This window comes from Clytia hemisphaerica, unplaced genomic scaffold (genome assembly GCF_902728285.1).
Source record: "Clytia hemisphaerica strain Z4C2 unplaced genomic scaffold, Clytia hemisphaerica genome assembly, whole genome shotgun sequence".
In the NCBI taxonomy this organism is placed as follows: Eukaryota; Metazoa; Cnidaria; class Hydrozoa; order Leptothecata; family Clytiidae; genus Clytia; species Clytia hemisphaerica.
In genome coordinates, this window is record NW_027104271.1 from 326,679 (window position 1) to 448,574 (window position 121,896).

General features: G+C 35.6%; 5 protein-coding genes across 6 annotated transcripts in view; 1 reads left to right on the plus strand and 4 right to left on the minus strand.

Annotated features, from left to right (window-relative positions):
- LOC136816683 (uncharacterized) overlaps positions 1-2,133 on the minus strand; it is a 4,840-nt gene extending 2,707 nt beyond the window's left edge. The window contains exons 1-2 of the mRNA XM_067073008.1: positions 2,021-2,133; positions 456-1,065 (exon numbers count right to left, since the gene is read on the minus strand). Of these exons, the coding sequence (XP_066929109.1) occupies positions 456-1,065; positions 2,021-2,089 (679 nt within the window). The 5' untranslated portion in view covers positions 2,090-2,133. The remainder of the gene's footprint in view (positions 1-455; positions 1,066-2,020) is intronic.
- LOC136816689 (cilia- and flagella-associated protein 61-like) overlaps positions 1-17,792 on the plus strand; it is an 85,656-nt gene extending 67,864 nt beyond the window's left edge. Inside the window, exons 39-42 of the mRNA XM_067073017.1 lie at positions 14,320-14,423; positions 15,632-15,722; positions 16,179-16,241; positions 17,554-17,792. Coding sequence (XP_066929118.1) covers positions 14,320-14,423; positions 15,632-15,722; positions 16,179-16,241; positions 17,554-17,694 — 399 coding nt within the window. The 3' untranslated portion in view covers positions 17,695-17,792. The remainder of the gene's footprint in view (positions 1-14,319; positions 14,424-15,631; positions 15,723-16,178; positions 16,242-17,553) is intronic.
- Positions 17,793-50,692: 32,900 nt separating this feature from the next.
- Positions 50,693-70,293, minus strand: LOC136816685 (putative leucine-rich repeat-containing protein DDB_G0290503). Its single transcript, XM_067073010.1, has 21 exons — positions 70,144-70,293; positions 68,585-69,163; positions 68,129-68,271; positions 66,935-66,980; positions 66,224-66,360; positions 65,277-65,465; positions 64,507-64,575; positions 63,771-63,913; positions 62,456-62,553; positions 62,177-62,244; positions 61,041-61,181; positions 60,431-60,700; positions 59,606-59,785; positions 58,387-58,513; positions 57,553-57,705; positions 56,895-57,086; positions 55,811-55,834; positions 53,088-53,159; positions 52,510-52,681; positions 51,515-51,657; positions 50,693-51,003 (listed from the first exon to the last, which is right to left on the minus strand). Exons 1-21 carry the CDS (start codon positions 70,222-70,224, stop codon positions 50,935-50,937), a joined length of 3,096 nt encoding a protein of 1,031 aa, XP_066929111.1. The 5' UTR covers positions 70,225-70,293; the 3' UTR covers positions 50,693-50,934.
- Positions 70,294-72,422: 2,129 nt separating this feature from the next.
- On the minus strand, positions 72,423-107,360 carry LOC136816686 (activin receptor type-1-like). 2 transcript variants are annotated; one of them, XM_067073012.1, is made up of 7 exons: positions 107,256-107,360; positions 94,516-94,570; positions 81,553-81,911; positions 81,021-81,207; positions 75,051-76,007; positions 74,555-74,685; positions 72,423-73,460 (listed from the first exon to the last, which is right to left on the minus strand). In XM_067073012.1, exons 3-7 carry the CDS (start codon positions 81,865-81,867, stop codon positions 73,110-73,112), a joined length of 1,941 nt encoding a protein of 646 aa, XP_066929113.1. In that variant the 5' UTR covers positions 81,868-81,911; positions 94,516-94,570; positions 107,256-107,360; the 3' UTR covers positions 72,423-73,109. The 2 variants fall into 2 exon arrangements, with proteins under 2 accessions (XP_066929113.1, XP_066929112.1); XM_067073011.1 differs by lacking the exons at positions 94,516-94,570; positions 107,256-107,360 and adding an exon at positions 82,168-82,278.
- Positions 107,361-108,119: 759 nt separating this feature from the next.
- LOC136816687 (flagellum-associated coiled-coil domain-containing protein 1-like) lies at positions 108,120-121,316 on the minus strand. The gene is made up of 17 exons (XM_067073013.1): positions 120,963-121,316; positions 118,965-119,091; positions 118,733-118,867; positions 118,380-118,426; positions 118,196-118,286; positions 117,929-117,990; positions 117,130-117,190; positions 116,740-116,829; positions 116,221-116,265; positions 115,456-115,510; positions 114,883-114,986; positions 112,901-112,972; positions 112,322-112,411; positions 111,120-111,229; positions 110,096-110,159; positions 109,006-109,041; positions 108,120-108,629 (listed from the first exon to the last, which is right to left on the minus strand). Exons 1-17 carry the CDS (start codon positions 121,109-121,111, stop codon positions 108,354-108,356), a joined length of 1,614 nt encoding a protein of 537 aa, XP_066929114.1. The 5' UTR covers positions 121,112-121,316; the 3' UTR covers positions 108,120-108,353.
- Between the last annotated feature and the right edge of the window lie 580 nt (positions 121,317-121,896).

A 121,896-nucleotide genomic window follows, 5' to 3' on the forward strand; every position in this document is an offset into this window, starting at 1 on the left:
ATTCGTGATATTCATGACGTAATCTTTTATACGGAACCATCCTATTTTTCCACTAGTTTTGAATTTTAAACTATAAAACTGGTGGCAAACATCCGGATTTTTGGGATGTTTCCGTATAATAGATTACGTCGTGAATATCATGAGTACCAAACTGGAGTTCTTCTACAGAGTATTTATACTTTTCGGATCCTACTGTTCTATACAAAGAACAATTCATTTTTATTACAATATCAAGACCAAAAAACTCCTGGAATGTAAACAAAATGTATTACATTGTAATGCATTACTTATATGACGCAGAGACAAAAATATATCTGACAAAAACTTGGGTGTTTTGCTGTAACTGTGAGATTATTTTGAATTTACTTTTATTTGAAAAAAAGCGTGTATCACTTTCAAAAGCCGATCAGTGTAAAATATATCCGATTGGCTTTAAATAAAAAACATGAAATTACCTGATCTAAGAAGAGAATTGGCGTCTTTATTTTTTGACTCGTCGAGAAACAAATGAGCCATAGGTGTCACTGCATTTGTTCGACTTTGGTTCCATTCGTGGTCAAGTAGTACCCCCTCTTTCTTTTTCCAAGTCTTAGATGGCCTTTGAACGGGAGATATATCAGCACAAACGATTGCTTTGGCATCTTTGGAGTCAAAGATTGTGTTTTTATCATCTGTTGATAACATCAATTTAACATTTGAAGAGGTCCAGTGTAAGTTTGGCGATGATTTTTCTGTTCCAATTCGTGGTGGAGCATGAAGAGAAATACATGAGTTTATGTTCTTGCCCTCGTGGTGTCGTTTTGCTTGGGCTGTGCCAGCTTTGAAATTTTGCGTATAATTGAAGCAAGTTGATAGACAAATTTTGAAATTTTCTGGTGCAAGAGACAAAAGAACTTCGCGTGCTTTTTTCATTGTTAGAGCATTATTTGTGGCACGATAGAGAACGTCGTCGATCAATCTTGGGTGGCTTTCAAGCCCATTGTCTGCAAAAATATTCTCCAGAAGAACTGTTAACTCCGGGAACTTTTCACATTTCAATGGAGCTCCTCTACCATCAGCGATTGTCTAAAAATTGAATAACCGTTCTATTACATTTAAATCTTTAATGGTTAAAATACAGCAAATTTATCATGAAAGTTTCCATGTCCATAAATTCAATATTCAGCTAGGGCAGCTCTAATTCTTTGTTTAGTTATATTTAAAAATGCCAGAAAAATAGTTTGATCATCGATAAAATAAAAAAAGGAAAAAAGCTTTTAACATATTTTGTTTTTAATTAAAGATTTATCATTGATCTGATTTTTCAGATTGATCATTCATTGATTTGATCTTTCTGATTGATCATTCATTGATTTAATCTTTCTCGCGGGAGACTACATGTGTTTTCCGTATTGTTTTTTCTTTCTTTCTTGAAAACAGCAGAAAAGGCAATATTAGGTTGTTATAGATGATCAAACAAGTAACTTAAAATCGGGAGGGGGCTCATCTAAAACATTTAAATTCTAAGAACGTAAGAAGCCTACTAAATATTCTTCAAGTATTCTAAATTAACTCTTTTAATTCACGTGTACATAATTAAGAATGACAAAAAATATTCTTATTTCGATACTCGTGATTCTCCCTGACCTCGAAGCTTTATGTTCTTATATATATATACTCCCCAGGGGAGGCAGGCACTTAAAGGCAAAATCAGGTACAGGGAGTCTGGAGTGTCTTACAGGGTCCAAAAAATAAAACTACTCTGATAGGGTCGATGTTTTGAAAATTTTGGTCCTTTCTTTATTCCAAAAACTAAGAGAAATTAATAAAAAAGAAAAAATCTGTATTTTTTCTATATACTGTGTTCTTATAAAAAGAACGCGTATGGCCCGACACTTTATACGGTATGTTTATTTCATTTAATACCGGTAGTTTGATTTTTAGAATAATATCTCAAAATCCGAAAAAATCCCAAAATCCCCACAAAGTCTCATAAATCCGAAATATCTTAAAACCCTGTTTACAACTCTTTTTAAATTACCTTTATTTCTTTAAATTTTCTTTGGGTTGCTAATCTTTGATTGTGCTCGTGTTGTTGTTTGACTGTCATATCATTCCTCACTGTTTTCGAAGTTGTTTTGATGTCATCAAACTTCAGAAGATTTCCTTCCAAGGAATTCACAGCATTTCTCACTCCAGTTCTACTTTGAACACCTTGAAGTTTTGCAGCAAATCTTATGCTAGTGATTTTGGAGATTACGGCTTTGAGAGCATCACGGTCTCTTTTTGTATCCATAAAATCAAGGACGTCTTTGTAGATTGTGCCAATCTTTTCACCAATATATTCATTTAACTTGCTCTGGTCGAGAAAACTTGACGGCATTGTCATAACTGATTCAATCACTTTTGTGAAAAGATTCTCATAAAGATACGACTTTCGGTTTACATAAATCACGCTCACTGGAAGATGTTTTGACAAAATCTCATACATCTCTTTTGATTTCATTTTTGACATACGTGACAACCCTTTCAACTCCTGGTATTTTTGGATCAAATCTAATGTGAGCACCAGCGGACCATTCTCATTTATATATTCACCAATTTTTGCCACTATTTGAAAATGGAGTGAATCTGAGGTTTTCAATTCTGCGATACAGGTTTGCAAATCTTTTTGCGGTGGGGGTGGTGCAGCTGTAATAAAAGCATAAAAGTGATTATAAATTTTAGCTTTAAGGCTTTAGCAACTAAAGTTTTCAATGACCTTTTGAGCATTGCTGGAGTGCTGGATTCAGAAGGTTCTCAGAATTCTTAATGGGAGTGAATTGCTTTTTGCATTACATTCCTTATTAAGGAAGTCAGTGCTCTCTCTCTGTCAATTTTGAGTACCTTATGTATACGCATCTGATTTAAAAAATCCGTCAGCACTCATGTAATGATTACACGCTTTTTTATAAGAATATTCATGATGGAATTAGCCAAAATGTTAAAACTATCCTATTATATTATATTATAATTTTTTTCAAAGTCAAATCTTTATAATCTAAAATAGATCTAATAATACTGTAAATATTTTTCAGACTGAGGGAGGTTTATAAAAACGATAAAGAATATATGTTAAGATATAATAATCTCAAGTCGCTCAACTTCATTCAAAAACGACAATTCATTGGAGTAGAGACAATTATTTTGTTAATGAGGCTTAAAAACAGAATTAGAACATCCTAAGAACAGCTGAAAACCAAAATTTAGGTGTTCTAATAAAAAAAACGTGTACCTTAAAGGAAGAAATTTTGACGGAAGGAAAATTTGGCGGATTTGGCCGAAATCCGCCAAATTAAATTCCCGCCAAATTAAACTTTTTGAAAATAAGATTCCTTTAAAGGTGTTTTTGCATTTTTTTCGCTGTTTTTACGCCATATTAAGGTTAAAATTTTGAGCAACCGCCAAATTAAATTCCCGCCAAATTTAGTTTCTTCGTCTATCCGTCAAATTAAATTCCCTCTGAAAAAAACTTTTTCGGCCATCCGCCAAATTAAATTCCCGCCAAAATTAGTTCCTTTAAGGTATATATTGTTATAAGAAAGCGTGTATCAAATTTAAGCCTCTTGATCGACCTATGTTTAAAAGGAGTCAACTCAAATTTTCTATTTTTAAAAATGTTTGCAAATGTATAATCGTATAGAAAAAGAGACAATGAAAAAACTTCAAACAAAAGAATTTAAATTCAATTAGAAAAGGACATGTATGCAGTGTGTTGATTCAGTGATATGCACCAAGTTGATAAAATTTGAATAGCAAGTTTACTTACATTTTCTGGAGTTATATCTCTTAACGTTTGACAAATCATTTCTGCCAACTTTTGCATACCAATCTTTATCCATTTGAAAGGGTAATTCAAATTCTTCAGGTGGTTCTTTCCTCTTGTGTGGATAAAAATTTATGATAGGTGTCTGCCCGGGAGAACTATCAAAAGATTGACATTCTGATAGATGTTCTCTTCTTTTAATCAAAGGTACAAAATGATTTGCGATAAAATACTTTACATCTTGGTCACAATTGTTTGTACTGCTCCAAAGTATAGTTAACTGTTTTTCCGACCTTTCTATTCGCGGTAAAACTAAGCCCTGGTACAACAAAAGTAAATTGAAATTTTGATTTGGATAAATCAACTTTATGGGGTATCCAATCACAGACGATAAAGCCGCAATTTGTAAAATACCACAAAATTGTCCATTAAATGATGTTTTCGTCATTTCCGCTTCCAAAGCCTTTTGAAATCCTTGTTGCTCAAAAATCTTTGATGATGTTTTTGAAAAACAAACAACATCATACAATGCTTCCACTTTATAATAAGATTTCCCGTCGACGGTTTTTATTTGCTGATTGAGAAAATCATGATCAGCATAAAAATACAAGTTCAATACAAGTTCCAGACAAGTTCGAAGTCTTAATTCTTCGGAAATCGATTCATCTCCAACCAACATAATACTTGCACAGTTAAAAAGGCAGTTACCATCCCCTGTCGTCCTTAGAGCGATTTCATTTTCACATGATTGGATATCTAAACAAAATGAAGATAAAAGAATAAAGTATATGCTGAGCATAGACAATATACAATAGATAAAGAACCAGGACCCTTAAAAATGAACTAAAATATTATATATCAAAATGATATCTAATAACTCTCCTCCATTGATTATAGCCTACCTTTGTTGTATCCAAGCCTGAAAACGCTCTCCTTCTTAGATACTTAAAACTTTTACTTTCATTTTATTTATAAAAAGATCTTTATAAGAAAAGCAAAAAGTAAAAGCATGTCATTGTTTGTACAGGGATTATCGAGGATACCAATTTTGTCCGCAGTTTCTGATTGGTAAATTTTTTATTGTTATGATTTGATAAACAAAAGTGATGACGTCAAACAGAACTATTTTTCTAAGTGGTGGCGCGAGTTTTGAATTGTTTTCAAAAGTTTACTCGGCTTTTTCTAATTACAAGCTCTTTCGTATTTTATATTTTAAGAATTCCAGAGAAGAAATCACATGGTCTTTTTAAGGATTCTAAGATTATGAAATGTCAAAAATTATAATTGACCAATTAAAAATCCAGTAAAACGATACTCTTAGGTTCCAAATAAACGGGGGGGTTCGAATAAACGGGGGGGGGGGGTTGGAAAATTTTCTAGATTTTAATAAACGGGGGGGACCTAATTGCCGGGGGGGTTGGAAATTGTACTTCTGAAACCCAAAAATAAGGTAAAAATAGGCTAAAATCACGCTATTTAGAGCAAAATAAGAGGTCTTCTCTTTGACAGCTGAAAATATTCTTAGAGATTAATAAACGGGGGGGTCCTAATAAGGTCCGGGGGGGTTGGAAAATTTTCGAAAAATTAACAAGCGGGGGGGGCCCGTTTATTTGGAACCTAAGAGTACGCGCCTGCTTCCAATGATATGAGTTACCATATAATATCGCGTAGGCGTTTTGTACAATAAAAAAGTTTTTGCTTAAGAAAATGTTTGCATAAAAAGGCTTACCTGGGATAAGATTTGTTGACATTTTATCTTCAGGAAAATTCGAGAGATCATTATTCAGTACCAGTTTGCATTGGAAGACTTCATTGTCTCCGACTTCTTTTATGAGATGAGTGGAAAAGTCTACAAAAGCTTCGAAGTCTGTAGAAAGAGTTTTCAATGTTTTTAAATATTCTTTAAACATTTCTTTGTTCTATAACTATAAAGAAAATAAATAAATTTCGCTTATGAAAACGTGAAAACTGAGAAAACGTGAGCTCCTTATTTTTTTTAGGCTAGTCTCCATACTGTATTCAATTTCAATTCTATTGTTGACAAAATTAAAATTTCAGATTGATCTAAAAAGAAAACCTTGAAACAGTCTGATATATTTCTAGTATCAGATAATGACGGAAGTTGATGAAAAAAAAAATTATCATAAATAAAAAACTGAAGAAAATAACTAAGTTATATATTTATTACATTATGTTACCACTAAAGCTGCATATAATTTTTTTACAGTGTTTAGATCTTTCCAAGGAAACTTTTTCCAATTTAAGGATTTTTAGGTTAGTTAATCGCAACTTTGTGACCACACGTTTTTTTATGAGAACATTCAAATTCGAAGAAGCCTTCTATGTTCTTAACTTTTTTGGTTTCAAGCCTTAAAATGTTCTTAATTATTCTTTTAATTTAAGTCTCAAAAATTTACGCACAGGGGACTTAATTGTCTCTAAACGCGATTTTCCTAAATTATTAAGTCAATTGGCTTAACAACCTCTTTACTTTTTATTGAAACATGTGTACATAATAAAAAACAAACAAATTTTCTTATTTCTTTACTCTTGACCTCTCGAAGCCTGATGTTCTTTAAAAAAAAGTGTACTTGGAATGCAAAGCCATTGCAGCTTTTGTTAAAAAGTCATTACTGCTGCGTAATTGCCCTCTACGTCACTTTTTTATCCAATCAGATTCCCTATCAGATTTCAGCATTTTTTAATTACAGACTTCGGCCCTCTCGCTCGGGTAATAATTATGTGTAATCAGTAGACAAACTTGCCTATATTAGAACTCCACAGATTTTTTGATCATAGGTACTGTGCTGTGTGGGAAAAAAGCGGGATCTTCTGGTACAGGCAATAGACTAACCAGAGAAATCTGAATTAACATTGATTGACCGCAAAACCAAACAAAACAAAACAAAACATAATACATAATACATAATACACAACAACATGAAAAACTTTTAATCATCACCAGAATCCCTCGAATCGCTTTCATCCCTCGAGCCGCCTGCATCCCTCGAATCGCTTCCATCACTCGAATCGCTTCCATCACTCGAGTCGCTTCCATCACTTAAAAGACTAAATTTCACAACTTTTTGTTCTTCCTCTTCATCAAGTTCAGCAATCACGATTTCTGGTGCATTATGGATATTGCTATCAAGCAACTTTGATTCTAATGTTTTGAGACTTTTTCGTAATGCGTCTTGTACTTTTTTTAATTCTGTATATTTCAAATCAAGTAGGCTACGCTTCTTTTTGACAGAAAATTGGATTTTTTCTTTTTCTAGTTTTTTCGTCTCGTTTCTAAAAGATGACAACAACTCTTGTATCTCCATATCAATTTTGTTTAGATCGTCTTTCTTCTGTAACATGCTTTGAAGATTTTTATCAATGTTTTTAAAGGATAAATCTTTCCTCTGCTCTTCATTGATTTTAATTTTAATTTCTTTCACACTTTGTTCCAAGTGAGAACATTTCTCTAGAGTCCACGACGAGTTGATCAACCCTGTTATGGCGTGTTTCGACCAATTGTGATATTTGGGAGTGTTTATTATGGCAGTTGCCTTTTTGTTCCAAAACCTACGCCGTTGAATTTCGATAAAACTAACATTATTATCACTAAGCTCTTTTGTGTCAAAAAATTTTATGCCTTTCAATTTGAAAGTTGATGCAGATGACTGCTTATTCTGTGATAAAAAAGTTTGTTTTTTGGAGGAGTTGGGAGAAGGCGATGTAAAAAATTCGTTTATTTTAGTTTTTTTCGCCGTTTTTGTCCTATCGTTGTATCCGTCGTTTTTTCGCTTCTGCCCTAAGACTTCCAAAAAACTTTTTGTCGTGCAAATATTTTCATCGCCAGATATATCTTTTTCAAAAGTGACATCTTCATTTTGATCAGATTGATTTATGTTTGTCGACTCGAGGACTGGTGTCGTAGAAATCGAAGAAAGACTGGATGTTATGGTAGAAGAGAACACATCAAGATTCTCCTCTTTATTTCCTTTGATATCAAGGCAGTAGGTTTCAAGGTCAAATAGTTTTTGATCGTGATGTTTTGAAACCATCTGAGTATTTAGGAAACTTTCTTGTTTCAGACCAACTGGCATTTTATTTATAGTGAAAAAGAATTCTTTAGGTAGCAGTTCCGAAATTTGTGAATTCATCTCATGCCTTAAAACATCAAGGTTGCCATAAAATACTTCTTCCTTGACAATAACAAAACCAATTTCCTTTCCCCCATGTTTGAATTTCAACGCGATGTTCATTTTTATCGAATATTCTAAATATAATAAAGCTTTGTAGCGAGGAAAACAGAAAAATCACTCGGAATGATCAAAGAAATTAGAAAATTGTGAATTTATTTTATTTCATAAAATTCCATTGTTTTGAGTATCATATATTTAATCAAAATTTCACAAAATATGAAACGGCGGGAGAAAGACTTTTTTCTCTCGAAGCTGCATGTGAAAAAACCCCTCGAAAGTTTACATATATCCTAATTCTCGTTTTCTCCTAATAAGGCTAGAATTAAAATCTTATTTAAGATAATCTAACCTAATTAGAATATAGAAAAAAAATGAACTTGCATATTAGAAGGACAAGAAAAATCCGCGTCATTTTTACTCTTTCAACTTGTCATTTGTACTATGTATGAAGAGTCTTTCCAACGAAAAACTTGCTTCTTTTTTGGAAAAAATTAAAAGATATGACACTTTTTCTAGAAGTAGCCTAATTTTGCCAGAATACCCAAATTAGGCCAAAAAAGTTTTGTAGACATCTATGCTAACTAGGATATCATATGTAAGTTAGGCCAACATAGCCTGATTTGGAATAGTTCCTGACTGGTAACAGCTTTACAGTTTTATTTTATTTCTACCGCAACGAAATAAAAAAAATTATTTTGAAACTGTGGCTCCCCTCACCCCTAAGTATCCGAGATAAAGCACGACGACACCATAGTCATTATAAAAAACACTGGTCTGGCAATGTATTGTTTTAGCTTTATTGTCAAATTTTCTTTTGTTATAAATAAAAGGCAAGATGCGATTTGCAAACTTTTTGATCACGTTACCAAATTCTCCTCTTGGGATTGGTCTACTTTTCAATCACATGATCAAAAAGTATGCAAAACAAGTCGATTAGCGAACGCAAGCTCTAACTGTTAACAATAGAAATAAACAAAAGCCTTCCAGACCGGGGTTTTTTATAATGACTATGACGACACACATCTCTATAGATCCATAGGATTAGTCCGTGTAGCAAGTTAGAAATTCACGATTTTTCGCTCTAGAAAAATGCACTTTCACCCTCAAATTGTTCTTACTTTTTGGCGGGAAAAATCTTATGTTGAGCAAAAAATTCTACTCGGACGGTTTACGGCATGCATCAATCTGAGCATACTCTCATAACTTAAAAGAAACGTACATATTTGGCTTGGGTGTAAAAAATGAAAGAAACCTGTGACAGGTTGATATTTCAAACAAACAAAAAGATATTAGACTAAAAACTTAATTATGACGTCATCAAAATTAAATTATTACGCCATAGCCATGACGTCATAAAAATTAAAACTTGAATATATGTTCTTGAACTCCAAATCAAATCATGAACCTGAGTAGCAAAAGGTAACAAAGGTTTCAAAAGATACTATATTAGCTTAGTCACAAACATATTTGGTAAAAATATGCTCGAAAAAGAAAAAAACCGTTAATGAAAAATTTTGAGCCTCAGGACTGTTCTTAAATTTTCGGCCATTTTCAGGCTCATTGTTCTTACAAAATTGTGTTTTTATAAAAAAAGAGTGTACGTATACTAATAAATTTTGTATAGGACATCTCATATAATTTTTTGTTGCTCTTGACTTAAATACAACAATAGACTTTATATAATAGATTTTAGATGATAATAGACGATTTTTTGTTTGTCTAGCGCTGCGAATATTAAATTAGATTCGCGAGAAAAATCCAGCCCGATCAAATCTTACATAATTTAAAAAATTATAGAGTACGAGCTAAACTAAAAACAATCATGAATTTTCAAAATGAAGCAACAAAAGGAGAAAAAATATAATTTTGAGCAAAATGGTTGCGCCATTTTGCTCAAAATTATATTCAAAAAGTTGTATCACTAGACACTGCGTAATTCCTCAGATGGTTATTTTCAGAGTTTTAACGTACCGATAGAAAATTCACCATCTATTCAATATCAGGCTAATATATAATGTAACCCTAAAATTGTCCAAAATTCGATATTACTTCTGGTGAAAAGCGAGGCTAAAATTTACACCTCAATAGATCTTTTTCTTTCGAAATGTTCCCTCGGCCGATTTTAATTTTTTTTCAGACTCACCCTGGTGAAATTTTATCTTCCAAACTTCCAAACGAACTTAAACTTTAATCATCTTTAATCAAAGTTTAGTCATGCCTCGAAGCATGACTAAATTTTTTAAGTCATGAGTAAACTTTTTTAGTCGTCAGACGTCAGAGGGGGGCAAAATCTGACTTATCAGACTTATCAGACTATAAATCAGACTCATAAATATCGATCGCACCAAAATTTTCTCACAATATATACCGCTCCCGTAAATTTTCCTGGGAGTATTATTCTTACCGTCAAAGTGAAAGGGGGAAACATCAATACAGTACCCAAATTTCCATAAACAAATTCAATAAAATAAATTTTCTTGTTTAAATTTAAGAATTTTGATTCATAGTCCCACATACATATGCCACACTAGCCTGGGAATCCATGCTATGATTTCTTCTTTGATAAACTGATGGCGAAATGTATAGCATGGTATGGGTTGAGAGTTTGAATTTCTCAGATCCTAATAACGGTTGAAAACATAGCCAATCAAATTTTGTTATTCTTTTACTGGTCACACTTTCTTAGAGAAAGCGCAACTTTTGGAATTTGGTTTTTATTTTAGTAAGTGAGGACAGCGCTAAATTCGAATTTCCCACTGTAAAAAATGTGAGTCCAATATTGGACTCACAGCTCAAACCCGTCTTGTGTACATCAAATTATAAAAAAACACACGACGGGTCTCCTGTCTAATGCCACACACACACACTACTAAACAATAATGATTATGTTTTTTTCCGCGACCTTTTTTATTCCAAAACTCATTTTCGGATGTTTTTGCTCTGAAGATTTTTTTCTTTTGTAATGTTGCGACGCCAACAGTCAATATGTACAAAAAGAGAAACTGCCTTAACAAATAAGTTATGACGTCAGCTAAAGACATTGGCAAAATAAACAATTTTTAGTGTAGTCTACATCACACATTTGATTTTGTGTGAATTTTTGCCTTTGTCTAAAGTATTTTGAAAGAACGGCACATTTCTATTGTAAAACATATATAGTAGGCCTAGTAGAACCTTATTATGTACAGTATGGGAAACATGCTTTCTAAATTTAATTCATCGTTGATACCGACTTTTGGTCCATTCAAACACACTTTACTTTACGATGCCAGTTTTGTAAATTTAGAGGAGTCTTTATAAACGATTTACCTTTTAGATGCGAGATTAGAAAAAAGTACGCTAAAACAAGGATGGAACATTAAAAATAATGTAACCTAAAAGGGGATAACATTTAAATTACCAAATAACCTGGAAATTCCCCCTCTTGAGCTGTACACAACTACTGAAAAATTTTCCAAGCTCTTACCTTTACGACTATACCCTGGAAATTTTTTCAAAGCTTTTCGAACCCTGGAAATTTTTCGAAAGCTTTTCTATACCCTGGAAATTTTTCGAAAGCTGTTCTATACCCTGGAAATATTTCAAAGCTTTTCTATACCCTGGAAATTTTCCGAAAAGATTGTTTATCCCCTGGAAATTTTCTAACGGCAAAAGTCCCTGGAAATTTCTCATAAGATTTTTTTATACCCTGGAAATTTTTGTTACTTCGACTTGACCCCTGGAAAATCAGATATCTGGAAGACGATGCTTACGTGTCTAACCCCCTGGAAAATAGTCTCAATTTTACTGGAACCCCTGGAAATTTTCCAAATACCCCCTGGAAATTTCAATCAAAATACCCCCTGGAAAAGTTCGTCCACCCCTATGTACGGACACAAAATGGAATGGCCCAATACTTGGCACAAAAGGGACATTCACCGGGGTGTTTTGAAACCACAATCGATTTGTAAGTGCTCTAAAGTAGGTTCGAAGGGTAGAGTTTTAACTCTGAGTTTTAACGCTAGACTTAAGACTTAGCACCTTAGGATGTGAGGATCCAAAAGTTTAAAAATGGTCCAGTAGGGCTTGAAATATAGCCTAGAAACCAATAAATCCCTCCCAGATCAAAATAATCGATGAAATCAAGTCGAGGGCCTGAAATTGACATTCTCGCTCGAACTTCAATTTTCGAAAAATGGTAAATTAGCCAAAAGTGCAAATATATTATGGCACGGATTGTAGATCAAATTCCGTAAAATTAATACTGAATTGGAACATAAAAACATGCAGAGGTACTCTGAGTATATTTTTTTGCAAAGAACTGAAGTTAAAACCACTTTAAAAACAAGATTCCAATCAAACAACTTCTCTCTCATGTTCGTGAACTCAAAGATCCAAAATGTAAACAAAAAACATTCGATTTGTGCAAAAAGAGTTATTTTGCAATAGAATGTCTTCATTTAGAGCTCTCTTTTATTCCAAGTTCCAATTATTAAAAAGTAAAGAAGTCAGTTTTGTTATGAAAACACTTTTTTTCGACAAACTTCTATACTTTCTGACAACTCTGACGGCTATTTTGTCTTTTATCGCCTCCGATTTCTCGCCAAACTCCAACAGCACTCCATCGTAGCAGTTGGTTTGAAAAATCTCAAACCAGAAAAGACAATGATAACAGACCCTCTACGGTAATGAATTTTGAAATTAGCCGTAGATATTGGGTTTGTGTATAGACAACACTTGACCAGCTATCGAAGGAGTGTCTACTCCCAGACAGGAAACAGATGTTTTCGGTCCTGGAGTGATAGTGCAGTAATACGAGTGGCCTCGATCGACGTGCCCGATAAGAAGGGAACTTCCCCTTAGAGACACTAGAGTAGTATCTACCAGTGGAAGGAATCTAACGAACTTCACAGATGGGAGAACCCAAACAAGACACCCAAGAAGAGCTAACAGAATCGCTAGTGTAGAGACGAATCCAGGTAATGCAATACGGACGGATTAACCTGTGTGGTCGAAGTATTCATAGCCGGTGAAGCTCTCCAATGCGAAGCAAAGATTGATACAGGATCCCCAGTTACCATGTTCAGTGACAACCTATTGAACCATTCCGATGTCAGCTCGTTCCTTAGCGCTACTAACAAAAAGTTGTTGAAGAGCCTGACTGACCATGAAATTGATTGTTTTGGTAGTCTCATCTTACCTATATCTATTGGGATGGACTCCAAGACACTGTACTCGCAAATTCTTAAATTCGTCTCACTCGCAGAACAACACTTTGTTAGCTCACCAGGCTAGCAGACGTCAATGTTCCTGAATTTATCTCATAAATGTTGCTTCAACCGAATTGTCTATGGCATACACACGCTTTTTAATACGAACCAGTAAATTTTTGCTGAAGCATGGGTCGTTTTTAATTTTTGTGATATTTAGGCTGAAAAATGTTTTTTTTTTCTCTATTTAATCATTGACTTAAAAATGGGCTTATAATCAGTATTTTCTTAGCCGTTTTCGAAATCTGAGGCTTAGATAACTCTTGATTAGTACTTAGCTTTTACCAAAATTCAAAATGATTTTGAAAAGTTGTTCTTATAAATAAGCCTGTAGAGGAATGATAATCTCATCTCGTTTCCATTGTCTTTAATGAAAGTCCAAATCATCAAAAAAAATTTTCATTTTTCTCCTTTCTAAAATCTTATTCGTGTAACTTCCCGGGGGGGGGGGGGTACTTAGGCAAAATGGGTGCTGGGTATGTGCGGACGGTACGGGTCGGTATTTTCACCTTTCAAAGTCTCTCTAAGGGTCGAAACGTAATGTTTCCGGAAACCGTCCGGGTGAGAAAAAAGATTTTCTGACCCGGCCGCAGACTATGGGTTCATTTATATGGTTCATCGTAAAGAAAATAAAGTTGACCGTTAAAGCTATCAAACGCCGTTTGGTTAGATAACCCTGCTTGTAAATCAAGTTTTGTTCGTTTGTAGTTGATGCATTAGTATTCAGGGCTTACTTCATGCTGTTTGTAAATAAAGATTATCTTTAAAGTTCTATTTCAATGATCTTGAGTTATCAAAAATAGCAACGAAAGAAATAATTTTTTCCGGCCGGCCGCACGAGAGCTTTTTTCCTTCACCCGCATTCCGGAAACACTACATTTTTTTATTTTCGCCTAAATGTAGGATTTTTTTTTTGAAATAGAAAAAAAAATTTCAAAAAAGTCTCTCTAAGGATCACCTTTTCGGCAAAAATTAGTCTAAGGTCGGTTTTCGGAGGCCCCGTCCGGACATACCCCTCATCCGCCAACCCTAGTACCCCCTCCCCGGGTTTAGATTTAGCTTTACAAAGCCGGTATTTTTTCTTTACTTTCAGGTCATCCCGTACGCTAACTTGTTGTGTTTGTACGGCCTTCACGAGAAGTACTTGAACAATCTCCTACAACGCCACAGAGAAGGGTTGATCAATGATCTTTACAAGTGAGTTTCCATCTTTACATTACACTATCGTCTCCTTTAACTACACGTTTGTTCTTTTTATAAGAACATCCAAAATTTTCTGAAGCCTTCGGATGTTTTTAATTTTTTGAGTTTTAAGCCTAAAATGTTTTGAACATTTTCTTATTGGCTCTATTTTGTAATTATTTCTGTCCATTTTCCTAAGAATTCGGCTATTTTAGAGTCCCGAAAGCCTTGAAATGTTATTAAATTGTTCTTAATATTTTGGCCATCAAAGCTTTATGTTTGTATATAGTTTGTTCTTATAAAAAACATACGGGTATAGTTGGTTTATGCTTTATAAATGCTAATACTAACTAATACTATATACTGGCTGTGACAGTGCAACGACTTCATGTTCCATTTTGAGGACATTGCATTGTAATTGTAATGTCTTCAGAAGACGCGAGCTAAATAAGGTTGATAACTTTGCGAATCTTCTGACGTCAATTTTTGAACAAGTCAATTTTGACCCTTTTTTTAGAGAACCTAATAACTTTGCGAAAAATTCGTTTCAGACAGTGCCCTGAAATAAGTTAAAGTTTACCCATACAATATTTAAAGTCAATAGCACAATTAGAGCGCTCTACGTTAAAATTTGAAATTTATGGAAACTTTTTTTGGACCACCCGGTACACTATGTGCCACAGTGGATCTACACGTTATCAAAAAAACCATGATTCACTGTCGAGCATTCTCTTTCGTTCAAATCTTCTGTCAGACACTGATACACTCTTTTTTTTTGTAAGAACAATGAGGCTCAAAATGGCCAAAAGAACAACTTAAGAACATTAATAAGAATTTAATAAGAACAGTTTAAGGCCCAAAGTGCCTATAAAAATCAGATCAAATGAGCCTCGTCAAAAACTTACTGGTTCTTATTAAGAAAGAGTATAATCTTAGTTTCCAAATAAACAGGGGGGTTGGAGAATTTTCGAGATTTTAATAAACAGGGGGGGCTAATGGCCGTTGGGGTCGGAAATTGTACTTTAAATATAGGCTAAAGTCAGGCTATTTAGAGCAAAATAAAGGGCCTTCTCTTTGATAGCTGAAAATATTCTTAAAGATTAATAAACGGGGGGGGGGGGGTTCGGAAAATTTTTTTTAGGGGGGCGTTTATTTGGAACCTAAGAGTAATCACACACTCTCTTTCTTTTTTTCATCTTTGATTACTATTTATTTCCTTGCAGATACTTTGAGGAGAGTTGGTGTATGGCCATATATCACGACCGATTCAGAGATTTCCGAAGTGAAGTGCGAGATATCTTTTCCACACCCGACGTAAGTTTATTAAATTTTCATTATAGTAGAAAAATTGGTACTTATGAAAGGAAAGGATTTTAAGAAACTTAAACTCGGGAGTTGGACTCAGAAGGTCAAGGAGGAAGAGTTACTGGCAGTGAAGACATCATTCAAAGGAATATCTGGTTGCAAATAAATTTTTGAGTGGAATGATTTAAGCCTTAATAATGTTTAAACTTTGAAAATGACGAAGAAAACTATGGGAGGAATTTCTTTACCAGAATTTAGAATTTTACAGTTGTTTGAAAACTTTGAACACTACTGGTTTCAAATGTGAATTTTTTTTTGGGAGGGATATAAGCTTTGATTTTAGAAAAGTTAAAAAGTACGAACTACCAACCTTTTGGAACAGACTTTAGTATGAAGTTCTTTTTTAAAAAAGTGAATGGTCATACATTATTTAACCGGAATCACGGTGAGAGTTTTTTCGTCTAGGATGGAAGTACGACGTCGGTGGAAGAAAAGATTCGACAATTGACCATGGATGAAGGTGGCTCGGTAAGCTATCCATCTTCTTCATACCACAGTTGACTCTCTTTAATTCGATATTCATGGAAACATTTCGAATTTGAGAGCGTAATTAAACCACTTCCCAGCTGAGAGGGGAGAATTATTTCAGTTCGAATAATAGAAAGATTCGAATACGGTAGAAGTTCGAATTAAAGAAAGTAGACTGTATTGGTGGGGCTTGGAATTCCCGAGTTATTTCGCATGTGACGTCTTAATTTCAGTTTTTGTGACGTCGTCATTATGACGCCAGAAAATTTTTAGTTTGAGTTTTTTTTAGCTTTTAACTTTTCAAGTTATTTGGTGTTTGTTTACTCGGTTTTATTTTGGGAAAATAACTCGGGAATTCCAGACTCCGTATTGGTGTGTACTCATACGATACAAAGAACAATCCTGAGCTTCAGATTTTGAAAAAAATCATTAAGAAAATGCTGTTTTTAATTCAATAAGTGGATAAAGCAGGCATCATAAGAATATTTTAAGAACATTATTATTCTCGACCAAAATTTACTTGTTCTTATTTTTAAATAAAACTGCGTGTTAATGCCGTTAACTTTTATACAGAAACACCTGGAAATCATTAGACTTTTTCAGCAGTTTATATAAGATATCTTATAAATGTCATGAATATGTTTGTTAGGCTTTAGGGTGTGTCTTCCAAGTATCCCATGGTTGGGTTATATCTCGAAGGTTAACCGAATATTTACCAAAAGTACCAAATGAAACCCTTGTTGCGGCGTTTACTTCAGTTTAGACTGTCGACCCTCTGTCTTTTCATTCCTCGTTTAGTTAAGAAAGTCCGCAGAAAGTCGAATGTTTAAAGTCAATACACCTCTTAAATAAACCCTCGTCGGCGCGGCCAGCTGGTAATGAAAATACATGGGCGGTATCTAAAACACAAGCGTAAAAGCGCTCTTGTGAAAAATAATAGATACCCTTTCATTGGAGTGATATTAGAAGGCTAAAAATTGATTTCACTCCACCGTAGAGGCTCAAGGATAGATCTCATAAGGAATAAAGTTTTGGCGGGAATTTGTTTGGTTTGTTTTACAGGTAGCCTTTAAAGTTGATTTGGGCCTAAAAAATTCCTTATAAATTCATTACCAGTCTCTGCAAAAGCCACCCACGCAGCTCTGGGTTGATAGGTGATACCTCCTTTTGGCGTCAATGTCACATTCAAACTTTTTCAAGCAAGGTTTGAAACTGCCTATTTTCCATCAACTTTATGTCGTCATTGAAGGCAGAAAGTCCCTCGCCTAACTCACAGCTTGTTTATACTAAAAGCCATATTTATTATTTCTAGTTGAAGCAAGAGCAACGAAAACATTTGGAGGACGTTTTTATTGGCACTAGATGTAAAAACACCATTCGAGAAAGATTGAATTCTTTCCTCAATTATAACAAATATCATCTTCCCATGTATGCAAGGCCTGGTATGCTGTAAGAACCTACTAACTAATCACTGGATACTTTTACTGTTTTTAACTTTGAAATAAGAGACACCACAGACAGTTATGAATTGATGAAGGAACTTAGTCCGGTTGATCGCCACAAAGCATTTTACACATAGTATTTTCGAACCCTGAATATTTAAATCGAAGCCTTTGTTTGACAACCCCGATAAACCAAAGATCGTGCTTTCAGTTTATAGTCGGTACGCTAGTATAAATAAGCATTGTCTAAGTCCTTACCCTTTCGAGCATCTCGGTGGAGGGGGCGCCCATCAAAATTTCAGCCAAATCAGACCAGTACGGACTTTTCTGTAAAATACTAACCAAGTTGAAATTTTGCGCAATGTCTTAGAAGGCTATCATTGGTGAAAATTTCAAGTTAAAAGCTCTTGTAGATCCAGAGTTCTGGAAGGTTGTCAGCGTAAATTTTACAGACCGGTCTGAAAAGTACCAAATACTCAATACTCATTCTGGTCTGTAAAATACCAATCAGACAGCTGGCCGAACCAAAATTTTACAATTCATCTTCTACTGTTCGAAATTTCAAGGTCGTAGCATTTTTCAATCTTGAGGTTATAATGGGGGTATCGAACCTCTCTCCCTCCGCTAAGGTGCTTTTCAGATGTTTGGGGAAATAAATGTATAATGAGGAAATTCAAGAAGTTCATTTTTTGACGAGAAAATGATAATATTCATGGGTATTTAACTTTAAAGGGAGTATAAAACGACTGGTGTGAGACATATTTTTAAAATACCATTATTACTGTAAAATAAAGAGATTGTGTAAATATTTTGTTCATAAGATAAATTGATTCATGCTCTAATTGTTCATAAATTATTTTTACCTTATTAATAAGATTGGTCGGTATTTTAAAGTGCCAGCAGATATTCGAGTTCAAGCACTAGGAATTCTTATCCCTGCAAAATACCAATAGAAGGAAGGATTGGAACACTTTCGATGTTTTATTATTATAATGATAGTTTCATTGTACTTATTGTTTCTTAAGCTCGGTTCTCACTGGACGATAAAAAGGCTATAAAAAGTGACAAAAAGTTCCGTCGCTTTCTAGCGTTTATTATCGTTCCTTTTGTTTTCATTTTGAGAAGTCATCGCTTTTTATCGCCCAGTGGGCACCAAGCTTAAAAAGACTTCAAACGGAAATTTTCCATTCCGAACATTCCGAGCGAAATTACTTTTTTAAGGCATTTTTATGGAGAATTTTTAAAGTAAGATAGAATGGACCAGACCATATTTTTCATAAGGGTTCTTAACCCTTTGTGTGCGCTGTTTTTTGAAAAAGTTGAAATTTTTCTAATTTTGATTTAGAAGATGGTTTTGGCACCATTAGAATGATGGGCATTCGGTTTATGCCCCTTTAAATCAAGTGGTCAGGAGCTATGGCCTGAAGTCTGAGACTCAGTATTTTGGCTTGTTTTGGACGCATATGCGCGTCCCTCGTGGTCTAAGGATTAAGTAAAGTTTTACGAAAATATGCAAAAAGCTTCTTTTTTTTGAAAAATTTCTAAACCCAAATTAGCCAATAAGAAAAACTTGGGAGATTGTTCTAGAATTCTCTACATATTGTTCTAAAATTTCTTTCAAATTATCATGGAAACATCACAGATATCTGTAAAGCCCGAAGGGCTAGATTTGCGGCTTTTATCAAAAAGTGAAGCTCATCTTTGGAAGGATTTCCTACCAGAGTCACGTGACTAAAATATGCAATTTCACCGGTTTGAGAGATGTGAAATAGCGTTTGCCGCCTACGTTTTTTGATCTCGCGCTCCGAAAACAATTAAAATGCTAGATCCTATCCCACCGGCACGAAATTTAAAAAGTCAAATTTTTGCTTCACTTTTTTTTGCTGGAGAAAGCTTAAAGTTGCCTATCTAGCCCTTCGGGCTTAGATATCTGTGGGAAACATACTCAGCATTTTTTGACCGTTTAAGAGAAAAAATATATCTTAACGACCCTTTCAATACACCTATAATTAGAAATTTAGAAATATCAGTAAATTTTAATTATAAAAATTCTTGCTTTTGAGCTATTCATTATAAGGAAGTAGATAATTATTGGTTAATTATATTTGATATAATTGTGCGGACAATGGAATGAAATGCTGACCCATCATTTGACGAGGGTATATATTGAGAACTTGCAATGAGTTCCAATCAGAAATTAAATTCACCAAGGAACAACAACACCAACAATTTAAAAAAAGGAAGAAGAAAAACTAACACTCTCAGAAAGGTATACTTTAGCTAAAATGTGTTTTGTCCCACTTCTTAACACTTTGGGCAACAGGGAGACTTAGGAATGGTGTACTCTGTACCAGAGTGTATCTCACGTTTATCGCTTTATAGTAATAAGAAATTTCCCGTACGGAGAACTCTGCGATGTAGTATGATTTATAAATAGCAACACTTCTCTTATCGTCTCCCCTCTCTCACCAACACTCCATCACAGCGGTCGGTTTGAAAAATCTCAAATGAGAAAAGACAATGACAACAGACCCGCTACGGCAATGAATTTTGAAATTAGCCGTAGATACTGGGTCTGTGTACCGACAAGGAATGGTGTAACTTAGCTGGGATTTATTTCCTTTGATGTATCCCCGATGGGTTTAGTTGAATATTCAGCCCTGAAACAAGGCTAAAAAGTACTCTCTATAAAGATACATTACATTTTTTTATATAAGAACAAAAGGCTTCGATGGCCAAAATGTTAAGAACAATTTAAGGCTTTGGAGACTCTACAACGCCCGTTTTCTAAGAAAAAAGGACAAAAATAATCTCAAAATTGGGAAAATAAGAACATGTTAAGAACATTTTTAGGCTTGAAATTCAAAAAGTTAAGAACATCGCAATGCTTCAAAAATTTTGGATGTTTTTGTAAAAAAAGAAAACGTCTAATAGAATAATTCTGGTCCGTCGGGGAATTGTCTGTCGGGGAAACATCCGATCATCGAAATAGATTCCTCAAGATGGATTGAGGAAAAGTGTTTATCTTTCTAGTGATCGAAAATGAAGCTGTTTTTGGCAATCACATCAATCATTTTATTGGCCACCCTGGTCACCTCTGCACCAATCAACAATCAAGAGGGTATCAAGAAAATCAGTGACAATGTATACTCTTTCACAACAATCCAAGGATTTCCTCTCATCTCAATGTTCATTATCACATCAAAAGGAGTCATTGCAATCGAACCATTTAACTCAATTCATGCTCGACAATTGGTGACCGCTATTCGAACAATCACCGAAAAACCCATTAAATATCTCTTGATTTCACACAATCATTATGATCATGCGAGGGGAGGGAAAGTTTTCAGTGATATAGGAGCAACGGTTATCGCTCACCAAGAAGCGGCCGAATGGATGGAAGAATACCCAACGGATGATCTGTATTTACCTGACCGAACGTGGAGAGGGAAGAAACAAACTCTATGTCTAGGTAAGCTCTAACTGACTTTTTTGTTGGATGCCAAAAATTTGATATTCATGATTGTAACAACATGAAATTTACTTTAGCCCCTTAGCTCTAAAACATCAGACAGCCAACGTAAAACATGTTGCATCATGTTTTCAAGCTTACACATTTCTATGCTATGCTGTTATCTTTTCTTTTTTCGCTCGAACATTTTCATCTTCATTCAGCATGTTTCCGGCTACCTATATAAGATAGATCCATTCAGCATGTTGCTTGTTCAGTTAGTAATAACAATTGTGCTTCGTCGTTTACTATTTCATTCAATAAACGATACCTTCTTTCTTTGTTACAGGTGAAGGACGAGTTGATCTTCACTATTTTGGAATCAATCACGGGTATGGAATGACTGTCTTTGTTTACCAATCACCAACAGGAACGACTGAAAACAATGTAGCTTACATCTCTGATCTAGTTCTACCAAACCGTGTTTTCTTTGCTAGCATGCCTGACTACAACACAGTGGAAACCATACGCACTCTACGTCAGATTCAAAAACTTTCTATCAATAAAGCTGTTTTTAGTCATTCGAATATTGGTGATCGACCAGACGGTTCTATGAAAGAAGTCACCGATAAACTGCAATACATGCTGGATATTGAAAACGCTGTTAAACAAGGCATCGCTGAAGGAAAAAATCTACTTTTCAATCCTGGTCTTGTGCAGCTTCCACAATATCAAAACCTGGGAGGTTTCAATGAATTCTTCACATTAAATGTTGCTAAGTTTGTATATGAACGGTTCTTTACTGGCCCATATCCCTGGAGATCGGTGAAGAAATACTTAAAACCATCGAGAAGGGGATTCACCAAACGATCAAATAAGAGTTACACTCGTTAGATACACTCGAGAATTTATTATGTACCCGAGAGTAGTAGATTTATTCATGAATCTGTGAGGTTTAGTGGTACTTATTTTGTATTACTATCTTTTTTAAATAGCTTAAATAAATATTTTTTTCCATTAACCCTATCAACCCCAAGCTTTTTGATTTTTGTAGCCCCAAGGGGGAACACACTCAATTATTTTTGATCTAGAAGAGCTATGACCATGAAAATTGGTACAGATGTTCTCCATCATGACACAAACTTCCAGGAGGAAAAAAGATTTGCCTGTCGGAAAAAAGTCAAAATGTATGGTTTACAAAAAAGTCTCTCACAATCGAACCAATAAAGATATTCAGATTCTGTTCGAAGATTTTGAAAGATAGAAAAAAGGTGTTTCTTTAACATAAAATCCTGTACATATATGTGTACTAAAAGGATTTTCGAGAATTTCTTGCATACCACCACCCCATTTTAGAGTGGTATTTTAGTACCCATGTAATAAAATTTTTTGACACAGACACTACCCTATTTTGGTATTTTCAGGTCAAATTTTATCTTCTCGGGAACATTTTCTCCAAGAGTTCTGATATTTGCAACAGAATATTCATTTTTCTTAAGAATTGATACTTTTAAACAATGATGCCTTATGAATTGAGCAAACATTAAAGACATTTGACTGGATGCAAAAATAATTGAACTTGGGAAATTTTCTTTAAGTAATAGTTATCGGAGAGTTGCGAGTACAATATGAAAAATATTTTACGAGTTCCGAGATTTTTCCGTACAATATTTCGGAACGAGTGAAATATCTGATAACTGGTTAATTGATACATCGAGAAGGAACTGAGAAGTGAATAATTTCAATTTGAAGATAATTATTTTTTGGGGAATTAAAGGGGAAGGCTCCGCTTACGCTTTTCTAAAATCATATAAGTAACACTATAGATGCCAGGAATCAGCAATGACATTCACCGGATTGGTTACCGGGTGGAAATAATCTCATATCATAATATCATATCACCGGATTGGTTACCGGGTGGAAATAATCTCATATCATTTCACCGGATTGGTTACCGGGTGGAAATCTCAAATAACACCGCATAAACGGATTCACCGGATTGGTTACCGGGTGGAAATAATCTCATATCATAATATCATATCATATCGACCGGATTGGTTACCGGGTGGAAATATATCAACCGGATTGGTTACCGGGTGGAAATAATCTCATATCATAATATCATATCATATCGACCGGATTGGTTACCGGGTGGAAATAATCTCATATCATAATATCATATCATATCGACCGGATTGGTTACCGGGTGGAAATATATCAACCGGATTGGTTACCGGGTGGAAATAATCTCATATCATAATATCATATCATATCGACCGGATTGGTTACCGGGTGGAAATATATCAACCGGATTGGTTACCGGGTGGAAATAATCCTATTGATTACATCATCACTGGCATGAAGAAGATTCAAAATTTTCAATAGAAGCGTAGCGTAGCGAAGCCAACCCCTAAATTACTACTTACATAGAAGACCATATATACTATAAATTAAATCAACTAAATTAACTCCACGTTTATATGAAACTCAAAATATGCAAATATAAATAAAATGACTAACAAACAGGAACTTGCATCCTTTTTATTTTCAATATTAGCCAATAGTAAAGTTATGAAGGAAAGGTGTGGGAGGGCGGGAACCAAGACTGACGATGTTCGAAAGAAGCGTTACTAGAGACTGAGGTATTTTATATATGAGACCACGCACGAGGTCGGCTAAATTTAGAACCCAGACTTTCTGGTCAAAGTAGATCTGGTGAACGCATACGACTGACAGGGTGTAACGGGCGTTTGCTAGGGCGCCGGCAAAGACTCTCTTTTCAATTAACCTGAGTTATGAATAACTCCATTTAATTGATACATCGAGAAGGAACTGAGAAGTGAATAATTTCAATTTGAAGATAATTATTTTTTGGGGAATTAAAGGGGAAGGCTCCGCTTACGCTTTTCTAAAATCATATAAGTAACACTATAGATGCCAGGAATCAGCAATGACATTCACCGGATTGGTTACCGGGTGGAAATAATCTCATATCATAATATCATATCATATCGACCGGATTGGTTACCGGGTGGAAATATATCAACCGGATTGGTTACCGGGTGGAAATAATCTTATTGATTACATCATCACTGGCATGAAGAAGATTCAAAATTTTCAATAGAAGCGTAGCGTAGCGAAGCCAACCCCCAAACTCCCCAAACTAAGACCTGGGTATAAAATAATACTAGATTTTAAGAACTATAAAGTATACCAAATTCATTCATTTGACCAGTTAGTGTCCAGGTATCCATTTTTATTGTTCGCGTCGTCAAGCAATTACCATTCTTGAAAGTCTTAATTTTTATCATTCCAAACACTCCTTAGTTCACGTACTTGTCCAATTTCTCTCGACCAGTTTCTTCGAGTGGTGTTGTTGAGATGTATGTACGACACAAAACAGTTGCTTCTCCATCGTCCCATCAATTGTATAACCGAGTCAGGAATACCAGCTGATGATGCGGCTGAGGCTCCCCCGATGCGAAAACTATGTGTGCTGATGTTGACATCACGCAGTGAAGAATTTAAAAGTCTGGTGACATGACTTCTAGTAATGTATTCGCCTGATTCCAAAACGAAGAACGGTCCAGGTGGACGTGTAATCCGGAAAAAGTAAAAAGAAGATATGGCATTAACAGGACAGAGGGGGGCACAACCTTCCCACAGAGTGATGCTGGTTCCCACACGAAAAGGGTCTGTCTTGCTTGCTTTTATTCTGATAAGTACACTAGGTCCTTGTAAGGAAACATCTGACACACAAAGGTTTGTTAATGGATCAAATGACCTTGAACTAGCTGAGGTATACTCTGAAACTCGAAGAAGACCAAAAAAAGCTGTAAGCACTAGACATTTCCAAAGTGCTTGGTCGTAGGCAGAAAGTTGACTGCTAGGGATAAAAGATAACATTTGTCGAAGGTGTGCAGGTGTGATAGGATTTCTAGTCCTTCTTCTAGCCACTTGAGTGCGCCTTATCCCTCTACAGACATAGTAGAGTCTTCGCATGGAAGCAATTCTAACTTCGACGCCTTGTTGGAGTGCGCAAAACTGAATTCCATAGAGATATACTTTTATTGTATTGTACTGTAGGCCTTGTCTCGCAAGAGAAGTGACAAATAGTTCTAAATGTAATTCTTGTGGCGGCAACCACACAAAGCGATACATGAAGCAAAATCTTTGAAAGCGATTGAAGCCTGATTGATATGTGCGCAAAGAGTTTCGAGAGATACCTTCAGCTAGTAAACGGTCTCGAGCAAGTCTAAGATCTCCCATGCTTCCTCCGGGATCCTGGAAGGTTCTGGACTGGCGGACTCGGCTAGACTCAAGAACCGGCCAACCTGCAGGCGAGAAAGTAAGTCAGCAAAAACATTATCTTTGCCTGACAGGTGTACCAAAAGAATATTGATGTTCATCCTTGCAATGAAAAGAAAAAGGTGTCGAACTAGTTTCATCAAAAGTTTGTCTTTACAGGAACCTGAACGCCAAACGAGAACAATGTCTAAATTATCTGTAGAAATAGTGACCTGCTTATTAACCAGGTTATCCGCCCAAGTAATTACAGCCATGGCAACTGCAACAAACTCTAAGATATGAATAGGAGTTCCTTGTGCAGAAGCTGGCAAGGCAACAGAAAACCATTTAGGACCCAAGACAGCACCTATCCCGAAACCAGACGCATCTGTGAAGAAATCTAAGTGTTCTGATGTCACTACAGGATCCTGGAAAAAAGCGGTCCCGTTCCATCTCGGAGCAAAATCACTCCACCACTTGATGTCTTCAAGAGCAGGTTCGGAAATTTCCACTATGTCACTAAGCTCTGTCACCGATGTGGAGAGGTCAATCAACCGCCTCATAAAAGTGCGACCTGGCTTAATGACCTTGGCTGCAAAAGACAAAGAACCAATCAACGAGAGCAACTCTCGCTTTGAAGTCTGAGAAGCGTTATTCCAGCCTTGTAACTTACCTAACAAATCTTTTAACTTTTTGTCTGGTAATCGACAACACCTGTTCAGAGTATCTATTTCTATGCCTAAAAATGTTATTGTCTGACAAGGGCCTTCTTTTTTGTCCTCTGCTAGGGGAATGTTCAAACTGTTACAAATCCTGTCAAATTGGTTCATTGCCTGTGTACAAATATCTACAGATGAACCAGTGAAGAAATAATCATCCAGGTAGTAGTAGAGGGCATTTTGTAAAATCGCTCGACTGTTTTGTTAGAAGCACTTATTATACATTTTTGGAAAGCTAAGGGGTAGGGGAATCGAAATTACTATGTTTCCAATTTTTTTTCGGACACTTTGGTGTGATTTTCGGACAAATATGACGGTCTCAGGCAAAAATCATAGGGTTAAAAATTAACGAGAATTTTAGCTCGAGAAAACGGAGACCTGTTGTATATTTTTGGAAAGCTCTCAAAAAATTAAGATTAGAGATATATTGCAAGTATAGGTGATTTCTGTACCTAACTCGAGATATTAACCCTTGAAACCGTGTTTTTCAGCCAGAAACAGCTATTTTGTCCAGTTTTTGCGCTTTTTGAAGCTCAATATCTCGAGTTAGGTACTGAAATCACCTATACTTGCAATATATCTCTAATCCTAATTTTTTGAGAGCTTTCCAAAAATATACAACAGGTCTCCGTTTTCTCGAGCTAAAATTTTCATTAATTTTTAACCCTATGATTTTTGCCTGAGACCGTCATATTTGTCCGAAAATCACACCAAAGTGTCCGAAAAAAAATTGGAAACATAGTAATTTCGATTCCCCTACCCCTTAGCTTTCCAAAAATGCATAACAAGTGCTTCTAACAAAACAGTCAAGCAATTCCAAAAAATCGAACAAAATTCCCCCTACTATAGTGTAACATGTCTTTAATTCCTCCTTTAACTTTGCAAATCCACTCCAAGGAGTCAGCAAATGTGTTGAAAATGTATGGGGAAGAGCGCAAACCAAAAGGCAACACAATGTCTACGTAATACTTGCCTTTCCACCAATAAACCATTAAAGGCCAGTCTTCCGGATGAATTGGGCAGAGCCGGAAGGCGTGCCTAATATCCCTTTTTCCCATGAAACAACCTGTAGGTGTAGCAGCTAAATCGACCGCATCATCAAACTTAGAATATTTTACAGAAAAAGCTTCCCTAGAGATACCATCATTGACTGATGACCCTCTTGGGCTGCTGAGATCAAGGATAACTCTGATCGAACCATCAGGCTTCGGTACACCACCCAAGGAGAAAGATGGAAATTTTAAAAGGAGGTATAGTGAAGGGACCTTTTGTGTGTCCCCTGTTCATCTCTTTGAGAATGGCTGTAGAAATGTCCTCAGAAACATCATTGGACGAAGAAAGTGGTCTTTTCCTTCCTGGTGTCATTTTTGTAATAAAACCAACACGAAAACCATCTGTCAAACCAGACTTAAGAAAATCAACAATGTAGGGGTCAGGATGACCCTCAAGAAAAACAAGAAACAATCGTAAATTAATCCTGCAAATAGCAGAAGGAGGTAAGGGAAACAATCCTGCTGGTACACTATCCAGAGGGCCTGGATGCTCTGCAACTGTGTGCTAGGTGACCTGGCCTTCCACAGTAGGAGCATTTATGGGCATAACGACACGTGGCGCCTCTCCTGCAGAAGCTAGAGTTAAAATAGGGGCATGCCTCAGTCGATGCATCATGGGCACTTCCTTGAAAGGGATTTTGTGCATTAGCACCAGAAATTGGAGGTCTAGGTGGTCGAGACTGCGTGAAAGTACTAGTAGTTTGGTCCTGTGAGGACAAAGGGTTAGGACACCTAGTTGCATAATGACCTTTTTTCTTACATTTGTAGCAAGTCACATCAGGAAACGAACCAGCTTGGCTGGAGGAAAAGCTACCAACCTGAGGCCTCAAAGTTGAAGAAAAAATGTCCAGGTCGATTCTGTCCCAGAAGGTTTCGGTTGGGTTTACAGCCAACTTCCTTCTGAATTGGACGTCATAATCAGCCACACATTGAAAGGGATACGTCGTGAAAAATCTGCAAATCCTTTCCTGGTATCTAATCAGTAAGGGGGCTAAGTGTTCATGAAACACCATCATAGCACCAAAGAACAACGACCAAGCAAGAAACCACCATTGTGGGTTTGAAACTTTAACTTTACCTTTTGACAGTCTATGATTTGAGTCCCCAGTCCCAGAAATAGAAAGGCTCCCAGGATCATCCTCAGAAACAGAAAGGGTAAATGACTGAGTTGAATTAGAGGCAGAAGCTGGCTGGGGAAGAAGCAAATTAAAGTTAACAAACTCACCCTTCTGAATTTTATCTAGCTGCTGCTGTGGAATTCCAGGAATGGCAATGTTTTGACGGTTTGAAAACGGTGGAGGGTGTAGATTAGCCTCGAAAGTATAGGGGGGAGCCTCGGCACTGCGTACAAAATGGCGGCGAAGTTGTGCAGGATTATTGTTGTTATTATTTTCTCTCCTCCTGCGGTGTCTTCTCGTGCGACGAGATTTTCTTCGGTTTCTCCTCGAACGACGACGAGTGGCAAAGGCGGTTGGGGTTTCACGATGTAAATTCTCTTCTTGCTGTCTCTGTCTGTTCGAATTTAAGATGGTTTGCTCGCGATCAAACGCTTCAAGCCGTAGAATTAATGTAGGGCGTGACCCTGAAGTTTGAATGTTTCGTAATTTGCAAGCGTCTTGTAGGGCCTCTTTGGTGAAACGTTGGTATGAAGATGAATGTATAGCATCAGTTCTTGTGTCTTGTTGTGGCTCGTGTTGGCTGTCTGACAAGACCGATTCCTCGTCCACCAACCGCATTGTTCTTGCTCTCTTCTTAGGTGGTGGTGGTTCCTCATCAGAAGAACTACCTGATGAGTTTGAAGAGCTGGTGTCACTGCTGCTCGAACCCGAAGGATCAGCCAAGCACAAGGCTAGAATTGTGAGATTTATAAAAACAAATATCTTCATGACTGCTTTGAGTAACCAAGACTGACGATGTTCGAAAGAAGCGTTACTAGAGACTGAGGTATTTTATATATGAGACCACGCACGAGGTCGGCTAAATTTAGAACCCAGACTTTCTGGTCAAAGTAGATCTGGTGAACGCATACGACTGACAGGGTGTAACGGGCGTTTGCTAGGGCGCCGGTAAAGACTCTCTTTTCAATTAACCTGAGTTATGAATAACTGCATTTTATCGGTGACCCAAAAAATGCACTTTTTGTGTTGGAGGACACTTTTGTAGCAAAGTGACGTTAGATTGCTTCTACTACCGCCACAATGCAACAATATCTTTTCGTCAATTTATATTTTTACATGTAAAATACAAGTTATATTGTACTCTTTTTAACCAATCAGATTGCAGATAGTTTTTGGATCGCCGATAAATGAGAAAATTTTAATTTTTTTTGAAAAATTGCAAAAATTCTGAATAAATCACGAAAAAAATGTGAAAAAAAATCATAAAATTATGAAATTCCTAATTTTAGTAGCAATTTACTAAAAAAAATTATCAAATTTTAGTCTGGATACCACCTTTTTGGTACTTTAGTACCCCTTGGTACTAAAAGGATTTTTAAGTTTTTTTAATATACCACCACGTCACTAAACAACATGATGTCCTAGATTTTAGTATCGAAAGCCCCCCCCCCTGCTGGGTTTTACGTCACGTTTCACAATAAAGTCATAAAAAACTGATCTAGAGGACCTATAACCCAAAAAATTTGCCCAAGTATCCTTATAAAGATTTTATTAAAAGTCAGAAAGTTTCAATTCGTTTCAAAAATTTTTCTCCGAGATATACACAAAAGAACACCAGCGTGGTAGATTCAACCCCCCTGGTGTAAGGATCCATTCTTAGTTCCTATGAGAAAACTCCTCTGCCTTGACGTCATGAAAAATCAAGAATAATTATTTTTTATGATAGACGATTATGATCATAATTATTTTACGCGTCCCATAGGGACTTGTTTCTTCAGCTTTGCTACAGCATTTTTCTCTCGTCACTGAAATTTTTAATCAGAATGAACTTTGTCGTTAACAAGAGAGCGTTGAAAAAAACTTTGAGAGATGAATTTGATTTTCAATTTTTTGGTCGGTCCTTGATTTGATTTACTTTGATTTTGATTTGGTACATTGTCAGATCCATGAATGCTTTTAAACAACATTTACCATAGGCTATCTGGTAGTGGTAAGCACAATTTTTATTTTCATACAATTTTAAATTTTTTTCTTAATTTTGATTTGTTATCTTAGCCAATTTTTCATTTCAATTTTCAAATTAATTTCTCAATCAGTTTTTTCTCAATTTTTCCAAACTTGTGCAAACTTCATGCAGGCCTTTATTTAGATTTTGTCAAATATTCAATTCATAAAATTTAGAAATATTCAACTTTTGTTTCAGTTTGAACAGTCGTTACAAACAAAGCCTGATTGCATTCATCTCAATCAACCCCAAATCCCTACACCTGGGGCTAATAAATAGGGTTAACCCTACTTTGTCTGGGCTTTTTTATGAAAAATTATAGTCCGGGGGAGACAAAAAATGCCACCCCTCATTAAATCTTAAAAATGGTCATGAAACTTAGTAGGATGATGCATTTTCACACAAAGGTTGTTTTGAAATAAATTTTATTGAACATCTTTCGGTGACGTCAGGAGTTTTTAATAAGAATTTTTGCATATAAGTGAGAAAATGACACTTCACTTCGGAGCTTTTTTTAAGAAGCGCTGAAGAGCAAGGGGCGCCAAAAGAGATTTTTTAAACGTCCCAATCTTAAAAATCATACTTTATGCGCGTTAAATTGCGCCCCAGGACCAATTTTAATAGATAATTTCAATAATTTTAATAAAACAATTTTAAAATACTTGTAATTTTTTTCGCTCGCTTCGCTCGCAATAAAGTGAATTGGTAACTTCTTTGCAATCTAGCTAATTTACAAGTTTTTTTATGTACAATATAGCATTATTAAATGAAAATCTAACGGCGCCCCAAGGCCAATTTGCTGACAACAATATTGAAATCACGAAACATCAATTTTTTTCGCTCGCATTACACATTGTTTCTTTAAGTTTCTTTTCACTCTAGCAAGTGTCAAATTTGTCTATTTTATTAAGTGATTATATTGGCAGTCGATTTTCAAAAATTTTCTAGTCGGCCCCAACCATGGTGGGGCCTATTTTCCCTTTTCCATTCATCAAAGATATATCTACTCTTATCCACTAAATATTTCCTTCCTCATTATGCCTAGGCAAATGAATTAGTAAACGTTTAGAAACTGTAGGGTTGGGGCGCCACTTTGAAAAATTGTGGGGCGCCATTCAAAAAAAATTGACTTTGGCCCCTCCAGAAAAATTTTCCCACAACGCCACTGACAGCGCGCCAAAGTTGACATAATTAGTATTTTCTAAAATAGCGCGCCATCATGCCATCAAAATATGACGTCATCACAAAAATTTTTTTCTTTACTTGGTGTTAAACTCAATTCCAAAATTTCAACGTCGTACCTCGTCCTTTACAAAGATATTCAAGTTTATAATTTGTTAAACTAGTCATAGCTGATAATAAATGCCACCTGCATTATGGTGATGTTTAAGTTTCATATACCGTATTACTTCGAATAAACGCTCCCTTCTTTTAAACGCCCCCTCGAATAAATGCCCCTCCTAAAAGGAAAATTATTTAATAAACGCCCCCTCAAATAAACGCCCCCTTCGAATGAACGCCCCCTCTAGGAGTAGGGCGTTTATTAGAAACTTGTGACTTTAATATTTCAATACCAGTGTTGATTGGGTTTGAAAAGGAAGATTTTAGTCATTTCTTGTAACCAGAGCAGTTTTCGATGCAATTTTAATCGTTGAACCAAAGAAATTTTGCACTAAAATCCTGATAAAGAACTAAAACAAAGGGTATATTTGCTCTAAATATTCGATTTTATACTAAAATGATTCGATAAACGCCCCCTTCTTTTAAACGCCCCCTTCTTTTAAACGCCCACCTCGAATAAAGTAATACGGTAAGGCTTGTTTACACTTGCAAAAAGGTTTATACTGTACTTACCTAAAACAATCCAAAAGTTCCCTAAACAATCCAAAGAAAACATTTCCGCTGAAAATTAATATTTGAGACGAACAAAGCTGGCCGTCAACAAAGACTTTGCAAGAACTGTTTCGTTGATAAAGTGCCAGCTTGGTTTTGTATTTTGGCTGTACCGCAACTTTAGGTAAGTACGGTAAGTCAGGTAAACCACTTTGATATATTCATTTCTTTAATCTTTATTTGAAAAACACAGTAACGATGTTGTATATATTTAGATATTGGTTCAGTGGTTTGGTTCTTATTCAAAGCCCACGCCATCCACATAAAGTGACAAGTACTAACTCCAAAAGTTTGCGCATTTCAACTCTTTGACTGGCCCTTAAAGTTCCCTTTTCCTAGCTTCCTAAAGTGCACTGTAAGGGTCAAAATTAGCAAAGGTGAGAAAAATCGTACTCTTAAAGGGACATAACAGTACTTGCGAAATTTGTAAACAAACTGTATGCAGCGGATACAAAATCAAAACAAATGTCACATGTCAAAATAAAAAATAAAACCAAATATGGCTAATTTTTATTGTTCAATTGTTTTACAAGTTTGTTTTGGACACGTGATTTTCATTGTTCTCTTTAATGACACGTGGTTCGCGCAATGTTTACATTTTACTACTGTAATGTCCCTTTAAGGGTGTAAAATTTGGAAAATCTGACAATATCTTGACTAAAAATAGTCAAAGACTTTCAAGAAAATACACCGTAAGGGTCGATTTTTCGCCCAAATTTACTCAAATTTGGCTAAATTTCCTCTGCACTATCCAGGGGTAAAGTGTCTTTTCAAGTAAAAAAATACGATATCCAGGGGGTTGAGCATATTTTTAGAATTTACTAAACTCTTTACTAATAAAGTTCGATACTTCGAAAAATTGTGCCTTTATGTACCTTAATCTGATGTTTCTTGCCGATTTATTATCTAAATTCAATGTTTTTTTAGGATTTGGTTTTCCTTTTTGACATTTGCAAATTACTCATGTATCTCTTGCTTCAGATTGGACCCCTGAAACATTGGCTTGCTTTCATGTGTTGAATCTGTTTTAATGTTCCATCCATCTCGTCTACCAAAACAAACCTAAAATTTTCTTTAATATAACAACGTTAAAAGTTCTTCTAAGGATATATTGGCTCTTGCGTGTCAGCAAAGTATATAAAGAGGCTTTTCTGTCGCAAATTCTGCACAATTCACAATTCACCAAACTTTCAAGAAAATGTGCTTTTTTACCACTTCTCTCTCAGCTCCACCTCCTTGTCTTCAAAAAGGGCCTCAGTTCATAACCCCATCGTTTCTCGATGTTTTGTTAAGTTACGTCATTTCCGCAATTATGGAAGGAGATGTGCAAGCGAAGAAATATCGTGTTTTCCATAATGGTTCTAGTAAATGAGCCTTGGTAATAAAGATGGTCTCTCTTTTGAATGGAATTTGGTACAAAAAAAGTGGGGGGGGGGTACTTAGGCAAATGGAGGGTACGGTATGTGCAGCCCTTAAGGGTACCTTTTTGGATTTCCAAAGTCCCGCTAAGGGTCGGAAAAATAAGAAAATTTCAACTTTCTACCCCCTGAAAGACCGAAATTTGGTCAAAATCGGTCAAATTTGTCCCGCTAAGGATCGTAAAATTCCCACGATTTTCCTTTGTTTTCTCCTTTTTAGTCCCGGTAAGGGTCCAAAGTTCGAAAGTCGGCGGCACCCCCCCCCCCCCGTCAGCTCGCAACCCTAGTACCTACTTACTGGATGGGAAATAAATGGCTTCATTTCCCTTCTAGGAGTTTTGGATCTAGCTCCTTCGGGGCTTTGAAATCGATGCATCGTATCTTCCCTTCATGACCCATTATACACCCCTGTGTCACAGACCCGCTGGAATATTTGACCTAAATTTTGCCACCAGTGGACAAAATACCCTACAATCCCGGCCCCACTGGGAAATTGACTTTGCTTTTATCCCCGTTTGAAATTCAATGCAAAAAATGCAATCCAAAACCATTCCCACATGGATATTTTATGCTTGGAAACAATAGAATCTCTATCCCCATTATTAAATTCGACATTGTCTGCTTGGGTGAAACTTTTCTGAATTCTGAGATAAAAGATAACGATCCTAGGCTGGTTATTGATAATTATGAGATCAAAAGATGCGACCATCCCTCTAATAATAAGAGAGGTGGTGTTTGTATATATTATCGAGATCATCTAGGTCTCGATGTGAAACCACAACTCACTACTTTGGACGAATGTCTTGTAGCTGAGATGAAAACCGGTGCGAACCGGTTCTTTCTTTGCGTCTGTTACCGTTCCCCCAGTCAGACTTCTGATGAATTCGATGTTTTTTCTCGCAAATGGGAGGAGACTATAATAAATATCCAGAATTTTTCTCCTACTGCTACAATCTGCCTTGGTGATTTCAATGTCAAGAATTCTGACTGGTGGAGTGGTGACGTCACCGATCCTGGAGGTAGAGAAATTCAAAATTTAGCTACCCAGCATGGTCTGCAACAATTAATTGATGGGCCTACTCATCTCCTTGATAATTCAACTTCTTGCATTGATCTAATTTTTTCATCAGCTGATCATTTGATTCTGGATACTGGTATCCTCCCATCCTTGCACCCTAAGTGTAATTACCAGATAACCTTTTGCAAGCTAAATTTTAAAATCCCCTTCGCTCCATCTTATGAACGAAAGGTCTGGGACTTCTCCAGAGCAGATCCCGTTCTAATACGAAGGGCGGTAGACATGGTTGACTGGGATAGGTGTTTTGAGGGTACTGATATGAATGGTCTTCCTCTTGACTGAAACCATCATTAATATTATGTCAAACTTTGTGCCTAATAAAGTCATTACCATCAGGAATAAGGATGCGGTATGGATGACAGCTGAGATAAAGAGAACCCTACTTGTAAAATCGAAAGTTTATGAGCAGTATGTAAAAAATGGGAGGAGGAAAGAAGACCTCAAAAACCTTCAAGAACATCAATCTAGGTGTAGAAGGGCTGTCAGGGATGCTAAAGAGTCTTATTTTTCCCGGTTAGCAAATAACCTTAATGACCCAAACTTAGGTTCAAAGAAATACTGGTCTATTTTAAATCAATTTCTTCATAGGAGGAAGTCGCCAAGGATTCCACCTGTTCGAGATTCTAGCAATAATCTTATTGCTGACGTAGCAACAAAAACAAATATATTTAATCAATTCTTTGCTAATCAGTGCTCTCTCATAGACACTGATAGTGTTTTACCGCAACAAAACTATGTAGCTAATCTTAGAATAAACAATATTGCTCTTGATGAAGCCAAGATCTTAGCCCTCATTCGCGCACTTACGACTAACAAAGCGCATGGCTGGGATGACATCTCCATACAGATGATTAAAATCTGTGATGAATCCTTGGTTAAACCTCTTATGAAGATCTATCAATATTCTTTAGATTTTTGCATTTTTCCATCTAACTGGAAAAAAGCAAATGTTGTTCCTGTGTACAAAAACAAAGTGGACAAGAGCGTGGTAAAAAATTATAGACCAGTGTCTCTTCTGCCTATTTTTGGAAAAATCTTTGAAAAATGCATCTTTGACTCCGTTTACACCTATTTCGAAAACAACAATCTTTTCACAAATTCCCAGTCTGGTTTCCGCAAGGGTGACTCTTGTGTGTCTCAGCTGTTATCCATAACACACAACATCCTGAATGGTTTTGATGTTGATCCACCTCTAGATACTCGTGGAGTGTTCCTTGATATTTCCAAAGCTTTTGACAGAGTTTGGCATGATGGTTTAATTTTCAAACTTAAGTCATATGGTGTTTCTGGCTCCCTTCTTCTATTAATCCAGAATTTTCTTCACGGGAGACGGCAGCGGGTTGTTCTTGATGGTCAAGCTTCTGAATGGACGTCTTGGCTGGAGTACCTCAGGGATCTATTCTAGGACCCCTCTTTTTTTTGATTTACATTAATGACCTCCCTGAAGGAATCATTTCCATGATCAAAATTTTTGCTGATGATTCATCCTTGTTTTCGCTTATCCTAGACCATATTCGCTGTTCTCAAGAACTGAACAGTGACATGCAGAAGATAAGTGAGTGGGCTCATCAATGGAAAATGTCCTTCAACCCTGATCCTTCTAAACAGGCAGTTGAAGTGTACTTTACCCGGAGGTTTAATCCAGCTGACCCCCCAGAAATTACTTTCAATAATGCAGCCATCGCAGTTCAGGATCATCAAAAACATCTTGGTCTCATACTTGATCAAAAGCTGGCCTTTGACCGTCACCTTGATGAAAAAATAAAAAAAGCTAATCAAGGTATTGGTCTTATTCGCAGACTTCGTAAATTTCTACCCAGGGATTCTCTTGTCACTATATACAAAACCTATGTTAGACCACACCTAGATTATGGAGATATCGTATATGATCGTCCTGGTAATTCTAAATTTTCTGAAAAAATCGAGTCTGTTCAATATGATGCTTGTCTTGCAATTACTGGATGCTTCAGAGGAACATCCAGAGAAAAAATTTACCTTGAGTTAGGCTTTGAAAGCCTGGCAGACAGGCGATTAATTAGAAGACTCGTATTTTTTTATAAAATAATAAAAGGCTTTGCTCCTGCTTATCTTACGAATATTCTTCCTCCCCAGAGAGGAGAGGAAGAGCGCAATGCAGGGCGAAGGATAAAACCAGCACTTGAGGTACCTTTCTGTAGAACCGAACGTTATCGTGCTTCTTTCTTTCCATTTTGCATAAATGAATGGAATAACCTCGAGGATCATATACGAAATCTTCCCACTATTAAGTCTTTCAAGCAAGCTATTCTCCAATTCCTCAGACCCAGTGCTAACTCAGTTTTCAGAGCTAGTGACAACGATGGCGTTGTTCTCCTTAACCGATTAAGAGTTGGTTTCAGTCATCTTCGTATATAATTTTGCAGACACAGTTGACCCCTTCTGCAACTGTCGACAAAATTCAGTAGAAACAACGCAACATTTTCTGATGCATTGCTCTGATTACTCTAACGACAGACTTGTGATGTTCGACAGCCTTCTTCAACTTGACATAACCTTGTTTCCATTTAATCCCAAAACATTGTGTAGAATACTTCTTTATGGCGACCCCGATTTTAGCATTGTCCAAAATCATGATATATTGAGCATAACGATCAAATTTATCTGTGATACAAGTCGTTTTGGGGGACCGTTATTTTAGTCTTTTACTCTAACTGCTCTCCTAGCTCTTTTTGTTTTGTTTTTTCATTTCTGTTAGTATTTATCCTCTGTAGTTAGTTTTTATTTTTCCATTTATTAGTTTATTTATTAATTTATTGTTAGCTTAGTTTGGGTTCCTTCCTCCTGGCGGTATGATCTGGTGGTCCTTTTGCGGGAGGTTAGGAACCTTTAGTTTTGTACTATTTGTTCGTGTTACCTATACTATAGATAAAAAAAAAAAAAAAAAAATTTATTTCGCCTAGCGAAAGCATTACGATAGCCTTTCGCGGTGGCGGCGGCGGTGGTGTTGGTGTCCTCGGAAAAAAAATAGAAAACGAAAGCTCTTGATACGGTGGACGAACTCACTAAATTTAATCTACAAATTATACGCTCGTATAACCACGGACGATTTTCGCGGGTTTTCTTTGGATTACGTCATATATCTTTGTGTCTTTAGTTTCACAGTTTTTTTATAAGCATATAATTTATAAGAATCAAATCAATACCTCTTGATAGACGGTGATATACCTTTCGGTAATTAGTTCTTACAAAGTAAACAAGCGATGGCACACAATATGAGCATTTTAATTTTCTTATAAGCATTTACTTTATAAGAATCAAATCAATAACTCTCGATAGACGGTAATATGCCTTTCGGTAATTAGTTCTTACAATGTAAACAAGATGACTTAAAGTCGAAAATTTCGCATAATACTTGAACATCGACGACGAGGATGCGTGAAACGTGACTCCTGCAGCATTATGCATTTTGAATGAAGCGTTACACAAAATATACACAATGTATTGTACACACAGGTCATAGATACCATGTTTTTTTAATGAAAAATCTCAATCCATTAAAAAAAAGATTCCTTAAAAAATGTGACTAAAGAATTCCATTCTATAAAGCGTAAACAATTTCAATTCAGAATAATTCAGAAAACTGCAATATACTTTGAGAAAAAATAATTTTAAATTTTTTTGAAAATGAAGAAGAAAAAATGAATTTTTCATTCTTTGATGCCAGAACCCTCATTTTGTGCTTTGAAGGAACTTGTGATAAAGACTTCTTTCACTTGTAGGCAATATTTGAGAAATGCAAGGCAGCGTCCGGTAGTGGTAAAAAAGGACACTTTTTCTACCAAAAAGCCTGTTTTTACCTAAATTTTTATGATTTCAGGAGGGGCAGCATCCGATAACCGGACGCTAAAAGGGCATGAAAAATGGCCTGACTTGCGCAAAGTTTATATCTACTTCTCTCTATAAACAGTAGAATTTATCTAAAATTGAGAAAAATGGCTAGTCAGAAAAATCTGTTGTATACTATCTTCGCTTTCTGATATGAATGATGGCCCACCACCATCAAGATCATTGGACTTTCCCAGAAAAAAATTGAATATGGGGGGGGGTGAAGGATATAAAATTTTTTGGAAATCCCCCCCCTGGACATTGTGACTTTTGATCCCCCGGACAGCAGGGCTAACCCCCCCCCCCCCGCCCCGGACAAGTATCAGTTGATTCCATTGAGAGCAAGTTTACCCCTCCCCCAGGACAGGGCAAATTTTGTAGATTTTAACTCCAGCTTCTGGACTAGAAAATTGCAGGGTAAAAACTAGCCAACTTTAAGCTTTAAAGAAATAATACTCCTTGAGATTAAACTTTGACTCCTTTATAACTGCTTTAAACTGCATCCCATTAAACAAACCCTCCCCAATCTCTTGCCGTTCATCCCGTGAAAAATATATACTGTAGGGGAAAGATTCCAGAAAAGTAACAAGCAGACAAGAATCTTAGTGTGGAAATGGGAATCTTATACAAACAACGGTACCATCATTCAAAATGAAAATCCTAATTAGCAAGAGGTGTATCAAGATCGGTGAAGTTTGATTGAAGCTTGATTAGTTTGATTTATTACCTTGTTGCCCATTCTTTTTACATTTTGACGGCTTATTAGCAGACGCCCACACTAAAGCTTAAAGAGCGAGCCAATATCTATCATCCCATTGGGAAGGAAAAGCTGGAACTTTTACTAACAAAACTCATAGAACACCAATCAAACTTCATCGGGTAAAAAACTGTCATCATTAACGAGGGACCGCTGTACATTGTGCGGTGGTGTACGGTGGGGCTGGATCTAAATGTCCTTTGTACGGCGGTGAAAATAGGTTAATTTGGAATCTGCTGTACTGTACACCCCACCTTACCCACCGTAAATCACGGTACAATGACACTGTACGGCAGTGTCTAGGCAGGGTCGTTTCGATTATACAAAAATGATTGCTGAATTTCAATTCACAATTGACATGATTTCTAAGAAATACCGTAAGATCGGGTAACTTGCATCAGTGGAGGCTAACATGCATAGCCTTCAAATGAATGACCCGTTTGGTCATTAAAATACAAAGTTAAATCAAAACAAAAATGGTAGGCTAGAGCTGCAAGTGGAGTTCATTTGTTTTGAAATTTTGCTGCTTTGATTGGTCAGTCATTTGATGCCTATGCAATAAGTTAGCCTCCACTGATGCAAGTTACCCCACTTCACGGTACTTGCTAAAACCATGGAGGTATAAAGAAACAGGAGAAGTATGCTATTGTAACCAAGCTCGCCCTACGATTAAAAAAGTTACGATGTATGCATGCTCATAATCTCATATATCGTGCATTTTTAATGAGCTCTTTTATCCATAGGTGAAATCCTATTGGCTCATTTAAGCTTTAGAAATTAGATGAGACGAGATTCATTGTTTCTGACATCAGTGTAAGAAAATATTTGGACTAAAAAAAGGCCTGTAAACTTGGCAATCCTTCATCAAATGATAAGATTTTTCGATCAATGTTTTCCTTAAGGTGAACTCTATTGCTTGATACTTTCCTCCTAAATTCTCCAGCGACTTTATGTCTACAGATTGAGTCTGAAATCGTGTGTGCTTATAAAGAACTTTTCATTTTCTGGCTTGAGAAAATATCTTTTCAAAACAAAATTGAACGGATAGCGAAATGGAACATAAACTTGCTTCGTGGACGAATTTTTATCTAATTTTCGTATATTAAAAGGCGAGAATCTTCAATACTGATTATTAGAATGTTCATAGCAAACTTGAGTTCTACTAAAAAGTCTTATTTCATCGGGCGAGCTTAGAATTTCTTTTGATACATTTTATAAAAGAAATCAAAAGACTTTAACGACCAATTACCGACACATTCAACTCCTGTTTTTCTTTATACCTCTATGCTAAAACTGACTGTTTGTCACAACTGGTTTCACTATTTCTATTTCTATTTCTATTCGATAATTTACAGGAGGTTACAAAACCTATTCTCACAAATATTATCTAGAAAAGAATATAAATATAAGGTAAATAACTATTAAAGGTAAATAATATTAACACATAACTATCTGGTGAAAAAAGGAAAAAAAGATCATACCTGTGCTGTTTGTAGCTTTGGAGAAGAAGAGAAGAGAGGGTTTAATAATGTTGTTGTTTGTTATGGAAAATTAACTCCTACTAACTGAGCATGATCAATTTGTTGGTGCATTCACTGACTACACAAACATAAAATACTTAGTAGTAAACAAATATTAAACCTCTTTAAACACTCTACAAAGGACCAGAAAACATGGTTAAAACTTATACAGTCAGGAACTATTGCAAATTAGGCTATGATGGCCAAACTAGGATGTTAGCCTAATTAGGCCAGAATTTATATCCTAGTTAGGATATTAATGGCTTAATTTGGATATATGAAATATTCAAACCTAAATATCTTGAGAACAAGTAAAATCCGCGTCAATCTTACTACATGGACTTGTTACTTGTACTAAGAAGAGTATTTAAAGCGAAAAACTTTTCTCTTTTTAGAGCGGAGTGAAAAGATGTGATTATCTTATTAAAACTTGCTTAATTTGGCTATGATAGCCAAATTAAGCCGATTTAAGTTCTACATGCAGCGCGCCATTTTTTGTCTGAAAAATGAAAAAAACTTAGTATCATAATATATTGTTGTTATCGTTGGCTTTAAAAGTATAGTCTTTTGGTTTTGCTGATCTTAAAGATATGTTATTAAAATTTACACTTGATGGGTTGATTAAATATTTAAATTGAGGATGGTCTTTGTTACGTTTTTTTATATATTATAGCTGACAAGGTTGTTTATAAAATCTAAAAGCGTACCAAACAAGTTTATTATTAAGATAAAAAATAGATAAATAGATAAAACATGTTTCTAAAGCCAAGTTCGGATTACGTTTGTTTACGTTAATCTTGAAATAATTTCGACTGTTCTGCTGTATATATGTAAACATAATTTTGCTGAAACAGCATAATATTTAAAAACTGAATATTTTCTCAGTCCGCTCAAATTTTACCCAAAAAACATTCGGAACTTATTCAAATAAATAAGAATTTGACATTTTAAGCTAAATATTGACGCGGATTTTGAAATCCAAGTCAAAAATTGGAATTTTGTTCCTTCCAGCCTAATTAGGCTACAATTTCTAGCTTAATTAAGCCATCATATCCAAGTTAGGCAAGAATCGGCGAACATAGCCTAATTTGCAATAGTTCCTGACTGTTATACAGCAGCAGCAAGTTTCAAAAGCACAAAAGCATGTGCAATAATAATCAAGCAGCCATTTAAAAAGTTCTCACGATGAATGTTTACAAAAACTTGGTTACACTTCTTGCACTAGCCTAGCGTATTTTATTTATTAAGAAAAAGCCCTGTTTTTATCACTTTTTATCTTTGTGAGTGAGTCCACCTTTAGAATATTGCCCGTAGTACGCCCGCAGCCAAACGCCCACGCCATAATTTGCGCCCCAAAAAATGTCTCGCCACATACATACATACATACATACACGGAAGGCTATCGTAATACTTTCGCTAAGCGAAATTAACAAGAGATGGCGCACAGTATGACCTTATTCATTTTTCTTATAAGCATATACTTTATAAGAATCAAATCAATAACTCTTGATAGATGGTGATATACCTTTCGGTAATTAGTTCTTACAAAGTAAACAAGCGATGGCACACAATATGAGCATTTTTATTTTTCTTATAAGCATTTACTTTATAAGAATCAAATCAATAACTCTCGATAGACGGTGATATACCTTTCGGTAATTAGTTCATACAAACTAAACAAGCGATGGCACACAATATGAGCACATTTATTTTTCTTATAAGCATATACTTTATAAGAATGAAATCAATAACTCTCGATAGACAGTGATATATCTTTCGGTAATTAGTTCTTACAAAGTAAACAAGGGATGCCGCACAATATGAGCATATTCATTTTCATTCATATTCAAAAATTAAACAACAACTGTTCTTAAATTGGTCTTATTTTTTTAGCGATTTTAAATCTCGTTGTTCTTGTAAAATTGTTTCATCAAGGCTCGATGTAAAGTAGATTTCAAATTGGCTTCAATCTCTACTTCTTGTTTTCCCTATGTAGTTTAAATTCTAGGCGAAATTTTCGACTTTAAGTCGTCTTGTTGGGATTTCAATCGAAATTTTTATCCCCATTCTGGGAAAAAGTCCCACCGGGGCTGTGAGACAGGGATGTCATTATTTCTTATTGTAAATCTAATGCCGTTTTACATGGCTCTAAAAAGTGCAGAAATTGTAACAGACAGAGGCGTTGAGGTTTCAGAACGAGACAAGATTGTAATTGAATTCACAATCCCATTTTTAAAGTGTTTTTTAAAGTATGTTTTCATTGCGTCTCTTTGTTGAGCCACTTAGACACAGAGGGAACAATTTTATGTTGACACAAGGTTTCTTGCAACAAGTATGTCAACAAAGTAACCACCGTCTCTGCGCACTTCGTTTCGTCAAAACAAAATTCGATTGAAAGTGATGTGGAAAGAAATGTCATCTTATGTCTTCCGGCTGTCGCATCAAAAATTTTTCATCAACGGGAAATTTCTTCTACCCTAAAGAAGTAAAAAAAACTGCTTACTTTCTACTGACAAAATGATCGATACGCACTGTTTATGTTTTCCGTAAATTAAATTGTTTGTAAAGAAGAATAAAATTGACCTTTACACAAATAACGTCATGAACATCACTTGCCTCGTTTTGGAATTATTGCTATGGTGATTAATTCCCAGCGGATTTTATCAAAACTAATTCCTATTTATAAAAAAATCATTTAATGTCTCAAGGAACATAATCACCATGGCAATTGTTTGAATACGAGGCAAGTGATGTTCGCGACGTAATTTATGAGAAGGTCTATTGGTTGTAATAAAATTCTGCGGTTTACAACCCTTCGACTGAGGGTACTATATCGGAATCGTTTATATTCAATTTTATTTTATTTTATTTTTCAGGGACAAACATTATATACTATGCTCATGATGCTTATTTGAAAAATTACATACTTATTTCCCGCTCGAAAAAATAACCCAAAACCAGCCTTTAATCAAAACCAGTCTTGATTGGACTAAAGTTTCACGAGATTTGATTTCGCGCTTTCGCATTTTTTTGCCATTTTTGCGAAAAAGTTGAAATTAGACTTAAGACGTGAAATACACCGTAAGTGTATCTTTTAGCGTTTTCAGGACTACTTTCAATAACTTTTGGATTATTCGTAAAAATATATGTATTTGGCCCCCATTTGGCCTTATTTATGGACTGTAAGGTGTCCATTTCTATGTAATACGTTTACCTACGTACAATGTAAAGAAAGGGAAGAAATTTTGATGAGCAAATAAGGATTATTTTAAACGAGCTAGACACAGTGAAGGAATCTTAAGCTGTTAGCGTATATGAAATGAAAGCTAAGACATCTTTTTAAAACCAAAACGACTATAACACAAGAAAAAAAGTTTGACCACAAAAATCTCATTACTAAGATCAATAACATAGAATACGACCCTACTGTTATGATGAATATTTATGAAATGACCATCAAGTTGGCCAACTTTTATTACGTAAAAAATTAAACTCCTCAATTAGTATTGCTTTCTATTCCATCCCAAATTTTTCAGTCGAATTTCCCCCCAAAGAATTATGGAATTATTTTGCATCAAAAAAAATATTTAAAACTATTTTTCTTTTTTGTATATAAAATTTCATGTAATAAATTAAAGGGAAATAATAATTATATTATAATAATTTTCAAGTGTGTAAATCGATGACACCCTTTTTGAAAAAATTTGAAGTGTTGTGTTGTTGTGATCAAAAGCATCTTGGGATTAATCCTATTGGGCTTAAGATAATCTGCGAGGCACTAGAATGTTACGACATTTTTTTTCAGGTATTTTGACATTTAACCAAGAGATAGAAGACAATGGGTAAAAAAGGCTCTCACTTGTCAAAAAAAACTGTTGATTTTGTGAATTTGCCATTATTATTAACATGTCCACTCTCTACTTGAGATTGAAAAGCACTTCACTTTTGATCAGTGGTGTGTGAGTGGAGAAGGCATCATCACAAACTTTCAATGGTTTGCAACCAAAGCAATAAGGAGGAAAAATCATTTTTAAGTATGTGACAAAGTTTTGACAAGTCTTCTGTTACTGATGTTGTTTTATCCACTGAATAAACGTTGTCATTTCCTCTTAACACTCTCCTTCGTATCTCCTTTTCCGACCCTCTTTATAGAAGAACCTTGAAAAAAGCCATGCGTTGGAGGGTTCGAATTTCCTAAGTACAGTTCCTTCGGTCATGTAAACATTGTGTTGTATGAAAAACAGTGAGCAAAAAAAAAATTCACAGCGAAAAGAAAACATTTCAAATTCGATTGATCCGTACAACCACAAACAAAACTTTTCAAAAAAAATGAACATCTATATTCTCTTCTCCAGTTGTATGCTGGGAAAAATCCTCCATTAATGATTCAGATCATAAGAAATCATATTTGGCCATTGCTTGTAATGTCATGAAGGCACAAAGTGCATCGTAAAACTTTTTCCTTGCCTCGTTTGAAGTCTCACAAATAGCATTTCTTCTTTTCCTCAAAGAAGCTCCTTTAAAAGTTCTCATCGGTTGATCAGTTTCATCTTCCTTTTCTCCAAAACTTTTAGGCATACAATTCATCAGATTTTTAAGGTGAATATTCAAACTAGCTTTGTCTTTCTTATGGCAACTATAATACCCTTTACACCGATGGTTCTCGTAGATCATATTGATGAAACATTGAGGTTCATCAAATCCGGAGTCATGAGATAAATTAGCTGAAGAATTTTCTGAACCAAAAACTCTTGATTGCTCAGAAGAGGAAGTGATTGTAGGACACTGGCTACTTTGTTCGGTATTCAAGCTACTAAAACACGTGCTCCGACTATCAACTGTTGATGATACTTCACTATCAGCCACTTTTAAATATTGTTCCAACGTATAAGGGTAGACGTTATTGTTTTTATATGAAAGACTATTTTTACGATTTCTGCGACAACATATAAATTTAGAGAGACACGAAGGTTCTTCCATTCGCAAATTTCCTCCACCCCCTCCCTCATCGTCATTTTGTATTCGATTCTGTTCATGGTCACACCTTGAACAAGTTTGTAGTTCAGAAGTATCCTGCATATGTTCATTTTCAATATTGCATTCACCTTTATGTTTATCCTGTGTATTTTCTTCTGTAAAATCGTCATCTTTCCTTCGTGAAATATCCACCTCGTCTGCACTCCGCGTACTGTGTCTTGACGTTTTGTTTTTCGCTTTCAATTTATCCCGATTCAGTTTTCTTGGAGGTTCACTTTGAGTACGCCGACGACACTGTCGTAAAAAAGAACAACCCATTTTACGAATTTCGAATGTTTTTGATGATGATGAACTATTTCTTTGAGTTTCTTCTGCCATTCTCATTAATTTCATTCATCTAAGGTACAATAAATTAACTTTTCCAGTTATATACACAACGTTCTTTTAACGTCCATCTAACATTTTAGGATGTTATGACCGTTAGATGAACGTTGAAAGAACTTCGTGTGTCAACTGAACTAAAATTCATGATACACGCGCTTCAAAAAATTATCAAACATAAAAGTTTACGTTAGCTCCGCAAAGAAATCTTCAAATCAAAAAAAATAATTGACGAAATTCAAAAATCTAACAGCAAAATGAACATTGGAATATTCTAAAGAGTCAGAAAAACTTTAATCAAATAACCAATGAGTCTCTCCCTCAATTTTTCCAATCCACGCAAAAAAAAAAGAAGTTTCGTGCGATATGATGAACGATGGTCAGAAAAAAAAGAGAAAAGAGAATTGAGACGTAATAAAATGGTTTCGTGTTGGACCGCCAGTAGATTGGTTAAAAATTTTTTTGCTCATTGTTTTCCCTCTCTCTCTCTCTCTCCCTTTCATTTCAACTCACAGTTGATAATGTTTTGTCAGTAAACACTGTCAATAAGACTGTCATCAAATATTCGAACTATGCTCTTTCAAACAAACCGACCCAACGCAATTTCTTTTTTCCAATCCCTGACCCCCCTCCCCCAATCCTCAAAAAACCGACACCCGATTATTTTTCCCGATTCGTTTTCAATATACTTCCCGGTTCTTCCGATTTCAATGATCAAATACCTGGCTAAATATTTCTTCGTCTTGTATGACGATGTCACAAACTTTTAGGTCATTAAGAAATTGATGTTTTCGAAATTTGATTTTTTTTGTTGATTTATGGTTTTAAAAACGTTTTAATTGTAACTTAAACCTTCATATATTGTAATATAGTGCCAGCTCTTTAAACTTTCCATGACCCTGGTCTGGTGTAGATTTATGAATGATCTTTTTTTCAATCTGACCAAAAAAATTCTTGTTTGATCTTGTCTTTACAGTTATTCCTTATCACAACGAAAACATAACATGCACTCACGTAGTAGTGCGGTCATCTTGGAATCCGCAAATCGGACAGATCTCTATAATAGCAAGATTATGTATGTGTGATTTTATTTGACGGAGATGGTTAACTTCTGATTTATCTAAACCCTGACCGACTGAGAACGAATGTAAATCAGTATACTTTTACCGTTCTCGATTTTGCAGGACAAAACTGCAGGTTATTTCAAATCACTTCAGTGACTCCACCGTCCTCAAAAATGCAAACACATAAATTCGCTGTGGTTTACATGAATGCGTGAATTCGAAAAAAGTTGAATCGTTGCGCTAATTTTCATTCCACTTGAGGTAGGCTTAACAAACCTATTCATGATATGCACCATTGCAATGTCTTCCACGGACCCAACAGCTGATTGGTTGTAAGTGACGTAAAATCAGTCAATACGTCACTTTCAACCAATCAGCTGTTGGGTCAGTGGAAAACATTGCAATGGTGCATGTCATGAATACTACAGTCCCCACCGAAAATATTGGCACTTTTGGATATTTTAATATTTGTAAAACTTAAAAGCTCGGGCGAGAATTATGATTTCAGTACATTCCACTTTGTTTCATTGGATTTTTCCATGCTTCCAGGCTATATTGTCAGCCTTATTTGAATATTTTTGAGCTTGTAGACCCTCAGATCCTAAGGTCGTAAGTCTTAAGTCTCATGTTAAAACTCAGAGTTAAAACTCCAACCGTACTTCAAAGCACTTAAAAATCACTTATTGCGGTTTTCAAATTTTGAGGGAATTCCCCTTTTGTGCCAAATATTATGGTGGGGATCGTAGACATCGCTACATTGTTCCTATTGTTTAGTTAGTATTTTTCAGGCCAACGTAGGGATTTCACGATAATGGAAATCTGGTACCAATATTTAGGTAAATTTTTCACTTTTTAACTTTGAACTTTTTACCAGAACGCACTTTTTATATAAGAATGGTGTTTTTCAAACCCTTACAGGGAAATATCTCTGAAGATATTTGACAAGGTCCCGAATTCACTTAACATTCATATCTGACAGGGTCCATTTGTATCCAGCAACACGTCCCCGTCGGCCGTCAAAGTTATTTTTTACAAATTACTCCACTGCTCACAAATATTTCATCAACAAGTACAAACAAACACTCAAAGCCCAAATTAAAACTTTTCCGCAAGTAAAATTATCTTTTGATTATACTGTTATTTATATTTTATTCCAGATTTCAAAAATTTTATTCATCTATTCTAAATTGCCACCCCTTCAGTCAATATCTCCTTCAATCAATCATATCTATGAAAAACAAGTCAAACGAGTTCTTCCCGTTTGGTCAATAATTTCCAATAATAAAACATTTCTACCTTTTTTAACCAGCGCCCATAACCTCATAAACTTTTCAGAGAGTCGAAAATGAATTCTTTTTCAACACATTGACAAAAAAGAAATAATGAAGAAAACAGTGGAAGGCCCGATATTTAGTTTTCCTATTTTTAAATAAATATTTATATTTCCCACCCCTAACTTCAAAGGTTTCAGTTTTCAGTAGCCGAAAGCAGCAAGAAATTGAAAAAGAAAAACGTGTTCTTAATTCTTAAGGGAAATCCTTAGTCACGCACCCTTCTCACAGACCCACTGGGAACCCTTCCCACTGGAAAAATTGGCCAAAATATCGTCCCCGGTGTAAAATTATCCTCCAATTTTTGTCCCCATTGAAAATAATCAAACCGATCCTCATTGTAAAGCATTGTGTTATTTTTCCCATCCCCATTGAATTTTCTGACTTGAAAACGAAAGAAAATGAATCCCGGCCATGAAAAATATGGAAATATCACTCCCCATCGAGTTTCAGTCTGTTATTTTTACCCCCACTGGCTGACAAAATCCTACAAGGTCTGTGATAAGGGAGTGTTTATGAATAGTTTTTATTATGTATTTCTAAAAGAAAATGTTTATGGCTAGGCTGCTCACATTCTCTCTGACTATGTTTTTATTTAGGGGACGCGTATCGTGTATAAAATTTCCGTCCGAGAGTTGCCCCTGTCTTTGTGGTTTTCGTTTTGTGTGGCGTAACTAAAGTGTGTCCCAAAAGAATTGTGGGTAAATTTTTACATAAAACTCACTCAAAGCTCATTACAATTCTCTGTACAATCGCAATAGATATTAAATTCCCAAGATGATTGAATAGGTTTTAAGTATAAAAGTCATATAAAGTTTGGCATAACTTATGAGTTTTACTAATATATAAAAATTTGTCCGCTTGTTTGGGACATATTGAATTTTTATTAAGCCTTTTTCTTTAAAATTAAAATACGTCATAAGACGAAATACTCGTCGGTTTAAAGAATTTGCCGGTGAAAAATTTCGTCACCATGTAAATTTTCGTCAATTTTTGCCGATTAATTTTTTACCGAAAATGTAATAGCTCATCTTTTGTTACATGAGGGAATTTCAGAGTGAACTTTGAAAATTTGATCATAAAAAGTGAAAACCGTCACTCGAGAGATTAGGTCACCTCGTTTTACAAAGAGAGTAAGAATCGATTGCGAAAAGAATGCCATTACATGAACACTAGGTCATTCACAATTTTTGTAAACAAACAGAAAGGTCAAGAGAGATAACTTAAATATTGACAAATGAAAAACTACCATCGTAGCTTTTCCAGTGCCATCTTTCTAACAGAAAAAGACCAGAAATCTGGGTACAATAGCTGAAAATGAGATTAGGTAGTTTTGTAAGTAAGCATATGATCTTTCGTAACTTTAGAAAAAAACCTTTTTCAATCACCGGTTATCCTGGGAAAAATAGTGCAAGAATCCTGGAAAAGTCAGTAGAATCTTAGTGCATGAACGATGGTACAATCGTTGTCAAAACTGGTGTCCGATGACCCTTTTTCAGTCCCCCATCTCCCCCCAAAATCAATGTTGGAGTTGATATTGGTATTGGGGGAGGGGGTGGACAAACAGTTCTCTCCAGGATTGTAACTGAAAACCATCCCGGAATACTCATTTTTAATAGTCTTGGTTTTAATCGAAGTGGATATCCTCTTATTACACTCTTTTTATTCTATAAGAACAACTTTATAAGAACAATGAGGCTCAAAATCTCCAAAAAATAAGAACAATTTAAGAACAATACTGAGCCTGGAATTACTCGATTTCAAGCAATCTAGTAAAAATTTAGTATAAAACCCTATATCCATCCTATATAAATAAGAGCAGGATAAGAACAATTTAAGGCTTAAAGTGCTAAAAAATGAAGTACAGTCGAACTTCATCATAGAATTACTGGTTCTTATAAAAAAGATTGTAGTTTGTAGGGATCATTGTACTCGATTTGAACTTCAAATTTAAAGCTTGGGATAGTTGATATAAGAGGGTATGGGCTAAACCTTTTTTGTGTAGTTTTGGCAGTTTTCGCTCAATCAAAGTGCAGTACCAATTTAACGGGATAAATCTTGACCACACCCATTATTGAGGTAACAAAAAAAATGTTGAATAAGATTTTACACTTTGTCAATCTTTTAGTAGAATAAAGATTATAATACATAAGTTTAGTATTACAATAGACTTTGGGACACATGACATGGAAGTTTGCCAACACTTTGTTTACTTTTTTAAAGTACAGTTGCTTCATGTTGTTGTCTTTGGCAATCTCTTGTTCAGTAAATTCATAATCTTGAATGTCAACACAAATTGCAAGAGTAACGTTTGTTTGTTGACGTCCATGTTATTATCAATTTTCCATGAGGGGTAGCTTATTCAATAGAATCGAGGGGTTTTTTCGCCGCCTTGCGGTACCATCCTAAAAGGAAAGAGAAATTTAGAGAGTTGTAATATCTAAGGAATTCATTGCATAAAGTGGCGTTTGCTCCACACTTGCAGCGATTTCCTTTAAACCCATTCCCCGTGTCACAGACCCAGTGAAACTCCTGCACAACTAAAAACACTCCTGTCTCACAGCCTGGAACTTTTTTCTTCAGTGGGGATAAAAACTCCCATCGAAATCCCAATTGAAAAATTGAAATTTCAGGGTATTTTCCCACCGGGGACGAAATTTCGGCCGAATTTCCCAGTGGGGCTGCCCAGCGGGTCTGTGACAAAGAGGTGTCTAAAAGAATTGCGCCAAATTTTCGTCCCGGAGTGAAAAATGTCCTACAACTTCAGCCTCACTGGAAAATGTGAAACATTGTACTCCAAAACCACCCCACTGGATTTTTTGAGCTGGGATCAAAGGACTTTTTATCCCCATTGTGGGAAAAGTTCCACCGGGGCTGTGAGATAGTGGTATCGAGTGATAAATAGAGGTAGCATACCTTCCATGAGTATCCGTTGAAAAGGGAGAACGAGAGGAAATTATTTTCACACATCTCTTGTGCTTCTTCATGCTTAACGATGATTGGTTGAAACGGACTCTGATCTTCCCAATGAACTTTCTTCTTTTCAACAACGCTGCACGCTGGAAAGTTAAATATGTATAAAAACGTCAATATGATAGTCTTTCTCTGTGGGGCGAAAAAGCGATAAGGTTTCCGCCCACGCTTGTGGATCAAGTTACATATTTAACAAGTTTGAAAACGGTGTATATTTCACATCAATGCGCTGCGACTGCTAGGGGGAGGAAGTGAGAAATGAGATATAGCCGAAAACTGGAGTCTGATCTTGAACTTTTGTGCCACGTTTTATCTAGATTTAGAACGCCATGCGACGGATGGATCTAGTGTCTGGTGGTACACGCGTGATACATTAGTAAATACAGAGACTCTAGAGCCTAGAGACTCCCATAACTCGAATACGCACGGGAACACAATTTTGTTCGGCATTGTTAACTGAAAGGACTATAAAAGGACATTCAAGTTGAACTTTACTGCATTACTTTCAGTCACACATTTTTTATGAAAAACATACGGACCCGCTTAAAGTGCGTAGGAAACACGAGTGCCTTCAAATGCTAAAAAGGAAATCCCCTCTAGCCTTCGACTTTATCTTATTTGACGGGGATGCGTATCATGTAAAATTATAAAAATATAAAATTTCCGTTCGAAAACCCCGTGTGTTTTTGAGAGGTATACTTTACCGAACAGGCTGAGTTACGCTTTCTGTTTGTCTTTACACGAAAAGCGAAGGAGGGTCATATCTAGACGATGCTATCGTCCGTTAAACGCGGGAAAAAATTCGGGCGTCAGGGCGGTTTACGGGAAAAAAGTGGCGGTAGAGTTTTGCTTAATACTCGAGCCTGACCAAGGGGCACACACTTGCTTATAAAAAAAACATGTATATCATATCAGAGGTGATTATTTATACAAGATACCTGACTTTTCTTTGTTTTTGAGATGTGTTTTGATGAAGAGGGTCCAGAAAGGGAGAAGTTCTTTCAGTATCATGTTACTGGCTTCGTCGAACAAATGAATGTCGATGAACCTTCGGAATGTGTGTTGAACTTTTTGAGATATACGAGAAGCAACTTCTGGGGAAACATCAACCTTCAAAAATACAACACTTGATTTATTTATCACAGATACCACTTAGTATCAAAACAACGGTCCTTTAACGTTCGATGAAATAGAAGATACGCGTTAAGCGAGGCAAGGTTGAGGGTTCGAATCCCAGCGGATTTCCAAGATTTCCCAAAATGGTACTTGCTGCCTCTCTGCTTGATGCTCAACAATTAAAGAGACAATATCAAGGGCTAAGTGTAATGGTGTAATGTTGGAGGTTTGAGAATTGATACTATGTTTCGGTGAAGAATGATTGACTCGGGTGAAACATATAACAATTTAAAATAATTTTTTGAAACCAAAAGGAAATTCATATTCTTGCGAATAAGAGGGGAGCGGGGCAACTTAACGCCCAAGAAAGAGAGAATGGTGAAAAGGGACAGGAACAAACCTGTAACCAAGGAGGAGAAACAGAATCCAGGAAAACATCCACGATCACCTCCGCTTTGCGACTTGATGATTCCTAAAAGAAAATGGGAGTTTTGAATATTCATAAAGATCTAATAAACAAGAGGACTGGGGTATAGCTGGGAGAACGGAAAGTTTCGAAAGATTCTGATTACGGAATGTGTTTTTTTCATTAGAAGGCCCTTTTTTTCAAAAAACTACGCAAATCTCGATAAAAACAGACTTAAAGGCTCTGACCATAGTGAATTTTCAATATTTGCCACTACAAAAGATAAAGTTCTACTTGATGTAGCACACAAAACTGTGGCATGTTATACATTTTCTGTTAGGCCAATTATCCGCGAGTCTTAAAATTTAAGAATCACAATGAAAAAATTTGATGAAAAAGACTTTCGCGAAGAAGAGTAGTTCAACTTTGAAGAGCTTAGTTTCGGCGAAGAAAAAACAATTTGGAAATTTTTTTGCGGTAGATGGTGTATCTTTTACACGTTTTTTTTTTTATTAGAACACCTAAAATTTGGCTGAGCCTGGATGTGCTTATTTTTTTTAGCAATTTTCAGCCTAAAATGTTCTTAAATGCGTTCTTAATTTTTCAGACTACTCTAAATCGACAATATGATACAAAATAAAGAGCACTTAAATTTGGCAAAATTTGGACAATATTCGACTCTCGACTTTTGAAGATCCACCCCTAAATTCGGTTAAAACTGCTTAAAAAGAGGGAAAAATTGTAGTTTCTCGTCATTTTTTTCCAAACTGAGGCTGGGGATGTTCTTAAGATGTTCTTAATTTTTCGACGAATTTCAGCCTATATGTTCTTATAAACTAGGTTCTAATAAAAAAAAAAACGTGTATCGAACTAAAATTTTTTTTCGGAAAATTTTTTTCAAAGCTTATTTGCTTCAAAATCTTGAAAATAGTGCTTTTTGACCAGTTTTCCATCCCAATTTTTCATAGAAAAACATTCATAACTTTTGATGCATTAATTTAGAAAATGTTTCCGAAAAATTTAAAAAGTTTAAAAGTTCAATTTTTTCGGACAGTTTGAAAAAATTTCGAAACAAAAAGGTTAATTACCCATTAAAACTTAGTACTTTTTAATATTATTAACGTCTTTTTAAAGTTCATAACGTCATTTTTGCAATTAGTACTAGTAATCGTATGGTTTGGAGTGCAATTAACGATTAATCACGAGTAACAAAGGAGAAAATAGTAATTTGCACGAGTCCGAAGGACGAGTGCAAATTACGGTATTTTCTCCTTTGTTACGAGTGATTAATCGTTAATTGCACGACAAAACATACGATTCCGAGGTAATCGTCAGTAAATAATCATTAGTAAATCATAGTGGTTTTGAAAAAGAATCTTTTTCTAACTTTTATATTTTTGTAAACATTCGAAAACCTCCTTTTTTTCTTTTGTTTAAAAAGAAAACATTGCAGTGTAATTTTTCTTTCTTTTCAATTAAAAGAAGCTATCGTAACGTAAAATTTCTTTGTTCTTTTTTATATTGAAGAAAAAAAATGTCTTTGTTTTTATTATATAGTAAAAAAAAGTCTCTGGAGAGAAAAGAATAAGGGGACAAAAGTGTCCCCCCGCCGAAGAGTGCAAAAAGTGGTAATAGTGCAATTAACGATTAATTGCACTCCTCTAAACCAATCAGATTCGAGTAATTTTGCACGGCTGACGATTAGTATATGTAATCACATGATAACGAGTGCAATTCGAGAATAATTGCACGAGTGATTTTTTTGTTATTAATTTTCCGAGTCCGAAAGGACGAGGAAAATTCGAAATTATGTGATTACGAGCTAATCGCACAATGACTTTCACTACTTTTTCCCAGTTAGGAAAGTAAATTACAGAAATTACACTGAGAGTTTTATATTTTTCTCTTCTCTCTGTGTCTTTCTTTTTTTGTTGTTTATTGATTTTGTTTCTCACAAAATAAATTTCGAATGCAATTAAAACGTTCGATGCAAAAAAATGCAAGAAAAAACATTAAAATCAATTTTGTAAACATTGGCGCGGCATTGAAGAGTGTGATTAACTATTAATTGCTCTCTACAGGATGCAATTAACGATTAATTGCTCTCTTTGAGGGCGTGCCAAATAAGAAAAAATAACCCATCGTGCGATTAAATTCTTAATTACTCTTAAGGGATTTGATTAAAAAGCAATTTATTAAGGCAATTCTTTGTTGAAAGTGTTGAACCTAAAACCAAAACATAACTTGTATGTTCAATCAAATACTTAAATCAATTTTTCGACTATGGTTGGAGCCCTTAAAAGCGCCAGAACCAATGTTTTTGTAAAACAAAGACATAAGATCTGCTTTTCTTGGTTTTTGTATTTAAAAGCATAGGTACACACCTTTTCACTGATCCCCGATAGGATTTTTTAAGCCAATGCGCTGAATTTGAATTTCACTTATTTTGAAAGTTTTGAAAAAAAATTCAGTGGGAATGGACAAATTGCACAATATTTTGCAGTGAGGATTTGTTTATTTGATTACTTTCAGCGTGGACAGAAATTAAAGAGTATAATAAACCACGGGAGACAATATTTTGGCCACCTTTTCCAGTTGGGGGGGGGGGTCCAACCTGGTCTAAAAATTTGGCTATAATTCTCCACTGGGTACAATATTTGGCCAATTTGAGGGGCCCACCGGATCAGTGAGAAGGGAGTGTATAGGTTTGTCCTTACCTCATCCATGTAAAGAAACACTTCCTGAAAGACAAAAGGGGAAAGGCATATTAAAACTGGAAGAATTTAGCCAGAATATTTTCATCTACGTTCAATGGTTTCCTGAAATGAAATGGCCCAGAGGAAATTATTGTCGAAATATCTTGACGTTACAAATCCTATACCAACCTCATGCCCCTGTATTCCAGGCTTTATTTACGTTACTGATTGACGCCGGAGAATATCATCTGGCGCTATTAGTAAGCATAGAAAAGCTGATAATACGCAGGGTTGATCTTATACTACAATAGCACACCGCTATGCAAACGTCATAATTATTGCTTTTAACATTTGACCGTTGAAATTCAATCCCATTGCAAAAGCAATTAATGCAAAGGATGATGAAATTAAAACTGGGACAAACAGTAATTTTGATGTCTATTTTTGGGACAAGCTGGAGCTTTTACAAGCTCTTATTTGATTTGGTTGGTTGTTAAGATGTATAAAAGAATCTTATTACTTTTTCTAAAGAACGCGTCATCTCTATCACTTTAAATGACCAATTAGTGAAGTATCTTGTAAAAACTCCAGCTCGACTATCCTATTTTTAGAATCACTGTGGTATGCTATTTGCCAGCTACTCTAAGGTCCCGAATAGACGTCCCCACCCGTTTATTAATTTTCGAAAATTTTTCCGACCTCCGCGTTCTTATTAGGACCCCCCCCCCCGTTTATTAATTTTCCGTTTGTTTTGTTTTTGAGTTATAGTGTAAATCAGGCTTAATCTATTTCGAACGACCTTAGAGTACTGCAAACCAGGTCAAATGCGTGTCAAATGATGATGATTTTCAGGTCACGTTTATTATATTTTGCAAAGATTTCGGACTCCCTTTTATTCATACCCCCTATTATTCGGGACCTTAGGTTGTGCTAAAATCAGTTACTGACAGGATAATCGATAATACAGGAAAGATAAAAAATAAATACCGTAAAATTTTAGAGCGAATTTATAAAGAAAAGCAATATTTCGATAATTCTCGGTGAAAAGTTGAACAGATTTTCTTTATATAGCGAAAGTTTATGGGCTAGATAATAAAACATTTACCTTATATTTGATGACCTCAATGAAAAAAAGAAGATTTTTTCCAGCTCTTGGAAATCCCATATCTTCACATCTCACAAGATATCTGTGGAATTTACTGATCAAAGTCTGATTCTTTTTGGAGGAGAGGTTGGAGACGGTTTTAAGAAATTGTTGATGGTGTTCTCGTCGTTTGGTACTGGACGTGGTACCCTCCTGGAAAAAAAAACTTCTATGTATTCCTCATGGCAGAGTCCCCTTTTTTGCAAAGATATATTGTAGCAAATGAAAAATACCCCTGTCTCACAGCCCCGGTGGAACTTTTTCCAACAGTGGGGATAAAAATTTCTATCGAAATCCCAATGGGGAGAAATTCTATTGTTCCCGAGCTTTAAATATCCAGTGAGGATTGTTTTGGACAGCAAATTATTGCATTAAATTTCGAATGTGACAAAGTCAATTTCCCAGTGGGGCTGAAATTGTAGGGTATTTTGTCCACCGGGAACGAAATTTTGGCGAAATTTTTTAGTGGGGTTGAGGTCCCGGCGGGTCTGTGGCACAGGGGTGTGACAAAATAAAGTAAATTTCTTTCGACTCGACTGGGGATCAATTACCAAATCAATACTTTGAAAACGAGATAATAGTTGCCCGTGATGCAATTTATGAAAAGGTCTACTATTACTTTAAAGGTCTTTTTCTTCAAATCGGCGACAAATTTGTTTGCGAGAAGAGCTTCTTGCCACCGTTGGTCTGCCACTTCATCCTTTTGTTCCGATCGACTCTCCTTGGGACCAGCTTCATTTTTACTGTCGCTTCGATTGAAATGATTCATATACTGTAAAGAAAGATTGGAGATTCATTTGTTAGCTCTTTCCCAATGTATAGAATTATCAGTAACATTTGTTCCCATTGCTTAAATCACCACGACTCCATACTGAACCTACAACTTATTGACTTCAAATGCCCGAGGTTATTGGTACTCTTTGAATTTGGCCATCTCTCCACTTAAATGAACCAGCCCTGCTCTATTAGTACCCATCCTCACGGCAAAAACCCGCTCACTCACTTCAACAAACACTTATTCAATCACCTCACAAAACCCACTCACTTAATAATTTTTACTGATAACTCATAACCTAGCAAATTGACTTTTGCGTCGTTTACTTTCTCTGCTAATTTCCTGTCTGTATTTACTCTCTGTAATTCGAATCTTTCTTTAATTCGAAGAATTTTTTTGGTCATTTAAAGATTGAATTAGAGACCAACAGAGTGATGGAAATCGCGTCATGGGATCATTGAGTTTGATGCCTCGGAGGGCTAGAGAGGAATCTTAAACCTCTCTCAAGCAAGGAAAATTGAAACCTTAAGTTTGCCCCACATTTAGAAATTATGTTTGAAAAACACACATGTCAGGTGTTCTGGATGGGAAACAAGTGACTTCATTTCCCATTCAGGAGTTTCGAATCTAGCCCCTTCGGACCTTTAAAATCATTGGATGGCGGGATTGCTTTCTTACTTTGATATAGGAATCAAATGAGGATGTTAGTTGTGGTAACACGAATTGTTGAGCTTCACGAAGCAATGAAGATGTCGGTCTTTCTTTGGTTACTGTAGAAACCAACACTTTGGGTAAGTCAATCGATCTAAACAAGGAAAATAAATAAATAAGACTCCTTAGAGAAAGTTTTGGAAGAATATGTTTTACTTGGTAAGAGTTTTACTTAGTGGTCAAACAATCTACGTAAAAATCTATTGATGATTTTGGTTATTTCCTCGTTTTTAGAAATTTAAAGTTCGGGCGAAAAGGTCACTTTTGGGCTGTTTATTAAATGTAATCGAATATTTCAATTTGGGAGGGGTTTATAGACTTCCAGGCTATATTCTGAGCGTAATTGGACTTCTCTCAGGGGGGGGGGGGTCTTGCAGTTACTCATTGACACTATGTGGAGTAACTGCAATTTTGGACATTTTCTACAGACACCACCACCCTTGCAGTTATTCCATAGTGTACTAACTGATTTTACCCTCAAAATTGGTGTATACCACCCCCAAAAATGCCAAATTTGGCAATTTTTTCACTGAATTCCTCATTTTTGATACCATTTTACTGGGTACGTCTTATTAACGACCGTTCAAGAGTTAAATATCTCAATCATTTTCCAAGTTTGTTAAAATATCTTTCATGCCTTGATTGAAGAAAAAAATTTGTCATTTTTTTTTTGACTTTTGAAAAAAATTTTTTGAATTTTTTTGCTTCCGGAATTTTTAAAAACCTAAAATTTTAAGTGAAAAATTGAAAAATGTGCCCACTTAGTACACCATGTCCTACCAAAATCGACAATTTTGGGCTTAGGCACCACCCATGTTGCAGTTAGTCCACTGGTGGAGTAATTGTTCTCCTAAATTTTGGTTTATATACCACCACGGTAGTAATTGTCATAGTGTTTATATAATAACTGCATGACCTCCCTGCTTCTCTTGAACTTTCAGATCCGACTTTTGGATCCTCAGATCTTAAAGTCCTAAGTATTAAGTCTGGTTTTAAAATTCAGAGTTAAAAATCTATTTTTCCAACCTAAGTTAGAGCGCTTCCAAATCGTTTATAGCTATAAGGTTTCGTGGAAATTCCCTTTTTTTCTCAGATATTATGACCTTGATTGCAAATTCCCAATGATACCCCTTGAAAACACAGCAGAACTTCCTACAAAGATGCAAGATAGAGAGAGAGAGCTTACTTTCTTGATGTCGTTTCGAAGAATGTTTTGAAGATAGCGATCGAATTAGATTCTCGTTGCGCCATTTTGCTTGCACCGAAGAGCGAAAAATAATTTTCGATTTCCAAATACATTAACAATTCATTCATTAACCCTTTCCCTTCATGCTCTTGTACAAATGATTTGAAGGATGACATCACTCTAGAATGATAAAGGGCATATAAACCTTAAAAACCTTACTCCATATCTCAAATTTTCCTTAACTCGAACAAATTTGCATTCCCCGCTCGTGTTCGAGTTAAAGATGTTCCACTGTAGTGATACCCCAGCTGGCCCACAACGTTGTTTCAACGTTCGTTTAACGTTATATGGACGTCGTGAACGTTAGATAAACGTTGAAACAACGTTGTGTGCCAGCTGGGACGCTACTTGTGCCCTACTTGGTCAACCTTCTGGGAATTAAATTGGGCGATTTCAAAGGGATATTAATAGCTTGATTATCATTATAAAATGTAACTCATTCTTTGAAATAAAATCTACAACACACTGCATTGCGTGAAGATTGTGCCTGCATAAAATACCGTGTAGCAATTGTAAGTTAGTTCTTTATTTTGAATTTTCTTGACACTTTGTGATTCTATTTATTTCATTGTAACCCAGGAGGCACTCAAGGTAAACGACCTGCAATACCTGTGGCCCTCAAGAAGCCCCTTTTCCAAGCTTCCCAAAGCACACTGTAAGGATCGAGAGACCTAAAAAAGGCCTAAAAAACAAAGGCCTAATTTTGGGCCGCACGCACGGTCGTTTTTAAATCGAGTGCCAACACCCCCAGGGACTGTAACTCACTCTTTGTCATCAATGTGATCTAGGAAATCTTCTTCTTCATTTTCACTTTCAGAAGAATCCACCATTTCTTCGTAATCTTCCTCACTCTCTTCTTCATCTTTCGTCCCAGGCCTCCTCTTCTGTTGAGCGAGCGTCATCTTTTCCGCGTGCATATAACGACGTGAATGTGACGTCAAGATACCGTGGTTCCTAATGGCTGAACAACGTTCGGCCATTGTAATTGCAGTCATTAAACGTGTTCGACGCTCTGATTTACTCGAACCAGGAAGTCTAAAAGAGAAGGAAATTATTCTGATGAAAATGATTCTTTGTTAATTCTTTTTTCTAAATAGCTCCGTAAGAGGGTGAGAGGACAATTTTTCCCGGACAATTTTCCCCAGGGGGGGGGGGCATTTTTACCGGGGAGGGCAATTGCCCTAGAATCCCGTAAAAGAACATGCCCAGGTTGGCACACTGCATCTTTTTTCGTCCCGATTTAGAATGAATATCAAATGAGCTTTCGAGCGCTGATTTAGTAAAGCAGAACATTTTCACCAAAATCAACATTTGTCAATCATAATGAAATCTTTGATGAAAAAATTTGTTAATCCAGGCTAAATTTAAGGTATACCTTGGAACCCATCTATTTCCAACTTGTCTTTTGCTAGATGAAGTTCTTTTGTTTTGTTTTGAAAATATTTCTTCTTCTTCGTTGACTGTTTCATCTTCAAGTGGTCCCTCGTTCAGAATGACTTTTGGCGCGCTCTCCAATCTGCCAGAACAGTTGGAGTCATTACACGTTTTTTATAAGAACAAACTATATAAAAACATAAGGCTTTGGTGGCCGAAATGCTAAGAACAAGTTATGACCATTTTAAGGTTTTGCTGACTCTAAAATGGCCATATTTCTTTGGAAAATGGGCAAAAATATTCACAAAATTGAGAAAATAAGAACATCATGTTAAGAAAATTTTAAACTTAAAACTTAAAAAGTTAAGAACATTCGAAGGCTTCAAAAAATTTGGATGTTTTTACAAAAAACAACGTCATAACAGAGTTTTGTGTGAAAGAGAGAACAAAAAGCATAAAGGCCCAGCGACATAGCAATAGTCGAATGTGTACACTTTGTACCAGAAAGCACCAAAATCAAATTGAAATAATTTAACTAAATAATTTAAGGAGTGATGGCCAAGTGGTCTAGGGCGTCAATGTCTCAAACCAGGGGTTCGTTAAATTATTTAGTTCAATTAGTATCCCCGCTACTTCCAATGTTCCGTTCAGTTCATAGATAGCCGAGCCGGCTGACCGTGGACCCCGTAAAAACAATCGAAATACTGTCTAAAAGTCCTACATTACGAGAGCGGTCAATGTAAAATCTCGTACAGTAAAGATTACATCATTAAGAGCATAATTATGCTAATTATGCTTTTGTTTCGGGCTCCAACCCTGACCCTAACTGGGAAGATCGATATTGTTATAAAAAAAGTTTCTTATAAGTTACTTCTACATTCCCAATGTGGAAAGAATATTGGGCCATCCACGTAAAAAATCGACTCTATCTATCCATCTAATTGACAAAGCGCTGCTACTTTGGGCCTGCAGGACTATGTGCTTAATAAAACGCCCGATGCTTGGCCAATTATCAAGTATTGAAGATAGAAATCAAAATGGCATTTATTTATCTGCAAACATACGTTTCGTCCTTCCAGGAGCACGTGCGGGTGTCCTCGGAGTCCTGGAACAGTGTTTTATTTATTGAAAATTTACCTGATCACAAAAATGTCTTGTTGTTGAAATTCTTGCCAAGTATTTTCTAACCTACTAAGTGCTTGTTCCTGAAGAAAAAAACAACAGATTTTGCGGTTGCTATATGGATTATGGGTAATAATGACTGATTGCACCAAAATTTTAGACCAACAGAAAGTCTTTATCAGAGTGCGATGGTCCTGATTATCCATGATTCTTTTCAACTGTGAATGGTAAAATGGTCTATATTAATTTTATTATAGAATTTAAACGTCAATTTCTATAATGTTTTTAGTTTACCTGCAAACCATTAAATGTTTCCAATAGAAACTCTGTTGATATAATCTCCGTTTTCTTCAATTTACGGTAGATTCTCGAGGTTTCCAGCGATGAAATTTCTAGACCAGAACATGTAAAGATTTTTAGGCTCGAAAAATATGCAAACCTCAAATAAAAGAAATATTCGTATTACAATAAGAATATTTAAGCCTGAAAATTTCAAAAATTTAAGAAAACTTTACAACCCTGTCCATTTATGGATTCTTTATACAACTTATAAATTACGTAAATTCTACAACCCTGTCTGTACAACTCTCTTTGATTGTGTCTCAAAACAATCTTTTCTAGTAAATGCATCATTATTTCATGCCGGGGGAGCATCTAGGCAAGTGAAGGGTAATATAAGGGTATATGCCCCTAAGGATGCCTTTTTTGAACAAGGCAGTCCCTGTAAGGGTTTGAAATAAAATTTCAGTCCGACTAGTGGTCGGGAAAGAATAAAACTTTCACTTTTTGCCCTTAGAAAGATCGAAGTTTGTGGTTAAATAAGTCCCAATAAGGATCGTAAAATTCAAAAAAAAATTCGTTTTTACCCCTACTTTTTAGTCCCGCTGAGGGTCCGAAGGTCGGAAGTCAGGCGGCACATACCCGTCAGCTCGCAACCCTAGTACGGGGGTACTATCGGGACTCTGTGGCACTTTTGTCTAAAAGAACCCTATTTAATTATAATGCAACCAGAGAAGTTAATTTGTAAAGTATTATCTGTTTTTAGATCAAATACTAAATTACGGTATAAAAGATATGTTGCTTGTTTAACCTTTTAAGTGCCAATGTCGTATATATCAGACATGGGCTATGTATGAGGGCGAAGCCCTCCTGTACTGCCCAGTTTGAGTTAGCAATCGTCATTTTTGGTCAAACTCGTAGGAATTGGATTGGGCTCCATGGTCAAGCAAAAAAAAATCAAAAGTGAGTTTTTTCAGCGACATTTTAAGCTAAAAAGTCAAAAAGAAGGCAAAAATTTGACAAAAATCCACTTTTTTAAGATTTTTACTGTTTTTTGACCATTTTTGGCCAAGAACCTCCAAATTTTGTCCTGATTTACTTGATTCTGTCTTCCAGCGAATTAATTTGAAGTTTTACCACTGGGCACCTTTCTATCATTCAGGCAGGTCCGCGCAGCGGGCTATAAACGAGCTTCTAACTCCTTCTAGATCTGGAGATATAAGCCTTTAAAGTTTTAACTAGCAATTTTCTTTAAAAAACTTAGAAAAAATGACCGTAGGACTTAAAGGTTTGAAAGGATTGAAATATATGAAGTCAAATCATTATTCACCTGAGTTTTGATGACAATACTTCTGATAGAATTTCCAGGTGTCACAAAGCTTCAATAGTCGATCTTTGAAAAGCTCTGTATTTTGGACGAGTTCTTTCAAGGCCAAAATGAATTCAACACTCCAGCATTCAGATGGACGAAACCTTGAATTCAAAAAAATGTAATTGGAGAACATATTGAAACAATATACCTTATCGGGGAAAAAAGTGTCAGAGTTTTATATTTAGTAGGAGTTTTTTTTCGGTGGGGAAAATTTCGTCACCTAGAGGCATTTTCGTCACTTTCCCACGACCAAAATTTCAAATTCATCACTTTTCCCTGACGAAATTTACAATTTAGCCACTTTAACCCAACTAAATTGTCCAAATGAAAAGATCTTGTAATTCGACGTTTAAAGCACTAATTTTGGTTAATAAAGGTGTAAATAATTTAGATTTTAATTTTGATTGGGATTTAAAAAATCGGTTAAATGTCTTGGTCGGGTGATAAAATATCGGTGATAAAATATCGGTGATAAAATATCGGGGAAAAAATTCGTCGGGGGAAAATTTCGTCACCCGTCACCCCATCAAAATTTTCGTCACTTTCCCCCGACATTTTTTCCCCGATAAGGTATTTTCGTTATACAAAAGAATACCTGTGTTTAGTGCCCGTTCGAAAAATAATTAGTAGAAAAATCGTTTCTAACCTCGCCTACTGGATAAAACCTTGCTCCATTCCACTAAAATATTCTTACTTTCCTATCCATGATTTGAAGGGGAAGCCGCAATCTTTTTCGCATTCTAATGCCTTCTTCAACGAAATCCTAAAAAAGAAACAAATAGCGAATAGATGATATCGGCTTTCCGAATTCTCCCCGAATGATTACCCATGATGCATTGCGCAAAAAAATTCACGGAAAGTCGATATCGTCCGTGAATTTGCATCATGGGTAATCATTCGGGGAGAATTCGGAAAGCCGATATCGTCTATTATTAATACTTAGTGCAAATAGATCCAAATTCAACATAAATGACCAATACCATCGGAAGAAAGAGCACGAAGGGAAATTCTGAGCAAAAAGAATGTATCATAACATGTCCCTTGAGTTTCAACGTGTTGCTTTGGGGTGAACAACCTAGACTATGCTATAGTCTAGGATAAATCACGAACTAGTAATAAACCCAAAGCCGAAGAAAGTTTGCAAACGTTTTTTTTTCCTGAAAAGAGTTTGCTGTTTCGCTAAAACAACCTTGTATGTCAGCTGGGTTACTATATAGAACGAGATAGATGTATTACGTTACTCAATTCTTTGAGCACTCTATAGACTCTGTTGAGGAGAAAGCTACGCTTCTCCGTTCACCGCAAGCGATTATGCGAAGCTCAACACTTAGTGTTTTGAGCACATTGGTGACAACAGCAGTCTATGCTCGCTCAACCGAGCCGCACTGATGAGTCCTGGGAATGACGAAACACGTGTCTGCGGATGGATGAAAAAAGCGAGATAGAGAAATGAGATAAAGAAACCTTTGAGATGAAGCGGGACTTTGTTGTTCGATTTCCAATCTTTCATTCGGTATATCTTCAATTTCAAAGTTGTGTTTGATAACGTCGTTGCGTTCTTCTTCAGGGAGAACTGATAACGATTGAACCAGATTGAATTCCGCGAAGAACCATTTATGATCTAATTGTTTTCTCTTTGGCGTAGAAAAAGGTCTGAAATGGGGACAAACAAAGGCTGTTGAAAGTTATTTCCCATGTAAATCTATTTTTATTCCCAGCTGGCACACAACGTTGTTTCAACATTCATCTAGCGTTATATGGATGTTGTGAACGTTAGTCATTTGTGATGTTGTTTTGAGGGGCGTCGTAATCTATTTAGACTACCTTTGCCCATGTTGTGAACGTTAGATAAACGTTGAAACAAACGATGTGTGTCAGCTGGGTTGCTATCAATAAAGCGATTCTAATCATCATCATCTTCGATTTATAACTATAACAAATAGTCAAAGAATTTAAAACCTGCAGATAGTTTAACCGGAGGGCTTCGTTTGAAAGACGACCGTTTGTGCGGCCCAAATTTAGGCTTTTCAAATCGAACCCTTACAGCGCAATTTTCTGAAACTTTTTGTCCATTGTAAGGCAAAAAATGATTTTCCAGACAAAATTTTCAGATTTTCCAACAAAGTTTTGTTCAAATAACTTCGTTTTGTTCACATCTTACACCCTTAGAGTTTGCTTTTTCTCATCCTTGCTCACTTCCACTCTTACAGTGCAACTTTGTGAAGCCCAAGAAACTTACCCTTTAAGAGCCGCAGGTCGGTCACCTCAAGTGCCCTCCCCCGAATGGTTTATCATCACATCATAAAACGAAAACCTAAAGAATATCTCCTGTTCGTTAAAGAGACTGGTTGGTATAAAAAGAGCTCGGTATTAGGTAAGCCTGGAAGGATAGGTATTTTGTTTACACAAACCGTTTAGTGACTTGCAAATGTAAAGTGAATCTTTTGAGCCAATAGTTTTGTATTCTTTCCATGATATCGTGTTGTGTTTGAGCGAAATATTCTCCAAAGGCTTCTGTATTTTCTTTGCTTGTCAAATTTAGAAAGATCTGAAAGAATGAAATACTGCTGAACACATCTATCAACCCTTAGTGGTGCGGTCAGCTTTTGAGTAGTTAAATTTCAAGGAAGATTTTTACTCGGCGCACGGCATTTTTAAGCTACAACTAAATCAAACTATGTAAATTTCCGCCAAAACTATTCCAAGTCTATTCGGTGGAGTGCAAACTATTTAGCATTCGAATAGCTTGACTATATTGTTGTTACTTTATCGCTTCGATACAAAGATATCTTATATCTTTCCAAAAAACACTCCCGCACTTGTGTTTTTGATACTGTCGTCGTTACCAGTCTCCTCAAAAGCTGACTGCGCCGATAAGGTTTAAATGTTTATAGGTGTATTAAAACATTTGAAGCTGTAATCATATATGTTAGGTTTACAATAAAAAGTTAGCTAACTCTTGTTAACTCAGATTAGACCTCTTATGCGACGGACGCCATAGCTCAAAAAACAAAACCTAGGCTGTGATTGCTAAACATAAGATCAAATCAAAGATGAAAACATGGAAACTGTTTTATGGACCAGCCTTGGCAAAAAAAAAATCAAGAATCAAAAGAATATACTTTTGCATCTTCTGTGAGATAGGAAGCAAAGTGTTCTTGCATGTATCTAAAGAAAACGAAAACGAAAAGATCCTTTTTAATAGATCTTATCGGAGTTTTTGATTTGTCTAAAAAAGCGATGCATTGTGGGATTGTTTCGAGTGTATTACAATAGAAATCTCTTAGAAATTCCTCGAGAGATTTCTACTGTAATACACTCGAAACAATCCCACAATGCATCGCTTTTTTAGAAAAATTTAAAACTCCGATAAGGTCTATTCTGAACTTCTATCACGTTATGATACAATAAGTTAAGATGGTGTGTTGCAGTCAACTCTCCCTAATTCGAACTTCTGTAATTCGAATCTTGCTGTAAAAGACGATATCGGCTTTCCGAATTCTCCCCGAATGATTACCCATGATGCATTGCGCAAAAAAATTCACGGACGATATTGACTTTCCGTGAATTTTTTGCGCAATGCATCATGGGTAATCATTCGGGGAGAATTCGAAAAGCCGATATCGTCTATTTAACGAAAATTTTGGTCTCCTCAGCCGGAAGTTAGTTTAAAAGAGAAGAGATAAGAGAAGAGAAGCTGACCCTCCGATATCATCGGACCGGGCCCTATCCCGGGATAGTCTCCTACCCCTAGATAGGGAAATCACAGCGCTTTCCAGAAATTGTACTCAGTGCTCGCGACACATCAGAGCCGTGCTGTATCGTTGATGGTACTCGCACATTACGGGAGAACCTTGCGTTCTCGCAGGTACTGAACTTTTTTTTCTTATTCGAAGAAAACTTATGAAGATCAAATTAGAGAGAGAGGTAATGTACTTTCAACCCTCCGAGCCCAAGATCTGACATCAATAAAAAATAGTAGATTTTAGGCTCTTTTAGATTTTAATATGCAGGTTTACGTTGGTAAAAATAAAATCATTATCTCGTTTGTATCTGCCGCACGGTAAAAAACAGATACCCAAAATGATGGCCATAAAATTTTGAATAAAAGAGGAATTCCCTCAAGATTTTGATTAAAACCGCAAGTGAATTTTGAGGGCTTTAAAGTAGTTTTAGAAAATATAGGTTAAATTCTGAGTCTTAACATATGCTTTCGGACCTTATGATCTCAGGATGATAGTAGTACTGCTGGTATCTGAAAAGTTCTACTTGAAAACCGGTTATTGCTACACAGGTAGAAGACTTCAAATCCATACTTAACAATTTGATTGCGTTTGATTTTTGATGTTGGGGAAATATCTTGATCAAAATATTCTTCCACCAAAAACCATAACTCCAGTAGATGTTCGGATGTTTCAACTGATCTCAAAAAATCCAAAAATTCCACTCGTCTCTTTTCCTAAAAAGATAAAAAACGTTTGCTTCATACTATACCGTGAGATCGGGTAACTTGCATCAGCGGAGGCTAACATGCATAGCCCTTAAATGAATGACCTGGCTGGTCATTAAAATACAAAGTTAAATTCTCTGCTCTCAGGTTGTACTGTACCATAGAATTTCTAGCACTTTAGCAGCTTTGATTCATCTAAAAATGGAAACTAGATAACATTTCTTTCATGGTACAAAAAACTGCCTTTGCTTACGTCCAGCCGTCTAGATGGAGAACCGATTTTTCAGCCTAGACTAACATGATGATAATTCAGAAAACTCACTTCGTCAAAATGAATTATTTGCGAATCTTCTTCATTTGCTTCACTTTTATCTTGTTTTTCATCATCATTATAAAATTCTAAAACACTGCTCGTTCTTCCATCATTGCTGTCACGTGATCTCTCTACTACGTTTTCGCCGTGAAGTTTGTTGTTTTTTGTAATCAATGGAAGACTTTGTGCTCGATTGATCGAAGTTTCAATTTGTGGGAACGAGGTTCGTGTTGTTGTCGAAGAGTGATACCGTTTCGGATGATTTAGATTTTTTTCCACTGGTGAATTTCTTTTACACGAATTTTGAGAAAGTTTCGGTCGAAGATGATTAAAGAATTTGTACAATCGAAAATAATGACTGTTGAGGAAATACGGTAGACGGTTTTCGTGGATCCAGGAAAAGATTTGTTGCTGCTGGTTTCTTCTTTCTCTTCTACTGGAACCTCTTGATGCAGTGAGTACTCTTTCTCCAGAGCTTTGTGAGGATTTTGAGGTGTTAGAGCTTCTTGAGGATTTTGAGGTGCTGATTTGTCGTGAGGTGAATAATTTGAAAGAGTTGATTGACCAACATACATGCTGGTTGAAGCCCTAAAAAATCAAGAGTGGTTGATTTAAATTCTTAGACGTGCTCGCTTTTGTGTTTCTTACTTTGAAACATTTCTGCTGAATTATCCTTATACTGACGATTTGAATACATGTTTTATAAGAACATAAGGCTTCAACGGCAAATGCCAAAAACAAGTTAAGAACATTTTAACTTCGCGGACTCGAAAACACCCGATTTCTTAGGAAAATGTGTAAAAATGGTCACAAAATGGTGAAAAATAAGAACATGTTAAGAACATTTTTAGGCTTGAAACTGAAAAAGTTAAGAACATCCGAAGACTTTTGGATGTTCTTATAAAAAAACGTTTACACCCCATTCTCATAACTACACCCCATTCTCATAACTACACCCCTTCTCACGCAGACCTTGTGGGGACCCTTCCCGCTGGAATAAATTGGCCATCGATATGAATTTGCCAAAATATCGTCCACAGTGGAAAGTTATGCTCCAACTTTTGTCCCCACTGAAAATAATCAAAACAGCAAACCCTCAGTCCTCCATTCTTACCAAATCTTTTGACTTGAAAACAATGGAATTGAAATCTCAAGCCATAAAAATAAAAACATGGGAATATTAATCGCTTAATCCCCATCGAGTCTCAGTCCTGATTTTACCCTGTTATTTTCACCCAAACTGGAATGGATAACCAGCATGCGATTGGAAAGGGTTTTCTTCTAAAGGTACTGAAAATTTTTTGTTTACTTTCAAAAACTGCTTAACTTTCCGAGTTCCGAGGTTCATTTTCATCTAACCGAAGTCCTGGTATTTTTTTCCCTAGAAAAATGGAAGTGCAAAACGAGGTAACGTTGATCCATCTAATCGAGTAAAACCAGTATAGATTTCAGTTTAAAGATTAATGCCAGCCCTTTAATCTGACACTGAGAAAATAATAACGCCAATAAAAGCCTGTGAATAAAGAGCCAACGGGGTATTTGCATTGATTAGTGAAAAGAACTTTTACCTCTGAGCATAAAAATCGGTTGAAGTAATCCACAAAAATTCTATCATTTTCCAAATTATTTTTTAATGTCAGTTTGTCCATTTTTTGTTCAAAATCTTTCTTTGATTTCTCACATACAGAAACGAAAATTCGCTGAACTTTTTTATAATCTGTTTTAATCGCTAAATACCAATTACACTCCAATTTATTTGAAATTGACACAAGGGAGAAAATCTTATTATCTACTCTCGATACTCTGTGATTACCCTTTTTCTTCGGAGATCCTGCGACTTTTTTCCGGTCTAGTATGAACACACACGGCTATCCGGTCAACTCAGTGGGGCTCAGTGGCTGTCTCTTGGATAAATCGTCAACATGAAAAATATGAGCATCTGATTATTTTAATGCCCATCCGAATCATTATCGAATGTTACGATGTTGATTTCACCAAAATATAGGAAGTGAAAAAAAGAAACAAAGAAAAATATATACAAGTGATATACTTTTATGGACCTACCTGGTTATTCATGTAATACATTTATAATTGATATCTACGTGAGCGTGACCATTAAACAATGATTCAGAACACAAATAGTGACGATATATTAAAATTAGTCGTTTGTTTCGTTTAGAGACCAAAATTTCATGCTCTTGAAATATTCTTTCATATTCAAGACTTCGTGAGCAAAAAAAACATCTATCTCATCAAAAAATTGAGTAATTTGGCTAAGAACATTGATTAATAGTGATTCTTATAGATAAAGATGCGTTTTTTGAGCTGAAAATTCGTTTTTTAATTTTACGAAAATCTGCTTGAGCCATCTTTTACCTACTTTCATGCAAAAAAATCAGAACAACAACAAACAATGATCCAATATTTCACAAAGTCCAAAAAACCCGTTTTTTAGCCGTTTTTTGGCCCAAATTTGCTCAAAAACATTTTTCTTTCGAAAATCGGGCTCCGTCACATTCGAGGGTTTATAGTTATGTATCTTTGTGCAAAAAATCATAAAGAATGAAAGAGCCAATCTTGAGAAAACCTAATAATTGATATTGTGCTCCTATAAAAGAATATCGAATTTGGCCACGCCAAGCAGCCAAAATTTCCAAAACAAACCAAATCACACATATTCTTCAAATGTAAGCCCTCATGAAAAAAACCATCTATCTCATAAAAAAATTGAGTAATTTGACTAAGAACATTGGCGTATACTTATTAATAGTAATTCTTATAGGTAGATAAACATGCGTTTTTTGAGCCAACAAAATTTTTTTGCAAAAATCTGCTTGAGCCATCTTTTACATATGACGGTACCGTACTTTCATTCAAAAAATCAGAAAAAATTAATGATCCAATTTTTCACAAAGTCCAAAAAACCCGTTTTTTAGCCGTTTTTGATAATCGGGCTCCGTCACATTCGAGGGTTTATAGTTACACATCTTTGTGCAAAAAATCAGAATGAGCCAATCTCGAGAAAAGCTGATAACGAACGGACGGACAGAGGTTAATTTATAGGAACTCCACCGGGGTAGGTCCAAAAATGGAGAGGGAAAAGTTTGTTAATATTTTTCAAGTTGACGATAAACTAGTTATCACACTTTTACTCGTGCAATATTGGATATATTTTTCTCGTTCAAAGTTTTCTATATTTTCCTCGCCTGAAAGCCCGGAAAATATTACAAACGAGAAAAATGTATTCAGTACCGTGCGATTACTAATAGTGGGCAGATTTCGCGAAAATCACGATGAAGACTTTTCTTCAAATTTCGCTAGAACTTAATAAAATTTCCCTTGTGCTGAAAGATGTCTCTAATGTTAAATACAACGACGTGGTTACTAGTCTATCCTTCATCGGGTTATAAGTCATAAACTGCAGAACCAAATAATGTCCGTTTTAACAGCTTTGGATTAGGGGTCGAAGCAAGCAGTATAAATTTTAAAAAGAATAATACTCGAGTTTAGTGTTCTGAGTCAAGGGAATATCTACCAACTTACACGTTTTTTATAAGAACAAGCTACATAACAGCATAAGGTTTGATGGCCACAAAGATAAGAACAAGTTAAGAACATCTTAAGGCTCTAAAACACCAAAATTAGACAAAAATAATTTCAAAATGGTGAAAATAAGAACATGTTAAGAAACATCGAAATAGGCTGCAAAATTTTTGGATGTTCTTATAAAAAAACCACGTGTACCTTTCAAATGAGACAAACCCATCACCTCGCAAACCTTTACCCCCATCCCGGGATGGTACTACGGAAGGATAAACCAGGCGAGAAAAAGCTTTCTTTTAAAGTCGTAAAAATATTTCTGCTATTGACAGTGGTATTAATAAAATTATGATACATCTAAATATTTACAAAAAACAATTTTTTAAAAACATCATTTCAAGCTGTACAGTGACACGTGACATTTTTTTATTGGAAAGTATGATTTATTTCATTTTTATAGAGAGTGGAATGGCGCTATTGGGTATAACTGAAAACAAATCCACTCTTCATTGATATGTATGACAAAAAGTTGCATTCCAACTCAGAGATTGAGGAAATATATTTGACGAAATATCTTATTTCTAATTTTAAAGCGAAGCAACAGAGTAAGATACCGCCAATAACCACAAAATAAATTTCAAGTATATGGCGAAACAAAAAAAATTTCTTGTTTCCGGAAACCGGCCGGGTGAAAAAAGAATTTTTTCTGACCCGGCCGCAAACTTTCGTTCGTTAGTAGTCCGTACTTGTTGTAATTTAGGGCATAATTTATGCTGTGTTTATACATAAAAGTTATTCTTAAACTCTATTTCAATGAGCCATAAATGATCAAAAATAGCAAAAAAAAAATATTTCCCGGCCGGCCGCATGATAACTTTTTTCCTTCACCCGCATTCCGGAAACAAAAATTTTTTTATCATTCGCCTATGTAAAAGAATTTAAAGTTAGATAAAACAAAAGAGCGTATGCTATGTATAAAAAAACGTGTAAAAAATTATTTAGGTAATAAAAGTTGATCGCTTTCACAAGCTGATGGTTCGATCACTTCCTTCAGTGAAGGCTCGTTAATATTCAAAGAGAGAGAATGATCTGTTACCATGGTGCTTTGGGTGGCGCCACCCGTTGTATTTGAGCGGTAGGTGCCGCTCGTTAAGAGTTCGTTACCGCGATTATTGAAATCGAAACAAACAGTCTGTGGTTCTTTGATCAATGATTTACTGTTGGGATGGCATGCAACCTTACTCAGTAATGTGTTCAAATTTTTCTTCACACGTTGGCTTTTCAAGCGAGCGGAGGGGAGGCCATACCAACATTCCACCATCACCTTCACGTATCTCGATAACACCTGAATTCAATTAAGTAGTATTAAGTTTGGATTAAAAATTTAAATCCTGAACCATCTTACCCTATTGGTAGCACCAGAGGAATGTAAAGAGATGGAAAAACAGCTTTTCTGATTACTCAAAGTTCAACGATCACTTCTATTGAAAATTCTATTGTAAAAACGTTGATTAGGTCATTAAATGAAAGTCCAGAAAAGACGGCTCGCCATACAAATCGGACGGTTTCTACATGATTTGACGATAAAAATGAAAATTTGTTTTTCCTTTTTTGCCGATTACTAGTTCAATTTTTAAGAATAAGGAGCAATATTTTTACCAATGTATAGCAAAAGAAATTCTTAACGCAATGATATTAAATTGGTTCTTGTAAAACTGTCAGAAGTCGAGTAAAATCAAGATGAAGTTATAATTTTCTCGAGCTCTAGCTTTCCATATTATGGTGCGGTCATGATGCGGTTATATCAGTAGAATCGCTAGGAAATTCTGAGCAAAAAGATATATGTACCTTTTCGTATAGGAGAGATGTACCCAAAATATAAGCCCTAAAAGTTTGCGCATAATCAGGCTTGAAACAAAAGAATTTTGTCACAACACGCTAATTATGCAGATTTTTTATAGCGACAACAAAATAAACCTTTTTACTCGACATAAACTCCCTTAAGGGCAAGAGACCTGGTATATGACGAGCCGTTTTTCCATTGTTTTCCAGAAGCTGTTTTTCCACCTCTTTACATTCCTCTGGTAGCACTACTCGAAATAGGTCAACTCTCAACTCAACGAATTTGTCGTCATAACTATGTACTATTAGAGCAATGAAGTAGCCAACAAATCCTACCAAAGTTGCGCGTCCTTGAGCGGCTCGCATGGTTTTTACACAAATGACAGATTGAAACTAAAATTTACCACTAAATTTCGAAAAAGATATAAATCGTAAACAAAGGAATTGCTAGATTCAATCTGTCGTCAAAAATACGGCGCATTTTTTAAGGCTTTACTTTTTCTTGCCTAAGAAAGGTTAAAGAAACTGCCTCTAGGTTTTATAAAAAGCTCATTGGATACGACCCTGGAGCAGGCGCAAAGGAAGGACTTTACAAACCTCGTGTTGCGTCCACGTGGAGGGGATCTGGGGACGATAGTTGTCATCTAACACAACTTTCTTGACAAAATCAAAAGGAGGATCGGGTGGTAGAACATCATAAAACGGTGGTTGGTAATCCTCCACAACACCTACAACAAAGAAAATGTCTTTTGAGTGTTTCTATCGTTATCCGCTGAATGGGCTATCCCAGAAACAGTCTACATCCCCTACGTCAAAGAGGTGTAATGTCGACCACCTTAGGGTTTTTTTAAATTTCCATTTCAATTAGAGAAAGTTTTGAATTACAGAGAATACTTTAAACCACTTTCCAGCTCAGGAGACCAATATTTTAGTTCGAATTACAGAAAGATTCGAATAATAGAGATTCGAATTAGAGACTGTATGTTGTGACAAGGTTAGCAATCAGTCTGTTCAACTGAAAGTGAGGGGTGTCGACAAAAATGATTAGGATATCAATATTCACTGAGTTTTAAGCCATGAGTGAGGTTCTTACCATCAATTTCGGTTCTTCGTGCAATTTCCCACAACACAAGGCCGAACGAATAAATATCAGCCGCTTTAAAGGCTTCGAAATTTGTCCGCGAAATTGTTTCATCTAACACCTCAGGAGCCATATACCTTTTGGTGCCTACACGATAGTTCTGTGTATTAATGTCTAGTTTATTCTCTGATGTTTTGTGAAGAACAGCAAGACCTAAATCACTTAAACAACATTGTCCATTCGTTTTCACTAAAATGTTTTTCGTTTTAATGTCTCTGTGAGCGATCGCTGGCTTTCCTTGCTGTCCGTTTATTTCTGCGTGAAGATGAGCCAACCCTGCGGCCGCTGATTGTGCAAAGATCAACATTTGTTGGAGATCTAAAGCGTTTACATTCAGGTAATCATACAGAGCACCGTGAACATGAAAATGAGTGATGAGCCACATCTCTGTAACTCCGTTCCGCGTGGCGATGTCTGATCCTAAGTATCCCAAGATGTTATCATGACGTAAGAGAACTGTGTTGTAAACATCCGTCTCTCGTTTCCAGCTCTCCTCATCACGTGAATTGAAGATTTTAACGGCAACCGAGTCACTCTGCCATGTTCCACGCCACACCTCGCCATACCGCCCTTTACCAATCAAATCCTTCAGTTCGATTTGGCGGGCGACCGTGCGTTGAACGAGGAACGGCAGGCCTGACCCGGAAGACATGCAGCTTCTCTCTACGTTCAACTGTCTCAATGAATCATCACCAAGCGGGATAGCCATCAATGTGGTCAAATCGTATCGTTCTTCTTTGCATTGTTTCGTTTTGGAAAGTTTAATTTTCTTTTTCTGCCATAACTTGAAACCAGCGATGAGCAGGAGGAGAAGGAAGATGACGGCTGCCACAGGTGTGATGATACTTAACATCACGTTCGAACGGCTCGTTGTGGACGGGAGTGGTGATGGTGTCAAAGGAGGTTTACCTTAGTGTGGAAAGAACGTTAATATTACAATTGATGTATAGTCATTTGTGTATTTATTATTACTAAAAAAAGTAGGATTTTCATTCCAGAAAGATAACGAATTTAGAAGTTTTATTTAATTAGAACCCAGTTCATAAGAACATTCAGGCTGAAATTCGTCGAAAAATTAAGAACATCGTAAGAACATGCCCAGCCTCAGTTTGGAAAAAAATGACAAGAAACTACAATTTTTCCCTCTTTTCAAGCAGCTTTAACCAAAGTTAGGGATGGATTTTCTAAAATCGAGAGTCAAATATTGTCCAAATATTGCCAATTTTAAGTGCTATTTATTTTGCATGATATTATGAAGTTAGAGTAGTCTGAAAAATTAAGAATGCACTTAAGAACATTCTAAAGTCTATTCACGATAAGTGTGCACTCTTTTTTCATTTACCTATAACTTTTGAAGGAATTCTTTAATCTTTATAAATTTGGTATCATTGGAAAGATATTAGTGAGTGGAATAATTTGGAATAAAAAAATCGATAAAAAAATGTTAAAAATGAAGATGAAAATGAAGAAGAAAAAGATGAAGATCTTGTAGAAAAGTGCTATAACTATCATTTTCACTGAAGCGAATCCTTGATCATCGAACGTCATCACTGTGAAAAAATTTCTCAAAAATAATCATTCAGTCAAAAGATATCAAACAAAGTTATAAGCTGATTGACGTCTAAAAACGCTGTTTTCTCCTGTTTTCTGCTGTTTTTTGGGGTCAATCACTTATAAACTTTGTATCATAACTTTATCTTGAATAAATATTTTAGTGAAATTTCTTCACAGTGATAATCTCCTAAGATCAAAAAATCTCTCCAATAAAAATGAAAGTTATAGCACTTTTCTACAAGATCTTCATTTTTTTCTTCTTCATTTTCATCTTCGTTTTAAGAATTTTTTTAAAGACTTTTTTATTTCAAATTGTTCCACTCACAAATATCTCTCCAACGATACCAAATTTATAAAGATTGAAGAATTCCTTCAAAAGCTATAGGTAAAAGAAAAAAGAGTGCACACTTATCGTGAACAGACTTTAGACTAAAAATTGCTAAAAAAATAAGCACATCCAGGCTCAGCCAAATTTTAGGTGTTCTAATAAAAAAAACGTGTACTTAAAAATATGTTATAAACCTAATCCTGCTACGAGAGAAAAGCCAATTGGAAATTTGAGTTATTTGCGAAGCCTTATAAATACTTAGCCTTATGATACTTTGGTTTAGGGAGCGGTCATAAAGTATCTACTAGGGGGGGTGGAGGATTCTAGGGGGGGGGGGTTCGAAATTTTTTTCGAGGGCTTAGGGGGGGGGTTCCAAAATTTTTTTTAGGGCTTAGGGGGGGTTCCAAATTTTTTTGGGAAACTCAAGAGAAAATGTAGGAAGTCTAATTTCATAGTTTAACGTTTCAAGATTTCAAAAATTTTTCGGCCTTACGGCCGACAACTCATAATTTATCTTATTGGATATATGTACATTTCCTAATGGCATTATTTGGGCATCATCGCCTTGCCCTTTTGGTTTGTAACATTGAGCTAGGCGACGGAAGTAGATTAGTGGCTCTCACAGCTCATCAGGGTGGTTTGAAAAAGTACTTCTTAAAAGAAATTTGTCAAAACGAAGTGTCTTTTAGCTAAAATGGTGGTGAAAAATATTGAAATTTTCGCCCGTCGGCGCAAACCATCGTTGCGCCTCCTTAGCATCTGCTAATGTCAAAACACCTTAACATTTCAAATTACAAAAAACAAATTCCAAGTTTCTTGACTCAAAGATTCCGGGCGTTACTTTCAACCATACTGCTCTTACAGTTTAATATTTTCACTTAATAATGGAGGGCGCAAGTAAGGACAGAAAATACCAGGGGCGCCAATTTCATAGTTTGCACCCCCAGAAAATTAAGCCAGGTCGCTACTGGGGAAAATAAGCCGTAGTTTTTTCCAAATTTTACAGAAGCTCAGAGAAAACCACTTGATGATTCTTGTCTTAACCCTGTTATACTTTAACTTAACAGGGCTAAACTACTATCTCCCTTACCTTATTTTGACATAAAAAACTGTCATACAAACAAATAATACTCTTTGTACCGCATCTGGATGAATTCTTTTTCACGTAAAGATTTTCTTAGTTTGGGGGGGGGTGCGAAAAAATATTGGGCCTTATGAGGGGGGGTTCGAATTTTTTTTTGAGGGCTTAGGGGGGGTGCGAAATTTTTTTTGGATTTTTCAAAATATCCTCCACCCCCCTCTAGTAGATACTTTATGACCGCTCCCTTAGTCCGTTAGTGGGGAACAACTAACTTATGGACAAAACCAAAGTATCAGTGAAGGTAAAGTCTATCACCACGTTTCCCTCATAGTGTCCTCCCCCAAAATGGGTTTTGAGGTCAAAAGGACGTATAGGGGGGAAAGAATTTTTTTTGAAGCCAGGGTGGGGGAAAATGAGGGGGGGGGATGGAAAATTTTCATTCTAGGCATGGGGGGGAGCTCATCAAAATCAATTCAAAATTGAAAAATATCTGGTTTTATGAGATGATATAGCATAATGCTTAGTTTTATTAATATTATGGTTTAAAAACAACCATCCTTTCCATTTATTCTTGAATAAGAGAGACCCTGAAGGACACTATGAAACTCTACGGGAAGTGTTTGGAATTCAAACTACACAGCCCGTTTCGATGCAGGGACGGATCCAGGAATTTTCATGGGATAGGCTTAATTTCAGTTCATGATTACCGATTTCCCCGATTTCCCCGATTTTTCTTCATTACCCCGATATTTTCCCCGATTTTCTTATTTAAACAATTTTTATCTTGAATATATGAACGTTAAACGACTTTTTGGAAATGATAATGACTAAGATTTTTTTTACAAAAAATGACTAGTTTGAAATATGAAAGATACATGTTCTAGCATAGAAATTAAATGAATTCAAGAGTCTAAAATATTTCCAGACCCCATTCTTCGTCTATCTTTGTCAATGGCACGTAAAACTTTTCCAAAGAGTTGATTTCAGGAATCGTTTAAAACCCCCTTGAACTTTTTTTTTTGTCAAAAGAGTAGCACAATAAAGACTTTTTGAAAAGCCCATATATCATTATAAGAAAACTTATGGTTGTCAAAGATCATAAGCAGATAAAGGTTTTCTAAGGGCTTATAAAATTTTTCGACAGCCAAAAGCAAAAGATAACATGGCACGTTTTGTAGAATATTATAAGAAATTTGATTTTGCTTTCTGTTTCTTGTAATTTGTCTTCCATAAGTGTCTTCTTTTTTTTTACTTTCTTATAAAAAACGAGACACCTGTACCTTATAGGAGCAAATTATATAATTGAATGAGAAGTTCTTTTGTTTGTTCGAACAAGAATTTCCAAAATTTACTCAAAAGCGATATATTACGTTTATGTTATGTTTTTTATGGCTATGAGGGGAAAAATACGTTTTGTGCGTAGAGAAATATTTGTTTTGATTTTGCTGAACCCCGTATAGTTATAGTTTTAGCCGAACTGGACACTAGACTTTAACTTGACTGGTTATAGTCGTTAGTACAAAGTAGCGGACAAATAGGAATTTATTCCCTTAAAAACTTTCTTACGAAAGTCGAAAACAAAGAAATAGACAAGCTACACTTTTGTGATATAGCCCTGCTGGAATAAAAAAATCCTACAGGAAGTATAAGAAAAGTATTATCGATACACAGTGAGAAAAATCCCCTGAATTTCATCCTAAGTTGAAAACTACTGAAGTCTTAGTTCCCAATCTTAAAACACATTAAACTGTGAGAATCTCTGACTAGTTTATCCATCTGTAAAATAGAACCCACGAAGATCCTTATCCATTAAATCCATAATCATCCCTATCGGCAAATTACTCTGCAACTACAATATTTTGTTTGGCTGGTGAAGTAATTCTCACCCATGCATCCATCTATCCACTAAATGAAATTCCATATAAAATCTAAGCAGGTTCAAGTTGATTATTTCTTACACTGCAGGCATCGAAATAAGGGATAGAAAGTGCATCGCAATTTTTGATAAGCATGATTTTGTATCCTAAAATGGATTAATTTTCAATTTTTAGCTTGTAAGTAATCCAAAAACGCATCGCGAATTGCGAAATGCGATACGCTAATTCGATCCCTGCACTGTCTAGTCTAACGGTAACATTTCCATCTCAATCCAACATCAATAAAAATTCTGTCTTATCATAAAAAGTGAACATCATTCACGTGCCCCCTATAAAATTGGATTTGTTTTTATTTCACTTTCGTTTTCAATGAGCCTCCTTCTATGGGCAAAGGCGATTTTTTTACCGCTAACTGCAACTAGAGAAGTGTTATTTTCTTTATCGAAAATAACTACTTTGACCATAACAGAGAGGCTCAACTCGAATTTGCCTAGAAATTTTACTCGCCAACCTCCCCAAGCAACTCGCAGGCGAGTTTACAAGAAAAATCGCGGGAAAATCGGGTGGAAATCGGGTTGAAATCGGTTTAAAGGGAAGTAGCGCTATCGTCAGGTGTACATAGTTTCTTTAAAAAAGGGATTTTCAGCCAGTAAACTTAGTTGAATGAAATAATGAAAATTGGAATTTTCATTCTAGAAAAACCATCTCAGATGGAGATTTACTATTTTAGTGGAAATTTCAAGAAGGCTTCAGCCTACCTAGCCTACCTAGCCTACCCCTAAGACCGACCCTGCGATGTAATCAAAACATTCACACTACCAATCGACAGAATGGTTGATAGCCTTATCCAGATGGTGAGTGAATGTATACCGAGTTTATCGTTGTACATCTGCAATTTGAGCTTTGCTAAGCTAATTTGACGTCAATCTGTGTCAATCGATACTTCGATTATCAGCCGGATTGAGAGAGAATGATATATGAGCGAAGGCTTAGTAAAGCTCAAATTGCAGATGTAGAACCATCAACTTGGCATACATAACCCAAGTATGCCTTCAAGAAATGAGTACAAAATCTCAACTTACATTGTTCGTGGTACTCTGGCCAAACGGTATTGCAATAGTTGCCATAACAACATCGCGTTGTCACACAATTGTAAAATTTACGATGACCTGCGGGTCCGCTTGTATGTGACGCCACTTTTCCTTCATGGCGGAGATCCACTGCGTGACCGATCCCACAAAAACCGGCTGCAACAAAATGGTCGTAGTCCTATAAAATAGAATTTTTAACACAAGAAATATCACTTTTAAACAGCTGTCACTTTCTTTGGGCAAAAAGGACCTGACAATAGAAAATAGCAGAGAGCAGTCATTTTTGTAACCAAACTAATAACCAAACTAATAAACCAAACTATATACCTAAACAGAATTAATTGTACGTAGCATTTTTATATTCTGAACAGAGATTTTATTTGAAGAAATTTGCGAAGAATAAAGCTTTTCTCCTTGACTCTAAACTTGAACTAAGAGAAAGTTGAAATTTCATAAAGATTTGCACAGACAAAGTTCAAACAGTTGAGAGTCAACTGTTACAATAATACGGTGTTCGTCTTACGTTGGGGCCACCGGGTATGCATCCTGTCCACTTGTCCAACACTTCACCGTCATATTTGTGGTATTTGATTGCTGAATGGCAGCCGTTGTAAGCAGTACATGTGTGGTTGCTGTTTTTGCAAGATGAACAGTAGCATTTGATGGGTTTCAAGGGCGCATGGGTGGGCGGTAAAGTCGGATGGGTGGGTGGTAAAGTTGTGGCGTTCATTTTCTGAGTTGGGGCGGTTATTTCGATTTTCTCAGGACTTGTTGTCGGGGAGGGTCTTTTACGAAATCCAGTCTGGTTGATAAGACGATGTATGTCCTCCATTGACATATTCTTCAAATCTTTAGACAGTTGGGAAACGTTAAATTTGTGAGCTAAAGAAAAGATAAGAAGAGTGTTGAAAATATTACGTCATAAAACCGATGATTTTTTTCATGATATTCATGACGTATCTTTTATACCCGGAAACATGCAAAAAAACAAGGCGTTTGCCACAAGTTTCATTATTTAAATTCAAAACTGGTGAGAAACGCCCAGTGTTTTTCGGGTGTTTCTGTATAAAAGATTACGTCATGAATATCGAGAATTGCTTGGTCAATGTAAAGAAAAAGAAACAAAATAAAATGTTACCTGGTAAAAAACCTAGAGTCTGAAAGGACCCAGGCATTTTCGTTTTTTTTTGGAATTTTTCTAACTAGTAAAATAATATTCTATGATCTAGCTGAAATGAAAAGTAATATGGAGTTGAATATCCAACAATTATTCCTGAATATATCAAGGCGGCAAATAGAACATAGAATATCCATCAAAGTGGAAAATAAAGTTTTTTGATATTCTATTCAAAAGATGAGATATTCATGAGGCCGATCTGCTCTTTTTAACACCTTCTTCGTGACGTTTTTGAAAAGTTTACGAAAAACGAAAAATCTTCTCAAAGATGAAAAGGCGTAAACGAACATTGAAGAAAGTTTTACCGATAACAAAACTTCAGCTCACCGAAAACAAACATAACGTTTTTTTTATTAGAGCAAACTATATAAAAGAACATAAGGTTTTGATGACCAAAATCTTAAGAATATGTTAAGAACATTTGGAGAACATTTTTAGGCTTAAAGCTGAACAAAAAATAAGAACTTCCGAAAGGCCTTAAAAAATCTGGATGTTCTTATGAAAAAAAAAAGCGTGTACCCTTAATATGGCTGCTTTTAACAAGTATTATACAGATGTAGTTAAGATTTGAATAAAGTTTATTATTCTGTCAAATACACGTTTTTTTTTTATAAGAACAAACTATATAAGAACATAAGGCTTCGAGGCCCAAAAATTTAAGAACATTCTAAGAACATTCTAAGGCTTTGGAGACTTAAAAACATGCATTTTCTTAAAAAATTACATCAAAATGCTCAAAAAATGCTGAAAATAAGAACATTTTAAGAACATTTTTAGGCTTCAAATCCAAAAAACTAAGAACATCCGAAGGATTCGAAAATTTTTGACGTTCTTATAAAAAAAAAACGTGTATGATAGCTTTCACATAATCAGAGTTGAAGTAGACTCTCTCTAACTCGATGGTCAAGCCTCGTCAAGGGACTAAGAATATTCTTCGAATTAGAGAAAGATTCGAATGGCGGATCGTCATGTTCCCGAATTAGAGAAAGAATAAAATAAGACTAAAGTTTAAAAAAGTCAATGCGTAGGCAGTAAATTTTCCCTAAAACATCACCGAAAAACATCCTTTCCATCCCCTGGTACACGTTTTTTTATAAGAACATCAAAAAGTTTTGAAGCCTTCGGATGTGCTTAGTCTTTTGAGTCTTAGGCCTAAAAATGTTCTATACGTGTTCTTATTTTCACCACTTTGTAAGTATTTTTGCCCATTTTCCTAAGAAATCTGGTGTTTAGAAATCGTAAAGCCTTAAAATGTTCTCGTCTTGTTCTTAATATCTTGACCATCGAGGCCTTTATGTTCTTATAAAGTTAGTTCTTGTAAAAAACGTGCAAGCCCTGGCAATATGTAATCAAGAGACAAAACCCACACTACACAGTATCAATTACTCTCGCAATCCGATTATCTAATTCAAATCCTTCATTTCCAAAGCTTATCTCTTCTTCATAAACCTCACACAAAATACTTTGGTGAAGAAAAAACCCAACTTCCCTCATTTTATTTTTTACTTTCCCTTTTTGACGAAAAATATGAAAACTTTATCATGTAAGACGGTGTTATATTATATTATTTTCATTATCTATCCCTCAAATTGTTATGATTGCCAAGATGTGTGAAAAATGAAATTCGTTCGAAAGAAATGAACTTTTTTCTCCTGTTTGAGCTTTGAGGGAATTGTACAGAGACCAAACCAAAGCAATACACCATTGATCTCTTCCTTTCCATAAAAAGAAAAACTTATAAAAACAGCTATTTGTAGAACGAACGAAGCAAGTTTCAAAAACACAAAAAAATACTAAACTTTGTTTGAAGAATCGAAAAAGAAAAGGGAAATACATACAAAACAAAAAAAACTTCTTTTTATATTAAAAACTTTGCAAGCAAATACTAAAAAAAAGTTCTATAGTGAAAATATTAACTATATATAATATTTTCGATCTATACATGGAAAAAGGCGACAAAAAACTATACACAGGACACAACGAAGCAACGAACACCCTCACACAAGCAACACATGTACTACTCATCTTTGTGAAACCAAACCAAACGAAATGAAATAAGAAAAATGTTTTATTTCTTTGCATTAGCAGGGGTCTTTATTTTCACATAAGAAGACTTTTTATCTGTCTATACATTATAGAGAAAAAAGGTCATACCTTATAATAGTTTTATCTCAGTTGGATTAAAGCTCACCTTTTTTTTTTTGAACCTGTTATCCCGAAGAAACAGAGATTTTAAGCTGTTTGTTATACAGGCTACTTTCATAAAAATGACAATCAGGCTAATCTGGTTATAGGCCTCAAACTGATTCCCTTTTGAGAAGCGAACATTTAATCGACTTAAAGATAGATCATTAGCACTCTAACGAAGGATTATTACCGCCATCATCCCCGTTCTAAAAATCAGTGAAAACACACAAAAAACATTCCTCCCACATTCACTAACAAACCATAGTGAAGCACCAGCAGTATTGAGAATGGTAGTGAAAGAGAAAGAGAAGAGCTTGAAAAGTAAATTGTTGTTCCAAATATTATTAATAGATCAATGATGTTGAAAATGAGTGAATTATGCCTCATGTTAGGCCTTTTTATGAAAAAAAAAACACACTCCTGCATCACTCTCCCCCCTTTCAATTAAGTTTCACTGACAACAAATAAATTGAAAGAGACACGAACGAAATACGAAAAGAAAACGTAGATTTCATCTCAAAAGAAATGCCATTCAACAAAATCAGGTTTCAATTTAAACAGAGCTGCCAACTAAAAATGAAACAATGTCAATGTTTTATGAAAAGGTCACATTTTTTTACCTAACTATCCTTTTCTACCATGTTTGAACAGATTTATTTAAGAAATCGAAGAAGTTATGACAAAAAGAGGAGCTCATCAATCCAAGCAACTTGTACCCATACCCCCTTTCTCACAACAGCGGTCTGTTTCATCCTCCTTCCTCCACGACATAACTTTCAGAGATGAAAAGAGGAGATGCCATCAAAATGGTATATAAAGCAGGAAAGCATTTTTGAGGATCCACTTAACGAAACTATCTGAAATCAAAACAACTTTCCACACACCGCAAAAGGCGTCAGTTTTCTGCTAAAAATATACCCATATCCCTGCTCCCTTGTTATTGCATCATGTAAAAAAGGCCCAAATTGATGAATGAAAAATTTTTCCTAAAAAACGAATCCTTTGAACCTACTAGGAGGTGAATAAGTAATGGGTCTAGCTATTGACAAATAAGACCCCTATCTCCTACCCTCTCTCATTCATATCCCTGTCTACCTTCAACAAAAAGGCTCGGCGTGAAACCATTGCCTTTCCATCCCAGGAAGATGATTTTCCTAGAAAAAAAACTTTTTCTTATGAAAGAACGAAAGAATGATTACTATTTATACTTTTTGGTCTTTGTTTTTTCGCCCTTACACGCTTCAAATATTATGTAGGGAACACATATGAAGATCAGGAAAGTTGTTTTCTACATCTCTTCATTGAAAATGACACAGCGTGAAAGTATTAAAATACCGTAAAAGGTACACAATGTGTGACTTCGTTAGGTGGTGGGCCGAAAGAATTCATTTCTGATTAATTTAAGAGAAAATACATTTTCACTTTTTGAATATGATTATTTAACCGGGTCTATTTTCGATCACTCTTTAAATGTCCAAGAAATGGAACAAAAGTAATCTTCCAGAAGATAAAAACAATGATGGCTAGTCAGAGGACAAACTGGGACAGATTTGTTCATTAAAAAGTTCTTGAAAACGAAGGGCACTTGTCACTCCATGAAACGACCTTTGTAAAACTTTGATTGACATCTCTGACAGACAAGTCAACGCCTTTTTTAATGAAAAAAAATTTTACCGGTAAATATTAAAAGGAAAAATCAGGCAGCGGTCACATTTTCAAATATTGACCCATTTTTTGACATCGTGTGAAGTGAACCTTCCCATACACGCTTTCTTTATAAGAATATCCAAAATTTTTTTGAAGCCTTTGGATGTTTTTAACTTTCTGTTTTTTAAACCTAAAAATGTTCTTAAAATGTTCTTATTTTCCCCGTTTGGTGAATATTTTTGTCCATTTTCCTAAGAAATCGGGAGTTTTAGAGTCTTAAAAGCCTCAAAATGTTCTTAACTTATTCTTAATATTTTGGCCTTATGTTCTTATATAGTTTGCTCTTATAATAAAAAAGCGTGTATCACACAAAAATACGGTTGAAAAGCGTGCCTAAACGGGTTGAAGTGCTTTTTTTTGACAAAAAACAACTTCTGATGAGTCGAAATGAAAACATACGTCAAAGGGATGAAGTACTTTTGGCAAAACACAACAAACGACCTACATTGAAGGATGATTCTTACTCAATACCTTTTTTTACAATCATTATCCCCATAAGGATAATAAATCAACACTCACTTCTTGAGGAAAACAATCTCAGTCCTTATTAAGAAAAAACGGAATTCATAAAAAAATTGACGTCAATTTTGTCACTCAACATTCCCTAAAAAACCTTTCGTGTAAATCAAATCGTTGCAGTGGCGAATATATAAACCCTTAAACATGTTATTATCTCCATAATACAGATAGCCGAGAATTATTTCTCTGTAAGAAGATGGTCAATATTATCATCACCATTAAAGAATAAATATATACTTTGGAAGGATTGGGGAGGTAATCCCGTAGGGAAACCATCCAGATTAATAACCATAAGAAAAACAACTTTCAAAACTTTTAAGAGCATTAACCCTCAAGGGTCGACCTATTTCAACAGATTTTGGATGTCAAAAGTCGAATACACGTTTTTAAAAGAACAAGCTATATAAGAACATAAGGCTTCGGTAACCAAAATGTTAAGAACATTTTAAGGCTTTGTGGACTCAAAAACATGTGGACTCAAAAACACCATATCTGTTAGGAAAATGGTCAAAAATACCCACAAAATGGTCAAAATAAGAACATGTTTAAAAGAACATTTTTAGGTTTGAAACTGAAAAAGATTTAAGAACATCCAAAGGCTTCAAAAATTTGGATGTTCTTAAAAAAAACGTGTAACGGAAGATTAAAAATAAAGTGTTGCACAGCTCTTTCTAAATGGCTTGACAAGGTAAAAGTTTCACGACAGTAAAAGCAGGTCTTCATAGTTATTGGATTGGGGAAGTGATAAAAAGATTATTAAATAGTGATGGGATCGTATTTTTCTGTATGAGAAGGTGTTGACAACTTTCTTTCAACAAAACAAATCGACATCTAAACACTTCTCTACTTACACACTTTTAATAAAGTTTTTAGACCCTCCTCTCACTGTCCACAGACAAAAAGAAACTGTTTGAAAGGATGGTGAAATTCGATGACCTCCAGATGACTGGAAGAGTTTTGACACACGATATATAAGGGAGGTTGAACGAAGGGCGGAGAAGAAGTGAAAATCAAAAAGAAACTTTTCTTTTACAAATGTGAACACGTTATTTATAAGAACAAACTATATAAGAACACGAGGCTTCGGCTCAAAGGTCAGAATATCTAAGAACAAGTTAAGAACATTTTAAAGACTTCGCAGGCTCCAAAACACCCTATTTCTCAGGAAGTCGCACTAAAACACTCACAAAATGGTGAAAATAAGAACACTTCAATAACTTTAAGCTTAAAATATTTAAAACTTAAAAAGTTAAGAACATCCGAAGGCTTGAAAAATTATGGATGTTCTTATAAAAAACGTGTACTTCTTGAAACCATGTGATGGAGGAACATGAAACACTTCATATAATATTTGAGCACTCAATTTTCTTCTTCTTTCCGTTTGTTCGGATGAAACTTAAGATATGTTTCGTTTACTTTTGCAACACGTGAACCAACTTGAAACTTATTCAACTTCAAAATGTTGACACTAAGAACAATTTCAACTTCCACAAATAAAAGAGGCTTGTAAAGAATAGAAAATGCAACCTTAAACTTCCCCAATAAAACTCACTGTAAAGAAATCTAAGTAGGCTGATGGCATCCACTATCCACTATATACTACCTGCGTTGCTTGGGTTTTTGTAGAGGTCTGCGATTCAGACAAAAAAAGTATACACGCTTTATTATAAGAATGTACTCTATAAGAGTTAGAAATATGTAAGAATGCACTCTTTATGATATTATATCCATATGATGATAATGACGATTGGCCAAAAAATTAGGAATATGTTAAGAATACCACTATCATAGGATTTCATGGTATCTGAACCTGACACTGCCATTATAAGGATCATTTTCCCCCAAAAAGGTTACGAATATCCATGATGAAATGGAATTATGAGTGCATGTAATACACAAAGGTTGATAGCTCAGAATTCAACTGTAATAGACTACAGTGTAGTACACGTCGATTTTATAGAACAAACTATATAAGAACATATAAGGCTTCGATGGCCAGAATAATAAGAACAAGTTAAGAACATTTTAAGGCTTTGCGGATTCCAAACACCCAATTTCTTAGAAAAATTGACAAAAATACTCACAGAATAGTGAAAATAAGAACATGTTAAGAACATTTTTAGGCTCAAAACAAAAAAAGTTAAGAACGTCTGAAGGCCTCAAAAATTTGGGACGTGCAGCGGTTATTCAAACCATTTACTATTACATATCATTTACCACTGCCCCAAAATAGTTCGTTCAAAAAATCATAAAAATGAAAAATTCATTCTAAACAGTCAACTTGGACCCCAGATTGTACCTAAAACATGATCATTTAAAACAAAGAGTTCAGACGATACCACATATCAAAACTATCCTAGAGTATCATGAAACAACCACCATTTGACATCTCAATAAAACAATTCTTCTTTCGCAATTTAACATCTTCTGTCATCACACACTGCTTCAAAAAAAAATCACGAACATTTTTCTTCAAAGAAATCATATCATCATCAACAAACGAGGGCACAAAAAAATTTTGTTCAAATAAAACGACACACTACACAGCAACAAGAGGATTGAACAACAAAAAAACGCAAGAAAAGCCTCTTGACCCTGAGATCTTTGTAAGCTTTGTGTAAACAAAATCACCAAAACTATCAGAATGACACGGATTTTTTCCCCGCTTCTTACACATTATATTATGATAAATATTTCGAAACTTTCGTAAATTATCAAATTGAGAAAATATTTTTTGGAATTTTTCGAGTCAGCGTAATGATATGAAAATAATACAATTTTGACGGAGCAGGATGGGTAGGATGGTTTCAGATTAATCAAGTATTTAGAAATATGTCAACTAAGTGTGAAGTGTCCTTCGGTTCTCTTTCAACTTTTTTTTATGAAAAAGCACAAAATGGAAGAAAACATGTACACAATTTTTTTTATAAGAATGGTGTTTTTTCATTTCATGATGGATATTCTTTACTTTCTAGGGAAAATTGTCCTAAAATGTTCTTACACCATTCTTGGGTTAATTAGTACCCTAATTCAGACTAGATTTATACGTTTAATACACGTGTTAAAAACATAAAATGGCAATTTTTGTGAAAGTAGTGAGCTTTACTTGGTAGTAATTGGCAATTTAAAATTGAAAATGCTCTAAAAGTGGCATTCTAAGGTTCAATTGCCAAATTCCATGATAGTGATATTCTTAAATTTTTGGCCAATTTCATCATTAATATACTTATAGTATTATTCTTATATAAAAAAGCGTGTACTGAGTCAATAATGAACAATCCATTATATGTGATAGATCACCAATTTGTGATACCGCCAATTAATTGACCTTCAATTAAACTAATACTAATTAACTATCAGAGTGAGAAAGAGAGGCGTGTTAAGTAAATGGAGAACTTTAAACGACTTTAAACCAACTGGAAACTTTATCTTCATACAACAATCTTGTATATTTTCCCACAGAAATGTTACGAGCATTAAATAGTTTCAAAATCTCTTAATAGGAGGGGGGGGGGTAAAATAATACACTTGGTGCTATCTTATAAACAGAAATGCTAAAAAAAGTTGCGCCAGATTCAGTTTAAATGTTCAAACTCAGCTCTTAAGGCCTATCGTTTGCATCTCTCAAAAAAAAAACCTTGTCCGAATCCAAAATTGAGCATCTATTGATATATATATTTCATAATTTCATTTTTGATTCCTTTATGTTATAAAAAAGTTCTTCACCAAGAAACAATTTGTTTGCCATTTCTAAGGAACCTCATACCCAAAACACATAAAAAAGAGTCAAACCTACAACGTACAAAATATGCACTAACAGTATGCATCGAACGCATGATACCAAAAAAGACGACTACAAGAGAAGAAAAAAAAGAAATAATTTGAAAGATGATTGTTAATGATGAAACCAGCTGGTTTGAACGTTTTGTAGTTCGATCCCTCCCCCAACCCTCTACACATAAAACGAAATGACATTCACTTCACTTTCCCTCTTATCAATTTCTAAATGAAAGAAATACCACTGAGAATACATTCAATCTGCCACGATCGTTTTTCCATGGTGTCAGTATGGGTAATTTCATTAGTGTTATGGGATTCCTTTCAACATACTTTGTACAGCAAAAAAGAAACAGACACAATATGAAGGGCAGGTGTGTACTGTATGTGGTGCCTTCTCCAAAAAAACCACACCTTCCCTTACTTCATACAAAAATCTCATTCCTTCTATCTTTTTAGTTCATAATCGTATAATGAGACTCCTCCAAAGTAAAAGAAGGATTAGGACCCAAAACGAAACACGACGATCGTGATCAACGAATCTAGACTCGGTTCCATTTCACTCTTTCTCTGTCCCTCATTCAAGCCTTTCCAATGACATGTAAACGAGGCTGTCCATCAATTCATGGAAAAATAGTGACATAACATTTTTTTCTTGCAATGAAAAAAAAATAATGATAAAACCAGAGTGATGGTGCGAAAATCACTTTTCTCATTCACAAGAAACTTGACAGGAAGGCTTACTTCTGTCACAGAAAAACATAAAACATTTTTCAAGCATACATGCAAAGAGAAATTACAATACCATGCTATTCTACCTCTCCTAGAATGTCATAAGAATAAAAATATCAAGTCCTAAAGAATCCCACGTCTTAACGAAAAACTGACAAATTCTCCTGACAAATCACTACCAACGTCATTAGGTAGAAAGTCACACACAAAAAAAGGTTCAATGAAAATATTGATTTACCAAGAGATGATCATCTCAGCAAAACAAACATTAACTTTTTGTTCGAAGGAACGAATAGGATATGTTAGAGTGACGTTCTACAAACATCACTCACATTTCTCTACACTCAATCTCAGACAGTAACACAAAAAAAAAATTAAGGATGGAAAATTAAATTTTTTGACAGTTCTGCTCTGGAAATTTCATTAACTTGGTCATACTACATATAACTACAGTATACAAAAGCACGAAGGAGCATGGAGTTGTTAGGGGGAGGTAGCATCTTGATGGCATATTTAACATGTAAAATAAAGGATCAGTATTGCGTGTAGATTAACATCAAATGACAGGGAGGTGCGACGGAAATTAAAAAAACAGATTATAGATAAAAACCGAAGGAAAATTTCTCCTTCATAAAACCATGTTCCAACTAAAACTTCTTCCTAATTCCAATTAAGCGGTACGGATCATGTTTATTCATAGTGAGAAGAAGGAGGAGCACGGGGCGGGTGGGGCACTCATATGGTCATATGATCCAGCTAAACTTCTTCCTAATTCCAATTAAGCGGTACGGATCATGTTTATCCATAGTGAGAAGCATGGGGAGCGCGGGGCGGGTGGGGCACTCATATGGTCATATGATCCAGCTAGACTTCTTCCTAATTCCAATTAAACGGTGCGGATCATGTTTATTCATAATGAGAAGCATGGGGAGCACTAGCTTCCCTAAAATGGCATTCGCGGTCAACTCTTATCAAATTGATTTATCAATATACGGGTAAAATTGAAGATATATATGATTTTCGAATTCTTTATGTAAAGATCTTAAAGTGTTAATACTGAGACCCTTTTCATGGTATTAAAAATTTAAGTTTTTGAGGAAGGCTTTAATACCGAGTATTACAAAACTGAGTGACTCTACCCCGTGTATATGAAAATTACTCGCCCAAGTCAAGGGGAAAAAAACATCTACACGTTAACTGCCAAGCCACATTCAGAAATAAAAAATTCGACCATACTTGAAGTTTCTTTCAATACTTTCAGAGGCTCCTGTGAAGTTTTGGGTCAAATGCATTCAAAGTTTATATCAATCGACGCAGAATTTCATGTAGATTTCAAAAATGCAATAAGAAAAGTCTTGGTATCAAAAGTTATGGCCCTTTGAAGTACTACCAGTATTTTGACCTCTCTACTACGAGTATAATCGTAGTTGGCAACGAAAGTGTCAATACAACCCTTTACCACAAGCACTCAGCCATAAAAGAGGGCAACAGAATTCCGCTCGAATTTCGGACAAACAAACACACTTTAGCACCTCTCGATTCGCTGTCATTAACCGGAAGAAGACCCTCGGAAGTGAGATAGGAAAGGAAATAAAACTTCTACAACTGTCAAGTCAGCAAACCATAAAATGATGCATCGTTCCATCAAGCAAATTATTCAACTACTCAAAACATTTGAACGTTTGAAAAATATTTTGCTGGCTTACAATGTACATGTTTTGAAAACATGGGGAGACTTAACCAACTTTGTATGAACCAAATGCACGTTGAACACAAAAACCCCGCATCATAAAGAGGTCTTTAATGTCATTGGTAAAATCATAACAAGCAGATTATCTCACTTATTTTACATGCCTGAATTCTCACCCCTTAAATCTTATCAATTTCTATTTTAAGTACAATGAAACTTCCTCATGGCCCTACACTACATTTCATAATAAGACCAAGAGTTTTTCCATCAGTAAAAGACACACCATGATTTCGCAAGTAGATAAGAGTTTTTTTATAAGAACATCCAAAATTTCAGATTTTCTTAACTTTGTGGGTTGTAAGCCTAAAATGTTCTTGATATAATATGTTCTTATTTCAGCCATTTTGTTACCATTTTTACCCATTTTCCTAAGAAATCAGGTGTTTTTGAGTCCGCGAAGCCTTAAAATAATGTGTTCTTAACTTGTTCTTAAGACTTGTCCTCAGCATTTTGGTCAACGAAGCCTTATGTTCTTATACAGTTTGTTCTTGTAAAAAATTCGTGCAGATAAAAAATGTTTTAACAGGAAAGATATTAAATCAAGAAGTTAAAGTGCAATGAAATGGTTGATATTATGGAGAAAATGGCCATCGAGTGAAAGCTTTTACATGGAGACATGGACACTTTCATTTGATAAAAACTGGCAACCATTTCTTGTTGTTCAAAAAGATATGCATTTTAATTGGCCTTACCAAGTGCGGTTCAGAAAGACACCTGCCTCTGATTTTTGGCCATACATTATTTTAAATTATAAATAAAGATTGGTATAGCATTGGGGTAAATGGAAAAGAATATGCCAGTTTTAAAGCAAGGGAATAGATGAGAATGCAGTTCAAATCAAACTCACATCAAAGAGAAAAATTACATATACCACTGCCTTAAACACACTCCTGTGTCACAGACCCGGTTGGCCCCCAACCCACTGGAAAATGTGGTCAAAATTTAATCCCCTGTAGGAGATATACCCACAATTTCAGCTTCAAAGAGAAAAATGCATTCCAAGACCATTCCCACTGGATTATTTTAGCTTGGAACAATACCATTTCTATTCTCATTGGGATTTCCATCGGAATTTTTATCCCCACTATGGGAAAATATTCCACCGGGGCTGTGAGACAGGGATGTTAAAACTGTGTCTACTCTTTATAAACAAAAAGCAGTGGGTTAATCCAGAAAGAATTTGTATTTTTTTAAAAGGTAGCCTCCTGGGTTTTTTATTTTCCAGACCACCCTGGACGTCATACCTCCTCAACATAGGGCGTACAGACTATTCGTGGAATAGCCCAATGAAAAGGAGTGAGTTTAGGATAGATTTACTGTGATATAATGATACAACGAAACCAAAAAGTCAGGGTCGGAACCTCCATCATACGATATGGAAATTAGGAAAACCTTTAAAATAAAGACTTTTGGTCTTCTGAAACGCTTACAAGTTATGGTCATTCAGCTTTATCCCGTTACATACAACTTTTTCAAACATTTTAAATTACTATAATCTTTCTAAAAACTAAATTATACCAAGATATACATGATATTTCAAGGGAAAATAGCTGACAATAGAAATGCTTCGAAAATCATCAAAATTTAAGTCATTAAGTAAATAACTTTAACACGTAAAAAAAGAAAGGAAAGCTTACCTTGAAGTAGTAGTGTTGTGATCTCAATGTGTAGCTAACCAACAAATTGGAGATTCTGAAATAAAATAAAAAATCACTTGTTACGAATTTTTCTACAAAACTGTACTAATAAAAAGATAGAGAGAAAGTGAGAGACAAATTATGATATTAATCGACTTATAAGAGCCGGATTGTCATAAGACCTGGCTTGTTCGAAGAGACAGACGCAAAAAACCGTCTGGCTATTTCTCTCTTTCTCGTTTTTCATATCTCGTCAACGTTTTATCTTTACACATCGTTAAAGAAAAACGTTTACAAGAAGAATATGTATGCTACGTTGTATTTTCGAAAGAAATTGATTCCCGTATTTTCAAAGGAAATTGAACATCCTCGTTTTTTAAAAAAAAGGTCGAATTAAACTTATAATTAAAGACAAAATGTATTGGACAGAGTTTCAGGACAAAAAAAACTTTAGATGCTAGAAACTTCCAACTCGTTTCACCCTGGACCGTTTTTTAAAGTATAATGAGCTAAGTAAAATCCAAAAATATTCTGGACAAGAATCCATAATGGTGGATTCATGCTAGCATTTGGTATTTTTGGCCATTGAACCTGCAAATTATTTTTGATACAGAAACAATGCTTTCTCACACCAAAAATAGGAATTAATTTTTGTTTTTCTGAAACTGGATCCGTATATTATTTCAATACTATTCCAGGGCTATTATTTAGAATTTTGGGAAGTACCTTTGTACTGATCATGGTTTTACAAAAATTATAATTTTCAAAACACAGAAGGTCGTTAATCTGAATGCTGCAAATTTTATTTTTATTCATAGAATTATATTTCACAGGTCTATTGACCTCTACGAAATAATTTTAGATTTATAAATTGTCTAATTCTTCATCTGTCGTCCAGTCGTCAGAAGATATGGACAGAAGAGAAGACGTTGTTTTGGTCTTTGTCCTAGATTTTCGAACTAGGCGAAGGTTTGTTCTAGGGCTTCCTCTTACATGCCAAACGAAATCGTCATTTTTTGAATTCATTTTTTTCGCCTTTTAGCACATATCTTTAATGATTTTTCTTTCGTTGATGGTGAAGTCGTCTGTGATGCTAAAGCCACCAATTTCATTGAATCGTTTCAGCTTATGCAGATTTTGCATTATCCGTTCTTTTTCCTCTATACTTTTTAAGATCAACTTGATTGGACGCCAATGTAGCCCTTTTTGGTTTTGTCCAATGCGATGATGGTGGGACGGTTTGATATCTTGAACGCCAATGTTACCTAGTATACCTTCAATATCTATTTTGTCCTGTTCCTGTTGTTCCTCTTTGTTGTCTACCTCTAATTCCACCATTCCATGTATAATAATATTTCGTTTTCTTGATTCGATGTCTCTTTCTTCATTCTTGTTTTCTTGTTGGTGTTCTCTCACTGCTGATTTGAAATTATCCTTGTGTTTCTTAGTTATTTCAGCGTATGTTTTTTCTGATGTTTTCTCTATGTAATTCGTCGTTTGCTTTATTTCTTCTTTTATAATCTGCTTGTTTTTTATTTCAAAGTCAGCCATCTTATTGGTTAAGATGTTTTCGATATCGTTCTTAAGGCTGCGGTTCTTGGCTAGCTGGTTTTTGAGCTTTTTAATGACGTCGTCCTTCTTCTCAATCTCCCTCTGCATCATATGATACGAGTTCTCACCTATTTTACTCATTAGAGATCGTGTTATCCGCACGCAATTCTGACATAGATATTGTTCGTTATAAGTGTTGGCAAAAATTTGCAGCTGATAAAGCGGTAATTGTGTGCACTCGTAGTGTACCATGCGGTGGCATTTTCGGCATTTTAGACGGTTTTGGTCATCGTCATCTGAGCAGGAGGTGGGAGTGCATGTTTGGTTTTGTTTAGCTTCTTCAAATGGTTGTTTTTCTTGCTTTTTGTCGGTTTTTTCGTTCATGTTTTTGATTTTGCTAAATTTCAACCATTTTTGAAGAACTGCACAAAATGCGTGTTGACTAACTGACGTCAAATAAAAACTTGACGAGCTCAATAATATGTAATACTCAGAGTAAGGTATAAATTCAACACCTAAAGTCTTTCTTAAACTTCTCAAATTAACAGAATAGTCCAACTTTAAAGATATATGTAATTGCAGCCATTTTTGAGCATTTTTTTCTTGATATCGATATAACTAGATAAAGAGATCTTTCAAACTGCAAAGTCTCAATGTTGTCACTTATACCATTGCAGACATATTTAATAGGGAAAGATGGACTTTGAAAATTATGTGAAAGTCGTTTAGCTTATCTCCATTTAACCCTGCAAAGTGTTATCAATAAGATAACAAAGTGTCATTACATATTTTGACTTTTTTTAAAGGTCCATTGTAGAGCGGGGGGTGTTGGAAATCAAATTTATCCTAGGCCCCTTCCTCTCTGAAGGCCTTGTTCCAAAATCAGTGAATTTCTTTTTACCCAAACATCATGCACTACAAAACTTTTATTTGACACCCCTGGAGTTTAAACATACCTGCAAGTACGGAATAAGGGGATGAAGTATCCTTACAGATGATAAGTTTATATCCACAAATTTATCCCTGGACAATGTGAATTGTTTTATTATGTTCAATCGCAGACACTCGTGAAAACGCCAAATATTTTGAAATTCAATCCCCATATTTCTACTTTCACAAATAGAAAGATGTCGTTTTTAGGGTGACAATTCATACTACACTGCAGGCCATTTTTCATGTCTGGTTGCCGGACGCTGTCCTTTCTGAAATCACTAAATTTTGGTAAAAACAGCCTATTTAGTGGAAAAACATTAAAAAAGTACCCTTTTTGGTCATCAACGGAACGCTGCCCTGCCGTTCTAGAATATTTCCTGCACTGCTCCTTTTACTTGCATGGAGAATATTTCTGTCAAAGTATTGTGCCAACTGATGTCATCATTGTATTATTTATAACCCTTCAAGTTCAAGCATCTTGGGCCTCTTTGTCCATCCCCCCCAAAAAAAATGAATGTTTTTGATAACTTTTGAAATATTTATCCAATTGACTTAAAATTTTGTATGTGTGCATCAAATATGAATTGGCAACTTTGATGAAAATTTCGGCATCATTGATGACGTCATCGCCAGCTGATGACGTCATTAATTCTTTGAAAATACCAAAAATAGGACCCCCTGGACCCCTGTAACTTTTTTTCAATTGGATTTTTTTGCCCAAATTTTATGAGGCAACTCCACGTGGCATGTATCTTGGGGCAGAGGATCAATTTTTTCCCCTGTTGGTATCGTGTATTTTTACAGACCAGGCCAAAAATGCCCTTTTTTGACTAAATAGCCCTAGGATACTGTATCTAGTGATTGCATAATGCTATTGACTTGAAATTTTGACATGCATTAGACATTGATGATACAAACAGCTTGCAGCCAAAATTTCAGCAAAATCGGACGACTTGTTATGCTGAAAGTGAGCATTTTAGGTAAAAAAATGGAACGGTCTGTAAATACCAATTGCTCATGTGACTACATTGATATTTTGCCCGGGGGGGGGGGTACTAGGGTTGCAAGCTGACGGGGTGGTGCCGCCCGATTTTCGAACTTTGGACCCTTACCGGGACTAAAAAGGAGAAAACAAAGGAAAATTTTGGGAATTTTTTACCCTAGCGGGACAATTTGACCAAATTTCGATCTTTCAGGGGGTAAAAAGTTGAAATTTTCCTATTTTTTCGAGCTACAGGAGTTTCTAAGTTCCGGAAGGTGGTCAACGTTTATTTTACAGACCAGTCTGCAAAGTACCAAATACTCATGGGAACAAATTTTTATGTTACTAGTCTCTTTTATTTGACAGCCTTCAGGAATGAATTTCAGTCAAATCGAACAAAACAATCAGTCAAAATATGATTTTGGTCAAGTTTACATTCTGGTCTGTAAAATATTAACTAGATAGGTAGCCGAACCAAAATTTTACAAATCTTCAATTATCCATATCTACCTGGTAAAAATTTCATAGTAATTGTCAAGCTTGAGATTTTAAGGGGGACCTCGAGCATAGTAAAAAATAGAAAGTTAATCATAGGGTTAAAGGGAGAGAGAAAAGGGAGAGAGAAAAGAGGTAAGTTTAGCCTAAAGTTTTTATCTCTGATAAAGGAGTTTTAGTCTTAACTGCCAATTGAATGCAGTGAGCGAATCAATTGTTCCAATAATATAGCAAGGGACTATTGGGTTGCTCTTTAAGCACCATTCATCAGGGGTAAGCAGAGCCCCCCCCTTACAGCATAACAATTTAACAATATCTAAATGGCTTAAATAAGGGACAACAAGCCACATGCTGTGGACCTGTCTGATGATGAGAATCAGATAAAAATAGGACATATAGCAAGAGAGCTGTGTATTGGAAATCCAGGAGTTGACATTGGTTTTTGAATTGGAAAGTCAGAAATTTCAAAAAAAACATTTTACCTTGGTCTTGGAACCAGACGATACTAATTGATAAATTCGACTATTGAAGTAATCGATAATGATCGAAGTAATCGAACAAACACTTTTCTTGGGAAGTTGATCTTCAAATTAGTTTTCAAGGTTGGCTTGGCTCAAATCTTTTCATCTATGGCTCAAGTTTTAGGCAATTTCTCATAGTTTTTGAAAATATTAATTTTATTAAAAAGCGCCGGGTTTTTTTTCATGAATCCCTTTAGAAGTTTTGCGGCGCATTTGTTTGCTCGCGAATCAAATAAACGATGTTGCACTATCGCAGCATTAATCTTTGATAAGCATTTTGGCGAGACGCTGGTGTGACTAACTGATTATTACCGTGAGTGGTTCTAAATCTGACAGCCCTGCCTAAATACGATGGGGTCTTTCAAAGATACAAACTAAAATAAAAGAAACCTTTTGCTGTGATGCAACGAAGATACCAAAGTATCAACTAAACTGAGAAATTTGATACACTGAACCAATTGAACCAAATAACAATAAACTGCTTTTATACAAAACATAATTTTTAATTACAAAATTGTCCAAATTGTTTAGCGTTAAACACCAGCAACGGATTCAGAATACAGAATAGAGGTAATTATTTTTAATTGACATCTTGACATTACAGTATAGTCATATTGTTAGACGTTTGTTTGGAGAGTTCTTGTAATAATTTATTGTTCAACTTGGAGAGGGAATGTTTGTAAACATATAATTTTTTTTCATAACAGTTATTTGGGGGGTCGGATTTAGGCAGGGCTGTTGGACTCATGGTACAGTGTGGTTGCAAATCCCCTGTTGTTGCCCACCCCCAAACGGACTTTAACTGGAAGAGCCCATTGACGTTATATGCTACTAAATTTGTGATGGATTTTTGCTACTGAAAACCTGGCCCAAACACTCCATGATATGGTGCAGGCCAGTTTGTGGGTGGTCATGATCATGTCCGGCAGGCTGGATGTCCAGACGATTTCAATCGAATGGAACCGACAATCAAAACAGTCAAACCAAATCGAACGCAATCAACCGATTGAAATTCGATTGTTGAATGCAATCGTATCTCAATTGAATATTACCGCAATTTTCAGATTCGATTGATATTCGATTGCGTTTGATTGATATTCGATTGCGCGGTGCTGGTGGTTGCGTCATGGTTCCCGCTCTTTTGCTTTGCTAACATTTAAGCGCTTTTTTTTTTGGCACGGGAAAACATGTGGTTTTGAACCAAGACCTAAGGATTCGGCTCGAAGCGAGTAAGGGCAGGGTAAGAAAAGCAAGTGCTATCATGAGGGCGGAAGGACAAATTGCCGAATTAGGTCACGTGACGAATCATATCCTTTCCATCCATACAGTTGAGAAAATATGACAAAAGTAGTGGATTGTATGTTTTTGGGACATCAGAGGGCGTCGAACACTCTTCTTTGATTTACGATGGAAAATTGGCCTTCTTTAGCAGTCAAGGACTATTGCAAACTAGGATAAATTATCCTACTAGTTAGGCTTTTATCCTAAATAGGCTAGAATATTTATCCTAGATGGGATACTTTATCCTAGCTAGGCTATGTGAAAAATTCAAATTGAAATATTGTAATGGACATGTTTTTTAATTGTTTCGTTTTTAGGGGTCTTGGGAAATCATAATTCATTTCTAATATAATGAATGAACTAAAATTATGCCCTGATGATGGTTGCGTGGAAAAGATAAACTTTAAAAATTTAAAAGAATTTTTTCTAAAGCTTAAATCTGTCATGACTTATGCTTCAACAAAGTGCGGTCCAAAAATGAGCCAATACTTAGCATTTTAGTAGGAGCAAATACTTAGCATTTGGATTTAGAGGCTTGTATCTCTCTCAATTTTTCTGCTATGACTCTAATACTTTGCACATGCCTTTTTATACCTTATAAGATCAATATACCAACATAAGCAATCACTAAAAATGGTTGTATGGTCCCATTATGAGCATGTTTTTAGCATTGGGTGTGGCTTTTTTTTAATCCACCAGCACAGTTAAGATAAACACAAAAGAACTATGATATTGATATTATGCATACTTGAGGCATTCAAAAAGATAGAAAAACCAAATTTGGCCGATATAAAGCATTCCAGGGTCCTTTCATGAGCAAAAATTTAGCATTGACTGGACTTAGAGTTCTTGAAGGCCATGTCTTTATGCTAAAATTTGAAAACCCGAAGATTATTGTTATTTCATAGCTCATTTAGGCGCTATTTGATGCTTGGATCATCCACGAAGCTTAAAAAGTCTTTTCTGTGATCTTTGTCATAGTTAAATGGACCAAAAACGAGCAGTATTTTAGCATTTTAACGGAAAATGTTAAATATTTGCTCGATTCTGGACCCTGAAAAGGTTTTGAACATCAAATATGTTATCATTAATGTTTGATACACAATTGAACAGAACTTCATGAGGTTATTTTATGTTCCTAGGTCTCGAAATGAGCTGAATTTAGCAAAAATTAGACTAGGTGTAAAGTTAATTTTAGTAAGAGAAGCAGAATAAATTGCAGTATTTCCAGTGGAAAATGCTAAATTTAGCTCCAAATGGGCCCTTTAACAGCTCAAATGTTTTATTGGTGTTAATAACTTGATTATTAAACTACTTCAAAGGAAGTTATGAAGGTTTTACACCCACTCCAGCCTTTTAATAAGGTGTTTAGAAACATACTAGTAATTCTGCTGCAGTATTTTTAGTGGAAAGATGCTAAATTTAGCTCCAAACGGGCCCTTTAACAGCTCAAGTGTTATATTGGTGTTAATAATTTGATTATTCAACTATTTCAAAAGAAGTTATGGAAGTCTTCTACCCAATCAAGCCTTTTACTTTGGTGTTTTGGCACTTATTGTCAATGGGGAAATAGGTGCTAAAAAAGTGCTCTAAAAAAGGCCCCACAATAGGAAAATGTGGGCCTTTTAACAATAGGCTGCTTTAGTTGCCATCCCTCTATGAGAATCATTGGTCAGATAGACAACTTCCTGGGTTTTTGGCTCTGATTTAGATCATTTTCCGAAACAAATACAAATGCTAAAATTTGCTCCTAACTGGCCCCTACAACAGCTAGAATTTTGGGAAAAGAACTTTTTGGGGTCCTATCATCACTACTAACATCCTGTGAAAATTTCGGACCTCCAAGTTACCCCAATCAAAATTTAGCTTTTTTGAAAATGCCAAAAACGAAACAATTAAAAAACATGTCCTAATGTTTGTGCTTATAAAATGGACAAAATCATTTTAACTTCGTGTCAATGAACTTTGATCTTATAAAAAGATCGGATATTTCTTAGAGAAAACATATTTTCTTATAATTAGCATAAAGCAATTATCTTTTTACGCATTTTTAATTGCTTCAATTTTGATCAGAGAGTTTCACGTTTTCTGATTTTCACATTCAAACGAACACCTTTGTAGAAGGATGTATGCGAGGGAAGTCAGAAAAAGTCACTATTTTTAATTTACAAATTTGGAATTTAAGCCAATGAATTTCAAGTTATACTTCATCAATTTTCATTGAATTATTGGCATGGCATTTCACAGCACACACTCATAGGCCAGCCGTTTGAATGTAGAGGCAGGCAGGCTGGACACAGATTAAGGGTCGGTTTGGAACACGCACACAATAATGTATTGAAGTTGATTGTTGAAATTGTGTTGACAGAGTTCAAACTAAAAAGTACAAAATGAAAATGATAAATATTTTGAACTAAAATGACAAATCCTTGACTAAATGACAAAATATCCTAGATATCCTCAAAATGCTCGTGATAAACCTCTAAAATCTCTCAAAAATGTGAACAAATCATAGAGACAAAATGACAAGAAAACATGATTGAAATGAGCTAATTCCAAAGGAAATTTTAGGTAAATTCTATAATTGAAAATTGTATATACTGAAAATCCTATGGTTATCCTTCCTCTACAAATATTGGAAAAATGATACAGATGCGCGTCTTCTTTACTCTTTTAATCAATTACTGTATGCACATAAAGAACATTAACTTTATTAAACAAATGAAATATGAACTTCTTATTAGCGCAGAGTAAGAAAATATTTAAACACTTATCCTAACTAAGATAAAATAGCTTAATTAGGAGGAAAAGTACATTATTTGAAGATTTTTTTTTTTTAAAACAATCATCATAAGCAAAGTTATTATCAAGAAAGTTTGATACTTAACATTTGGAGTTTGTAAAGTACTTCTTGAAAATTGAATAACTTCTGAATGCACGCTGACAGTTACATCAATATGCCAAAAAAATTTTCTTCAATCACTTCAAGATAGGCCACCATAGAATGAACTTCCCTTTATAGGATGAACCAGATTCATGTGGCTTTCAGCCTTGCACTCAATCACAGAGCCTATTTGAGATATCTTACTAACTAGCCCAGAGAAAAATTTTAAACCTTTATTATTTGAATGCATGCCTTTTTAATACTCAAATATAAAAAAATTAAAATTTTTTAACTTGGTCATTAGTCAAAAAAGTCATTAAAATTGATTAGCCTCTGCGATGGAGTGCAAGGCTGAAAGCCACATGAATATGGTTCATCCTATAAAAGGAAGTTCATTCTATGGTGGCCAAACTTGAAGTGAAGATGGTTGAACAAAATGTTTTTGGCATATTGATGTAACTGGCTGACTGGGAGATGAGACTTCACAAGCATACTGTAACTTGGTCTAATATCGACATCCCTCATCCAAATTCGACACCCTTTTCTACAGCTAAAAAACAATAGAATGGTTGAAACTATTTTTCTTTACTTAGTGGTAAGAGAGGAAAAATTCCTTTTCAATCACCAATTCCAACTTTCATATTATTCCTATCTCTAAAGAAGGGTGTCGAAATTAGAAGACGGATGTCGATATTAGACCAAATTACGGTACTTTGCTGGTTCTAAATTACTCAAATTCATGCAAATCTCGACTCGGATCTCAAAGTTTATTCAATAAATCAAGTTTTTCTTCCTTTTGTCCTAGTCAGGATAATTTATCCTATTTAGGCTAAATACTCGCATTTATCCTAGTCTGCAATAGTTCTTGACTGTTTAAAGCATAGAGCAATCAAACGCAGTCGAACGACAATCGAATGAAAAAATTTAGAAACACCGGACGCACTGGACTGGTCATGTCCGGTGGGAAAAAATATCCTTCTCCGACACCGGACATCCGACTTCCTTAACTTAAGTCCGGTGTAGAAATTGTCCGGTGGTAAAAAAAATTCTCATTTTACACCGGACTTTCGCGTGTCCGGTGTTCGTTAAGTCCCGTGCGTCGGCAGGGTCCTTCGAACAACAATCGAACCAATCGAATATTATCCAGAATTTTGACGTTCGATTGATATTCGATCGTCGATTTCGTTCGATTGAGATCGTTTTGGGATGTCCAGGACTTTTAAGTTAAAAATCTCCAAGTGGACCAAAAAAAAGGCTGTACTATACTGTGGGTTGTCATTGAGTAACTGTGAGACCTAAAGATTCGGTTACTAACCTTAACCTATGCGCATTGGCACGCCTACCAAAGCCACTGAAACACAAATAATGAAAATGCTCACAAAGTCCAGATGGTGTCAATCGAACGAATCGGATGCCGAATCAATTGAACGCAATTGAAATCAATTGAACGCAATTGAGCACAATCAAATAATTGCAATTCGATTGTCGAACGCAATCGAAACGCAATCGAATCGCAATCGAATATTACCCAGGATTTGCCGTTCGATTACGTTCGATTGTATTCGATTATGTTCGAGTACGTTCGTCCGTGCTAAAAAGCTCTAACAGAGTGATCCAATTTAATTTAATTGCAATCAAACTCATCTAACATAATCGTAATCGAATCAATCTAACGTTAGGAGGCAATCACAAATATCTTCGTTTTGCGTCGCCCGACCGACTCTTGAAAATTGAGTAGAATTGAGTCGGCGAGTCGGTAAATTTGTCGGACTTTTTCTGTCAATGACCTTTCCTTTGTTCAAAAATTTTATTATTGCCGATTTTTTGCGAGCGATTTCTAGCGCATTCACAGCATTTTGACTTTGTTTATCACTACATGCGCCATTTTGGGGTCGGAGGTCACAGTGTTCAAAGGTCATAATTTTAAACCACCCATTACACGTTTTTTTTTTTATAAGAACAAACTATATAAGAACATAAGGCTTCGAGGCCCAAAAATTTAAGAACATTCTAAGAACATTCTAAGGCTTTGGAGACTTAAAAACATGCATTTTCTTAAGAAATTACATCAAAATGCTCAAAAAATGCTGAAAATAAGAACATTTTAAGAACATTATAGGCTTCAAATCCAAAAAACTAAGAACATCCGAAGGCTTCGAAAATTTTTGACGTTCTTATAAAAAAAAAAACGTGTACACACGGTTGTTTTGGCTGCTGGCCGGCTGGCAGTTTCCTCCAAGAATGCACTCAAAAATGGATGGAAAAATGAAAACCCGAAATTTTTTACGACTGACCGACTCACTTTTTAGACCCAACAACCGGTCAACGAGGATGCAAAATGAAGATATTTGTGATTGCCGCCTTACTCGAACGCAATCGAACACAATTAATACTATATTATTATTATTATCACAACTATTCTGGTGGCAATCAAACCTAGTTCATCTTGTAGAGCTTCAAAAAAGAAAAAAAAATGAGGTGTCATACTTTGGTTCCGCTAAAATAGCACCTTTTTAGACATTTGAGGTTGACAATTTAGCCCAGAAATGGCATATAAAGTGGCAGCGAAATATACACTTTTTGATGGTTTTCCAATTTCAAAATCCATAAAAAAAATCCAGATATCTACATTTTGACTGCAGACTTTTATCAAATCCTTTTTGTAATGGCTTGCTAACACTTTCAAGGAAGAAATGAAAAGACATTTTTTTGAAAAAGAAGACATTGCATTGCAAAAAACAATAAAAACGTTATAAAGCTGAAGTTAAAATTGCTGAACCTACCTATCTTTGTAATCAAAGCGCTGCGGTGGAAAAATTCCCCATAGCATATAAATAACGTTTTTATAGGCTAAAAAAGGGTCAAATTTTTCAGTGGTACCAGTCTCTATAATTCTAGTCCTCATTTTCAGGCTGAAAATGCTTGCCAAAGTATGAAAAGTAAAAAATAATAACTTTAATGAATTAATTAATTTCAGAGAGTAGCACCATTGGATTTCTCAGGTATTAGGCGGTCATCGAAAAATTGTTCTATTCGCGTCAACCGCCCGCATCAAATTTTCTGCTGATTTTCCGGTGCGGAGATGCGGAAAAAAATCTGGGAAAAGCAATTTGTTCTTTTAGAGTATAGCTTTTTTCTCAATTGCTCTGACGACCATAGAAAAATTGTTTTGCTCGCGTTACACCACCCGCCCCTGAGTTACTGGCGTGATTAAAAAAAAACGGGAATGTTTTTGACCGCCCGTCCGCCCGCATGCATTTTTAACACCCGTTGCGACGCGAACAGAGCATTTTTTCGATGACCGCCTTATCTGATAAATATGGAAAGTTTCACTGTCTGAACATTTTTTCCTCCACAGCCGTCGAAATCAAAGATGAGTTGTGAATTTTTTTGTGTCCCGCAGATCTAATTTTTCTAAAAATGGCCTTCGTTGGAACGAACTTTTAGACGAAAGTGTAGAATATTACACCTGCATATTATATACTCTTAGGTTCCAAATAAACGGGGCTCCCGCTTGTTAATTTTTCGAAAATTTTCCAACCCCCCGGACCTTATTTAGGACTCCCCCCCCCGTTTATTAATCTCTAAGAATATTTTCAGCTGTCAAAGAGAAGGCCCCTTATTTTGCTCTATATAGCCTGATTTCAGTCTATTTTTAGACTACCTTATTTTTGGGTTTCAGAAGTACAATTTCCACCCTGTTTATTAAAATCAAAATTTTCCGACCCCCCCCCCTTTATTCGAACCCCCGCGTTTATTTGGAACCTAAGAGTATGGTTGGAAAGCTAAAAGAAAGCTCTAAATTACTAAAAAATAATTAATTTCATAGCTCAACTACACAAAGAACAATTGCTTGTCAAAGTTGGACCTAAAATTGAAGATTTTCATGAGCATCAAATAAAAGACAAGCAAACCCGGAATGGCTAGCAAACAAGGTATATACCAGGATACTTTTTGGAAAGCTTTTATTTTGAAAACCTCATGCCATGTTTTTGGCAGAGCATCGTTCAATTTGTTGCTGACCCAATGAACCTGAATTATTGTGATTTCGTATCTGGCATATATATAATATATAGAAAGAAAAAGCGTGTACCTTTCAATTGGATTTCTTTTTTCTTGTCACACGGTCAGCCATTTTGTTTTCCCTTTCTTTGTCAGCTCTTTGTCACCACAAAAAAGTCTATTTTTATTTTTTTCGAATGTTATTCTCACTACGGGTCTTTCCGTTAAGATGACTCTCCGCTCGTACCCCGGAAAACTAACGCCCCCTTTTTATCTTACCCCCGCCTGCCTACTCTTAGGTTCCAAATAAACAGGAGAGGGCTTGACAGCTGAAAATATTCTTAAAAATTAATAAATGGGATAAAAATTCTTCAAATACGTCAATGTGAGAAGGGAGACAACTATAATAATCAGTTAGTGGTTCAGAACAAAAATTAGAAATTCGCATAGAAATTCACTTGATCACGACGTTGGTATTCACTTCCTATACGACGATATCAAATGTTCGGACGACCAGTCAACCCACAAAGTAACACCCATTGGTCCCAGGGAGGGGGCACTGGCCTTGACGGGCGACGGAAAAATGAACCCTGTCAGAAAGAAAAATCACCATGAAAAGTAGCCAAAATTATTTTTTCTAATTTCCACCCTGAAGATTGTCAAAAATTACCAAAAGTCAACCCTATGAGATACACATCTTGAAAATTAGTAAATTTGAGACCCTGTCAGATATCTTCAGAGCCTAAAAAAGGGACCCTGACCAACGGCACGTCCCGGTACCCAGTTTTGCCTAAGCCCCCCTCGGACCATTGGTACTGTTCCCCTGGTTGTGTAATAGTTATTTGCTGATTACTAATTTATTAATTTTACTTCAATGGATATTAAATTATCGAGAAACAAAAATCGCAACCAAAAGATTATGGGTTTCGAATAAAAACTTGGAAAAGAAACTTGCTTATAGTTTGTTAGAAAAATATTCAATGGTCAAGTTAAAAAATATGTACATACTGCAAGGAAAAAAATTAAATATAGTTCTCAAATAATTTTAAAAAGAAGTTAAAAATTCTGTAATTTTGATTGTACTGTGTAGTTGTCGGAGTAGTCAGGGATGGTGTTGCAGCTACGTGACAGTATCGCTACAAGTAGGGATTTATCTGAAACTTTCATTCATCATTCCATTGAGCTCACATCACGTAAGCAAAGATTTACTTCGACTTGTTTTGATCGTTATTTCCGGAAGTTTTATCTTAGAATGTTGTGAAGTGTTCAAATTCATCTGACTGTGATTATAGTCAGGAATGGATTCAAGTAACGGACTCTTTCGCCGATACTTGATTGTTTTTCGTAATGCAGTAGGGGCACTGGAAGGACGTCGTGCATCCAGTACAGGATCGTGACCACCAACTGGTTGCTCGTCATCGGACAGAAGACTCATGTTCGAACGTAGACGACTGTTCACAACAGACTTAAAGAAGGAAAAAATTAATCGAGCAAAACTCCCTAAATTAAAAGGATTTCTCAAAATCATCAATACAAGATATTCCCTTCTACCAGCTAATAACCTATTAACCCATTAAATGCCACCATCACTGTAACTTCAAATTTTCAAATATATTTTCCAATAGATTTCAAATGCGCATCCACACCCCAACTAAGAAAAAAATGTCGATCCCCCAGCTTCCAAAGGAATTCTTTCAATTCCCTGGCTTGATGACAATTTCTAGTCGCTACTTTGAAGTGTAAGGAATATTCCATGACTTTTTAACATGAAGGGGGTTCTAACTATAAACTGAACCGGCAAAGTAAAAGATTTGTTGCTCGATCTTTTGAGAAAAAATTACCTTCATCAGTTCCTTTGCATCTTCTAACTCCTCCAGCTGAAAAGTGTAAAACATTAGAGAGCTTGAAGAAATCCTGCCATTTTTATTGTTTATTGAAAATTTTAAGAATAGTCCTGAGCGTCAAACAACAGTTCAATATTTTTCATCAGCTAGGATTTTTCAGTTTTTCTATCCTTCCAATTTTCCGCATGTTTGTGATGGAAGGAGAAGGAAAGGAAAAGTAAATATACAGTTGACGCTCTCTAATTCGACGTTCTTCTACTCGATACTCTCCATTATTCGATATTATTTAAAGTCACCATCAAGAAACTCCCATAAACCACACTCTAATATTTGATACGCTCCCTTATTCGATGAAAATCCGATTCCCCTTGAAGATCGAATTATAGAGCGTCAACTGTATTTCAAAAATATTTCTTTGCTGTTTTACCAATTTAATTGGTAACACCAAATTGAAAGTTCCATGAAAAGAACCTTCGGTTAATCTGATTTGGTCCATTTTACAACTCTCGCACCAAATAACTAAACCATCCATATCGGAAATAGTAGTATTTAAGCCCCTTTAAGAGAACACCCCTGTGTCACATACCCGCTGGGGCCCCATCCCCACTGGAAAATCTGGCAAATATTTCGTCCCGGTAGGAAAATACCCTGGAATTTTAGCCTCATTGGAAATTGACTTAAATTTCATCCCCACTCGAAATTAAATATATATAAAATTGCACTCCAAAACCATCCCCACTGGATTTTAACCTTTGAACAATAGAATTTCCATCCCCATTGGGATTTTAATAGGAATTTTTATCTCCACTGAGGAAAAAAGTTCCAGGGGGGCTGTGAGACAGGGGTGTAAAAGATATTAGCGAGTTTATGTATTCGAGAAAAATTGAAGGAGATGGTATAAAGCTACTTTGTCTTTTGTTCGAGGACGGTAAAAACACCAAGGCGATATTAGAGTCCAACATCGACTATCGAATTTGCTTTGCGTCGACTTAACTTACCGTTGCCCTCGATATCCTCCAATACATAAACTCACTATTATCAAGACAAAGAAAAGAAAACTTTTGTGAGAAAGAGAGAAATTGAATACCTGCTTGGAATCAGCTTTACGTTGGAAATGATGTAGCTCCTCACATTTCTTCAAATACATTTTCCTATGATGGTAATAAAAAAGAAGTTAGAAGATCGTTAGATTCCATTTAGAATTTTTAAGAGTGATATTTTTTCCGTCCGTTTCTTGGCTCCTAAGACCCATCCATGATTTCCCAGATAACCCAGGTTGCAATGTACGATTGTCTACTTAAACGGTCTGCTTTTGAATAAATTTCAACAGGCTACTCATATTTACAAAAATCGCACTTATTTTTTCAGAAATATTAAAAGCAATTATTTTGGGGTGCATCAGCATTCTGGGGTGCAAACCCTGTAAACCACCGAAGTCAATCTTTTGTAAAAAAAATGTTAAAATTTTGATTATTTCAGCGAAAATATGCGAGAAAAGAAAGATACTCTTTATGACATGATGATGTTATCTCTGCATATTCTTAGTTTTGTGGCCAATTTCATCATAAATATTGGGCTCTTCCAGAAAAAAACCATTCATGGGGGGTGGAGGATATATTGTCCAGGGGTATTGAAAAAACCCTGAAAAACTGCCATGTCCATGGGGTGAATCTGATGTCCAGGGGGTCAATTTGATGCTTATCCAGGGGTGAAACACGTGTCCAGGGGGTGAAAAATCGAAATGTCCAGGGGTAGATCAACAACAAAATAATATATCCTCCACCCCCCATGAACGAATTTTTTCTGGAAGAGCCCATTCTCACAAAGTATATTATTACCAAAAAAGCGTGTTTTTAATTAGTTTTCAAAATATTAGCATTCCTTAGCAAAATACTGAGGGGACCACCCCTTGTCTCCCTGGCTACAAGGGCCATTTACAAGGACACTGATGAAATCAGGACATAAAGTTTCCCAACTGGCACACAACGTTGTTTCGACATTCTTCTAACGTTGTGTGCCAGCTGGGTTGTATAAGGGAACCTTACATATATATAAGACGCAGAAATTTACTTATACTTAACATTCAATTCATGGCGTGAATTTCCACTAACCTGAGTTCACCATTTTCAACAATGAGGTCGTTTGTTTTATCCGCAAATCTCTCCTCTACCTCCGCTACTTTCTCGTGGAAATTATTCTTGAAACCTGCAAGTTCGATTTTCTAAAGAAACAATAAGTATAAGTATCAGCAGTTGTCGACTTTTATCCGAGTAAGCGATCGCATTCGAGGGTTATCACCGGATGGGGGGGGGGGGTGATAGCTTTGCGAGATGACTGGTATGTCCGAGCAAAAGTTCGAAAATCAACCCGTAGAGAGAGAGACTGAATTTCGAGAGTTTTGTCCATTTTTTGACGTTTTTGCTACACTATTTACCCGAAATTTCCGCCAACATTTTCAAATTTTGGTCCAATTTTCAAGAATTTATGACCCTTTGAGGGAGTTGATTTTTGATTTTGGAAATTCCCTTACAGAGACTCAATAACTTTTTAGGTTTTTGAACCCCTATGAGGGACCCTTATGGCTCGCAGATACCCGGTACCTACTTTGCCTAAGTACGGGGGGTACCCCCAGAGAGATTCCCTAGATTTCTCCATCTACCATTTACCAACCTCTTGCTACGGACGCCAAAAAATAATATCTTTAATTTTCACCGGAATATTGTTCTTTGAAGACCATTGTTAGCTAGGCTCATTCCTAAGTAAATTGTTTTCGTGAAATTTGAGCAAAAAAATTCAAACTACAAGCATGGTCGAATTATAATGAGATTTTAGTGTATTCTAACGTTTTTCAGAATTTAAAGTTCAGGTGAGAATTGTGATTTTAATAATTCCATGTAATTCCATTGAATGTTTCGATGTGGCTTCTGTCCTGAGATCCTAAGGTCCAAGGTCTTAAATCTTGTCTTAAAACTCAGAGTTAAAGTTATACTTTCCAAACCTAGTTTAAAGCACTTAAAAATCATTTGTGGTGTTTAAAATTTCACAGGGAATCCCCCTTTGTCTACAATATTATGTCCCATGATTGTACCATAGTCATTATAAATGGAAGGCTTTTGTCTCTTTTTATTGGTAAAAGATGGAGCTTACGTATCAAAATCGATTTATTTTGCAAACTTTTTTATCATGTGATTAGAAAATAGACCAATCCCAAGAGAAGATTTTGGTAACGTATGATAAAAAAGTATGAAAATCGCAACTATTGTCAGACCGGGGTTTTTTATTATGTCCCATGATTTTACTTCAGGCTTCTTACCACGTCATCCAGTTCATGTTCCGTCTTGTTCAATTTCAAAAGTGTTTGTTCGTGATCTGTTAAAAGCCTCTTGTGGTCCATGCTCAAATCCTACAACAAAAAAGTGAGGTAGAGAAATTAACCCTAATCGTACTAAAGGGGTCGTTAAAAATTCTTAAAATATTTTGTAAAGGTCTCTAAAGTTTTCAAAAACTCTCGAAAAGAAGAAATTTAATTTAAGTGAGCTTTAAGTATGATAAAGGTTTTAGCGATTCATTCCTTTTGTGAAAAGGATATTTCGATTAGCTCGATCAAAACTTGAGGGGTGGGAAGAAAAACCCTAAAGAAAACCCCCATCCCAGTTCCTAAAGGCTTAATGGGATGTCAGTATGAAGGTAGGGTGACGCAATCAGGGGGGATCGGGTTCAATAATCCGAAATGATAAGCCGTCGTCGAACATAGAGGTNGGGTGACGCAATCAGGGGACAGAAGCTTTTAGGTAATCTTTCATATAGACGAAACATTGTAAGTTCACCAAACAGCCAGCGGTGATCATCCTAAAAAAACTAACCATTGAATTTCATCAGATCACTTTCTCACCTTGACTTGCTTTAAAGCTTCTTTTAGTTTTTCTGCATCTTCGGCACTGTGAGAATATCTTTCCAACAATTTCTAAACGTTAAAATTGACACATTATCTTAAATGTATATAAAATTTTCGCGGGTACTAAATTTTCGTGAATCGCGAAATTTTTTCCTAAAACGTGTTTCGCGAGTACTGAATTTCATGTTAATGTTAATGTTAATGTGTATATTCTTTAAAGTCGAAAAAAAGTGTACAAAAATGTACTAGCTTTAAAGCTAATAGAGTTCGACTGCCTATTTTACAAAATGAATCATTCATCACCATCTGTTAATGCCCAATCGCTGACGATTTCTTCTGTAGAGTATTTTGGTTTATAATTTGAAGATATTTTTGTTTGGTTTTGTAATTTTTTAACGATTCGTAGTTTTGTTCTTGGGCTTCCTCTAACGCGCCAGTTGAAGTCTTTATTGTTATAGTCTTTGTTAAGTTTCTTTGCTTGTTCGTGCATCTCCTTTATCTTTTTCCGTTCGTTGATTGTGAAATCTTCCGTGATACTTACCTGAAAGAAACCAAGTTTCTTTCAGCATGTGTAAATTCTTCATGATAAGATCTTTGTCATGCTGACTTTGTAGGGTGACTTTAAGAGGACGGCCGTTTTTTTGTTTTTCTGTTTCCTAATCTGTGGTGAGTAACATTTATTTCTGGAACATTGATGTCCTCCAGGAGTTCTCGGAACCGAAATATGTCCCATTTTCTTTTTTTTTCTTTTTCCTTATCTGGGGGCTATCGAGAAACCCGTGACGATGATATTCAGTTTCTGAGTCTAGTCTTTCTTTTTCAATTTCTTCCTTCCGTTTTTTGTTGTCGGCAGATCTTAATCTTCTTTGTGCTTCTTAGTAATTTCGGCGTATGTTTTCTTTGATGTCTCTGTCATTATTTCTGTTGTGTGCTTGATTTCTTCCTTTATCATGGTTCTTGTCTTTTCTTCCATTTCTTGTAGTTTCCTGCCAGAAAAATTTTGAGATCATTTTTGATGGAATCACGGGTTTTGGTGTTGGTGTTGACCTCGTTGTTCAGTTTTTGTATGACGTCGTCTTTCTTTTTTAAGTTCATTTTTGCATCATATGTTGAGTGTTTTTTCCCCACTTTATTTCTTAGGTTCTTCGTTATTCGGACGCAGTTTGAACATAAGTAATGATCGTTATAGGATGTCACGAATATTTGTAGTTGATACAAAGGTAGCTGTGTGCACTCATAATGAACTGATCTTTTACATTTTTTGCATTCCAAGCGATCCAGGTCTTCGTCATTGGTACATCTTGAAGGCGTGCAAGCTTGAGGTGGTGAGGCTGCTTCGAAAGGCTGATCTTTATCCATTTTGATGTTATTTTCATGAATTTTGATGTTTTTGTTTGTTTTCAGCCATTTTTCCGAAGAGCGTTGCAAAAGCGTCTTATCTAATTGACGTCAAATAAAAACTGATTTTAATTCATGATGGTAACTTTCTGGAATTTTTTACTCGTACTAAAGGGGTGGACGAACCTTTTTGAGTCAAAAAAAGATTCTTAGAAATGTGTAGATACCTCCTGGAAAATGGAAAAATTTGTAAATGAACAATTTTTCAAATCATTTTCATACCTGGAGGAATTAAAATCAGTCTTTTATCCCCTGGAAATTATAATATTATATATAATATTCTACCCCCTGGAAATATTCGTGCAGCCCTGTATGGATTAGAAATCTATGTCTTATCAAAGTGTCAGTATGTTCTCGCCAATCCGCATCGAGAATAAATGAAAGGGGGTGTTGGAATTGCGCTTCCAAATACCCCAAAATTACGGAGAAAAAAATCCGACCAAAATAACAAATAAAAATTATAACCAAAGGCGTCCTAATTGGATCCGTAGGGTTAGGAAAGAGCAAAAAACTAACAGACAGATGGGCATTTATAAGGTCCTATTCAACAAAACGACAAAATCCAAACAAATTTTCATTACATCAATTTGTGCCTGATGACTCTGTTGTATCTCATTGAACCTTCGAGTGTTGTGTGAAGTCAATTTGTTTAGTTCTATGTCTTTCTCTCCATCAAGTTTTGTTCCTAGAAAATCACAGTGTAGTTGCTTACAATACAACCCCAGACAGTTAGTTGTGAAGCAATTTATTTCCTGATTGATAAAATTAACATTGGAAATTGGGCCATTTTATATCCATACAGAGGGGTGAACGAACATACAGGGGGTAATCGGAGAAGAATTTCCAGGGGGTATTTTTTCATTTTCCAGTAGGTCAAAGGTTAATTCTAAATTTCCAGGGCGTAATGGACTAATTTTTGTTCATCCACCCTTACTTTTAGGGTATGAAAATAATTTTTCCAAGACTTCTTTTGCAAATTTTGCCATTACCACATTTTTAAAAACCTTTTTATGTCTTAAAAAGGTTCGTCCACCCCCCTGTATGGAAATTTAATGGAACAGCCCATTTTTCTAGTGCGCATAAGAACTATCAAATTTTCCTAGACGGGTAAAGATTAAGCTAGCAAAACAAACGATATATTTATATTGACTTACGAAGATTAAATAGAGCTTGCTGTGTCTTTAATTCATGCTCAACTTCAAGTTCTCTCTAAAATAAACAAACAATCACGATCATTTTCAAGTTGAATTTCGCGAGATGAAAAATAATACCCGTTTAAAACAGTTCGGTTATTTGTCTCATGCCAGAATTTCACCCTCGTAACATAGGTGGTTTTAGACCACGTCGAGCTTATCAGAAGAAGAGATTTGTAATTATAATTTCATTGTCGAGCACTCCTTCGCATGTTACCGACGTAGTTGCTCTATTGTCTTAAATCCGCCAGTGAGTAGTTATGTTAAAAAAACAACAAGTAAAAGCAGCTCCAACAAAAAGTCTAAAATTTTGCCATCAGTCATTTCTGAACGTAGGCAAATAGATACACGTTTTTTATAAGAACAAACTATAAGAGCATAAGGCTTCTCTGGTCAAAAAATTAAAATAAAGTTAGGAATATATTAAGGGTTTGTGACTCTAAAGCACTCGATTTCTTAGAATAATGGACAAAAATACTCACAAAATGGTGAAAATAAGAACATGTTGAGAACATTTTTAGGCTTAAAACTGAAAAAGTTAAGAACATCCGAAAGGCTTCAAAAATTTTGGATGTTCTACTATATTTTGTTGAAGTGATGCTTTTATTCATCAATAGGAGTGCTTTAACCAACCGGAATCAGAAGTGAAAATTATTGTATCAAGACTGACAGTTCCATGTCTTATTTAAACAATCCTCATGTTCAATTATAAAAAACGTGTCATACCTTTTGATCTTCAAACTTTCTTTGCATTTCTTCCCCTACAAAATCCTTTAAACAAAAAGAAAAGTTCATCAGATGTGTATGTTTAGTTTGCTCGAGATTGGATAATCTCATAACAGATCATCCATTCTGTGCATGTACCACATTCTGCTCTAAAGGGATTTAGCGAATGGGACGATATGACCTGCTTGTTGAGCCAAAACATTTAAAACCGCGTTGTCTTAAGCTTGAAAACGAAAGCGACTGGATCCTAATGTATTGTTTATGTGCATTATTGACAGTTTATTTTAGTGCGATTGTTTTGCATTAGCCAATCAGCGCACACAAACGCTTATTCATATTCATCTCAAATCTGGATGAAAAATATCAAAGCGGTGCGTAAATCTGGGCAGATTCTCTTACGCAGCCATGGCCTTTAAAGTCAATACCATGCGTGGAGTATTAGAATCTACTTTAACCGACTGTATCAATAGTCTACCAAAGACAGAATAAATTTATTGTACAAAATTTACACCAACATACCGTGTGTGCATTGAATTTTTCTTTGAGAAAGTTGATTTCATCTTCTTGTTTCAGTCCCCTTCTTTTGAAATCATATTGTAATTCTTCTAACTGAAAGACGAAGAAGGAGCCGTTTCTATACCCTTTCTCTTATCACAGACTCGTTGGAACCCGTCTCACTTAAAATATGTCGTCCCTAGTGGAAATTAAACTCCAATTTTTGTCCCCGCTGAATATAATTAAATAAGCAAATCCTCACTGCAAAACATTGCGCTATTTTTCCTTCCAGTTTAAATTTCTGACTGGTGTATATACAGAAATTAGACTGTGTTAATAGTAATACGATTTTAGCTATAAGTCAGGTTAGCTATGTAAACAAACTTAAAATGAGAAAGATGTGATGAAACCAACTGCTCTTTTATGTTCAATCTTCATATTTTCAATGGTCGATGCATGTCTTTCGTCAATTGATCTGAATTAAAATGAGTTAAATGGTTAAAGAATTACATGAATGCTATTTGAAAATCTACCTACTAGAATGTCAAATCTGCAAGATCCAATACGTCGGTAAAACTGAAACACCCTTCAACGTCCGTTTGAACAACCACAGAAGCAATGCACTTCATCCGAAAGAAGACACCATCCCAGCGTGCAAACACTTCAACAAGGAAGGACATAATTTCAATAGAGATGCTAAATTTACGATCATTGAACAGCTAAGAAATATCGAAGGAAATGAAAGCCAGCTGAAAAACACCATTCTATCACGAGAGAACTTTTGGATCAACAAACTAAAAACCTTAAAACCCAAGGGTTTAAACCAAGAACTCAATTTGATAGCGCCTTAAGTCTGTGTTTACACGTCCATTTTTTCCAGATCACTTACAGACGGCTCATAAATATACGTCACAAAAAAGCGTTTATTTGACGTCAAAAAAATTTTTTTTTTTTGTTAAAAAAACTGAATTTTTTTAGCTAGAAATATACCTTGAAAACGGCCCTGGCCGAAACATGTTGGAAATTTCTAGCATCTAATGGTATTTTTGTCTCGATCCTCCGTCCGATATATGAAAATCAGGTTTAAATAGACTTGAGAAACAAAACACTGAAAATAACTTGGCTTCAAAACAGAATGAAGGCATTCTATTGGCTAGAAGTGACTTAAAATATGAATTTAACCAATAATTTCATATTGGTCATAGAGACATACCGAAGTTTCTTTGCAAAATTTTCATCTTTTTTCTTCCGAAGACATTCGTTTTCACTCCGCATCTGAAAAAAAACAAGCAAAATAAAAATAAAAAGCAACAATTAGGTGTTGGACTCTTTCTTTTTGTATTTATAAATTTAAAAAAATGATCAATGTTGTTATCTGGGATGATTTCAGTTTTATCAAATTGGATGGATAGCGGTAGATTAGGAAGAAAAATATCAATAAATTTCAACGAAAATTTTAGAAAAACAGTTCTTCTCTTACTATAGCCATTGTCTCTAGATGATCCAGTCTCATTTCTTCCATCTGAAGTCGAAGTTCAGCAATCTTCCTTTCCAGGGACAGAAGCAAATCCCTAAATCATGGAAAACATATGTTGAAAGTTCATCCTAAGAATTTTCTCAAATTTAAAATCAAAATAATTTAAGATATTTAGGCAATTACTTACGGGTTTATGGAAGTTTGACTTATGGAAGTTGAGCTTGGAATTGTATGCTAAAAGAAATCGAAACAGTTACTTTATGTGGGACTTTCTTGATTTTTGGGTAAAGTCGAAAGTTAATCCACTTAGATAAACTGTTGGAGGTATGAAGCAAGTCTTTTGGAAATCTAGACAAAAGTCCAAAAATCTAACATAGGTCTTACAAATCTTCTCTTGCAAGCTTCGTTATCTAGGATGGAAATCCCAGTGAAGAATTTCAACTGGAAGGTTGCAAAAATAAAGTTTAAACACTGCGGTGCTTAATTCATCCGATCTAAAGGAATTAAGGGGAAATGAAAAATTCATTTTTAGGAACTTACTTCACTGTTACTTTTGGAGGAAGACTCAGTTGAAGAATCCCAAAATTTATCAGTCAATGTCACATGGATTGTTGCGTTTTCGTCTGTTCCCTTCTTCTGGTAAATATATCCTGGTGTTACTTCCTTTGTTGAAGTCTAAAATCCATATTAAAAATTGTTATACAACAACCACATAAACATTTTTTCTTGAAAATTTATGATAAAAACATTAGATTTCTTATGCGATGATTACCTGGGAGGCTTTCCATGAAACTTTCTGTTGTCCAGTTTTCAAAGTTCTTGCTGATGCATTTCTTTGTTTTTGGTTTGACTTGCAAGGACGATTTGTTTTTTGTAACATATCCCTTGGATGATTGATCCTGATATTAGAAAAATATAATTACATTTTATAATTATTATACAGATACAAACAAGTGATTGGGTAGTCAGAAGAATGATTCATGTTGAGTTGAAATACTACAAATTCTGTCTTTTTTCATATTCTTATACTTACTTGTTTCAAAAATACCTGCTCCTAGTAGCCTGGAGATCTATTCTATGATTTCTTCCTTTACAGGCAAAATGAAAAGCACGGTTTGGGCTATAAGTTTGAATACCGTAACAGCATAACTTTGTGTAATGCTGACATAACTTGTCTAATTCTGTCATAGCAACTATATGTTCCTTTAAATGGTTAATAAACTGATAAATAAAACCTTTTGAGTACGCTTTTTAAAAAATCACTCTAACTACTCTAACTACTTTGCAGACCAGATAGTTGCTATGACAGAATTAAACAAGGTATGTTGACATTTTAAACAAATTTACAGTATGTGATTGAATTTCCTACTCCAAACGACAGTTGGAAACACTGGAAACCGGAAATTTCTTAAATTTGTTTTAATTTCAGTAAGTAAGGACAAAAATATACAGGACAGGTCTCCAGTCAACCCTCATAGGGGAGCCGTTTTGAGGGGGGAGTTTTTTGAAAAATTTTCCTTAAGGTGAGGAAATTAACGTTTACGGTCCACCCTCCACATGTGCTCAATCCGCCAATCTGTCCCTTAAGAAATTCATTATGCTAATAAAAGTTTATGTTTTCTAGAGATATTACCAGTTCCAGTATCTGCAATCTCCTTTAACCTTCATAAACTTCTTACCAACGTCACCACAGCCTTTTTTTAAAATGAGAAATACGAAGTTTCGATGCAAGCATAACACGTCGTTGTTCGAACGTTTGTTTATAAATAATCCAAAATGGTTGACCCTTGGTTCATTCCTACTCAGACTCTCCTCACTTCTCAACCTGTGATAACTGTTCTGTAAAGTACCAGATACACCTTTCCCGTAATTAAAAATTCTCAGGAATGGCCTGGGAAAATGTACGTTTCACTGTTGTGTATATTGTTTGGGAGGTAAACTAATGGGTTTTGTCTGCGAGTGGTTAGGGAAAGTGGGTTTTCAGCTTCTAGCTTTTGATAGCGATCATTTTTTGGCAAAAAATTTTCAGGGTGGTAAAATATCATGAATGAAGAAAGAGAACAAACGAAAAATTGAGAAGATTTTGTTCAACAGAACTTAAAAGAAAAGCTAAAAAACCAACATTCCCTTTACCTCCAGGTCCAGAGACCAAACAGTGGAATGAAAGCAACAAAATAATGCGCATGCATCTGTTTTGCAAATTATGGGAAAGGTATCTATTTGTGCAGTGGAAGGCACAGTGGGTGACAGAAATTGACAGTCAATCGAACATTCCCCTTCTGTTTTTCCACTTCCTATCTCTCGGTATTTTCTGACTTTCTGAGACTTTGTTTTCTGATTTCTACTAACTTTTCTATGAATTTGATATTTCAAACTTTCTCCAAATATCGACCCGACCGGGATTCAAACCCACCAAATAAAAGAACCTCTGATGTCTGATCAGAAAACCGGCGCGCTATCCGTTGAGCCACACTTGCACAGCAGGAATCAAAGACGTAATCAAAGGCGCCGAGTATGCACCTGGCATCACAGTGACAAGCCGTTACTAGCAACCCTGACCCTACCTAACTGTTAGTTAATCAATTCCAAACAACAAAACCCCCGGAAACACAAAATCGTAGATAGGAAAAAAAACCATGTTCGACTGACGGTCAATATTTTATCAACTTCCGGAAGGCACTTTAAAAGAAGAAGAGAACTCTGTTCTGATCGCTAATTTAATAGAAATTAATAAAAAAAAATCAATGAAATATTCATAAAAGTTACTTACAGACTTCCACTTTCAATTAGAACATCTTCTTTGATCTTCTCAGCTGAAGGAATAAAGCCAAGTCTTCTTGAAAGTTTTTCAACCTGATTTTGGGTTTCATTTTGATATGAAGTCCATGCATTTAAAGTCAGTGTACTGTTTTTTATCATATCGTAAAAAACTTATCAATCTGTCAATGGTTTCAGTTGTTAGTCTTGGTCTAGGTCGATATCTCTTCTTCGCAGCTCCCTCAATCTCAATTATCAATCCCAGGTGAACAACTTCGAACAGAAATTGGTAAAAAATCGAAATTTTTATTTTCAGATTGACCTTTTTCAAGCTACCATATTTGTTTATTTTTCTAATCCGATTTTAGAATGTTACCCCGACTATCACATTATCCATTCCGATTTTTATTTTCCCGCGAAAAAAGTTACGGTGGAAGAAAAAACCATTGATTGATTTCAAAGCGCCCCCTGCGCCCCCCCTTGTTTTCGGGGATTGGCGGGTCCAACTGCAATATTTTCAGCTTTACACGCAAGGGTAGTTGAACCCGACTGGGGGTGCGGCACAACAAAGGCCGACTATCATTCCTCTCTATCTGATGGGAAATTGGCCCGCTCCTTTAATTAGACTCTAAATAAAATTAGAGCTTTTTAATTTCTCGACCTCGACCTCGACCCCCTGAACCTGGAAATAAAAAGACCAAACCTCAACCCTTGGAAAAAGCCGACCCTCCTCTACCCCAAATGCAATAAAAAGCCGACTCATCCTATCCTCTGGGTAAAAAAACGCTTTTTCAGCTTTCGTTAGAATAGAATTTCTTGGATTGGATGAATATTCCATAAATTGATAATTAGAACACTTTAAAAAGAATACTTCCATTCAGCAATCATACTGTGATAAAAATGCCTGTTGTGTCGGGGACGGGGGAGAGGAGACCACTCTTCACAAG

Bases quoted from the DNA above. Each gene is read 5' to 3' on its own strand.
- LOC136816687 (XM_067073013.1), bottom strand. From the start codon at position 121,111: ATGATAAAAAACAGTACACTGACTTTAAATGCATGGACTTCATATCAA. The intron at 118,868-118,964 runs GTAATCATCGCA...TATGGATTTTAG, and splicing joins TTTCATGGAAAGCCTCCCAG to ACTTCAACAAAGGAAGTAAC. The intron at 110,160-111,119 runs GTTAGTGGAAAT...TTACCATCATAG, and splicing joins GTTGAAAATGGTGAACTCAG to GAAAATGTATTTGAAGAAAT.
- LOC136816685 (XM_067073010.1), bottom strand. From the start codon at position 70,224: ATGGACAAACTGACATTAAAAAATAATTTGGAAAATGATAGAATTTTT. The intron at 61,182-62,176 runs GTAAATTTTCAA...CTGTTCTGGCAG, and splicing joins CAAGACATTTTTGTGATCAG to ATTGGAGAGCGCGCCAAAAG. The intron at 59,786-60,430 runs GTGAGTTACAGT...TTATCATTCTAG, and splicing joins GATCACATTGATGACAAAGA to AGTGATGTCATCCTTCAAAT.
- LOC136816686 (XM_067073011.1), bottom strand. From the start codon at position 82,204: ATGCCTGGGTCCTTTCAGACTCTAGGTTTTTTACCAG. The intron at 81,912-82,167 runs GTAACATTTTAT...TCTTTTCTTTAG, and splicing joins GACTCTAGGTTTTTTACCAG to CTCACAAATTTAACGTTTCC. The intron at 76,008-81,020 runs GTAAGTTGAGAT...TTCCACACTAAG, and splicing joins GCCAGAGTACCACGAACAAT to GTAAACCTCCTTTGACACCA.